This window comes from Salmo salar, chromosome 10, assembly GCF_965601325.2.
Source record: "Salmo salar chromosome 10, fSalSal1, whole genome shotgun sequence".
NCBI classification, from domain to species: domain Eukaryota; kingdom Metazoa; phylum Chordata; class Actinopteri; order Salmoniformes; family Salmonidae; genus Salmo; species Salmo salar.
The window spans coordinates 81,758,449-81,901,442 of NC_138300.1; the positions used below are offsets into that span (position 1 = coordinate 81,758,449).

General features: G+C 42.7%; 3 protein-coding genes across 4 annotated transcripts; all 3 read right to left on the reverse strand.

Moving 5' to 3' along the window:
• Positions 1-7,672: 7,672 nt before the first annotated feature.
• Positions 7,673-57,422, reverse strand: LOC106560994 (protein MON2 homolog). Of its 2 annotated transcripts, XM_014124507.3 has the most exons (34): positions 56,932-57,422; positions 41,624-41,687; positions 41,297-41,424; positions 39,670-39,801; positions 39,158-39,287; positions 38,491-38,588; positions 36,883-37,008; positions 33,643-33,837; positions 32,987-33,111; positions 32,690-32,829; positions 32,296-32,449; positions 31,251-31,441; positions 30,883-30,964; positions 28,967-29,148; positions 24,843-24,955; positions 24,606-24,710; positions 24,290-24,370; positions 23,956-24,120; positions 22,512-22,613; positions 20,806-20,916; positions 20,276-20,451; positions 19,885-20,047; positions 19,347-19,640; positions 18,890-19,088; positions 17,717-18,372; positions 17,057-17,200; positions 14,681-14,698; positions 14,151-14,279; positions 12,896-13,086; positions 12,208-12,268; positions 11,982-12,105; positions 11,507-11,714; positions 8,857-8,939; positions 7,673-8,454 (listed from the first exon to the last, which is right to left on the reverse strand). In XM_014124507.3, exons 1-34 carry the CDS (start codon positions 57,037-57,039, stop codon positions 8,291-8,293), a joined length of 5,142 nt encoding a protein of 1,713 aa, XP_013979982.1. In that variant the 5' UTR covers positions 57,040-57,422; the 3' UTR covers positions 7,673-8,290. The 2 variants fall into 2 exon arrangements, with proteins under 2 accessions (XP_013979982.1, XP_013979984.1); XM_014124509.3 differs by lacking the exon at positions 14,681-14,698.
• Positions 57,423-58,446: 1,024 nt separating this feature from the next.
• On the reverse strand, positions 58,447-79,255 carry LOC106560993 (sodium- and chloride-dependent GABA transporter 2). Its single transcript, XM_014124505.3, has 15 exons — positions 79,093-79,255; positions 73,116-73,316; positions 71,409-71,543; positions 70,063-70,203; positions 69,567-69,651; positions 69,093-69,225; positions 68,502-68,636; positions 67,043-67,146; positions 65,581-65,705; positions 65,284-65,396; positions 64,965-65,102; positions 64,067-64,169; positions 61,303-61,403; positions 60,848-61,018; positions 58,447-60,624 (listed from the first exon to the last, which is right to left on the reverse strand). The coding sequence occupies exons 1-15, from the start codon at positions 79,097-79,099 to the stop codon at positions 60,460-60,462; spliced, it is 1,857 nt and encodes a 618-aa protein (XP_013979980.1). The 5' UTR covers positions 79,100-79,255; the 3' UTR covers positions 58,447-60,459.
• Positions 79,256-91,006: 11,751 nt separating this feature from the next.
• akr1d1 (aldo-keto reductase family 1 member D1) lies at positions 91,007-94,426 on the reverse strand. Its single transcript, NM_001146486.2, has 8 exons — positions 94,198-94,426; positions 93,593-93,760; positions 93,250-93,366; positions 92,989-93,066; positions 92,466-92,588; positions 92,080-92,355; positions 91,533-91,615; positions 91,007-91,446 (listed from the first exon to the last, which is right to left on the reverse strand). The coding sequence occupies exons 1-8, from the start codon at positions 94,288-94,290 to the stop codon at positions 91,404-91,406; spliced, it is 981 nt and encodes a 326-aa protein (NP_001139958.1). The 5' UTR covers positions 94,291-94,426; the 3' UTR covers positions 91,007-91,403.
• Between the last annotated feature and the right edge of the window lie 48,568 nt (positions 94,427-142,994).

Consider the following 142,994-nt stretch of genomic DNA (forward strand, 5'->3'; position numbering starts at 1 on the left):
CTTGCGCTAGCTTGTTTTTACTTTTTTACTGCCAGCTAACGGACGGCGAAAGGCAGGCAGAATTTCAATGCCTTTCATGTGTCAATATGTCCCATTCATTTTCATTGTTCTCAAATAATGCATATTGGCGTGTAAAAAGTAATGGATGGACTTCACGTGTCATCTCTTCACACGTCATCTGCCGCCTTTTGGTGGTTATGCTCGATTTGCTGCTAGCTGAAGTAAACTGATCAGGATGGCTAACACATTGCATCTGAAACAGTTTTCAAAGTTGGATTTTCTAAGGGGTGATAGGGAATGGAAGACCAACACCTGATTTTAGGGACTTTAATCAAAGGAAGGGACAGAAAGTAATACGATCATTTCAATCTGAGTGTTATAAACGGAAAGACTGGCTCTGTGGCTAAGCAACTAGCAGCAGACTCTAATGCTCACAGCGTGTGGATAAGAGACAGTTACTGCGACTTGAACAACTTGCCTATAGCAGAGATTTGCCTGCGACAAGCCGGCTACTCAAGACCTTTTCATGGTCCAGAGTACCAGTGCCCCTCCCACACGACCGCTGTTTGGTAAAACATCGCGATGCATTTTGGAGAACTGGTGTGACCTACATACAGTTGAAGTCGGAAGTTTACATACACCTTAGCCAAATACATTTAAACTCCGTTTTCACAATTCCTGACATTTAATCCTAGTAAAAATTCCCTGTTTTAGGTCCGTTAGGATCACCACTTTATTTTAAGAATGTGAAATGTCAGAATAATAGTAGAGAGAATGATTTATTTCATATTTTATTTCTTGAATCACATTCCCAGTGGGTCAGAAGCTCCTGACAGCTGGTGTAACTGAGTCAGGTTTGTGGGCCTCCTTGCTCTCACATGCTTTTTCAGTTCTGCCCACCAATTTTCTATAGGATTTGAGGTCAAGGCTTTGTGTTGGCCACTCCAATACCTTGACTTTGTTGTCCTTAAGCTATTTTGCCAGAACTTTGGAAGTATGCTTGGGGTCATTGTCCATTTGGAAGACCTATTTGCGACCAAGCATTAACTTCATGACTGATGTCTTGAGACGTTGCTTCAATATATCCACATACTTTTCCTGCCTCATGATGCCATCAATTTTGTGAAGTGCACCAGTCCCTCCTGCAGCAAAGCACCCCCACAACATGATGCTGCCACCCCTGTGCTTTACGGTTGGGATGGTGTTCTTCAGCTTGCAAGCCTCCCCCTTTTTCCTCCAAACATAACGATGGTCATTATGGCCAAACAGTTCTATTTTTGTTTCATCAGACCAGAGGACATTTCTCCAAAAAGTACAATCTTTGTCCCTATGTGCAGTTGCAAACCGTAGTCTGGCTTTTTCTATGGCGGTTTTGGAGCAGTGGCTTCTTCCTTGCTGAGCGGCCTTTCGGGTTATGTCGATATAGGACTCATTTTACTGTGGATATAGATACTTTTGTACCTGTTTCCTTCAGCATCTTCACAAGGTCTTTTGCTGTTGTTCTGGGATTGAATTTCACTTTTCACACCTAAGGAGGAGCGAAATGGAGACAGAACGCGTCTCCTTCCAGAGCGGTATGATGGCTGTGTGGTCCCATGGTGTTTATACTTGTGTACTAGTGTTTGTACAGATGAACAGTGGTACTTTCAGGTGTTTGGAAATTGCTCCCAAGGATGAATCAGACTTGTGGAGGTCTGCAATTTTTTTGTCTGAGGTCTTGGCTGATTTCTTTAGATTTTCCCATGATGTCAAGCAAAGACACACTGAGTTTGAAGGTAGACCTTGGAATACATCCACAGGTACACCTCCAATTGACTCAAATTATGTCAATTAGCCTATCAGAAGCTTCTAAAGCCATGAAATACTTTTCTGGAATTTTCCAAGCTGTTTAAAGGCACAGTGTATGTAAACTTCTGACCCACTGGAATTGTGATGCAGTGAATTATAAGTGAAATAATCTGTCTGTAATTTTTGGAAAAATGACTTGTGTCATGTACAAGTAGATGTCCTAACCAAGTTGCCAAAACTATAGTTTGTTAACAAGAAATCTGTGGAGTGGTTGAAAAGCGAGTTTTAATGATTCCAACTTAAGTGTATATAAATTTCTGACTTCAACTGTAGATCATCCCTAGGAAACAGAGGGAAGATCTCCAAAGGTCCAATGAATTGCTATCTCGCCTGTCATGCAGGTCTTGTTACACAGTAGGGTAACACTCTGTTGTGTCGTTTTTGAGGGTGTGCGTTGCTTACGCAAAACCAGTCTCCAAGCCTTTAGCCCGTCACATGGGACAGTCTATTGTGCTTGAGGCTTTCCCATGGCAGCCTTTTGAGCCGCTGGAAAGTGTTGAATTGTAATCTTTATATTCTAACCAGCTTTGCCATCTATCTTATGCCTGCAAAGCAAGTGAGTGGGCTGCACGCACTGTCAGCCCACCGTTCGTGCCTTCAGTTTGCCCCGGGGTCTTCCTGGATACCTTGGTACCCAAACACCTCCTTTATGCCTAGGGTCAGCGGCAACCGTCTTGTAGCAGGCTGGAGCTTGTGGTTACACCCACCGCTCTTACCGTTTACAGAAGTAGATTGTCTCCACCATTTGTGTCCAGCAGGCGCCCAGCGCATTTTCTTGGATAAAAGCAAGAGTATTGCGCTACAGCGGCAACGACCTCTGCATTTTTCTGTAACGGGAGGCCCCCTACCTTATTAATGACTATCTTTGGATAGTGGAGGATATTGTATTGGACAATTTAATAGCAATAGTTACAGCTCAGAAGGCTACCTCTTGGGCACTGTTTTTAAGGCATCTCCTTATGGGAGATTTGCATTTTTTTTTATGTGTGGCCACCCCTCATACTTTTGAGGTCTTTACCGACTTGATGTCACTGCACCTTCTTTGGAGCAATGCTGTTGGTACTACCCTCGGAGAGCATGTCTGTGTTACAGGAGTTGGCCATATCCCATAGTTAGATATCAAAACGAGAATTTGAAATAGAACACAAGGTTACTATGAGAATATGAGTGAGATGTCTTACCACTTTTCCCTGCTTGCAAGAGCACAAGGAAGAGAGGCATGCTTGACAATGACCAGTTGGCGGGCGAGTGGCTACGTTTATGGAGGAGAGGGGCTTACCTCATTCGCCACTCGAGTTGTCTGTCACAACAGACGCTGTGTGATTGGATACTTCAAACCTCTGGACACGCCCAGGCAAATCCCATAGTGTGACATCTCACTCATATTCTCGTAGAACTGGGGTTACGTAAGTAACCTTGAGTTATGGAGCAGCAGTGGCCATTATACTGTATTGTTATTATCAGACCACATTATCCTATCCTTGAGTAGTGATTAAAATATGCACACACACCCATCCACCCATGTACATACGCACACAGACAATCTATATTGGATATCAAAGTGCTGTAGTGGGAGTCTGACACTCCCAAGTCCTCTGCAGGAGTCTGAGAGCCATCTGGTCCATAACCCTTACCCCACCCATTCCCATACAGTCAGACCAGCATTGATCTGGCAATCCACTCCTACTCTCCCCATGCGTGTGTGGTCCAGATTGTTTAACAGCGATGACATAGTCAGTCACTCTCGTCTGGGTGAATTGTTTTTCCAAGGTCGTCACATAGCTCCACAGCAGAGAACAGAACCAAGGGAGTAGCTAGCTGACTAAGCAAGGCAAGGGTCGATTCTCATCATCCCTGCCTGCCGCTGTGAATGCAATGAGGGTACAGGTACACCCAGGCAGGCAGTAGGCACCTCACAATCAATAACTGAATCAATGACTGTATAGGGAAACTGGATAGATATTTTGAGTCCCCCAGCTAGAGGAAATGGGAGCAGAGTGAGGGAGGGGGGCACAGTCACATGTGAGGCATGTGCGCTATGGGCCCGATTCAGACTAAGTAAATGTATGTCTTTCCTATTCACGCCTTTCCTACGCACTTCTCAGTAGTTGGTATTCAGACTCACCTTATGCAGGTGGGTAAAGGGATTTTGAAGGCGAGGTTCCCTTGTGTGCGCTGAATACGATAAGGGTTGAGCAGTAGTTCTATAAATCTGAACACCAACTACTGAGAAGTGCGTAGGAAAGGTGAGTGCAGGAAAGGTGTACATTTCCTACATTTGAATCGGGCCTTTACAGCAAGTGTTACAGTCCCACTGTTGAAGTTGCGCTATATTATAGTTAATGCTTGAAACCAATGTTGAAACCTATAAGGGTTTCGATATTTTGGGGTACAGGGCCAGAGAAAGCGAAAAGCTCTAAAAAGTGAAACATTTGTGGACGTCATGTCTTTGTTGGAGTTTTGAAGTGCCGCCTGTCCTGTCTTTCCTTTTGTCTGTGCTTTCAGGACAACTTTCCTTTTGACTATAATGTTACAGTGTTGTTAGCAATGCAAAGGCATGTGGGGAATGTAGAGAATGTTTAGTTTACACACCAAGAGGCAGATCCTCCAGTCCGGTCCATCAGAAGGTGTAGCAGGGGAGGCAGCGGTAGATGGTTCTGTTCCAGGGTGCAGATGTGATCATAATCATAGGAGGGAGCAGGCTGATTTTCCACAGGGAATGGGCTCTAATTTATTGCCTTGGGGTCTGAACGGAACGAAGCTGACTTATCTGCAGCCCGACTCAAATGTGAACGTCCACACAAGATGGATGACTGGGGCTGGATAGGCTGAGCTGGAGAGGCTGTCCATAACTCCTACAGTACCCTATAGCTACCCGCACTGCCTCATTCTGACTGATCTTTACTTCACACACTTTAGTTTGCCATCACTGGGAAAGCTGAGGCAGAAAGTATTTGATTGCTTTCACAATGTCTTTTGGTTGGTTATTTCTAACTTCTGCCACGTTATATTAGTGCTGATTTTATTGCTGATTATGTTTCCTGGCATGGCGCAGCCAACTGAATCAGTAAAGGAAAGATCAGCACACCAGTGTTCAATATTGTTGATACCCATGTGTAAGCTCTCTCTGAAGAGGACTGGATGACATAACCATCTTGGCAATAAAAGGAGGCAGGCAGTCCTGGCCCTGCAGAATTCTCCACACACTATCGATCCTTCCAAAGCTCTATTACTAAAAGGTTCTGGCGAAAATGGTGCCCTAAAAATGAACATATATCTGCCAGCACCGTAATGTATGATAAATGGTGAGCCCATAAATATTGCAGCGTGTCAATGTAGGAAGGTCAAGTGTAGTAGGACCCAATCTTCAGTCAGAACAGCAGCTTCACAAAGGAGAGCAAAACACAGTATCTCTGTGTGGGCTGACGCTGGCATCCTATTTCCTATAAAGTGCACTACTTTTGTCCATGGCCGATAGGGCTCTGGTCAAAAAGTAGTGCACTATATAGGGTGCCATTTTAGACACAGGCTCTGTCTTGGCTGAGGCTGGCAGCTCTGAATCTGAACTCCTGCTAGAGGACTTCAGCCTGCACAGTTTCAGACTGGGGCTTGCAGCCTGCTACTGCAGCCTATCAAAAACGCATTACCCATTCCAGTCCCCACCCCCCTCCATCACAAGACTTGGCTGCCATACTGATTCAGGGCTCAGCACAGCACAGGCAGATGCTACTGGGTGCAGTTGGACAGCAGCTAGCTAGGGTTTAAGAGGGTAACTCACAATGCATGACCCATATCAGCAACCAACCAGTCACAACTCTGTTTTTAGAGAGACAATGGTAAAGCCCTGTGCTGAGCTGCATTGGCCACGTGGTTCATGTGTGTAGGCTCTCTGTAGTACATACTGTAGCCAAAATACTGCAACTGTGTCTGTGGCACGTCAGGCAGTCTGATGATGACTTAAGTGAGTCAGATTGCGAGGTCAGTCAGTGGTGCCAAAGGAACAACACTGCACATTTTCTATCAACGTGCCTTGGATAAATTGGCCACCTGCCTCTAGACCAGCGTTTCCCAAACTTGGCCCCGGGACCCCAAGGGGTGCACGTTTTAGTTTTTTGACCTAACACTACACAGCTGATTCAAATGATCAAAGCTTAATGATTAGTGCACTCCTTGGGGTCCTGAGGACCGAGTTTAAGAACCTCTACTCTAGATGGTTTGCTTACAATAAGATGTCACGTGTTGCAATATTGCTCTCTCTCCCTCCAGTGACCGATGGTATGCTAAACATCAACAAAGGACGTTATGGTTAGCCATAAATGTAGCCTGCCTGCAGGCTGTATCAGGCCAGTTCCAGTTTTACCAGTGGGCAGTAGGGGCGCCACGTCACAGCTCTCGCCGATCATATAGCAAAAGCGTGACCTACATGCTTTCCAGATTGGAGAGACAGCAGCCACTTTGCCTCAGGGTGAAACTCAATATCTATACAAAATATGACTTTTTGGTCCACATTTTTATCCCTGGTGTACAATCAACTTTTTTTGAAAATTAGTATCTCAAACCAATCGAGAAAAAAAAGGCACTTGCATGCATTTCCCTGTAAAACCATACATGATAGCCTAGATAATATGAAATTAAAAAGGCAACCAGATCAAAGAAATTAAGGATATAAAAAATTATTTCCAAAAAGCTGTAGTTCATCAATGATATGTGACATGCAAAAAAATTAGACACAAGCAGCTTTTTACACCTTGAAAGAAAATGATTTTATTTGAGTTAAAAATTCCAATCGCTACCACTTACTGCCACCTCTGGAGCTGTAAGGCAAAACGGAAAGATTGTTGCAACAATACAGTACTTCCACAGTTACAATGTAACAACGTAGCTGTTACAACTAACATAGATTTAGCTTTACCTTTTTCAAAACGAATAAACAGGAAACTCCTCGGCTTGAAGTGGAATACCAGCACTAGCAAGGCAGTAGTTTGCGCAGTCATCTCCATAGCAGGCAATGTCATAACCCAACCAACAGCACAAACTACTACCTCAGCCAGTACATGGTCAAATGCCGATAGAAACACACTGAAATAGCAGCACTCACAAGACAAAATGTGCAAATTAGAACAAACACATTTGGCATCCATAAATTCCGATCTGATACATACGGTTCCAGACGACTGGGACTGGGTTATGTTCATCCGACCTCCTGAGCAGACAGTCGTCTCATGAGCAGAGTTGAAATTTGAGGGAAACCCCGCCCAAGACAACCCCTAGTCTACTCCTCCTCCTCCTTTCCTCTGTGCACAGATAACACTCCGTCCTCTCCCTCATTTGACTCAACACAAACTCCAGTTTGTCGCAACAATGAAACACTTAACACTCGTTTTTGCGAACTGTCACCTTGAAGAAGATACATAATCGCAACCAAATAAAACATTCTTGCGCTTGCCCAATATAGATTGGATAGAATGCCGCGTTGACGTGCTAGTCGGGAACTAGGACATTTGACTTGCTAACTGGTTGTATACTGAACCAAAATATCAACGCAACATGCAATGAAGATTTTACTGAGTTACAGTTCATAAGGAAAATCAGTCAGTCAGAACTCGTTCAGGATTGTGGGAAATGTATTTTCTATATTTTAGTCACACAAGACTAGCAAGACTCCCAGAATGTAAACCACGTTCCAGCGTAAACTAGGTTTGGGATTTCTGAGACTAAGCAAACTCTGAAATACAATCTCACATGATTAAGAAAATGACACGGAGAATACATTCAAATCATATACAGGGTCAAGGACAGGACATCACAGAGGCACACAGAGAAATCAAATAATTGATTGTAGAACTGTCCCATTTATTTTACACAGACAAATACATCCCTTCTCACGCCGGCTAATAGATTACATGGAATGTTACAGTAAGATTTTTAATAAAATCCTGGCTGTTGAAAATGTCACAAAAGGTAATCCATACACCCCCCCCCCCCCCCCCCCCCTCTCTCCTTAAAGATCCATATAGCCCAAGTACTTTTTTTCTTAATTACATCATCAACACTGTCACCACACACTGTACATCGATTCTCCTTTCAGGAAATCCAAATAAAACAAACGAAACCCAAAGAAAACTTTTTTTTTTTTTTTTTACTGTAGCAGTTAATACACAAGTCCAGCCAGTCAGAATAAGAATGGGAGGTGGCATCAACAAAAGTGTTTTAGAAGCATACATTGTTGATGTCATGTGTTGCAGGTCAGAGTCGTCATTGTGGACTGAGCTGTCGTGGGGGGAGCTCAGTTACCACGGGTTACTGTCGGTTAGATGGGCTCACATGGAGTAAAAGAGCCCGTCCGTCTCCCTCTGTCCACTTGTATGAAGAAGTGGATGTTTCGGTCTCAGGAGGACACATTCATTAGGAATTCCTTCATTATAAAAAGGGATTGGTCTGGTCAGGATTCTCCGTTCTGAACTCTGGCGACGGGGGGCTGCATAAAGTCTTTGAAGGGCCCCAAGGCCTCCTTCAGCGCTGAGCTGACCTCAGAAGAGGAGCAGGTGATGCACTCCACCAGGGTAGGGTACAGAGCAATCACCTGGGCCCATGTGGTCCCATCCACTGTAGGGGGGCACACACCATGGGATGGGGAATATATGTGCAATGAATAGGAGATGTGGGGATAGGAAAGGAGAGGCAGAGGGAAGAGGAGAGGGAGGAGGACAGATGTGAGGGAGGAGGGCAGAGGAGAGAGGAGAAGAGATGAGAGGAAGGCAGGGGAGTGGAGGACAGATGAGATGAAAGCAGAGAAGAAGAGACAGAAGAGTGGAAAGGAGAGGAAGAGAGAGAGATGTGAAAGAGAAAGCAATTAAATAAATCATTGTTTTCATTAGAAATGAAGAAGTAAATGCTTTTTTTTGTCTGGATAAATTACAATATAAACAACCTCAAGGGCACTTTTGCATGCCTCTAGTAAAATAATGATATCTGTGTCTGTTTTCTAAGTTCTTTATTTCTACTCACCGTTTTCTGGCTGGGTCTTTTTAAGCGAGTCCATCAAAGTGCTGATAGCTTTTAAGACAAAGATGATTTCGGTCACCTGTTGCCTAGAAATAAAAATAAACAGAATGGAATAATTATACTTACATATTAATGTTGTGCATTTAAAAATAACTTGCATTCAGAACCAAACAGGGGGACATACAATGAGCACCCATCAATTAAAGCCCTATTTGCAGCAGGCCTGAATATATGTCATTTGTTACAGTCAGTGTGGCATTTGCTTAAGTAATAGAGAAAGACCACAGAGAAAAGGGACAGGGGGCAGTTTGAAAACAGAAATGTGTATCTGAAGGATGCCTATTTGATTAAGCTATTAGCCTGAGAAGTTGACAATCAAGCGGCATCCTCTGTCCACTACAGAAGACTGTGAAAAGACGGTTACGCTACGCTGCAATGGTAAACCAACACAGTATACATTTTTGGATGACAGTGCATCAACCGGGGAACGGGCAATTCCACAGTAACAGAGTGACACAGACTCAGATTTTTCACTTTAAAAATGTATATCAAACAAAAACCAATGATTCCAAAGTTGCACAAAGCAACAGTAAAACATGTCGTCCCTCACGAATGATGCAGCCTTTGGGCCAATTGAGATATCACGTGTGACTAACATATTTCCAGTTATTGTGTGTGACCACAGATGATCCATTATATTGACCAGATACTCAAGTGGCCGCTCTAATAATGAAAATAAATGTCTAAAAAAATGGAAGGCAGTTACCCTGTACCCCATGTCGTGTGCCAAATACTTTTTGGCAATGACACGGAGCAGCAAGGAGTGGAATGTTAGCTAAAGAGACTGGTACTCAGACTAGAAGGAAGTCAGGAGGAGGCAAGATCAGGTGGGAACATTCTAGCCAATGAGAGAGAGGGCAGATACACATGTGAAAACAGCAGTGGTAGAAAAAGTACTAAATTCTTATACTTGAGTAAAAGTAAAAGATACCTTAATAGAAAATGACTCAAGTAAAAGTGAAAGTCACTCAGTAAAATACTACTAAGTCTAAAAGCATTTGGTTTTAAATATACTTAAGTATCAAAAGTAAAATGTAGTTGCTAAAATATACCTAAGTATCAAAAGTAAAAGTACAAATAATTTAAAATTCCTTATATTAAGCAAACCAGACGGTACAATTCTCTTGTTTTTTTATTTTATTTACGGATAGCCAGGGTCACACTCCAACACTCAGACATCATTTAAAAACAAAGCATTTGTTTAGTGAGTCTGCCAGATCAGAGGCAGTAGGGATGATCATGGATGTTCTCTTGATAAGTGTGCAAACTGGACTATTTTCTGTCCTGCTAAGCATTCAATATGTAACGAGTACTTTTGGTGTCAGGGAAAATGTATGGAGTAAAAAGTACATTATTGTCTTTAGGAACATAGTGAAGTAGAAGTAAAAAATGTCAAATATAAATAGTGAAGTACAGATACCCCAAAAAAACAACTTAAGTAGTACTTTAAAGTATTTGTATTTAAGTACTTTACACCACTGAACAACCGGCACAACTCCAATATAAAGTTGCCGGGTTGTGACGTGTCCTATTTATCAGTACACTCGTAACAACCTAAGCACTATGAAACTTCTATTCCATCAAATAAGCCACACGTAGGAAATAAGGCATTACAATTTTTGTTAACCAAATTCGACACTCATTGACCTCCATACAAAAAACTCCTCGCTTAGTGAGCAAAAAAAATAAAAATAATAATCTATAAAAAAAACACCACCTGCTGGAGAAGACAGATTTTGCTCCCAGTTACTGTACCCCTCTCACTTCCTCTCGGGTTTGACACACAAATTTCAGTTAATTACTATAGTTCCCGCCTTAGGCCAATCAGTGTAACTTTGCAAAGCCGAATCTGTATGGCAAGATGCATCATTCACCCAAGTTTCTTCGAAATTGGGCCAGTGCTGTCTGAGATATCGTGCGTGACTAACGAACGGACGGACGAGCGGAGACGTCATCGTGGGGGACAACAAACCACACAACTTTATGCATAAGAACTACTTTGAACAATTTCCACAGAAAATTTTACAAAAACACATGTACTTGAACAGTGCAGAAGCAAAGTTTGGTAACGGAATGACGCCTTGTGCTGTTTGTGCTGTCATTCCGTTACCAAACTCCGCTTCTGCACTGTTCTTCAAGTAAATGTGTTTTTGTACAATATTCAGTGGAAATTGTTAAAAGTAGTCATTGTGCATAGTTGTATAGTTTGTTTAACTTTGCAATCATTGGTTTTTGTTTGACATACATTTTAAAGTGACAAATCTGTGTCTCAGAGTCACTGTTACCTTGGAATTGCCTGAATCTACCCCGTATGAATACCAAGAGAATGAAAGAGAAAGAATGAGAGAGAACCCAGAGGAACATGGACGGAGAAACTGCTGCCAGTTCTCAGCTAAAGTTCCAGTGTAAGCCCTGAAGTTGAATGCTAATTCTGTGTAATAGGTGCATAAACACACTTCACAAAATCAAAATGGGCTGGGTTTTGGTGCGTTTACCCTCTATTACATCCCTGTCCTGGGGGGGGGGGGGGGGGTCGTAGAGAGGTGACTATGGTCTTCTAGGGCTATTGTTTTAGTGGTGTTCGTGGACTCACCTGGGCAGCGGGCAGCGTCCACTCAGCCTCTCATCATCCACGTAGCGCCTCAACACGTCCTGGGACCTCTTGAGGAGCACGGAGAGGGCCATGCGGGAGATGTAGCCCTCCTGGGGCGTGGACACCTTGTTACTGAAGGAGAACTGGAGCAGCGTCTCAAAACACACCTTGGAGAACTCCTCCCGCATCCGCACATCTATCTCTGCCTCTGTGGATGGTAGGAAAGACATGCTGAGAGGGGATGTAGTAGAACAGATCAGTGCTACACAGTAAAGCGCATCTTGTTATTTTCTTTAGGTGATGCTAGATATTTGCTATTGTTATTAATTATAGTATCAGTAAATAAAACAGAATAAAAAGGTATTTGGAGAGAGAGAAAAAAAAGAACGTATGGCCCACATTTGGTAATCTTCGGTGGAAAAAGCATGAGGTATTGGGAATAAGAGTGGGTAATTCTGACCCAGTGTTTTCTTACCTGTAAATGAGGAGGACTGTGAGTGAATGGATCCTTTATTTAGCATGGTCATAATCTGACCAACAAAGTCTTTGGGGATGAAGTTGGCAAACGGTAAAATCTCTGTGCTGATCAGCTGCACCACCTACAGAACACACGGAGAGGACACAAACAGACCTCCGTGACGGGCAGGTAATAAATGCGGTAATCTAATTGAAAGGTTGCTTGACGTGAAGTCAGGTTTCACCTCAACATCAATGGCTTCATTCTTCTGGAACTCCTGGATGGACACATTGTCTGGAGGTGTGCTGTAAAACAACAGAAATGCAGTGAATCAGCTACTGCTTTACTGCTAATCAAGCCCCATTCCTCCATGCATGGTCTATACTGAATCAATGACCGTTTCCCAGACTGAGGAAGATGCAGGTGCATCAAAATGTCAGTCTGTCAGACTTGCTTTAAAGGCACAATATGGAGAAATCACGCCACCATTCCCTGGTTGCTAAAATTATGTAACGTTTGCCTAATTTCAGTTTATGTGACAAAACAAGCAAGTGTAGATTATCATTGTACAATCTAAACCGCTGTGAAATATATTTTCAATATCCCAAAATATCGTATCTTCAGCTGTTTGAAGCTGGTGTACAACACCAATACTAAAAAGACTCAGAAGCGAAAACTTAAGAATGGGAAGCATAGAAATAGCACACACAGAACGAACCAGACTTGCTTTCAATGAGAATAACAGATCTACAACTTTCATTTCTATGTGAATTTGATCAGGTTGCCCAGAAAGCTACATACTGGACCTTTAAAAAAAAAAAAAAAAAATCTTTGAATAAGGAAATACCAATACACAACACAAGCTTTTTAAAAGGTAAAAGGGAGTGCCTCAGATATTTTAGATGAACTGCCTGAGAAAAGGGGGTACCTACCTTTTGGTGAAGAGGAAATCTTCGAAGGCGTTGGCCAGCTCTGGCCACATGGTTTCAAACATCCCAGAGGAGGCATGCTGGCGGGCCACGGGCAGCCCAATGGACAACACCTTGAGCAGGGATGACACGGCCAGCTTCCACGTGCTCTCTGACGGACACGCATACTTCAGGCCCAGGGGCATCCGCAGGGTCTATGGAGGATGGAGAGAAACGACGGGGTTAGAACACAATGGGAGTCTTCAATGTAGGGACAAGACTGGTTGCCAGGTCTGTTGGTGCATTAGCCAACACCTAGCCTCGATTTCCAGGCTATTTCCTCAGGATCCAAGGAGAGAGCAGGTGGGGGGGGGGAATTAAGATCACTAAGGTTAATATTTAGATGCAGTGTGATTGAATATGCTACACATTATCTCAGAGTCTCTGTGACAAGAGGGGGAGGGGCGATGGTAACACAATGGGAGTCTCCAACATATGGACATGACTGGTGCCAGATCTGCTAGTGCAGTTGAACAATTACACTGACAGACTCAGAGGAACACTGGGGGGGGGGGGAACTCAGTAATGACACAGAGACCTAGAGATGTAACATCAATCACGGACGCAACTAAACAACTGGAGCTGTTGAGGCATTGATGTTTTCCTTCTTTTTTTCATGGAAAAATAAGTAACGGAACAGAAACAGACCGTCTTTGTGACAAACGGCTCCCTTTTTCCATACACAGTGGGCTCCCCCAAGGTTTTATGGCTATGACCTTTCTCAGGAGAGAGAGAGAGAGAGAGAGAGAGAGAGAGAGAGAGAGAGAAAGAGAGAGGGGAGGATGGGGGTTGGTTTGAACATATCCATAGGGAAACTCTTAATGAGTTCTTGGCAGAGTACTCTTCTAGTTTTGGGAATTGCTTTAATAAGATGATACTGGAAGAGAGTGGTCAGATGGTCCCACACACATACATCAGGCCTCAATGAGAAAGAACTTGGGATGCCATTGAACCACAGGAAACAGAGGAACACCTGACAGCTTTGTGAAGGGATGTTGTTTCCCCACGACAAAGAGCAGCTCGTTTATGACAGAAACACTAGCGACTGGAGTATGATGATGGACTCCAATAGGAGATATAGAATATATTCAGAATGGTGTAGACATTTCACATTAGGGAGTAGCTCCACAACTAGGAGTTCCAGTTTCCGAGCTACTCCGTTTACACAAACACTTATAAACAAAGTTATATGTCTTGATGGTAATGTTGGAGACAGTACCTTGATGATGTTCTGAAGGACTTTCTCGTTGATGACAGCTTTGTGACAGGCTGTTTTGTGGTACTGGTCCACCACCACCTCCAAGGACCTTTCGGCAAAGGGCACGTAGTTTAAGGCAACCCATTCCGCCTGTAGAGAAAGACAGAAGGAACGAGAGAGTGGGATTAACTAAAGTTGAAAACCTCCCTCTACATAAATACTAAGAGGACCAAAGCACCATAAAACTTGCAATAGAAAAACATCTACAAATATGGACAACACCCAAACACAGTCAGGAAGATAAGTGATATAAGGATGAGATGGACAGGTAGGTAGTAGGGACAGATAGAGGCATAACCACTTGTTAGTGGCAGACAGAACAAAGAGGGGTAGGTAATATGGAGTGTGTGATGTAGATGAGGCTTTTCACCCACTGCATGGTAAGACCTCATCTACTGTAGTAGCGATGGGACCATTGAGCAGTAGTACACAGCTGAATACAGTTGAGTAAGAGTACTAAAGGGGGCTGAAGAAGGGAGGTGGTAACTCACCGGTGCAAACAGTTGGATCTAAAGGTTGATCCAGATGGATAGTACGACACAAAAACAGAACAATCAGAAGATGAGAATTAACTTGTTTGCTGGCGCCTGGCGTTCTTATACCAACTTGTCGCCACTGACCGTGACAATCATGTTTGTTAATGGTTTGATTGAACAACAGACTGACGAAGTGACAGTATAAATGACTGACAGGTCAACTGACAGACTCTGAGCTTTTACTTCCGAGTGAGTGCGTAGCGTTAATTAGCATAGCTGATTCTGCCACCACCATGAAAACAAACCAGCTCATCAATATAAAAAAGGAACTGGTACACCAGTTGACAGTATTTCTTTGTAGTCAGTACTTCTTTGTAAGTGTGAGTTAGAAAAACACTGAGTAAGATCCTAGCTTTTTATTAAAGCATGGGTCAGCAACAGGCGGCCTGCGAGTATTTTTTTGTCCCCCCCAAAGTTTTTATTTAAAAAAAAATCAATAATAATAATAAATATTATTATTTATTACTTTTTCAAGACACACAGTGCCTTGAAAAAGTATTTGCCCCCTTTCTAAGCGAATGTTATCAGATCTTCAACCAAAACCTAATATTAGATAAAGGAAACCCGAGTAGACAAATAACACATCAATTACATACTTTATTTCATAAACAAAGTTATGCAAACCCAAGGCCCCTGTGTGAAAAAGTAATTGCCCCCTTACATGCAATAACTGGCTGTGCCACCTTTAAATGCAATGACTCCAACCAAACACTTCCTATAGTTGTTGATCAGTCTCTCACGTTGCTGTGGAGGAATTTTGTCCCACTCTTCCATGCAGACCTGCTGTAACTAAGCAACATCTTTGGGTTTTCAAGCATGAACTGCTCGTTTCAAGTCCTACCACAACATCTCAAATTGGGATTAGGTCTGGACTTTAACTAGGCCATTCCAAAATGTATAATGTGTTGCTTTTTAGCCATTTTCATGTAGACATGATTGTGTGTTTTGGATCATTGTCTTGCCGAATGACACAGCTATGCTCAGAGGGCTGGCCTGACATTCTCCTGTAGAATTATCTGATACAGAGCAGAATTCATGGTTCCTTCTATTAAGGCAATTTGTCCAGGTCCTGAGGCAGCAAATCTTTTCCAAACCATCACACTGCCACCACTATGCTTGACAGTTGGTATGAGGTTGTTACTGTGGAATGCAGTGTTTGGTTTTTGCAATGCATAAATGGGACCCATGTCATCCAAAAAGTTATACTTAGGAAACATTCTTCCAAGAGTCTTGATGATCATCCAGGCAAATTTGAGTAAACTTTTTTGACGAAAATGCCTGGCAAAAACCAAACACTGCATTCCACAGTAACAACCTCATACCAACTGTCAAGCATAGTGGTGGTAGTGTGATGGTTTGGAAAAGCTTTTCTGCCTCAGGACCTTGACAAATTGCCTTAATAGAAGGAACCATGAATTCTGCTCAGCATCAGAGAATTTCTACAGGAGAATGTCAGGCCATGTTTTGCTATTTGTAATGTCAGGTTCCCTTAATCTAATATTTGGTTTTGGTTGAAGATCTGATAACATTCACTATCAAAAACATGCCCAATTTTTTGGGGGGAATATCAGAAATGGGGCAAATACATTTTCCCTGCACTGTGTATTCAGGATTTTAGTTTTTGGTCCCAAAAAAATACTGTAAAATCACCAGGAATTCAGCTTAAAATGTGTTAAATCAAAAACAGGAAAATCTGTTCCCAAGTATGAATCTAGTTGCCTAACCCGGTTTTAAAGATTCCCTTCTGTTTTGAACGTAGTGTGAACAAAGAAAGCATTCTCAACTAACCTACAAAAAAACAGGGGTTGTACGACATAAGTGAATCAATAAAACGTAGACTTCATTGGGTCTCATTTGTCCTTCATTTTGAGAAAAGGGAAGAATCGTGAATTTGGTCTGTGACCTGCCGAAAACTGGAAAAAAGTAACCTAACGGCTAGCGTGCTACCAGCCTGAAGAGCTAGCGTGCTGAATGAGAGAGAAAGAAGAGGGATGGTTTAGGGCTGCAGATGCGGTTTGAAAGACCCAGCTATGTGTCATGTGATTAGGACAATAGGGAAGGGCAGGGCACAATGAGGACCAGACAAAAGCAACGGGAGGAGCTTCGTGAACGTCAGAGAGGGGGAATGACCATGCTCAGAAAATCTGGAGAGAAACAGACGACTGGCATCGAAAAAAATTCAACAACATTCCATTAAATGAAAATATCCGAGACATCTCGACAACGAGAGAGAAAGAGAGAACGCTTGAAAGAGAGCGGAAGACAAACTTGCACACAAAGCGATAGAGAAAGACAACGGTAGAGAGAGAGAGAGAGATTGTGATTCGTTACCTGGTTGTATTTAGCGTTGGCCACATGTTTGGTTTCCAGCTTGCCGTACTGGGGGGGCTTGCAGGAGAACTCGACAAAGAGGAGCAGCTGTTCGAATATGGCCGGGTACATGACCTGCAGGCTCTCTGGGCCCACACAGATGGCCTGCAGAGGAAGAGACAGGAACCTTACCTACTACTAACCTCACTAGAACCAGGCCACCTCAGTCACCACTGACTCCCATCAGGGGATCATGTTAAACATGATCCCCACAATTGGATATCAGCCTCAATAGCACATATTAAGTGTAGGAGAAAAATTAAAATGACAAAATTGCCATGCTTGTTTCTATAACACAGAGGACAAAGAAGAAACGTCTACTCAAAAAGGGAGCCTTTGAGCTTTGAAAAGTATGTGGATCAAACTACTAGCTAAATCAGCACCTGGAAAATGCCTTTGGCTGTTCATATTTTTTATTTGTATTTACAATGACGGCCTACCGGGGAACAGTGGGTTAACTGCCTTGTTCAACAACAGATTTTTACCTTGTCAGCTCGGGGATTCGATCCAGCAACCTTTCAGTTACTGGCCCAACACTAACCACTAGGCTACCTGCCGCCCATATAACAACCCTTCATAAAAAACTAAGTTGTAACGTATCTGGTGTGGCAGCCCACCCACCTTCTGCAGCACGTCGAGTGCTGTGAGCACGGCCTCCTGCAGGCTGGTGAGGACAGCCTCGGTGTAGGAGGGCAGGATGAAGGGCGAGGCGTCGCTGCTGATGGGTATGGACACGGCCCCGTGGAGGATCACACCCAGCTTCCTCAGGTCCTCCATGCTGAAGCCAGTCTCGATGTGCTGGTAGAGGGCAGGGACGATCTGGACTAACGCTGTCAGGAAGGGCTGGCTGGGGACGAAGGAGGGTCTGTCTGTCCCCGACCCTCCACTAGGGGGCCTCGTGCTTTCCGTGCCCGTCCGGTACCAGGTGTTCCACGCCGACCACCACAGAGCTGCGTCCTCCAGCGCTGACTCTTCCCCCTGGGGAGGGGCCTGGAGTTCCGCTCCATTGTAGCGCGTCAGCCTCTCGAGCATGGAGTCAGAGCGCAGCAGGTGTCTGCCGGGTCCCGAGACGCTGAGGGGGTCGATGAGGACAGGGGGGACGCCCATCACGGCCAGGGCGAGGGCCTCGGTGGGCATGGCGGAGTCCTTGACGGGCGTGCCGATCTGGAGGATCTCTTGGAAGGACTTGAGTGCGGCCAGGGAGACCTCGTTGTTCTTACTGAGGGCAGCAGACTGGATGTGGTCCAGCAGCACCTCCCACGCCTTGAAGAAGTCACCTGTGGAGTGGAGTGGACACACAATCAGATAAGAGGTCATTGTTGGGCTAAATGTATTAAAAAAAGGTACCGTATTGACTGTATAGTATAAAAAGGCATTGTATTGAAGATGCGTGGAGATAAATGTATTGACAGGAGGAGGAGTACCGTCCGTAGAGCACAAGATCTTTACTATTTACCATTGTCAACTGACTAGACTGACTGATGACTTTATGAGATCATATCTATCTACAGTGGAAGGCAACTGATGCAGGCACACACACAGTCTTGTACAGTTAACCTTGTGGGGACACACAACTCAGTCCCATTCAAAATCCTATTTTCCCTAACCCCTAATCCTAACTCAAAAACCTAACCCTAAACCTAGCACCTAACCCTATCGCCTAACCGTAACCCATAACGTAATTCTAACCCTAACACTAATTCTAACCTTAACCCTAAACCCCCATAGAAATACCAGTTGACCTTGTGGGGACTAACGAAACGTCCCCAGAAGAACAGTTAAACACGGTCACACCTAGCTGCTGCAGCAGGTATCTCCTGGTGTTGAAGATACGAGCCACCCCTGCCAGCGTCAGCACCCAGGTCTCCGCCCACTGTTTCTCAGCCGTGTCCCGTGAGTGGTGGATGAGGATGTTCCCGCCCCCTGACTCAATCTTCTCCTTGTCAGCCGTGGTGGAAGACTTCCTCACACAGTCCAGCAGGTGGAACAGCACCTGGTTATACACAGACATAAAAAAAATGGAGTCGACGTGGACGGCCAGATGGTCATTAAGGTGGGTATAAAGTCCTAGCTGCAGCACTTGATCACGTATGATCATTAAACTGATAGATCCCAAAAGTACAATTCCATGACAGACGAGGGCCAGTGACTGAGCATTTGACTACCTTTCAGTACGCCACAGGAGTCTACAGCCATGCACCCTTCAAGACGGACTTTGTCTATGATCATTGTGACTGGCTGAACTGAGTACCTTCCAGACGACGATGTGCCAGGTGGACTGCTGCAGCAGGGTGCCGTGGGCAGCGATGGTGGAGAACATGGTCTGACCGGCGCTCTTCCTGACGGCGGGCCGGGGGTCCACACACAGCTGGCCCAGCTTGGCGTATAGACACAGCCAAAGGCAGTCGAAGGGAGGGGCCGGGTGGAAGGGCCTGTTCAGGGGCTCGCCCTTCTCCTGAGCCTGCTTCTGCAGCGCGGCCTCCTCCCTCTCTAGATCCTGGGTGATGGCCTCACCCCTCTGGAAGAAGTAGTCGGAGATGTTCCACTGTTGGGGAAAACGGGGAGAGAGAGAGAGAGAGAGAGAGAGAGAGAGAGAGAGAGAGGTTGATTAAATCACTAGTCACTTTCAAAAGATCATGTTGAAATACTAGAAAAAGGTAACGATTTGAGGGGACGCAGCAGCAAGTATAAGCTTTGTATAACCGCAGCAGCAATATGAACTAGAATGAAGTAAAAACTCAATACAATACAGAATATAAAACAATATATGCAATATGCTGCGGTTGTACCAGGAGTCCTATGGAGGTGAGGCTGATGTTGAGTTCCTGGTTCTGTAGACCGAAGCTGCCGGCTACGTCCACTACGATCTGGAGGCACATGCAAGGCATGGTGGGGAGGAAGTCCGTCACCACCAACTGCAGGCACTGGAAGGCTGTTCGGATCAACGACTCTCTAGGCGACAGGGGACAGACAGACACTTGTCAGACTCCGACATAAAACAGAGTGAATAGCCTACTACTGGACAAGAGAGAAAATACAGCAGGTTAAGATGAAATAGGTGTTAAACAGGGCTACATCTCAGCTTTTAAATATGTATCACGGAGCTTTTCACTCTGCATCGTCCATCCCCAGTCTCTCGCCCTCTCCTTTTTCAATGCTAACCCCCCCTCTCCCTCTCACCCCTGGTCGTTGCGGATGGCCCCTATGACCCCCAGCACTAAGGGCCAGCCTGGACCCAGACTGTCTCCCTGGCTCTGGAGGATCTGCAGCACGCTTTCCAGCTGCTTCTGACGGATGTCTGCATGGAGCACGTTGGACAGCTCCTTCAGAGGGTTCAACAGCAGGAGCTGCAGCCTCTGACACACACACAGAGACAGAGAGAGACAGAGACAGAGAGAGAGAGAGAGAGAGAGAGAGAGAGAGAGGAGAGAGAGAGAGAGAGAGAGAGAGAAAGAAAAGGGACAGAGGGTGAGAGTAGGAAGTGGTTATAATACATAAACAACGACAAGCACACAAATCACTGCCTTAAGACATACAATGTCAACTATGTGTGGGTGGGTTGGTATGGTAATCCGACTAAAAGCAAGTCATCTAATCACCTTCCATTGTAACAGCCACCCAAATTCTAGATAGCATAGTGTACAGTAGTTTCCTGTATTTGCGTTCTATGTGACTGGGTGAAGATGAGAGAGATGGAGTAGTAGCAGTACCTGGTTCTGTGCGAGAGGGGGGTTGTGCTTGTAGGCCAGGCCAGCTTTGATGAGGGCGGTAACAGCCTCAGCCCCCCACTCTCTCATCCTGGCGTTGGGGTGCTGGCAGACCTGCAGCAGGTAACATCATTGGGTAGGGCACACACACAGGAAAAGAGAGAGAGAGAGAGAGAGAAAGAGAGAGAGAGAGAGAGAGAGAGAGAGAGAGATCAGACACATCACACAGTACACACACAAGCATTGCAGAAGGAGGGGGAAAGAGAGTGGGGAGAAAGCTGGGGAGAGAGAGAGAAAAGAGAGAGAAAGAAAGAGAGCGATATCGATAGAGAGAGCAAGGGATCTGAGTCAGGGGCAGTTCAAACAGTATGCCCACCCGTTTCTCACAGCAGGTGGTTAAAACAGACTGTATGCCTGTGATTTTCTACTCGCACAACAGTGAAAATCAGGTCATTCCATTTGACAGACACGTAATCATGAAAGCTCTGGTAAAAATCAGCCAGATTTCGTTGCTTTGCATTGCTGCACATTTCACTATTCCCCTGGGCTGTTAGATCCAGTGAATGAGATGCCACATCAGCACTCCCCCTTCACAGCCCACAAGTGTCTGTGTTGTCTACCTGTTGGCCAACGTCAAACAAGTGTGTGACTGGCCTAGAAAGGCTGGCATATCATTAGCGATGATAAGGTAAGATGCATTAAATGTGCAGGTATCTGCATAGTATGCACACAAACAAAAACAGAGTTCCAGAAATGCAACTCATGTGTGCGAGGCAATTTTGATCAAACATTAACAGCGAAGCAAACAGAAATCTGTCGCAAGCTGCACTTCGCAAACTCTCAGCTCCAACACCTTGATTGCAGGCAGAGAGACAGACGGAATGAAAGAGAGAAAGAGAGAGAAAGCAAATGATTGGGAGGAGAAGTTTCCGAGCTTACCTTCTGCAAAAACAGACATGGGTTGCAAAAGAGAGGGAGATAGAGAAAAGACAACTTAAAGAGGAACCGTTCGTTTCAGACAAACACACACCCATACACACAGAACTGCCACAGATACAGATGCAGTCAAATATATTGGCACCCTGGCACTTCACAATGGAGTGCAATGAAGCAGAGTGCTCCGTTTTCTCTTTTCAAAACTGGTTGAATGGATATTTTCACCCTGTATACATCCTGCAATTACACATAAACAAGCATCACTCATCTCCAACCAAATTAATTCAAATTTTGAATCATTTAGTCCAGGCCTTTAACATTTTATATATATATAAAATATATATAGTTCTTCTTGGTCTTGTGCAGTTGTATATCAAACAAATACACTATTTTTATTTCTTTTAGAAGAAACAGTGAATCGTGTAAGGGTGGCAATATATTGGACCGCATCTGTAAAGCTATAACACTATCACTAAATAGGGGACAGATGCCACTCACAGCATTAGAAATGGAAGAGTCCCTACCATGATACGAGAGGGCTTGAAATGTACGTACCGAAGGACATACACCTACAGGCTACAGCATAGCCCTCCCCCCAAAAAAACACTTCACTAACCTGGCCCTAGATCCATCTGTGCTCTTTGTCAAGGCATAACAATTGCAGAAGGAGTTGGCAAGAGAACAGAAACGGACTTGCACACAGTCTACCACTTCACTACCCTCCTCTTTAAAAAGGTCTAATGTGGTCTATAGATGGTTAGTGGAAGACGTACCTCCAGCAGATGTCCAGTGAGGGGCCTCCACAGGATCTCTATACGGTCCATGTTGACCAGGCCCGTCTCCAGCAGCTTGGCTACCGCAAATAGAGACGGCTCCTTGACACAGGACGACGACAGAACACAGGGGTGATTGGTTTGGTGGATATAGGTATTAAAACAATAAAGGAGGTATGGTATATGGCCATATATACCACCCGCCTGGATACATTTGGCATTTTAGTCATCATCTTAAGATGGCTAGGTGGGACAACAGCACTTCACAGGCATTGTAAGTCGCTCTGGATAAGAGCGTCTGCTAAATGACGTAAATGTAAATAGTAGGCATGGGGGGGGTCAAGTGTGAGTGTTAGTTCACAAAAGGCTTTTTTGAAAAGGGGAGGAGAGGTGGTGGTGGGGGTCAGGGTGAGGATGGGGTGCGAGGGGGGGTTTCTGGAATGATTTAAAATACTCTTTGAAGAGGTAGAGTTTAAGATGTTTTCGGAAGATGGCTAGGGACTCTGCTGTCCTAGCTTCAGGTGGAAGATGGTTCCACCATTGGGGTGCCAGGACAGAGAAGAGCTTGGACTGGGCTGAGCGGGAGCTGCCCTATTGTAGGGGTGGGACGGCCAAGAGACCAGAGGTGTCAGAACGGAGTGCTCAGGTTGGGGTGTAGGGTTTGGACATAGCCTCCGTAGGCAAGTACATTGGTCTTGTAGTGGATGCGAGCTTCGACTGGAAGCCAGTGGAGTGTGTGGAGGAGCAGGGTGACATGGGAGAACTTAGGAAGCTTGAACACCAGGTGTTGCGTTCTGGATAAATTGCAGGGGTTTGAAGGCACAAGCAGGGAGCCCAGCCAACAGCGAGTTGCAATAGTCCAGACGTGACATGCCAAGTGCCTGGATAAGGACCTGCGCCGCTTCCTGTGTGAGGTAGGGTCGTACTCTACGGATGTTGTAGAGGATGGATACAGCATGGAGCATGGATACAGCCCTTAGCCGTGGTATATTGGTAATATACCACAAACCCCTGAGGTGCCTTATTGCTATTATAAACTGGTTACCAAGGTAATTAGAGCAGTAAAAATAAATGTTTTGTCATACCCGTGGTATAGTGTCTGTTATACCACGGCTGTCAGCCAAATCAGCCCTCAGGGTTCGAACCACCCAGTTTATAATGTGGTATACGGCCAATACACCACGACTAAGCGCTGTAACCAGGCACTCCCTGTTGCGTCGTGCTTAAGAACAGCCCTTAGCCGTGCTATATTGGCCATATACCACACCCCCTCGGGCCTTCTTGCTTAAATATACCACAGCTTCCAGCCAATCAAAATCCAGGACCCAAACTACCCGGTTTCTAATACACATTAAGTAACTCAAGGCTCATGCAGAAGACAGAGAGGTCATACGTTGTCGCTCTGGCTACATCTACAATAATGAAGTACCTGTGAAGTAATTACCTTGTTAGTCCCATAGGCCATCTCCATAGCCTCCAGAGAGAGGGAGCACAGTGCGTTGATCAGGTGATGCAGTGACACGTCATCTAGGTACTGGGAGCTCTCAAAGAGTCTCGACAGGATGTTGGAGATGAAAGGCAGATCTGTCATCACAGCCGTGGTCAGCACCTGTAACACACAGACAACACGGGGGAGTCAGAGAGCTGAACGGTGAAGCTGGTGGGCTGAAGAGCAGTAGCGAATAGCCAATGAAACCCTATGGGAGTTGTTGCTAATTGATGCAGAGAATTTGACTCGTTACAGCGTGACTGCGTAAGGCAGGGCGATAGAGTCTTACCGTGCTGGGCCCCTCTACTGCACGACCAGGCTTCAGAGCACCTCCAACCCCAGGCTTCAGGCCTAGGATCCACACCAGGTGCTGGGAGAGGAGAGGAAAGGGAGAGATAGATGGAGAACAGGAAGGGCATAAAAGGTGGTGAGAAAAGTCAAAGAGAGTGATTCACTCAGACCACTTCCGATATACCATAAAATAAATTGAAATATTTAGGCTTGTCAATAGCCGAAAAAGGACAGGAAATCCAGGCATGGCTTTAATACACTGTAGAGCTGTGCCAGTGTGTTTGTGTGGTGGGTACAGTATGGTGGTAGTGTACCTGCAGTGTGGCCAGCACCAGCTGCCAGGAGGTACCCAGCACTGCCCCGTGGCAGTGGGCCAGGTTCAACAGGGTCCGCATACACTGGATATTCTTAGCAGTCAGCTGAGTGAGAAAGAGAGAGGGAGAAAGAGACACACTGTTATATCACACTACTGTCTGTACTGTATTATGTGAACGTCTAACATGTGCCCACTAGTTGTGTTGTTGTAGTAATGTTGTGTAGAGGTCCCTTACCACCACAGTGCCTTGGGGCTGTACAGTGAGAGGCTGTCCCACAGCCACCACCTGCTGATGAGACTCACTAGAGGGACTGATGATCTGCACACTCTGGCCCTGAATAGAGTAGGCTGTGGAGCACACACACACATTTATTTAGAGTCTTCAACGAAAGCAACGACCACAAGGACTAAATCATTTGGAGGTCAATCAATATATTTACTCCTTAGTTGAAATGAGTCTTGGTTTTTTTCTCCTCACAATGTAACTCAGACAGACACTCTGATGACAATAACATGAGTCATTTCCATTCATACACCAGACTGAGTGACAGACAAGCCAGCTACATGCTAGACTTGATTAATTAACTCCTAAGGCAAACACCCATCCTGCTGAAGCCAATTTGCGAGTTCTCCCTCACAGCAAATATGCGAAGTGTGTGTGTGTGTGTGTGTGTGTGTGTGAGTGAGAGAAAGTATGTGTGTGTAAGTGTGAGAGAGAAAGGGCATGTTTGTGACTGCGTGTGAGAGAGTGTTTGTAACTGTCTGTGTATCCCCCCCCCCCCCAACACATTCATCTTGGTGCAACTAAACAGATGGAACAGGGAAACAGTTCAGGCACAGCCAGGATTAATGATATACAGTGCCTTCGGAAAGTATTCAGACCCATTGACTTTTTCCACATTTTGTTACATTGCAGTCCTATTCTAAAATTGATTCAATCGTTTTTTTCCCCTCATCAATACCCCATCATGACAAAGCAAAAACAGTATTCAGACCCTTTACTCAGTACTTTGTTGAAGCACCTTTGGCAGCGATTACAGCCTCGAGTTTTCTTTGGGTATGACGCTACAAGCTTGGCACACCTGTATTTGGGGAGTTTCTCCATTATTCTCTGCAGATCCTCTCAAGCGTTGTCAGGTTGGATGGGGAGTGTTGCTGCACAGCTATTTTCAGGTCTCTCCAGAGATGTTCAAATGAGTTCAAGTCCGGGCTCTGGCTGGGCCACTCAAGGACATTCAGAGAGTTGTCCAGAAGCCACTCCTGCGTTGTCCAGGCTGTGTGCTTAGGGTCATTGTCCTGTTGGAAGGTGAACCTTCACCCCAGTCTGAGGTCCTGAGTGCTCTTGAGCAGGTATTCATCAAGGATCTCTCTGTACTTTGCTCCTTTCATCTTTGCCTCGATCCTAACTAGTCTTCTAGTCCCTGCCGCTGAAAAACATCCCCACAGCATGAGGCTGCCAGGTTTCCTCCAGACGTGACGCTTGGCATTCAGGCCAAAGAGTTCAATCTTGTTTTCTTCAGACCAGAGAATCTTGTTGCCTTTTGGCAAACGCCAAGCGGGCTGTCATGTGCCTTTTAATGAGGAGTGGCTTTCCGCCAGGTCACTCTACCATAAATGCCTGATTGGTGGAGTGCTGCAGAGATGGTTGTCCTGGAAGGTTCTCCCATCTCCACAGAGGAACTCTGGAGCTCTGTCAGAGTGACCATCGGGTTCTTGGTCACCTCCCTGACCAAGGCCCTTCTCCCCTGATTGCAGTTTGGCCGGGCGGTCTCCTCCAGGAAGAGTCTTGGTGGTTCCAAACTTCTTCCATTTGATGGAGGCCACTGTGTTCTTGGGGACCTTCAATGCTGCAGAAATGTTTTGGTACCCTTCCCCAGATCTGTGCCTCGACACAATCCTGTCTCGGAGCTCCACAGACAATTCCTTCAACCTCATGGGTTGGTTTTTGCTCTGACATGCACGGTCAACTGTGGGACCTTAAATAGACAGGTATGTGCCTTTCCAAATCATGTCCAATCAATGGATTTTACCATAGATAGACTCCAAGTTGTAGAAACATCTCAAGGATGATCAATGGAAACAAGATGCACTGGAGCCCCAATTCGAAACTCATAGCAAAGGGTCTGAATACTTATGTAAATAAAGCATCTATTTTTTTCATTTGTAATACATTTGCAAACATTTCTAAAAACCTGTTTTCACTTTGTCATTATAGGTTATTGTGTGTAGATTGCTGAAGATTTGTTTTTATTTCATCAATTTTAGAATAAGGCTGTAACGTAACAAAATGTGGAAAAAGTCAAGGGGTCTGAATACTTTCCGAAGGCACTGTATGTGGAGTATCACAGTGGTTAGTATGGAGATCACACACAGTCAGGACTCTAGAGCAGGGTTCCCCAACTGGCGGCCGCCGGGCCGTGGCTGAAACTAGTTGATGATCCCTGCTTTAGAGCTTAACACTCTCACACATACAGTGCCTTGCATAAGTATTCACCCCCTTGGTGTTTTTCCTATTTTGTTGCATTACAACCTGTAATTTAAATGGATTTTTATTTGGATTTCATGTAATGGACATACACAAAATAGTCCAAATTGGTGAAGTGAAAAAAATTGTTTCAAAAAATTAAAAACAGAAAAGTGGTGCGTGCAAATGTATTCACCCCCTTTGCTATGAAGCCCCTAAATAAGATCTGGTGCAAGCAATTACCTTCAGAAGTCACATAATTAGTTAAATAAAGTCCACCTGTATGCAATTTAAGTGTCACATGATCTGAGTATATATTTCACACACACACACACACACACACACACACACACACACACACACACACACACACACACACACACACACACACACACACACACACACACACACACACACACACACACACACACACACACACACACACACACACACCTGTTCTGAAAGGCCCCAGAGTCTGCAACCACTAAGCAAGGGGCACCACCAAGCAAGCAGCACTATGAAGACCAAGGAGCTCTCCAAACATGTCAAGGACAAAGTTGTGGAGAAGTACAGATCAGGGTTGGGTTAAAAAAAAACATATCAGAAACTTTGAACATCCCACAGGCACCATTAAATCCATTATTAAAAAATGGAAAGAAATGGCACCACAACAAACCTGCCAAGAGGGCTGCCCACCAAAACTCATAAACCAGGCAAGGAGGGAATTAATCAGAGGCAACAAAGAGACCAAAGATAACCCTGTGGAGCTGCAAAGCTCCACAGTGGAAATTGGGATATCTGTCCATAGGACCACTTTAAGCCGTACACTCCAGAGCTAGGCTTTATGGAAGAGTGGCCAGAAAAAAATAAGCAAACATGTTTGGTGTTCGCCAAAAGGCATGTGGGAGACTCCCCAAACATATGGAAGGTGGTACTCTGGTCAGATGAGACTAAAATTGAGCTTTTTGTCCATCAAGGAAAACACTATGTCTGGCGCAAACCCAACACCTCTCATCACCCCGAGAACACCATCCCCACAGTGAAGCACGGTGGTGGCAGCATCATGCTGTGGGGATGCTTTTCATCGGCAGGGACAGGGAAACTGGTCAGCATAAAAGGAATGATGGATGGCGCCTAATACAGGGAAATTCTTGAGGGAATTTTTTTTCAGTCTTCCTGAGATTTGAGACTGGGACGGAGGTTCACCTTCCAGCAGGCCAAGACCCTAAGCATACTGCTAAAACAACACTTGAGTGGTTTAAGGGGAAACATTTAAATGTCTTGGAATGGCCTAGTCAAAGCCCAGACCTCAATCCAATGGAGAATCTGTGGTATGACAAAGATTGCTGTACACCAGCGGAACCCATCCAACTTGAAGGAGCTGGAGCAGTTTTGCCAAGAAGAATGGGCAAAAATCCCAGTGGCTATGATGTGCCAAGCTTATAGAGACATACCCCAAGAGACTTGCAGCTGTAATTGCTGCAAAAGGTGGCTCTACAAAGTATTGACTTGGGGGGGGTGAATAGTTATGCACACTTAAGTTCAGTGTTTTTGTCTTATTTCTCTGTTTCACAACAAAAAATATTTTGCATCTTCAAAGTGGTAGGCATGTTGTGTAAATCAAATGATGCAAACCCCCCAAAAACCTATTTTAATTCAGGTTGTAAGGCAACAAAATAGGAAAAATGCCAAGGGGAGTGAACACTTTCGCAAGCCACTGTACACACAGAGAGACTTGCTAATTAAGTGTACACATAAACAACTACCTACTGTTTTATCAAGTTCCTCAGAGGCACATGTGTTTAATTATCACAGAGCTGATACCCTACTATCTGTAGCAATGCCATGAGATAAGACAGCTATGAACGCACACCAAACACCCTCGGGGTACTGACCCTTGTTGTTGAGGTTGGTTGCGTTACTGCTAAGAACAGTCAGGGCATAGTGTGGGGGCAATGAGGCCTTGCAGATGGCTGTGATGAAGGCGTCGCGGGGTGTGACCAGGCCCAGACGACCACACAGAGACGCCATGGTCAGCTCCGCCTTCAGGATGCTCTCTGTCGCCGTCTCATCAGTACTGGAGGGGGACGAGACACACAGAGGGTTATGGGTTTGGAACAAACACGGAGGAATGCTTAACTGCCGCAACGTTTGGACTTTTTGCCTTGGAGGAAAAAAATATATATCTCAGAATACCGTTTCATCACCGGACACATTACACAACAACTTATGGTCTTGTAGCTTCAAGAAAAACTTTGGTTGCTCCTGAACTTAACACTGACCTTAAGTTATTTTGAGGGGATACTTTACTGAACATAAATATGAACCCAACACGTAAAGGGTTCATGTTTCATGAGCTGAAATAAAAGATCCCAGAAACGTTCCATAAGCACAAAAAAAGTATTTCTCTAAAATGTTGTGCACAAATTTGTTTACATCCCTGTTAGTGAGTATTTCTCTTTTCCCAAGATAATCCATTCATCTGACAGGTGTGACATATCAAGAAGCTGATTAAACAGCATGATCATTACACAGGTGCACCTTGTGCTGGGGTCAATAAAAGGCCACTAAAATGTGCAGTTTTGTCACACAAGACAATGCCACAGATGTCTGTGGGAGCGTGCAATTGGCATGCTGACTGCAGGAATGTCCACCAAAGCTGTTGCCAGATAATGTAATGTTAATTTCTCTACCATAAGCTGCCTCAAACATCGTTTTAGAGAATTTGGCAGTACGGTCAACCGGTCTCACAATTGCAGACCACGTGTAACCACGGAAGCCCAGGACCTCCACATCTGGCTTCTTCACCTGCAGGAGCTGTTGAAACTGTGGATTTGCAAAACCGAAGAAGGTCTGCACAAACTGTCAAAAACCACATCAGGGAAGCTCATCTGCGTGCTTGTCGTACTCATCAGGGTCTTGACCCGACTGCAGTTCGGCATCTTAACCGACTTCAGTGGGCAAATTCTCACTTTCGATGGCCACTGACACGCTGGAGAAGTGTGCCCTTCACGGATGAATCCTGGTTTCAACTGTACCAGGCAGATGGCAGACAGCAGTTATGGCATTCTGTGGGTGTGCGGTTTGCTGATGTCAATGTTGTGAACACAGTGCCCTATGGTGGCGATGGGGTTATGGTATGGGCAGGCATAAGCTACGGACACTGAACACAATTGCATTTTATTGACGGCAAATTGAAGGCAAAGACATACCGTGACGAGATCCTGAGGCCCATTGTCGTGCCATTCATCCGCAGCCATCACCTCATGTTTCAGCATGATAATGCACGGCTCCATGTCACAAGGATCTGTACACAATTCTAGGAAGCTGAAAATGTCCCAGTTCTTCCACGTCCTGCATAATCACCAGACATGTCAACCATTGAGCATGTTTGGGATGCTCTGGATCGACGTGTACGACAGCGTGTTCCAGTTCCCGCCAAAATCCAGCAACTTAACAGACATTGAAGAGGAGTGGAACAACACTCCAGAGCCCACAATCAACAGCCTGATCAACTCTTTGCAAAGGAGATGTGTTGCGCTGCATGAGGCAAATGGTGGTCACACCAGATACTGACTGGTGTTCTGATCCACACCCCTACTTTTTTTCTTAAAGTATCTGTGACCAACAGATGCATATCTGTATTCCAAGTCATGTGAAATCCATAGATTAGGGCCTTATGAATTTATTATTTCAATTGACTCATTTCCTTATATGAACTCTAATCTTTGAAATTGTTGAATGTTAAGTTTATATTTTTATTCAGTGTAAATAAATTGACTTTGAGGTGATCTATAAGAAGGGCTGTTACCTGGCGTCCAATAGGAGTGAGAGGGCAGCCAGTAGACCACACCAACACGCACTGACCATCTCCTCCCAGACCAGATGGGCTCCTAACAGAGAAACAGCAGTTAGCAACAGAGTGGACAAGAAATATACATTTATACAGATATCTATATTTAAACGCCACATCAGAATGCTGGTTTTGAATAGGGATGATAACACATTCATCACTGTAGTAAGCCTACATATATTAACGCCCTTAGGAACTGTAGGTATTGGATTGCCCACTAGAGGTCAATAAAATTGCAAGCTAGGGTTCGGCTCCTTGTGTGGGCCCAGAGAAGCGCCCCGGTCCTGGCCCCCGACCCTCCCTCATCCTCCTCCCCCCCTCTTCACCAGGCTCAGCTTGGGCGTTCTGGTCTGGGTTGGCCTCCCTGCGTACAGCCACCTCCTCCTCCTCCTTGGCCAGTTCTCTCTCTATCATGGAGGTGATGCCTCGGACCAGGTCCAGCAGGGCGCTGAAGGCCACAGACATGGCATAACCCTCTGGGATGGACGGGGGCTCCACCTTGTCCAACATCTCCAGACTGGGGCAGGGAAGAGGAAAGGGAAACGTATGATATGACGCATTGTGTGTGTGTGTGTGTGTGTGTGTGTGTGTGTGTGTGTGTGTTTACACTACTCAGTTGTAAGAAATGTTGTGTATGTCCCAAGGAGCTACATGTAAACAGAAACAGTCATTCAGCTCCCACTAACAAACACACTCACTGGACTGCTGCAGGATCAGCTTTCCCTGGCCATGTGTTCATTACAGACACACGACGAGCTGTGTTAAGACAATGTTGACTGACAACTCTCTGTCCTGCATTAACAAACAAACCAGCCAGTTTAATTCTCTAGTCTATCAAAGCACCAGCATTGCTCAATCTCCTCATAATTACAGACAACAGATCTCATTCCCTTCCACCCGACCCATGCATAAAAAGGGAAAGGGGGATACCTAGTCGTTGTACAACTGAACGCATTCAACTGAAATGCGTCTTCCGCATTTAAACCAAACCCTCCGAATCAGAGAGAGCAGAGTTACGTCAACTAATCCACAGCTAAATCAACTCCTTCCTTCCCTCTAATAGGCATAGTGTGTGTCGTGGGGTATTTGCTGTGTTTGTGTTCTCTCTGTTCCTGCCTTCGTCTCCGTTCCCTCACTCAAAGACAGCAGCTAGTTACATTTACAGGCCAACTCTCCTCCAGGGTGTCTAGGTTCATGGTAACGGCCGTAATTCCGTCCCCTGTGGTTTAAAATCAAACCGTTTCTCTCTGGTTCAACCATCTGTCTCCAATAGACTGTGTCCCTGTGTGTGATAATTGGATGGATGATTCAAACCTAGACAGACATAGCTAGATGTCTAGTGTGTGTGTATATATATATAGTACTACTCACTAGGTAGCCTTGGCGCTGCCCTGCACACTGACGGTCATGAGGGGGATCCAGGTACCGCGGTACTCGAAGGCAGCCTGTGTGGTCAGACTCCCACCCTGACCTCCTGCTCCTGGACCACCCTGGGCAGCCGCCTGGGCCCCCGACCCAGACCCACCTAGGGAGGGAGAGAGAGATTGAGGAATGGAAGGGGGGAGGGAAGGAAGGAAGCTGTTAGTATTGAGCTGGCACCAAAGCCTTCGCACCCTGCAGACCAGAACCTTCCATACCCTCGTGAGTTGCCTAATCCTATCCTAGGGATTCCTCTTCTTTACTTTCTTCCCAACTACAGTCTCAAGCTGTAACACCAGTAAAGACAACATTAGCTCCTTCTCAGTGTGCTCAGTGTGGTCCTCACCAGCAGGGGCATTGGTGGCAGCAGGGTTGCCTGTGTTGGGGACGATGAAGAGGGACTGGATGAAGGAGCCCAGGGCGTTAACAATGTCCCGGAACACCTTGGTAGAGTGCTGCTTCATGTCATAGGACTGGCAGAAAGACCTGGAGGGGAGAGAGAGGGTGTAACGAACGTTGCTTAAAAAAAAGATATAGAATATGGAGATTGTTGAGGTTGTGTGTGTTTGTGTGTGCAGTAAGGTTAATGTCAGAGGCGTATGGTGAGGTCAGTGATGTGTGTGTGCGCGCTCCTCCTCTTCACCGTAGCAGGTGTGGCTGTACACACAGCCTGTGGACGGACTCCACGGCCACGGCTCTGAGCCACTGAGGCTTCTCTCCATCCAGGAACTTCACCAGCAGGGACAGAAAGATCTCACACTCCGTCACCTACAACACAGACAAACACACCTCAATCCCCAAGATAAATATCCACATATGGAGGGTCTCTACAATAAGACGACAACAGGATTTGTGGAAAATTTGAATTTCAGTTAACCTCCTGAATTGACTGAAATCAAATGGAATTGACCCAAACTATAGTTCCTGCCTTGGCTCACACCACTAGACTGTAGTTGTGTTTGAGGATTTAGGTACAGAGAACACAGTATTAGGTAGTAACTAATGTAACTGACTTTCACCAGTAGGCTGGAGAAGTGTTTGATAACCCCAGGGACTCACCAGTAGGCTGGAGAAGTGTTTGATAACCCCAGGGACTCACCAGTAGGCTGGAGAAGTGTTTGATAACCCCAGGGACTCACCAGTAGGCTGGCGAAGTGTTTGATAACCCCAGGGACTCACCAGTAGGCTGGATAAGTGTTTGATAACCCCAGGGACTCACCAGTAGGCTGGAGAAGTGTTTGATAACCCCAGGGACTCACCAGTAGGTTGGATAAGTGTTTGATAATCCCCGGGACTCACCAGTAGGCTGTAGAAGTGTTTGATGAGCACAGACACCACTCTGAGCAGCCTCATGCAGATGGGGAAGTAGGGTTTTTCTACAGGGGCAGGGGAGGCAGCGCCGCTGCTGCCCTGGCGGAACTTGATGTTGGGGGAGAACAGCTTGATGACCAGCGGACAAACACGCTCCTTCAGCAGGAAGCTGAACTCCTGGTGCTATATAGGGGTCAGAGGGCAGAGGTTAAAGGCCAGAGGGCAACGGGTGGGGTCACAGTACAAACACAAGACACACACCTACAGTGAGATGACATAGTATTCTATTTCAATGTATATAATACTCAGTTGTATTGCATTATATCGCACTATACTTTACTGTATCATATTGTATTACGTTCTCACTGTCGTACCTCTGGGGGCCCCATGTGCATGTCATCAATGTCTTTAAAATGTATTTAATAAATCATTGACAGTAACCCTCCAAAAAGTCATTCATAAACCTTTTTAATTCCCATATGTACTAGGAAGCAAAGTGTTTTTCTTTAGGAATGTGACTGAAAAAGTGCCTCAGGCCTTGAACAAAAAAAAAAATGTAACAGATTGAAAGTATAAGGGGATATCGGTGAACAAATGCCGTGGTCAAGGCTACAACGGCGCCAGTGCAATGACTGGAGCTTCTTCAAGTGTTCAAAAACGCATATCAGACCGAAAAGCTTCTTAAGTAGTTCTTAGTAGCATTTAAGATCAGAAAACAATTTTTCCGTAGAAGCGACAGTTACAGAGATGGTAAAAACAGCTTGATTGCCGTAGCAACATCAGGGACACTGGGCAGAAGGGAGGGGTGCTTCAAATACAGCAGTTCTGCAACATCTTTAATTGAGCCTCTCATTCTCCTTAATTGCCGGCCTCAAAATGTTACAGAAGGAGATTAACTGTATAGGAAGCTCTGAGGACAGATGGTCTGGATACAGGACAGCCAATAAATTGCCAGATGCAAACAGATAATCAGTTCTTGAGGCCTTGAACAAAAAAAGCTGTTTGCGATTTCTTTCATACTGGTGAACCGGCATTTGAGTTGTGGTGTTGCAAATATCAACAGTCCCTTATCTCTTTTATATCCTGGCACGCATCACTCAAGACTACGTTTAAATCGTGTGCAGCGCAATGGACATATAATGCACAATATGTCTCAGGAAAGACTGTATGGGTTGGCAACACTCAGTATAGAACAGTCGGGCCCCGCAGCCTGGACCTACAGGCCGTGGTGAAAACATTTGCACAAAAGAAAGAGGAATCCAGGAGAACAGGGTAGTCGCTCAAGTTGGATTTAATTTACCTTGAATATTGCAGACCATTAGTGTAGGCTTTTAGCCAGCAAAACCTGCTGAGTTCAACAATAAAGTGTCTGAATTTATCCTCAAACCGACTACTTTTTTCCCCTCACTGTTAGGCTATTTGATAATGTATTTTTTTTTTAAAGGTTTATAAATAGCAGATAACTACGCTATATTGCTATAGATAGTACACCGCATAATTAAACCATTTCTAGTAAGCTAGTGTTTTGAGCGTGAGCTGACCATTGATTTGGCATTAATAGTTTTACTCACAACTTTCTATCCAAGCAGGGATGGCTCATGTTATGCAGGTTCAGATAGCTGATTAGTACAGCTGTCCTGTATAGGCTATCACATTGGTAGCTGATTAGTATGCTGTTGCATCGGAAATGTATTTTACAAATATGCAATGTTTGAACTTCCAACTTGAATTACTAAATAAGTAATTACAGTGGATTCAGTATTCAGACCTTCACTTTTTCCACATTTTGTTACATTACAGCCTTATTCTAAAATGCATGAAATAGTCTCCCCCCCCCCCCCCCTTCATAAATCTACACACAATAACCCATAATGACGAAGGAAACACAGGTTAATGTTTTTTACAATTATTATTTTTTTTTTTTTAAATGAAATTTGACATTTACATAAGTATTCAGACCCTTTACTCAGTACTTTGTTGAAGCACCTTTGGCAGTGATAACAGCCTCAAGTCTTCTTGGGTATGACGCTACAAGCTTAGCACACCTGTATTTGAGGATTTTCTCCAATTCGTCTCTGCAGATCCTCTAAAGTTATGTCAGGTGGGATGGGGAGCGTCGCTGCACAGCTATTTTCAGGTCTCTCCAGAGATGTTAGATCGGGTTCAATTCCGGGCACTGGCTGTGTGCTGAGGGTCGTTGTCCTGTTGGAAGGTGAACCTTCGCCCCAGTCTGAGGTCCTGAGCGCTCTGGAGCAGGTTTTTATTGAGAATCTCTGTACTTGGCTCCGTTCATCTTTCCCTCGATCCTGACTAGTCTTCCAGTTGCTGCCGCTGAAAAACATCCACACAGGATGATGCTGCCACCACCATGCTTCACCGTAGGGATGGTGCCAGGTTTCCTCCGGACGTGACGCTTGGAATTCAGACCAAAGATTTCAATCTTGGTTTCAGCAGACCAGAGAATCTTATTTCTCATGGTTTGAGAGTCCTTTAGGTGCCTTTTGGCAAACTACAAGCGGGCTGTCATGTGCCTTTTACTGAGGAGATGGCATCCGTCTGGCTGGCATCCGTCTGTATCAAATTAAATGTTACGCTCCGAGTCTCAGATAGGGTTTTGCATAAGCAAAATGTAAGATATTCTTCTGTCATTATTATTATTTAAAAAATTCAAATTATATGTTATTGTCACATACACCGGATATTTTCAGTGAAATGTGTTGTTTTACAGGGTCAGCCATAGTAGTACAGCCCAAATGGAGAAAATTAGGGATAAGTGCCTTGCTCAAGGGCACATTGAAAGATGTTTCAACTTGTCGGCACGGGTATTCAAACCAGCGACCTCTCAGTTACTGTCCCAACACTATAAACGCTAGGCTACCTTTTGCCCTTAATATGGTGATTGATTTTTGAAGTACATGTTATATTGAATAGAAGATACTCTACTTGTTGTTTTACCAGTTATCAACATATTGTTCAAAGAAAAGCAAGCCCAGTGGTTATTTAGACTTTAGCTAATACATGTTCTTTTTTTTGCTGCGGTATTGTTTCGGGATAGAGTATCGTGATGCTAAACCTTGAATTGAAGTCAAAATTCTGGTATCGCGACCATGCGGAAACCTATTTTTCTAATGATCGGTCAGAATTGCAAGCCCTCGCTTGGGGAATTGTAGATTTAGCAAAAACAAAATTGCGATCGCAAAAATCCTGTGTATTATGTTGTGTGTTTACCTGCAGGAAGACCCCAGGGAAGTCATTGAGGACTGACTCCAGGAGCTCCAGACCAAACGTCCGTGTCATTTCTGTCATCCCCACCAGCCAGTAGGGGGCGTCAGCATTCACTAGCTGACATAGGTCCTGGATAGAGACACACACGAATATAGGAATATAGACATAGGACAGTTGGAGACAGCTACTAGCATTGCCTCTGTGATACAGACTGTAAATCTAGGCTGTACAAACACTACATGACCAAAAGTATGTGGACACCTGCTCGTCAAACATCTCATTCCAAAATCATGGGCATTAATATGGAGTTGGTCCACGCTTTGCTGCAATAGCAGACTCCACTCTTCTGGGAACGCTTTCCATTAGATATTGGAACATTGCTGACTTGCTTTCATTCAGCCACAAGAGCATTAGTGAGGTCGGGCACTGATGTTGGGCGATTAGGCCTGGCTCGCGGTGGGTATTCCAATTCATCCCAAAGGTGTTTGATGGGGTTGAGGTTAGACCTCTGCAGGCTAATCAAGTTCTTCCACACCAATCTCAACAAACCATTTCTGAATGGACCTCGCTTTGTGCATGGGGGCATTGTTATGCTGAAACAGGAAAGGGCCTTCCCCAAACTGTTGCCACAAAGTTGCAGCACAGAATCGTCTAGAATGTCATTGTATGCTGTAGCGTTAAGATTTGTCCTAGCCAAAACCATGAAAAACAGCCCCAGGTCATTATTCCTCCTCCACAAACTTCACAGTTGGCACTATGCATTCGGGCAGGTAGCGCTCTCCTGGCATCCGCCAAACCCAGATTCGTCCTTCAGACTACAAGATGGTGAAGCGTGATTCATCACTCCAGAGAATGCGTTTCCACTGCTCCAGAGTCCAAATGGCGGCGACCTTAACACCAGTCTAGCCGAAACGCTTGACATTGCGCATGGTGTACAGATGCTCAGCCATGGAAACCCATTTCATGACGTTCCCTACAAAGTTATTGTGCTGATGTTGCTTCCAGAGGCAGTTTGGAACTCAATAGTGAGTGTTGCAACCGAGGACAGATGATTTTTACGTGCAACACGCTTCAGCAGTCGCAGGTCCCAATGTGTGAGCTTGTGTGGCCTACTACTTTGCGGCTGAGCCTTGTTGTTCCTAGACGTTTCCACTTCACAATAACAGCATTTACAGTTGACCGGGGAAACTCTAGCAGGGCAGAAATTTGACGAACTGACTTGTTGGAAAGGTGGCATCCTATGATGGTGCCACGTTGAAAGTCACTGAGCTTTTCAGTAAGGCCATTCTACTTCCAATATTTGTCTACGGAGATTGCATGGCTGTGTGCTTGATTTTAGAAACCTCTCAGCAACGGACGTGGTTGAAATAGCCAAAGCCAGTAATTTGATGGGGTCCCCACATACTTTTGCATATAAAGACAATCTGGCTGTATTTCATTCCACAAAGTTGTTCCCTCCCTTCTCCTCCCTCATTCCCTCCCTTCTCCTTCCTCATTCCCTCCCTTCTCCTGCCCTCATTCATACGGTAAACCCCATCTATACCCCCTCTTCTGATGGGCGAGAGGGTGCAGGTGGGGTACAGTGAGAGGACTGTCTCCCGGAGGACATACCTGGAACAGCATGTAGGCGTCTTTAGCGCTGGGCCGCAGGGTGCTGACAGACCTCCGGTTCGTGTTACCCTGGACTGGAGTAGGCTGCTCCACGATGCCTGGAGGAGGGAGGGAGGTGAGGAGGGGGGGTAAGGAGGAGAGGGAGAGGGGAGAAGAGAGTGAGAGGAGGAGAGAGGGGGAAAAAGAACACATGGGAGAGACAGTCATTGGACACAGCTGTGGATACAAGCATGGAGGGATCAATCGCTCACAAGCAAACAAACAGACACACAATCCACATACCATCAAATAACACACTCTCAGAAAAGAGCGATCCAACACCTACTACAAGAGGGAAAAGTCACTTAATTAAATAGTGATTCTCAATCCTAGCTCACACACTAAACCAAGATGCAGAGAGGGAAGACAGCAGTGTGAAATCTGACGGGGCCAAACAAAAACCTCAACAAAAACTCATTATGTATACATTGAACTCAGGCTTAAATCACCGGATAAGCTGCTTTAGGCAATCTAGGGAGAAACTAACTCCCTTCCCTTACTCTGTGACAGGTTCAAAGTTAGAGGAGGAGGAGGGTAAGAGAGAGAAAGTGTGATGCAGAATACTGAAGGACAGAAACGGTTCAGTCCTAGAATAACTCCATTTCCAGTGAGCCCTCCCGACCCGAACCTTTGAAGCGCTCGTCCTCGGCGACCATCCTCTCAAAGACCACGGTGACGACCTGTCTCACGGTGGCGGCGGCCGTGTTGTTGGTGATGTTGTCCTTGGTGAAGTGCAGGCGGAAACACAGCACGATGGCCTGGGAGGGACGAGGGGAGAGGAGACACAGGCTCTGTTTCAATATCCAGCCTAACAGAGGCTATCAAGCCACGTACTGGGGAATACATTCTAAGTGGTATGCTAGTATGGACAATTGAACGTAGACAGATTGACTAAGGCACACATCTGGATTCACATGCACGTTGAAACCAACTTGGAATAGTACATGACTCCAAGGGCAAATATGAGACGTGTGTGGGGGACTAAGCATGGGCTATCTGACTGGACTGTGAATATATGAAATGTCTGCAATGTGGGGGCAAATATTAACCTTCTGTAACACGAGGCAAGATACCCGTGTTTGTATGGTGTGCACGCATGACAACATTTGGTGTTTGTATACAGTGTGCAGTTCGGGGTACCTTGGAGAGTATTTCGTCATGCACTACAGTGTTGGTGGTGAGCAGCACTAGGACAGTCTGCAGCAGCTTCAGTTCCTCCAGCCCGTTCTCCATCAACTGCCACAGCATGTTAATGACGTTCCCTGCTGCAGCCTGATGAACACACATGGTCACACACACACACAGACTTGTAGCCTACTTGTACATCAAGGAGGCAGTCACGGTCACAATCAACTGGAATGTGACAGAACAGAGCAAGTGACAGCAGCACTAGAGCTCACAGACATGTACACACAGATCAACAAAGAATTAGACACAGGCACACAGGGGAGCAGCCGACCGGACCAGCTCTGAATACATCAGGGTCAGTGAGGCACGTGCATTCATTACACCGAACCCAGCAACTGTAGCACTACAGAGCAGTGACTCACACATTTTCCTTGTGTGTCACATCCTGGGGTCAGAACAAACCAATAGAACTCGTACAAAACCAGTGGAACTGAGGGAAGTAGTCAGTTGAAGAAAATAAATAACCTGTCCTTCAAAAGTGCCAGCAAACGGGAACCGTGACAGGTCATTTTCTTCCGAAGGCAAAACTGACACCCGTTCCCGCATTAAAACCAAGACATTTAATCAATACTGCAGGAGCTTCGTTCCTCTTCCTCATGTCCAATGTTTCCCCCTAGATTATTTTCTGCAGTGGTGGCAGGGGTTTGGATGCATTGCTACTAACAGGCGGAGAGGGGTGCAGTGCTACTAGCGTTAGCACAATGACATGCTAGCTGTCCCCATAGAGACTTGGGATCCAACAACTATCCATTTTAAAAGTGCGTCCTAGTAGTTAAGCCCTGGGCTTCCAGACACACAGACAGTGATATATAGAGGGGAGGTGCTGGAGCGTAGCAGAAAGCCTCTTTTGAAAGGCTCCAGGCAGGGAGTCTGCTGATAGCACGTAAACACAGCCAGACAGGCATGGTGAACACAGTCAGTCACAGTCAGTCAGGCAGGCACGGTGTTCTTATTCACACAGTACGCCTGGCTGGCTAGCCGGTCGGTCAAGGTGTCCCTGATAACACCAGGCAAGTCAAGGAAACTGGCCTCAACCGAGGAGGGCCAGTCACAATAGCCTGGGTTCCATGTTGAGGTGTAGGTAGTGTTTTTACAGAGACGAGGCAGTGTGAAGCAAAAAGTAGAAAACCCACCCTCTCAGTTAGAGTCGGTGGTATAAATGTAGGCCTTCATCCAGACCAAAGCACTGTTCAACAGGCTTAGAATGACAGCGTAGAATGTCTTTTGTGTAGCAGCGACCATGCAGGAACAAGAGAGTACACCACCACTTTCAACTGTCCCGGCGTTTAGCACAGTGTGCATAGCGCTGGCCTTAAAAAAAATATATGAGTCACAGCAGGTTTGACATCAGCTAGGACCATTTCCCTCCTAAATAATTCACTTCATCCTTCTCAATCACCACGGTACAGGCATTATACGCATTGATAATGCAATTCTAATGGATTATTAATCAAAGTGATTATGAAAGAGTTATGGGCGAGCCTAAAACATCCCCTTAGTCTCCCACTGACATCAATACATGACTAAAGTGAAACATCGGAAGTTAGGATTAATCCCATAGTGGTCCTGTGTTCCTCACCTCAGACACCACCTCGTGGGTCATGAGTCTCTGGACAGCAGCCAGACACAGCTGGGTGATCTTGGGCTCCTTGGTGCCACAGCCCATCAGGAACGGCTGGACCACCTCCGAGCTGTTCTCCTTCAGGGCTATGGGGGAGACGATACACGGGCACAGTTCACACATCAAATCAACCACACCTAGGGCAACTCTTTTAGAACGCATCCTTCGCTTGTTTCAATTAGGTGTAGTCGCCGATCTGTACGTGGATAACTGGTTCAGCAAAAACATCTCTCTCGCACAAACGTACACAAGGTATTTATGGGTGTCCCTCCCTCCTTCACTTACACGCCAAGATGTCGGTGTTCCTCGCGGCGATGGTCTTGATCTTGACGATCCCGGACTCGGCAGCCTATAGGAAAGCACAGACAAGAGATTAAGATTACATCTACTTATACGGTCCTTATGATGAGACCGCTGACGATGCGTTACCACCTCCACTGTTATACCTGAGGTAGACATCTCCTTGTCCTTATTAATGATCCTCAGAGGAGAGGGCAGAGAACACAAGCGGGTCTATGGGACTCCCAATCTCGGCCGGTTGTGATACAGCCTGAAATCGAACCAGATCTGTAGCGACGCCTCTAGCACTGAGATGCTGCGTCACTCAGAAGCCCCGAAAGTGAGATGCTAAGGTGTGAGATAGGGGAGAGATGGAGGGAGGAGGAAAGTAACGGGGAGGAGAAGAGCGACTGTGGGGAAAGGGAGAGAGAAAGAGAAAGCAAGGGAGTGAAGGAAGGAGAGAGTGAGGAAAGGAGTGAACGAGAGAGAGGGAAGGAGAGAGAGGGGAGAATGTATGCCGCGCTTTCAGCAGTCAACAGAGGCCTCTTTCTCTCTCTACAGCAACTGCAGCTGTCAAGATATTCTCCCTCTCTCCAACGTCGCCCCCTCGTTCTACATCGCTCGTTTTCCGTGCTTCTCTTGCCTTTTTCCTTTTCTTCCCACCCCTAAACCAACCACAACAGCAAGCAGATCATTAACAATTGCCTATGCACTGTGATACGGACAGGGCTTATAGCCTACATAAACATACTGTCAGTGTACAATATTTCATAGGCTGACCCCGACCACGAAAATGTCACACCGATAAACAAAGGACTATTCACAGACTCCCTACATTTAATAATAAGAATTGAAATGACGTCAAGCGCCACATTTACCAGAAAGAAGTGTTTCGACATTGTTTCTTGGCAACTGCTCACAATTCTAGTCCCAAGTTAAAATGAAAAAAAAAAAAAGATTGGATTGGTGTTCCAAGTGAAGACAAAACATCCCGTTATAGTCATTGCCGCTCTTCCATACTCAAACATGCATAGCTTAAGCAGGGGTTTCTTCCAGGTAACGTGACCACAAAAGGCCTAGCTTGCGAACAGTGTGCAACACCTCAGCATGTCATTCATTTGACATAAACAACGACACTAACCCGTCAACCCATATTCATATGATGTTAAACCACTTAGGGAGACAGAGCGTGAGAAACTATCTGACCGTGGCTGCTGTACTGTGCTACGCTGCGGTGTTTGACCTCTCCTACCTTTTATACAGTAATATCACTTCATATTTCATTTGAACTGCCACAAGGACGCACAGAAGAAGTCGGGAGTCAACAGGACAGGACGCAACCTTTTGAAACTGTTGGTTACCAGGCAACAGGGCCTTAACACTTCAGAGGGTGGACTGAGCCAAACTGTGTAGAACTACAGGCCCGATCACCACGCCACAAATTAAAGTTAATCTGGAGAAATTGAAGTCTCCCTCATCTCCTTTGTTCTCAGTGTGGAGCGAGGCTGAGGGCTTTTACAGGGCAATAAAAATAACACACAGAACTTTCTCCAACATTCATTCCGATCCTTCTGGTGTAGCCACTTTTAAAGCTTGCCAAAACTGATATAGAGATATCGACGCTACGATGTGAATGAGAATAAAATTCAATTGGCTGTGGCTCATATTCAAAACGGGAAGCAGGCAGGCAGGTGACCGTTTTTGTTGTTGTTGAGAACATTAACTGTGCCACAAAAATGGTTAGGCCTCCACAAAAGGACAATAAAGTCTGTGTTGTTGATGGGGGGGCGGCGGAGGGCCAACGGGTTCTTATTCTAGCTGTTGTTGATGGGGGGGGTGGATAAACAGCAGTTGCGGAGCTGACACTTCCTCGTCATGACGTTAGTCTTGTTATCTTGGCTAATGAAGTTACAGCAGTTGGCAGGGGACAATGCTCAATTATAAAAAGTTAGAACAATGAGGTTGTAGCCTAACATGCCTGGTTTAAAAATAAACTTGCTATGGGTTCTAAAATCCAGGCAAACAATGAACTGCCTCCCGCTGAAACCTTGTGGTTCAATGCTCTTGATCTTCCTACAAAGAGACTTCAACCAGTCACATAACTAAGCAAGTCAGAGAGCCTTGAATCAGAAGCAGATTGCTGGGATTTCAAAGGAGAGAGTAGGGTTGCAAAGCTACCCATAATTGACCAAAATTACGGTAATTTTGGTCATTAACAGAAATTCTATGGCAATCTTTCGAAAAAGCAATTACCGTTTGGTAACTTAGCATCTGCACAGATATTCAATTGTAAGATTTTCTGTGGAAATTCTTCAGTTCTTGTGCATAGAGTTGGTATGGTTGGTTTAGATTTTTGTTTGACATAAAATCTTAGTCTCAGCCCTATTCTGTTTACGTGGAATTGCCCCCAACTGAGCCCAAAAATCTACAAGCTGACAGTTCCAAACTAATTTCTGAAAATCACAGTGAAGAAGGGCGTATGAAGCCACTGCGAAGGTCCATCCACAGTTTAAGCAGCTTGAGGGCAAATGGTGGGAGGACCAGGTCACACTGGTAGGCCTAACTTCACTAAACGTTTTATCCAAGGGGAGTTATTCATTAAGTTTGGCACCTGCCTGAATACAAACTCATTACATTCCTCTAGGAATGGGCACGGTTATTTGAATATCCGAACAGACGTTAGTATTTGAATACTTACGAGAGTATTCATTATGCCATTTGATCATTTTTTTGATGTTGCCTATTTTAACAATGAAAAGGCTTTGTTGAAATTAAATTGTCTATGTGACATTGCTACAACACGACATTTGAAATTCTTAATTCAATAAAACAACAAACTTGTGAATGTATTTTTTATGACGTGCGCCCCATAAAAAAAGCCACCGTAGCCTACACAGGTTACATGTGATTGTTGATATTGTCGGCCAATCAAAATGGCACCAAGGGTAGCAAGCAACGTGGGAGATCTCTAATCAGCAGTGATGTGGTAAAAAAAAAAAAATTGGTAAACTATAAACTCCAGCGGGCGATCAAGATAAGACGAACAACCATCGATATAAACCAAAAAAAATGTATGACATTTTTAATACTGTATTGTTTGCATTTTAATGTAGGTCTATAGGTAAGATAGGCCATGTGGAGATGCTCATATTGAAACGTATCTTAGTTTGTTTGGTAAGTTTAGTACAGATTCTCTCAGGGGACCCCACATGGAAACCATTGTACTAACCTCTCTCTGCTTGCTTCCCCTCTCTCTCTCTGTGTATTGCAGCATGCTTGCTTCCTCCTTCATGTACACTATAGTACACTATAGGACCAAAAATATGTGAACACCTGCTCGTCGAACATCTCATTCCAAAATCATGGGGATTAACACGGACTTGGTCCCTCCTTTGCTGCTATAACAGCCTCCACTCTCCTGGGAAGGCTTTCCACTAGAAATTGGAACACTGCTGCGGGGACTTCTCCTGGCATCTGACAAACCCATATTCATCTGTCAGACTGCCAGATGGTGAAGCGTGATTCATCACTCCAGAGAACGCGTTTCCACTGCTCCAGATTCCAATGGCGGAGAGCTTTACACCACTCCAGCCGACGCTTGACGTTGCGCATGGTGATCTTAGGCTTGTGTGCGGCTGCTCGGCCATGGAAACCAATTTCATGAAGCTCCCGACAAACAGTTATTGTGCAGATGTTGCTTCCAGAGACAGTTTGGAACTCAGTAGTGAGTGTTGCAACCGAGGACAGACAATTTTTACACGCTTCAGCACACGGCCGTCCTGTTCTGTGAGCTTGTGTGGCCTACCACTTCGCGGCTGAGCCATTGTTGCTTCTAGACGTTTCCACTTCACAATAACAGCACTTACAGTTGACCGGGGCATCTCTAGCAGGGCAGAAATCTGATGAACTGACTTGTTGGAAAGGTGGCATCGTATGATGGTGCCACGTTGAAAGTCACTGAGCTCTTCAGTAAGGCCATTCTACTGCCAATGTTTGTCTACGGGGATTGAGTGGCTGTGTGCTTGATTTTATACACCTGTCAGCAACAGGTGTGGCTGAAATAGCCGAATCCACTCATTTGAAGGGCTGTCCACATACTTTTCTATGCAGTGTATTTCAGTCTGCCTCAGCATCACCAGTCTGCCACACCACTGTCTGTCTCTCTGTAAGCACATTTATGATGAGAACTTAGTAGCCTCTCTTTTGCTCAGTTTAACGTTACCTTCTTACTTCATCCTTCTAGCCAGGAAGCTAGCTAGTTAGCCGTTTGAGAGAGCGGTGAATGTCCTGCAAATACGGAGGGCGCAGGGGAACATAATGAACAAACAACTGTTCATGATTCCACTCGTTCACAAAGAGGCAGGTGCGATTAGAACTCAGATCAAGAATATAAGCGTTCTGAGCTTTGGTCAACGCTGGGAACACAATAAGTGGGTAAACGCTAATTAACTAAATAAAAAGGTGAGTAAACAGCATTTACCCTCTACTACGTCCCTGCTAATCAATGAGGTTAGATAAATGAGAAGGAGTAGGCTGCAAAAAAAAAAAACATAAAGTAGGCTGCTGGATTGAGCCACCTCAAAAAGCATAAGATTGTTCTGAAATTGTTTCTGTTGTTAGAAACAGATAAGATTAGCATTCCTGCAACATTATTTGGTTGAAATATAATTTTCTCTCTGAGAAATGAAGCTAATTGATTGCACGCAAATTGGCCATTTTCATTTATAGCATTCAAATAATATGGAGTAAATATAGTAGCCAACATCCGATTTGGACCAAACTTTTTTCTAACATTGAGTAATACATGAGGATTCCGAAGAAATGGTCAAAAGCCATCCACAGATTGGCGTGGCGTGTGGGGGGGTCCCTGGGTGGCATTTGACCATTTTTTGGGATTACTAATGTATTACTCAAATTGGATGTTAAGTGCTATAATTATTGAATATAATATGAATAAATTAAAATAGCCAATTAGGGTGCAATCAATTAGCTTAATTTCTCAGAGACTAAATTATTTTCAACAAAATAATGCTTAACTTATGTTGTTAACTGTCATGGCTTGCTGAAATGACATGGAACAACCCTATTGTTATTCTGAATGGAGTTGTAGACAAGGACGAGAAGCGCAGCAAAACAGCCTCAATTAGCCTAGGTAAGATAGCTAGCTGGCTATCTTAGCTTCTTTACATCGATTTGATGCAGTCAAGACTGGCACAACTAGATGGGATGATAGATAACATATGGCATCTACAAGTTTGTCAAACTAGCGCAAGTCTGTATGGCTACCCTCTCTCTCTACCATGTCAAACACACCGGCCCATGCCCATCCCCGCAATGCTGCAAGCAAGCAGAGATGCACCTCTCTCCCAAGTCACGCAGGCTGCGCCGCTAGCCAGTTCTTAAGTTTAAACTTAGGAACTATCTGCAAAAATGTCCTGATATTATTTGAATAGTGAAATTATTTCAAATGCCCATCCCTACTTCCCTCCAAGACCAGCATCATTAGCTCAGCCACTCATAGACTGTCTCAGAACATGCTGAGAGAGAAACACACTGCAGATTTTAGCATTGGTTCTACTGCAGTATAGCCTACATTGAAGGGGCTAATTCAATTAATCCAAACCTTAGTCTCACATTTTGTCAGTTCGGTTTAATATCCATAAAAATAACTTCTTAAAGTCCCAGTGCAGTCAAAAACTAGATTGTGTGTTTTATATACATTTCTACACCACAAGGTTAGAATAATACTGTGAAATTATAATGCCCTTTTAGTGTAAGAGCTGTTTGAAGAGACCGGTGTGATGGAGTTTTGGCCTGCCTGGTGACATCCACAGACAGTAAATTACAAACTTCTCTGCCAACAACATCAAGTTCAGTTTTCCCCTCAGACCACTCCCAGACAGTCCTAGCAAAATTGTTGCTTGAGAAATTGCTCTTTGCTAAGAAGCTATTTGTTTCTTTTTGACTATTTTAATTGATTACGATCACAGTAAGGTACTTAAAATGTTACCCAGAAATCATTTGATACTGAGATGAAAACGGCTGCAATGGATCTTTAAGTTTCTACTCCTCTGCTTGTTACTTTGTCAGACTGTATGAAATCGTTGTGGCAAATTCAGTCATACAGGCGGGGTGTAAAGGAGGAGGCTGCACGATCCTTTTCATTAATACTGCGGTATTCTTGGAGATGCCACGTTTCACAGACAGTCGACAGACACTGCAGTGTAAGGGCAATTCCGTGGGAAAGTCATCCTGAGCATCCACCAATAAAGGTCTGCCATTTACGAATGGAACCCTGTTATAATTATCCTTAAGGTCTATATCAGGGATGGGCAACTCCAGTCTTCGGGGGCCTGATTGTTGTCACACTTTTGCCTCAGCCCCAACTAACACACCTGACTCCAATAATCATCATCATCTTCAATTTAGAATGCAATTCGTTTAAAATCAGCTGTGTTTGCTAAGGATGGGGAAATAGTGACACCACTCCATCCCCCAATGACTGGAGTTCCTTATCTCTTGTCTAGGCTATATGTTGGGAGTTACAGAGCAGGATGCCAAAACTCAAAAAATGCTTTTCGGACAATTTTATGGCTTTTAGAAAGGGCCCACAGAGATTGGTTTTCCACTCACAGCTGTTCCCCAGTGTTAGTTATGAACACTAAGGACTCTACTCAAAACTGTGCCAGAGGAAGACCCGCAGTAACATCAAGGACGCCACACACCCCAGCCACAATCTGTTCACTCCCTTACCAATCGATAGACACAGATCTACCTACAAGCCATTAAACTGCTGAACACTTAAACTGGACTGACCACCTGCACTGACTCCAAACCTTAGCACACAGATAAACCTATCCACACACACAGCTACCAGACTCCTATTATGATTGCTAAATACTGCACAATTTAAACACTTGCCCCTAATCCCCCCTTCCACAAAACACGTAAATATTGGACTATAAATTGTGCCTTATTATATTATACGTATTATACTTATGCTAAAATTATTATTATATTCCAATCGAGCCATTTACTTTATGTTCGTATTCTTATATTTTCATATTGTTGTTGCATTATCGAGAAGGAACCTGCAAGCAAGCATTTCACTGGACAGTGTATACCATGTGTATCCCGAACATAAGACTAATAACATTTGATACATGAAACTTTTAAAAAATGAGTCAAGTGTCTTGACTTTTGTTTGCGTGTTCCACAGTCTTGTAAAGGTAGATGGTGACCGGGACAGGCAATGTAGCATCCCAAATGACAACAAATTCCAAATGACAACAAATGTGTTATGATAGATTTTGATCAAGACATCTTTAAGATTTGAATGTCTAACATCCATAACGGCCGTTTTTGCGCTTTAAAGTAATAATGGAAATGACTATCTTTTCAAAATGATTGTTTTTGTGTTCAGCCAACCCTTTCCTTTTAAAAAAAATAATAAATATTTCACCTTTATTTAACCAGGTAGGCCAGTTGAGAACAAGTTCTCATTGACAACTGCAACCTGGCCAAGATGAAGCACAGGACTGCGACAAAAACAGTTACACATAAACAAAACGTACAATCAATAACACAAAATAAATGAAAAATAGAAAGATCCATGTACAGTGTGTGCAAATGTAGAAGAGTAGGGAGGTAGGCAAAAAAATAGGCCATAAAGGCGAAAATAATTACCATTTTTATCATTAATACTGGAGTGATGTATGTGCAGATGATGATGTGCAAGTAGAGATACTGGGGTGCAAAAGAGAAAGAGGGTACGTAATAATATGAGGATGAGGTAGTCGGGTGTGCTATTTACAGATTGGCTGTGTACAGGTACAGTAAGCTGCTCTGACAGCTGATGCTTAAAGTTAGAGCGGGAGATATAAGACTCCAGCTTCAGAGATTTTTGCAATTCGTTCCAGTCATTGGCAGCAGAGAACTGGAAGGAAAGATGGCCAAATTAAGTGTTGGCATTGGGGAGGACCAGTGCAATATACCTGCTGGAGCGCGTGCTATGGGTGGGTGTTGCTATGGTGACCAGTGAGCTGAGATAAGGTGGGGCTTTACCTAGCAAAGACTTACAGATGACCTGGAGCCAGTGGGTTTGGCGACAGATATGTAGTAAGGGCCAGCCAACGAGAGCATAGAGGTCGCAGTGGTGGGTAGTATATGGGGCTTTGGTGATAAAACGGATGGCACTGTGATAGACTACATCCAGTTTGCTGAGTAGAGTGTTGGGGCTATTTTGTAAATGACATCGCCGAAGTCAAGGATCGGTAGGATAGTCAGTTTTACGAGGGTATGTTTGGCAGCATGAGTGAAGGAGGCTTTGTTGCGAAATAGGAAGCCGATTCTAGATTTAATTTTGGATTGGAGATGCTTAATGTGAGTCTGGAAGGAGAGTTTATAGTCTAACCAGACACCTAGGTATTTGTAGTTGTTCACATATTCTAGGTCAGAACCGTCGAGAGTAGTGATGCTAGTCGGGCGGGAGGGTGCGGGTAGCAATAGGTTGAAGAGCATGCGCTTAGTTTTATTAGCATTTAAAAGCAGTTGGAGGTCACGGAAGGAGTGTTGTATGGCGTTGAAGCTCGTTTGGAGGTTTGTTAGCACAGTGTCCAAAGAAGGACCAGATGTATACAGAATGGTGTCATCTGCGTAGAGGTGGATCAGAGAATCACCAGCAGCAAGAGCGACATCATGGATATATATATATATATATATATATTTGTTTCTCTCTCTGTGTGTGTGTGTGTGAGATTATATATATATATATATATATATACACATACTGCTCAAAAAAATAAAGGGCACACTTAAACAACACATCCTAGATCTGAATGAAAGAAATAATCTTATTAAATACTTTTTTCTTTACATAGTTGAATGTGCTGAAAACAAAATCACAAAAATAAATCAATGGAAATCCAATTTATAAACCCATGGAGGTCTGGATTTGGAGTCACACTCAAAATTAAAGTGGAAAACCACACTACAGGCTGATCCAACTTTGATGTAATGTCCTCGAAACAAGTCAAAATGAGGCTCAGTAGTGTGTGTGGCCTCCACGTGCCTGTATGACCTCCCTACAACGCCTGGGCATGCTCCTGATGAGGTGGCGGATGGTCTCCTGAGGGATCTCCTCCCAGACCTGGACTAAAGCATCCGCCAACTCCTGGACAGTCTGTGGCGCAACGTGGCGTTGGTGGATGGAGCGAGACATGATGTCCCAGATGTGCTCAATTGGATTCAGGTCTGGGGAACGGGCGGGCCAGTCCATAGCATCAATGCCTTCCTCTTGCAGGAACTGCTGACACACTCCAGCCACATGAGGTCTAGCATTGTCTTGCATTAGGAGGAACCCAGGGCCAACCGCACCAGCATATGGTCTCACAAGGGGTCTGAGGATCTCATCTCGGTACCTAATGGCAGTCAGGCTACCTCTGGCGAGTACATGGAGGGCTGTGCGGCCCCCCCAAAGAAATGCCACCTCACACCATGACTGACCCACCGCCAAACCGGTCATGCTGGAGGATGTTGTAGGCAGCAGAACGTTCTCCACGGCGTCTCCAGACTCTGTCACGTCTGTCACGTGCTCAGTGTGAACCTGCTTTCATCTGTGAAGAGCTCAGGGCGCCAGTGGTGAATTTGCCAATCTTGGTGTTCTCTGGCAAATGCCAAACGTCCTGCACGGTGTTGGGCTGTAAGCACAACCCCCACCTGTGGACGTCGGGCCCTCATACCTCCCTCATGGAGTCTGTTTCTGACCGTTTGAGCAGACACATGCACATTTGTGGCCTGCTGGAGGTCATTTTGCAGGGCTCTGGCAGTGCTTCTCCTTGCACAAAGGCGGAGGTAGCGGTCCTGCTGCTGGGTTGTTGCCCTCGTATGACCTCCTCCACGTCTCCTGATGTACTGGCCTGTCTCCTGGTAGCGCCTCCATGCTCTGGACACTACGCTGACAGACACAGCAAACCTTCTTGCCACAGCTCGCATTGATGTGCCATCCTGAATGAGCTGCACTACCTGAGCCACTTGTGTGGGTTGTAGACTCCGTCTCATGCTACCACTAGAGTGAAAGCACCGCCAGCATTCAAAAGTGACCAAAACATCAGCCAGGAAGCATAGGAACTGAGAAGTGGTCTGTGGTCCCCACCTGCAGAACCACTCCTTTATTGAGGGTGTCTTGCTAACTGCCTATAATTTCCACCTGTTGTCTATTCCATTTGCACAACAGTATGTGAAATTTATTGTCAATCAGTGTTGCTTCCTAAGTGGACAGTTTGATTTCACAGAAGTGTGATTGACTTGGAGTTACATTGTGTTGTTTAAGTGTTCCCTTTATTTTTTTGAGCAGTGTATATTGTGCCTTCCTGTATTATATATGGCCTGAGATTTGAACCCTGTGGCACCCCCATAGACACTGCCAGAGGTCCGGACAACAGGCCCTCCGATTTGACATACTGAACTCTGAGAAGTAGTGGTGAACCAGGCAAGGCAGTCATTTGAGAAGCCAAGGCTATTGAGTCTGCCGATAAAAATGTGGTGATTGACAGCGTCGAAAGCCTTGGCCAGGTCGATGAAGATGGCTGTACAGTACTGTCTTTTATCAATGGCGGTTATGATATCGTTTAGGACCTTGAGCGTGGCTGAGGTGCACCCATGACCAGCTTGGAAACCAGATTGCATAGTGGAGAAGGTACGGTGGGATTCGAAATGTTGGGTGATCTGTTTATTAACTTAGCTTTCGAAGATTTTAGAAAGGCAGGGCAGGGTGGATATAGGTCTATAACAGTTTGGGTCTAAGGTGTCTCCCCCTTTGAAGAGGGGGATGACCGCAGCAGCTTTCCAATCTTTTAAGTTCTCAGACGACACGAAAGAGGTTAAATAGGCTAGTAATAGGGGTTGCAACAATTTCAGCAGATAATTTTAGAAAGAGAGGGTCCAGATTGTCTAGCCCAGCTGATTTGTAGGGATCCAGATTTTGCAGCTCTTTCAGAACATCAGCTGTTTGGATTTGGGTGAAGGAGAAGCGGAGGGGGGGGTTGGGCAAGTTGCTGCAGGGGGTGCTGAGATGTTGGCCAGGGTGGGGTAGCCAGGTGGAAAGCATGGCCAGCAGTGGAAAAATGCTTATTGAAATGATCGATTATCGTATATTTATCAGTGGTTTTCTATCCTCAGTGCAGTGGGCAGCTGGGAGGAGGTGCTCTTATTCTCCATGGACTTTATAGTTACCCAAACCTTTTGGAATTAGTGCTACAGGAAGCAATATAGCTAGCCTTAGCTTTCCTAACTGACTGAGTACATTGGTTCCTGAATTCCCTGAAGAGTTACATATCGCTGGGGCTATTCGATGCTAATGCAAAATGCCACAGGATGTTTTTGTGCTGGTCAAGGGCAGTCAAGTCTGGGGTGAACCAAGGGCTATATCTGTTCTTAGTTCTACATTTTTTGAGTGGGGCATGTTTATTTAAGATGGAGAGGGAAGCACTTTTGAAGAGCAACCAGGCATCCTCTACTGATGAGATGAGGTCAATATCCTTCCAGGATACCCAGGCCAGGTCGGTTAGAAAGGCCTGCTCACTGAAGTGTTTTAGGGAGCGTTTGACAGTGATGAGGGGTGGTTGTTTGACAGCTGGATGATATCTAAGAGGGTGCCCATGGTTACGGATTTAGGGTTGTACCTGGTAGGTTCCTTGATAATTTGTGTGAGATTGAGGGCCTCTATTTTAGATTGTAGGATGGCCGGGGTGTTAAGCATGTCCCAGTTTAGGTCACCTAACAGTACGAACTCTGAAGATAGATGGGGGGCGATCAATTCACATATGGTGTCCAGGGCACAGCTGGGGGATTAAGGGGGTCCATAACAAGCGGCAACGGTGAGAGACTTGTTTCTGGAAAGGTAGATTTTTAAAAGTAGAAGCTTGAATTGTTTGGGCACGGACCTGGATAGTATGACAGAACTCTGCAGGCTAACTCCGCTCCCTTTGGCAGTTCTATCTTGTCAGAAAATATTATAGTTAGGGATTGAAATTTCTGGATTTTTGGCGGCCTTCCTAAACCAGGATTCAGACACGGCTAGGACATCCAGGTTGGCGAAGTATGCTAAAGCAGTGAATAAAACAAACTTAGGGAGGAGGCTTCTAATGTTAACATGCATGAAAATGGCTCTCCATGTATTGACCTAAGACTTACAAACTCAGACTTTCACTAATATGTTCAGTCTCCCCAAAAAGCATTTCCATTCCATGTAACATCCATAATGCATATTTTGTTTATCCATTCTGTGAGACATTAAAGTTAATATTTTGCGTGCAAATGTAACAACCAAAACCCTGGAATCGCTCATAATGCATCAGAGAGCTGCTATGTGTGTCGTCAGACTAAAGTGATCAGAGCAGAACAAACAGAGAATCTCCCATGGAGATTAGAAGGAGAGGAATTGAGCGTGAAGCTGTGATATAGAAAAATCAATGTGATTCTTCTCAGCCCTTTTTAACACAGAAAAACTGTAGAGAAAAACGGCTGCTTGCAGTTTTCCAGAGGTAAATGAATGGGATAGGGGGTGTGTGAGACTAGTCAAGGAGGTGTCTCGTTCCTGGCTATCTGAGTGAAAAGATTAGAGTCAAGGCCACAACTGACATTCTCAGTTCCCATAGAAAGGTAAGATACAATTTGATCGACATATCTGAATTAAAAAGAAACCCTACTTAGAAAGCCCAGCAAAAGTTAGACTTAGTATAACCAGATTCTAGCCAGGAAACAAAAAGACAGAAATAGTAGGCTACTGTTACTGTATAGAGGTATTTCCCAAGAGCAGTAGTCTTTCACTCCCTTACACATGGTAAGGTCTATAGAAAAACAAACAAATCCAGGGAGAGTTACACCTGGCAGCCTGATGCCTAGCACTGACTGACTCACCTCAGTCTAGAGTGGAGGCCCACAGGCTCAACATAAAGGAGCAGTCATTTCAAAAATGTGGAGACAGCATTACTTCTCTGACAGCTAGGCCTAGACTGGCATGACATCATAAATGTGGTGTGGACTCCTAGTGGGATGACTAATACAAACATGGCAATTAAGGCCTTGTTTTTATCTAGATGAAAACATGTTGTCCTAAAGAGATTATATTACAGACCCTCCGTCAGAATCTCCAAAGCAAGTGAAGACTGGCCATTAACAAGTGAATTATATTATCTTAGGCTCACTCCTTTTACCTAAACATTTGAGTTCAAAGGAGAATGCGGTCAATTCCTGTCATATAGGCCAGGGGTTTTCAAACTGGGGTCTGCAGCAGGTTTTTGTTGGGATTTTTTTTTATGTGAAAAATATTGTTTTTATGAAAACCGCTAGCTGAAACAGAATACGATTGTGGATACCATTTTTATGTCTCTGCCTCCAGTATGTGTCCAGTATGAAGGAAGTTAGAGGTAGTTTCATAAGCCAATGCTAACTAGCGTCAGCTCAATGACTAGAAGTCTACAGGAACAGTTAGCATGCTAGCTGTTCCTGTTCATCCAACTCTGGGAAGTAGATAATTGGCTTCATTGTCAAAATCTCAAACTAAAATTATAGTCATTGGAGCTAATTGCAGGGTATTTCTGTATAGAAAATTATTAGACTGACCTTCTAAGGGGTAATTTTCAGAATGGAAAAACAGTTTCAGTGTCCACTTAAATAAACAAAACCAGGTAGAAAACATGCAAAAATTGCCATTTATTTTTATAATACCATCTGAGAACTAACAATCAAATAAGAGCTAGATAGTCAGGGATAATGATATATATATATATATATTTTAACCGGGAATTCAGGGCACATGCACATTGATTTTGGAATAATATTTGAGCAGTGGAACACAACATTAGCCATGGCAAAATGCGTAGAAGTGCAGGAAATTAGTTTTCAATTTGTAAAATTGTCTCTCAGCTCCATAACAAACTGTGTAGAATTGCTGGAAATTAACTTAACTGCAAAATTCTCTCTCAGCTCAATGGATATTACCTATACCATAACCCCACCGCCACCATGGGCACTCTTTTCACAACGTTGACATCAGCAAACCACTCTCCCACACGGCACCATCTGCCTGGTACAGTTGAAACCGGGTTTCATCTGTGTAGAGCACTCTTCTCCAGCATGCCAGTGGCCATCGAAGGCGAGCATTTGTCCACTGAAGTCAGTTACGACGGCGAACTGCAGTCAGGTTCAAGACCCTGTTGAAGATGACGAGCACGTAGATGAGCTTCCCTGAGACGATTTCTGACAGTTTGTGCAGAAATTCTTCAGTTGGGCAAGCCCACAGTTTCATCAGCTGTCCGGGTAGCTGGTCTCAGATGATCCCGCAGGTGAAGAAGCCTGATGTGGAGGTCCTGAGCTGGCGTGGTTACACATGGTTTTTGGTTGTGAGGCCGGTTAGGTGCACTGCCAAATTCTCTAAAACGAGGCGACGGCTTATGGTAGAGAAATGAACCTTCAATTCTCTGGTAACAACTCTGGTGGACATTCCTGCAGTCAGCATGCCTACTGCACGCTCCCTCAAAACTTGAGATCTGTGGCATTATGTTGTGACACAACTGCACATTTTTGAGTGGCCTTTTATTATCTCCAGCACAAGGTGCACCTGTGTAATGATAATGCTGTTTAATCAACTTCTTGATAGGCAACACCTGTCAGGTGGACGGATTATCTTGGCAAAGGAGAAGTGTTTACTAACAGGGATGTAAACAAATTTGCACAGAAAATAAGAAAAATAAGTTTTTGTGTGTGTGTATGTGACTTGGATATTTTATTTCAGCTCATGAAACATGGGATCAACACTTTACATGTTGCGTTTATATTTTTGTTCAGTATATTTTGACACACGAAGTAGAGGACCATAATAGCGTTCATGTCAGTAGTTAAACCCGGAAGAGAAGTACTCTTCAATCAATCACAACGTTTTGGATGTAGTGGCAACAAAACACTCATTTTGGGAATCATTAAATATATGTTAAAAAATGTGATCTTGACAGACACAAAACAACGCACGTCCCATTATTGAATGTAAAGTCATTATTTGACAACATAGCCATGCTACCGATCAAGCCTAACGTCACACCGTGGCACAACATTAATGCAGCCGTCACATCTGAATATTATGCATCTGATACATGTCGCGTCGCATCACTCGATGACAACATCAGCAATTGCATCAGAATGTATCATCAGTGGTGAGGTGGCAAATTATAACAACACCACATAACTCACAGAGTGAAACTGCGTGAAAGCTATAGAGATTGCTAGCTAAAGTTAGCTAGACAGGCATGTATATCTACCTCTTTAACTGGGGGGAATTTCTTCTTGCATTCCATGGACAGGGACCGCAGATCCGTCTGCATGTTCTCGAGTAATTTCTTCACCGCTTCGGGGGTACTGGTCGACATTTTGGATGATGTATTCGATCTAAATATCAAATAATAAATAATAAGGAATGCAAATGCAGTCCTATGATACTGGTCCCCGGCCTACTTATTCACCTCCTTCCAAAAAAGAAAAACGCTGTGGATCTCCGCACAAGCGTCCATTGACACAATATTCCAGTGTTCTGCTTTGTCCTATCCGTCTGTATGCATAATCGAAGCGATGACACGGCATAAGTTTCTCTTCAACAAAAAGCCTAGACGTTAGTGTGATAGATTATCATCATTAGCACAATTCTAACTACTAGTGCCATTTGCATGGTTAAAATATGTCTCCGTTTCAGCCGTAGGTTTCACGGCTCCAGCCGTCACCATTGCAAGCACCGTTTCGATCCCACAATGCTTTGGTAGACATTGACACGTCACTTGTACTTCCGTAAACATGACCGGCTTCCAGCAGAATGATTACAGTGTCCCCTAGTGGAGCATTGTAAACAAATTGATGGGACGTCCAACTCCGAAGTCACCACATTGAAGTTAAATGTAAATGGTAAGATTAGGTTTAACGTTAAGGTACATTTTATGGTTATGGTTAAGGTTAGGGTTTAGGTATATGGACGTCCCAAGGATCCCGGAGAGCACTAACATTTCTGTAGAGCAATGTACAGGTAACGGCCAAAATAATGGAAACTCTTGAGTAAATGAGGGATACAAATTATGTTGAAAGCAGGTGCTTCCACACAGGCGTGGTTCATTAGTTAATTAAGCAATTCACGTCCATCACGCTTAGGGTAAAAACGCTGGTCTGGCCATTATTTTGGCTACCATGGCTATGCCACAATACGATGACAACGCCTCATGGCCTGAGTGGTCACTGAAAGGTTTGATGAACATGAAAATTAGGTAAACCACATGCCATGGCCGTGTGGCTCAGTTGGTAGAGCATGGTGTTTGCAATGCCAGGGTTGTGGTTTCAATTCCCACGGGGGACCAGTACGAAAGAAAAAAGGTATGAAATGTATGCATTCACTACTGTAAGTCGCTCTGGATAAGTGCTAAATGACTAAAATGTTTAAAAGAAATGTCTGTCTCAGTCATTGGATCTCAACCCAACTGAACACTTATGGGATATTCTGGAGGGGTGCCTGAGATGGTATTTTCCATCAACAAAACACCAAATAATGGGATTTCTTGTGGAAAAATGGTTTTGCATCCCTCCAGTAGACTTCCAGACACTTGTAGAATGTATGCCAAGGTGAATTGAAGCTGTTCTAGCTCGTGGTGGCTCAATGCCCTATACCGTTACCATTTTCTGGCCATTAGAATGCATGAATGCATTCTCTCTCTCCCTCTCTCTTGCTGGGTTTTAGATGGAACAGTTGTCAAATATCTCTTGTTGGGGGGAAAAAATGAAGTGATATGACACATATATATTTTTTTTAAACTTTTAATACAAATATTTGTATTTTACAATGTCAGTTGTAATGATGCATGTGAATAGTGTTCAGCTTTGCACTTGACTAGACATGGCCTTAGCAACACTGACAAACACATACTGGAAGTGTAAGAGCTTATACTGTTCAAAGTTATTGTTCGCTAAGGAAAATAATGAATAGACAATACAAGCAAATAACAAAGACTATCTAGCATTGTGTGTGTAAACATAAAAGGTCTGTCACCTCTAAACTGCTCACTATGATGGTATACTGTTGTACAGTACAATGATTTCCAATGCAAAATGTTGTACAACATATTTTTTTTGGAACACAATCCATACTTCACTAGTTTTTAAACCATGTTTATCGTGTGCTTTATCACATTTTGGACATGGTATACAGCTTAAAAATATACATGCGATTGTATACAATTTGTTTTTTAAATCAAGCCAAGGATGAGAGCAATGCAAATATCATTGTATTACATTTCAGAATAAAAACTGACATAAGACTATGACTAAAATGCTAATACACAATGATTATATGTCCAAGTAAGATTTTGAATCAAATGCAATACATTTTACACTAAGTCTGACTCCATCCGAATCACAAACAACAACCTCAGGCTAGCATAGCCTACTATTCAGTCTCCTACAGGTCACTACAATAGAAACAGAGACACCTACACTTCAGGTGGGCTTCAGATTTCTTTTTGACAAGTTTTGTGACATAAATCTGGATATTAAACTGTACAGGTTGTGCACATTTTAGCACATGCACATAACGTATTTGAATCTGAAGTCACAGTGTTCGTATGAGGAATTGTTAAAGGTCCAATGCAGTCATTTTTATAACAATATCAAGTCATTTCGAGGTAACAATGAAGTACCATACAATGATTGTTTTCAAATAAGATGGTCAAAAAGAAACAAAAATAGCTTCTTAGCAAAGAGCAATTTTTCAAGCAATACTTTTTCTTGGACTGTCTGGGAGTGGTCTGAGCGGGGAGAGGAAAACTAGCTGTTATTGGCAGAGCGGTTTGGAACTCTCTTTCTTATTGGTCTATTAACTAGACTGGCGATGTCAACAGAACAGGCTGAAATTCCAGGTGGTTTTTTCAAACAGCGCTTACACTAAAAAGGCATTAAAAGCATTTTCACAGTATTATTACAACCTCATAGTGTGGAAATGTATATAAAACACAGGACAATCTAGTTTTTGACTGCACTGGGCCTTTAAATTATGTATTACTTATTGTAACCACAATGACATGATGCTTTTAGTTGGCATATGCCTATATGATTCCTCCATTTGTCCTGGAAAAATGTTGTCAGTTAAGGTTTAGCACATTCAGGTAAATGAACAAACATATTGATTAGAATGATGTATTACATTCAACTCATATGACTGCAGCGAGTTCGACATAATGCATTAAAAGAACACCTAATCATAGCAAATTGTGTACACATATGCCGAGAGATGTCCATGAAAAAAGGAAAATAAAAGGTGCTTCCTTAGAAAGCAGGTGTAATCATCAGACAAACATTCTCAAGTCTCAACCACAATGGACATATAACAAATCACTGAATCACACCATTTCAATGTCTGCTCAACTTTAGCCATTGGTGAAAGAAATCAGCAAAACACAGCTAAAGTTCCTGGTTGATAAGGCAACAGTGGGAGAGAGAAGTGGAGAGACCAACTCTCCCGTGGATGGAAGTGTAGATGGCGCAGAGCCAGTAGCATTGAGTGTGTAAACATAAGAGTGTACACGATTTAACAGTAGGACAGCACCTGAAGCAGTAGTCTGTACTGTCTCGGAGAGACCTTGCAGGAGAGAAAGAGCTAAGGCACAGCAGCACCAGTGTCACTGCATCCGTGCTCATTTGGCCGCAGTTGTGCAGTTATGAGGTATCGTTGAAGAGAGGTCTGGGACGGGGCCGAGGCAGAGGCCATGTCAAGGGAATGGACATGGGACCTCAGAAGGTCTGGGTCCACGTTCCTAGCTCTAGCAGTTGGACTCCTTCTCGTTGACGGGGAAGTAGCCTTCCTTGGTGGGAGTGCGTCTCTGACGGAGGCTGTCCCCATCGCCAGGAAAGATGGCCAGCAGCTTCTCCTGCTCCTTCTTGGTTTTAGGTAAGTCAGTGGATGCCGTAGTCAGGATTGTAAAGCGCTACATAACAACAGAGGAAATAGACAACAAGTATTATAGATGCTTTATTGTCACATACACCGGATAGGTGCAGGACATGATTGGTTTGTTATATTGGTTTTTAATGATTTCTAAGTTACAGTAGCTTAAGCCATGACAGACTTGTAGACATGAGACAATAGCAAACAGAGGGAAAAGTCAGTGGGGTTAAGGGGTGAAACAGTGGGTGGTGTGTGTGACTTACCTCTTTCAGGGTGCCTTCCACTGAACACATTTTGATGAGCACCCAGAGGGGAACACAGAGCATGGAGGACAGGGCCAGGAGCCAGCCTAGGCAGTAGCCCCACCAAGGGTACACATACTCATTGTTGTACTTCAGAGGGGTGTACTTGATCAGGGAGAAGGCGAAGGTACCCTGCAGAGGCAAATAAATGCAATCAGTTGTGTCTCCTTGACAGTCAGTGGTTGCTACTTCCTAGTTTGAGTCTTTTTTTTTTGCGTTGATTTAAAAACAACAATACTGACATGCTTTCATTGGGGTCTTATCCTCTTTTTGAACCTTTCCCACTTTCTACAAAATCTCTGTGAATTTGATTAGGCTAGCTGTGCAATGTCAGATGCTTTTTCAATAGTAACCACCAGTGGGCACCCCTCAGTCAAGAGACATAACAGGGTTTTGTTCAGAAGAAAAAGACTCACTAAGCAGGTAGCAGGAGTGAAGAACATCCAGCAGTATTTGATAATAGGTCCGGGACGGTAGCCAATCATGTCCTCAATGTTGTCATAGAAACGGTCAGCACCTACAGGAACAGCGAGGAAAGAGAAGAAGAATGAGGCAGGAGTCAGCAACGGACAGATACTCATTAAAGTTTCAAGTTTATTAGTCGTATGTACGGGATACACATGGTATACACTGAGTATACCAAACATTACACCTTCCTAATATTGAGTTGCAACCCCGCACTTTTGCCCTCAGAACAGACTCAATTCATCAGGGCATGGACTCTACAAGGTGTTGAAAGCGTTCCACAGGGATGCTGGTCCATGTTAACTCAGTTGTGTCATGTTGGCTGGATTTTCTTTGGGTGGTGGACCATTCTTGATGCACACAGGAAACTGCTGAGCATGAAAAACACAGCAGCGTTCCAGTTCTTAACACAAACCGATACGCCTGGCACATACTACCATACCCCGTTCAAAGGCACTTATTAAATAGTTTGTCTGCGCCCATTCACCCTCTGAGTGGCCCACAAACACAATCCGTATCTCAATTGTCTCAAGGCTTAAAAATCCTTCTTTAATCTACACTGATTGAAGTGGATTTATCAAGTGACATAAATAAGGGATCATAGCTTTCACCTGGATTCACCTGGTCAGTCTGTCATGGAAAGAGCACGTGTTCCTAATGTTTAGTATACTCAGTGTATATCATCCAACGAAATGCTTACCTGCATGTTCCTTCAACAATGCAATACGAAATAAGATAAGAATACGAACAAAGTAAATGGTTCAGTAGAATAGAATTTTAAAAAATGGTATAATACAGGAAGGCACAATTTCTAGTCCAATATTTACACGTGTTTTACGGAGGGGGAATTGGGGTGCAAGTGTTTAAATTGTGCAGTAATCATAATAAGATTCTGGTAGCAACAGATGTGATGTGTGTAGAATGAATTTATATATGTGTGTGTGTGTGTTTGTGGATGGGTGTATGTCTGTGTGGGTGTGTGCGTGAGTGAGTGAGTGAGTGAGTGAGTGAGTGAGTGAGTGAGTGAGTGAGTGAGTGAGTGAGTGAGTGAGTGAGTGAGTGAGTGCATGCACTGTAAACCCCAAGGCATTTTTTACTCAAATATTTGTAGTAAGTTGAACCACAAGTAAATGAAAAGTCGTTATTACTTAAAATGTTTATGTGGTACTGACTCAAAACTAAATGAGAAGTCACATCAACTCAATTTAAAGTTATGATAACAAATGTACTTTTTTCCCAGCATGCTCTACTGCAGGTAATTAAAACGTATATATTTTTTATATCTGTGTTTTTGCATGTGCATTGAATGATTGACTGATTAATCTTATGCTACACAAAGATAAAAAAAAAAATCTAAACTAATCCAATCATTTAGCTAGAATTTCTTGGACCATTTACTGAAATAGTTGTTCCAGTTTAGGCCTAGGTAGTCTCCGTCCACTGTTTCTAACACTGGCAGTCATTATGAATGCAGATTGGGGTGACAAAAAATAAAAACTGTTGGATATCCTAACTCTGTCTGGATTCCAATAGGAATTATACATCATTTTGCAAGTCAGCATAATGTGGGTTGCAAAATTCTGGTACATTATTCAGAAATTACGGTTGGAAGATTCCTGGAAATCCTTCAACCAGGATTTTTTTGAAAATCTGGGAATTTTGGGAAAGTTACTGAAATTTTGCAACCCCTCTTGCAGGTCTGATGTGGCCTGTAAACCATGAGTTTCAGGCCACTGTATTAGGGTAAAGCTAGACCTCAATATAAGGCCTTATGAGACACTGTATGTAATGTACACTGAGTATACCAAACATTAGGAACACCTAATGTATTGAGTTGCAAAGAGCAGGTGTTCTTAATGTTTAGTATGTTTGGGTGTATTGTGATAAAGAGTTTAATTATAATGATAATATTTACCTAGGAACTCACTTGGTGGAGGCCACGGGTCTGAAAATAAACGAATTCAGCAACCATATCTCTGTCACTAACAAATACAGTTATGGGTGATAACTGTACAATTCACTCAAAGGCAAGGCACCGTGGGAAATGATTTTGGAGGCATGGCTTAGGTGGGGCGATGCTCAACATTTTCAAAATGGCACAACTCAAATCTGGACCCCCTACAAGGTCACAGTGACTCTATTGGTTTGAGTAACGGCTACAAAATCACTTTAAGTAACTGTACTGAGATATATTTAACGCAACAGGTTTCCTCCAAAGTTTTGAGTAACGAGAGCACATTAAGGTTTACAGTGTGTGAGCTAAGGTGCAGAGAATCAGAGCAGGTGGTCAGTCCAGTTCAAGGGTTCAGCAGTCTGATGGACAGTAGATAGAAACTGTCTCTGAGCCTGTTGGTATCAGACCTTATGCTCCAATATCGTCTGCCTGACGATAAAGGAATGAACAGCTTGTGGTTGGGGTGTGTGGGGTCCTTGATGATGCTGCGGGCCTTCCTCAGACACCGTTCCGGTACACAAAACTAATTTGTAACAGCTAACTGTTCGCTAAAAGTAGTATCAATCTCATTAAAAATATTTATAATTCAAAACGATCTAACAACATCACATTCAGCCAGTTGTTCCTCTCCCAGAGGCCCTTTCACTTCTATTAATAGAAGACTACAGCTGGAGGGCAGAGGATGGCTCAATGAAAATACCCCCTTTGTTATGTTAATGTTCTTCTCAATGCATTCCCACATAACTTGGCTAAACACTCACCATAAATCCAAGCAATGCAAACAGTCTCAAAGACAGCCACAAAGAGCAGGCATGTCCCACTGGCAGCATAGTAGTCAAAGAGTTGGAAGACGTACATGCCTCCCTGGAGAGAGAAATGTGTAGCGTTACGGCATGGCAGCTAGCGACACTTTTTCTATTTCATCGTCCCATGCAACCTCCAAGACCACATGTAGAACAACACGTAGAGTATGTGCTACGCCTCGATCACGTCGACAGTGGCATTGCATTTTGGTACACCAGAAGTACATTCATTTCCAATGGAACGCTGCGTTTGCCTTGCAGCCTCGCATTGCAGAGGCAGTTGCGGTGTGATTTATCAAACGTACGCGTCATACTGTGTGCGTAGACGGCTTGACAGAAATGGTAGCAGATGGTGAATGTTGAACTTTTGCTGCACACATATCCAGATGATTGCTGCGTACCATTTTGCGCAACAACACTGTTGGTGTGATTGAGGCGTTAGAGAGGCTAAACATCATGCACAGAATAAAGGTTAATGATTTCAGTAACCTACAGTATGTGGCTCTTTTTCTTAGAACCTTTCAATTCACGTAACAATGTGACATTCTCCATCTGTAGCTCAGTTGGTAGTGCATGGCACTTGGAATGCCAAGGTAGTGGGTTCAATTTCCATGGTCCACCCAGCCGTAAAATCTATGCACAAATGACTGTCGCTTTGGATAAAATATTCTGCTAAATGGCGTATGTTACAAGAAACAAAGCCCTAAATGAAAACCTTTGGGATTTCATTCTTGCTGCATATTCCAACTCCTCCTGAGACACCCGTGGAGAGTTGGGGTCAGAGACAGGGTCAGCCATTTTACCAGCGTCCATGAACCAGTCGGGGTCCTGGGTGGCATTGTGGGCTGTGGCCTACCTCTGTCAGCATGATGAGACCCATGAGGAATGAGACAATGGCCACCGCCAAGATGAAGAGCTCTCTGCGGTTCTTACGACGAAAGGTTTTAGGGTACATGTCCACCATGGCCGTCACCAGACTCTCCACACACACAAACTGCAGCAGTGGAGAAAACAGAGGGGATGCTGTGTCACTGATTTTAAAAAACACCACCGTGGACATTGTTAGAGCAGTATTTACAAGCATATTGTGTGTGTGTGTCAGAAAGAGAGTTAGTGAGTAAGAGAGAGAAAGAGAAAATGAGAGTGCGCAAGAGAGAGCGCTATTCTAGCCTCACCTGGCTGTCCAGACCCAAAAAGACGATCATGATGAAGAAGAAACAGGCCCAGAGAGGAGAGAAGGGCATCATAGACACTGCACGGGGGTAGGCTATGAAGGCCAGACCAGGACCTGGTACACAAAGGGTTAATTGGTGTGCAGCGTTTCTACTAATTCACATACGAAAATATATTGCTGAAATGTACATAAGTACGTAAAGTAAAATACATGTTGAATTATGAAAAATGATGACCGTTTCCCCAATGATGAACTGTCAAGAAAGGTTTGTGTGTGTCTGTTAAAAATTACTACCAACCAGATTCTGCCACCTCTGAGATGGGCACGTTCTGCTCGTAAGACATGAAGCCCAGGATGGAGAAGATGGCAAAGCCTGCCACAAAGCTGGTCCCACTGTTCAGGAAGCATAGCGCCAAGCAATCTCTGTAACCCCAGAGAGGCAGTCATCAGCCAGGCATAGATACCAGCCATAACAGATATATATACTGTATGTATGTCACAGTAAATATGAACAACTTCAAAGATAAATCAATACCATATTGTGAAACAGATACTTTACAAAATACAGATAAAGAACAAATGCTTCTGACAACCTGTTATTAGCTTACTAGGTTATTATTAGGGTGTAAAACAGAACAAATCACTTATCAGTCTTAGATGGTTATACCATAGACCATTTAGCTATTTGATTTAGAATTTTAGGATCCCTGTAGGTATGCCCCAAAAATAATTGTAAATTATTTGATAAAATGTTTTATTTAATTGAAATGCATTGAATAGCACATTTATAAATGGCAAAATGTACAGTAAAAAAATAAATCACAAGGAATAAGGTTTCGAAGTGGGGGCGGGACGCTTTCAAGGGTTTTTCTTTATTTTTACTATTTTAGGAACTCCTTCAAGACTGTTGGAAAAGCATTCCAGGTGAGGCTGGTTGAGAGAATGCCAAGAGTGGTCAAAGCTGTCATCAAGGCAAAGCGTGGCTATTTGAAGAATCTCAAATATAAAATATATTTTGATTTGTTTAACACTTTTTTGGTTACTACATGATTCCATATGTGTTATTTCATAGTTTTGATGTCTTACTATTATTCTACAATGTAGTAAATAGTACAAATAAAGAAAAACCCTTGAATGAGTAGGTGTTCTAAAACTTTTGACCGGTAGTGTACTTCCAGAATTTTTTAAAACCGGTACCAGGTTACCTTCAGGCGAGTCACATGACACTTGTGGGGTTAGTAGAACAACAAGAACAACAAAACAAGTTTGTTTTCCTGAGAGTCTAGTGGGGTCATATTAGTTTGTAGCCCAAACGGTTTGGATGCTACAGACAGAAGTTGGCACATAGGTGGTACTGTACCAACTTCAGATGAGTCCCGTGGGGCTTGTGGGGGTCATAGAGCAAAACGGAGAACACCATTGTGTCCGTTTGGACGCTACAGACGTTTTTTTGTGAGAAGACCAATTTTTGGGATGTCTCCTAGTCTGACAAACAGCATTGTAGCTCTGTCAATTTCCACAAAAGATTCGGAAGGCCGACATAGGTGGATTGAGATGCAGCTGATATCGCTAGCTTAACTAAACAGGTTTTTAATGGTTTCATTTTTTAAAATATTAATTAGATTGACGCATGGGTGCGTCAATCAACTCTAGGGGGTTTAAGACAGAGATACATCTGCTTATTGCTGGGTGTCAGTCATTTCTGACTAGGGTAAGTAGGAGGTGTAGGTGTAAGCATATGTTCTGAGGTGAGCCCTGACCTGTAGCAGTTGTTATTGTACTTGTTGTAGCTTCCCAGAGCAGTCAGACACCCCAGACAGATGGCATAGGAGAAGAAGATCTGAGTCCCTGCATCCATCCATACCTAGAAAGAAGAGGGAGAAACCATAACAATGCATTTTCATTTGCTGGCAGAAACCATGGCATTGCTCCTGGCTAATACCTTTATTTCTCTGAAGCACGTCACTTTTGTCAAAGACAGCTATAAACCCCTTCCGGTGAAACATTTGGTGTGTACCTATGACCTACACCTTTCTCATTCTATGGTAAAACCTGTCAACCCATTTCTCGTCACTTATGTGACCACCCACCAGTATGCTGGCTCTCCATCGCTATGGCTCCCCAGCGCCAAGTGTGGTACTTTTCCACCACAGACTCTGTGAACAACCAGCACAACACAGTTCCAATTTGAATTAGGGTGCCCTTTGTTCTCCCTATTCACCAAAGTCGTGCTGAAGCACCGAGGGCACGTTTCAGTCAGCTGCCTAGCAGCCAGGATAACTTCTGTCTGTGTCCCAAATGGCACTCTATTGCCCATGTAATGCACAACTTTTGACCAGGGCCTTTATAGAGTGTGGGTTGCCATTGGGACACAGCCTTTGACTAAGCTAGTCCCGTGCAAAGACACAAGCGTAGGCCCCGGTCCCTAAGGCAGATGTTCCCATCATACAGACAGCTTGTCTCTTCCTTCAACACAGGGTTATATTCATCCGTAGAAGACCCCTGTGGATTGAAGAGGTCACTCATTTGGTTAATGGGGGCCAAAATGAAGAAGTGGTTGTGAAATGTCTCTCTTTCATAACCAGACGAGAACTAGACCTAGGAGCTGTGCTTGCTGACCACATGCCTCATGTCGGTATTCATGAGGCATTTATCACCCGTCCACTCGTCAAATATTCCTAGGGACTGCCAACTTTACAGGTTCAGTCATTCTCTGCACAGCATTAGTTTGAGAGACAACGTCCCCCTGGTTTTTCCAATGTCATGTTCTTCTCATGATCAGATGTGTTTTCATTTGTTAATGATCGATCTTGATAATCTCGACAACAATCTTGGTGATATTGAGTTAGATCCCTGAAAATGCTAAGCACAGCATAACAATCACTTCAACAGCTCAACTAATGAAATGAATAATTAAGTGTCCAAGTTCTACTGTATGTGGCCACAGATATTGTCATCATAAACTAGGGACAAGAGGTGTGACTGTGAGAGGGGTTTTTAGTGCTGACAGGCAGAGGTCAGAGGAACACTGGGTAAGTCAGTCTATAGGGTTATTGTGTCAAGCTGTTGGGTTTTCCACTTCCCACAGTGATGGTATGGGTGTGTTTGTATGTATAATGTGTGTGTGTGTGTGGTTGGGGGGGGGGGGTTGGTTCTTCTATCCTTGTGGGGACCTAAAATCCACGTGTGTGTGTGTGTGTGTGTGTACAGTACATGTACCTGTGGATCTGACAGGCGGCCCAGGTCTGGGTAGAGGTAGAACTTGATTCCTATGAAGGCTCCAGGCAGGGTGACCCCTCTGATGAGCAGGATAGACAGCATGATGTAGGGGAAGGTAGCTGTGAAATATACCACCTGAGGGGGATTGAATGGGAAAGGGAAAGGGGGATACCTAGTCAGTTGTACAACTGAATGTATTCAACTGAAATGTGTCTTCCGCATTTAACCCAACCCCTCTGAATCAAACTACCATAACAACTTAAATCTATGCCGACCAGAACTTATTTTTTAAAAGTATGTCAAAAGCTGGCTGATGACCGAACCATAGACCCATTTTCATGTCTGTATCTACAGTATGTAATGTATCTACGTCTGCATCTATATAATGTATTGCACCATGCACTTTAAGGGACCACAATGGAAATAAGTCATTGACTTGATTGTGTAATCCCTGTCAAGTTTTCCAAATGTATGTACTGTGTGTATATGCATTTTTGTAAAATCAATCAATGAAGTGCCCAGAGGTTCTTCCTGGTCAAAAACTGCATTAGGGAGGCTCACAGAGAGAGAATGTAGAATAGAGCCCTTTACCTTTCCAGTGGACTTGACTCCCTTCCAGATACAGAAGTAGACTAGTACCCAGGCTATGGCTAGACACAGCACCAGGTCCCAGTTGAGAGATCCTATATGATCTATGCCAGAGGAGATACGCAGAACCCTCCGTCTACACACACATGCACGCACGCCGGTGCACACACACACCAACACACACACACACAAATATGAGATGACTGTCAGTGTGATCATTATTTAGACATGAATATCTAACATGAACACTAAGCTCTGATATTACAGCAATAGTAATGTTGATGCTTGTTAACTATTTACATTAGGGGGGCATATCATGTATAGTATTTCTCAGGACGTCACACAGCCCTCCAATTCAGCCTCAAGCCAGCCTGTTTTCGTATTCAGCAGTGCTACACTAGTTGGCAAGACAACGGCAAGACAAGCTCCTTAAGGAGATGGAGAAACAATAGACTCTAAGCAGCACTTAGTACTTACTCCCAGAACTCAATGACAGGAGACGTGGCGTTCAGACGTGGCTGATTGAAAGAGCCATTCCTCCTCTGGAACTCCATGCAGGAATCTTGAGAACAGAGATGCATAACAAGTTCACAAACACGTTTATTGAGAACACCGGCTATGGTTTTTCTAGGTGACCCAACTCTATTGTAACGTTACGTAAGGCTACATGAGACATCAAGTAGTCAGGGATATTTCTGTGTATGGTGGCATTTTGGAGTTTTCCTTATTCAATCTTGTTCCGAGGGCAACTCTGTCTCGAGGGCAGAAACAATGTGAATGTTTAGGCAAATGCGATCACTTAAGTTGAAGTAATCCGAATTGATTAGGGTTGGTTTAGGGATTGAGTAACATTCGAACCAGCAACTTTGCCTGTGAGCTTTCATCATACCAATCACATTAGTTCTGCCTTTAGGCAGAGCTTCAATGAGATTGAATAAGGAAAAGTCCACTGAGTGTATGGTGGATCTCTGACCTGTGTTCCATGTGTTGTTGCAGGAGGCCCAGGGCAGGTCCCAGGTGAAGGAGTAGGACAGGTAGAAGATGGCCCAGGCCAGGACGATGATGTAATAGAAGTTCAACAGAGCCACAATGACTTGTGTGGCATAGCCCACTCCTACAGCAAGGACAAAGAGGAGCATTGTGTCATGGCTCCACCTCAAATCAAATCAAATTTATTTATATAGCCCTTCGTACATCAGCTGATATCTCAAAGTGCTGTACAGAAACCCAGCCTAAAACCCCAAACAGCAAGCAATGCAGGTGAAAGAAGCACGGTGGCTAGGAAAAACTCCCTAGGAAAAAATCCCTAGAAAAAACCTGTCACCAGAGACCGTCCTAGAGACATTAACGACACTCAGGTGTGTTCAATTTACTCATTATGATTTCCCTGTTAAAAGAGGTGTTTTCTGTTGTCCTTTGCAGAACTGTGAATTGTTTCCTGAGTGTGGTTGTTTCCTGAGTGTGGTTGTTTCCTGAGTGTGGTTGTTTCCTGAGTGTGGTTGTTTCCTGAGTGTGGTTGTTTCCTGAGTGTGGTTGTGTTGGTTTCCCCCAAGTGTACTGTGATCCTGCGGCTACCGTTTCTCAGTAAAGTATTATGTTTATCTGTAATCACTGATTCCTCGTCTGGTCTCTTCTCTGCACCTGGGTCCAATTTTTTTAAATAGGCAAGTCAGTTAAGAACATGTTTTTATTTACAATAACAGCATACCCCGGCCAAACCCAGACGATGCTGGGCCAATTGTGCGCCGCCCTATGGGACTCCCAGTCACGGCTGGATGTAATACAGCCTGGATTTGAACCAGGGACTGTGGTGATGCCTCTTGCACTGAGATGCATTGCCTTAGACTGCTGCGCCACTCGGGAACCTTACCACATCACACATTGTGGTTAGCTATGATAATGCCTTTCAACGTTGAATACAATGACACATGAAAACCATGACTCTATTCGCATTGCTTTTGCATCTCCGACTCCACCATTTCTCACCCGGTAGCCTATCTGGTTCATGTGTGAATGTCTACAGTCATATTGTCCTTATTGGGGGCCAATTGAATGACTGAAGCGTTGGATACTTGGAAGTCTGCCAGTGTTGGTGGCATACCAACCATAACATCAACCTCCTGCTATTATCCTACAGTACATACTGGCAGACCCGCATGCACAAAAACACGCACTTACTGTAGATCATTCTCAGAATTCCTTCTCTTATTCTATTCAGTAAGCAGACATGCCCGGGTGCAGTTACCTTGAAAGGCATGCCTCTACAGTGCACACTAAACAAAATGGAGTTCTAAACAGTAGATGTGAGAGGAGGATCACCTTCAAACAGTGGAGTGATCTTCCTCCAGCAGGTAATGCCTCCCTCGCTGGTGAACTGTCCCAGGGCTGTCTCCAGGAAGAACACCGGTATCCCACAGGTGAACAGGAAGATGAGGTAGGGGATGAAGAAAGCACCTGTTTGATAGAGGGGGGAAGGAGAGAAGTTAACAAGGTGTTGTCGCACGCATTAGAACTCCACTGTGATATGAGGTCAGATGACATAACCAATCAACAAGGATGCAGTATTTCAAGGATGGACACTAAAATTGTAGTGTTCCAAAGGTACCTATAAATGCTACCTTGATTTGTGCAAAAAAAATTTAAGGCAGCATCCGACATATCCATCGCTGGGGGGAATATCCAAATAACGTTTATTCACCAAATAATGTTAAAATGTTTATCACATTTTTCAGAAAATGTCAAGTTTGCAGTTATAAGCCCGCTAACCAAGCTAGCTAGCTAATGATGAAATTGTACAAATATATTAGAAATGGGAGCTAGACATATAGGTCTACTCACTGGCAAAAACGGGTTGAATCAACATTGTTTCCACGTCAATTCAACCCAAAAATTCTATGTGATGACGTTGAATCAACGCGGAAAACTGATTGGATTTTTAAAAAGTCATCAATGTAAGGGAATGTCGTTTTTTTTTACCCAACTTTTTACCTAAATCCAATGACAAGGTGCCATTTTGTATGATTTCGAGGTGAATTATCGTTAGTTGACATCTCAACCAAATGTAAATCAAAACTAAACGTTGAACTGACATCTGTGCGGAGTGAGTATGCATCAATCATTTTTTCTGATGAAATGATAAAGTATCTTCACCTTAAAGGCCAAGAGACATACAAACTATCAAGTACTATACAAACTATCAAGTACTATACAAACTATTAAGAAACTCAGAACTACTTTGTGCACTTGAGAACAGTTGCTCCAGAGAAGGAACAAAGACAACCTTCGTCAACAGCAGTGAACTTTGACCTGGGCAAGCCCCCGACCAGCTTGACATCAGAGTATCACATACCATAGCCCACCCAACAATACAGTAGGACAGCCAGTATGTATTTATCCCTAATTCCACAACATATTGGCATATAACATTTTTCTTAACGTAAAAGAGCAATTCCAAAGTATTCAGCCTGTTGAAAAACGTGTCTCCATAATGTTGTTGGATATAACAAATTCAATGAAATTAGTGTTGATATTTTGACTTCTCTCATCTTGCCAATCCAAACAGGAGTGTGTTGTTTGCTGCTATTGAACTTCATGTTTAATATGTTTTATGAGTGTAGTCTTGGCAGGCAACACATAAACATAAATACATATCAATCTAAAAATAGCAATTGTTATCCACAATCTATTAGGAGGATTTATTACTGAACAACAATTGACATACCTCCAAATGAGCACTTTTGAGGTTTTACGTCACTACTCATCCTTAAACAGATTCCATGCCCTTCATAATTATTTTATAGCGTTAAAGCACAATGTACTCAAAGGCTCCAGTGCCATTTAGGTTTATAACAACAGGCTTTGGGTCAGTTAACACCAATATAGTAGCTAAAATTATAATACATCTACAATATTTTCTGTCACTGTTGTCCTGATCAATAGTACTGAAGTAGTACTCAATTATGTACCAATAATATGAACAAAATGACGTGACATGTTGTCACTGAGCACTGTGACGTTAACACCCACCTCCTCCGTTCTTGTAGCACAGGTAAGGGAAGCGCCACACATTGCCCAGTCCTATGATCTCCCCGGCAACAGAAAGGACAAACTCCACCTTGTTTCCCCACTGGCCCCTCTCCTTCATCTTCTCATCGCTCTGCGGCACAATGTCCAGCGGCCGACTGTGGTCATTGGAGGGGTCCATCTTAGGCAGGCTCTCCATGTCGCCTGAGGAAGCAACACGTTAAAGTGAGTGGAGGAGAGGATAGACACCGGGAGAGTAACAGTATTGTACATCATTATATAGGCTAACCCCACAGCCTAAAGTCTTGTATTTACTGTGTAGTTATTGTGAGCAGGGGAGGGGTTTCTGTGTATCTTTATCACACCCCTCGAAGATCAACAGGCTTATCATAAAGTAAACACAACTTCACAGTCCCTAAGCCTCCCTTGGGACCATCTCCTGGAAATGAGGAATAGGGTGATAAAAAGGTCTTTGAACATGGCTCAAGAACATGGGGGTTATAGGGGGCATTATATGGACTCAAACTATAAGTTATGCAGACTCCTAAGACAACAGCATGGAATACTAAAAACAAAGGCTGTGCATGCATCCCCGTTGAATGTTTGGAACAAAGGTCAAGCAGCGAGAGGTGTGAGACAGGGACGAATTTCAAGACTTTCTGTAGTTCTCATGGAGGATTTACGGCAGGCACGAAAGTGTTAAACATGAAGTGGTGGGAAAAGTACCCATTTGTCATACTTGAGTAAAAGTAAAGATACCTTAATAGAAAATGACTCAAGTGAAACTCACCCAATAAAATACTAACTGAGTAAAAGTATTTGGTTTTAAATATACTTAAGTATCAAAAGTTAAAGTAAAAGTACAAATCATTTCGAATTCCTTATATTAAGCATAGCCAGGGACACACTCCAACACTCAGACAGTCCACCAGATCAGAGGCAGTAGAGATGACCAGGAATGTTCTCTTGATAAGTGTGTGAATTCAACCATTTTCCTGTCCTGTTAAGCGTTCAAAATTCTTTTGAGTGTCAGCGAAAATGTATGGAGTAAAAAGTACATTATCTTCTTGTAGTGGAGTAAAAGTTATATAAATAGCAAAGTAAAGTATAGATACCCAAAAAACTACGTAAGTAGTACTTTCAAGTATTTTTACTTAAGTACTTTACACCAGTGCAAAGCATGCATAGTCACATTGACATGTCATATATGCCACTCTGTCTCTCCCTGGCTAGAATGGGTCCACGGCTGTACGAGCTGGACAACTCGTAGCCGGCCAATGTTCAGGGCCAGTGATGCTGAAAGAGTTTCTCTCTGTACAGGAAACAGACAGCTCACTGACCGTGCTCACTGCTGTCATGTCTCATTAGCAAGGCCTCTTGCTGCCCTCTCTCTTGCTTTCGCTCTCTCGGTTTCTCTTTCACTCTCTCTCTCTCCCTCTCTGTCTCTTCTTCCCTCTCTCTCACTCTTTCTCTCTCCCCCCTCGCTCTTTTCCTCTTTCTTTCTATCTCGCTATGCCACTCTTTCTCTCTCTCTCTGCACCCTTCTCTCTGCCTCTCTCCACTTTGGCTAGTCCAGTCACAGATCAAACCAAACAAATTCATGTTGAGTTTAGGTCCGCAACAACAGGAGAGATGGCTACCCCGCTGTGCCAGAAGCCTTGGAAATGTGCTCTGAGCTCAGCCTCTCGCTGGCAGAGCAGGGTGGGGTGGATGGGATGGAGGGGAGAGAGCAAACATTTTCGGAGCCTGGGCCAAATTGTGGCCAGCGGTAAAAATAGAGTCCCTTGTTTTCAGAAGGTGTTTGGTGGGAATGAAGGCATGGCATCATAAAGGACTGGAGACCCTTATTGGCCAGGGCTTCTTTGTGCTGCTGTTAAGGAGAGGAGAGCTCCAGTCTGCCAGGAAGCCTGATCACACTTTACCTTGGTTTTCACAGGCTCAGTGTGGGCCAAGGGGGCAGTGTGAGCCACAAGCGAAATTCCTTCACACTGAGATCTCTCCAGACTCCAGTCCAGGGGAGCAGTCCACACTTATTTTTAACTAAGTGAGAATAAACATTTGCCACATTATTTGTAACAGGACGGGACAGAAATAGCCAATTTTCAGATAGATGTTTACAGAGAAGCTAGGAGGAAGTGTGGTCTGTGACAAATGAAGACCAAGACTGAGGAGGACTGAGCATGCCAAGCCTCCAGCCAAGCCACTGGGCCAGCGTTCACGTCTCTCATAAAGGCCTGCACTATAACAGACTCACTGACTGACTACAGCGGGTAGTCTACTGGATAACACTCTTTCTGTCACCGTACTGATGGAAAGGCACAGAGCTGCTTTCCACTCATTAGTTATCACTTTGATGATCAAAACACAACACAATATAGCTAACCACGATGTTAGGGTTTCGTCATGGTTTATGTTTAGGCTACAGTTAGTCATTTCAATCATAGATAGACCATAGATGGAGGAAGGACTTCATATTTCAGAAAAAAAACTACAACTTTAAAGTGTTATGTCACTAACAATCAAAACCCTTAAGTAGAGTCTGATCGATATATTGTTTCACCAATATATCGATACGGGACAATAATTCCACGATATCTGACAAATATATTTTTTCTGCTTTATTATTATGGTTAGGAGACTAAAACACTAGGTTACCACAGGACAACGGCATGTCGCTTTCTCAGCAAAACCTCTCACAGACCTAGCCTGGTTCCAAATCTGCATGTGCTTCCGAAAAGAGAATACGGCTGTGAAGTAGCACAGAGCCATGAAGGAATGACTGCTCAGCTGCAGTGTTTTTCCCGTAAAACCCAGGGGTTATTATGTGACTGTGTGTGCATGTTTGTGTTCATGTTGTGTTTCTAATGTTGTGTCATTCTGTGTGTGGGTTTGGATGCGTGTGAGTGTTCATGCGTGTTCAATCATGTGGTGTTCCTAGGTGTGGATTGCTGCTGGCCCAAGATCTGCTTCTCTTATGCCATTGGCACCTATGCCGCTGTGGAATTCATCAAATGTGAAATAATCAATGGATGTTGTGAGTATAGGTGATTACGATTCTTGCCATCATAACATTGATAGTCAGAGGAGTTGGACTGGAAGTTCCAACAGAATACCTATATTAACAGCCCTATTCTCCTGACAGTTTTTCCTTAGGTGTTATAGGCACACAAAACAGATAAGTATTAGAATTTTGGATCTAGAAGTACACTCGTTTAAGGACGTTACAGCATGTCGTCACATCCACCAGTGCTGAGAGTCCGCTGCAGCTGTTATTTCCGTTATAAACTCAGCAAAAAAAGAAACGTCCCTTTTTCAGAACCCTGTCCTTCAAAGATAATTCGTAAAAATCCAAACAACTTCACAGATCTTCATTGTAAAGGGTTTAAACACTGTTTCCCATGCTTGTTCAATGAACCATAAACAATTAATGAACATGCACCTGTGGAACGGCTGTTAAGACACTAACAGTTTACAGACGATAAGCAATTAAGGTCACAGTTATGAAAACGTAGGACACTAAAGAGGCCTTTCTACTGACTTTGAAAAACACCAAAAGAAAGATGCCCAGGGTCCCTGCTCATCTGCGTGAACATGCCTTAAGCATGCTGCAAGGAGGCATAAGGACTGCAGATGTGGCCAGGGCAATATATTGCAATGTCTGTACTGTGAGACGTCTAAGACACTGCTACAGGGAGACAGGACGGACAGCTGATCGTCCTCGCAGTGGCGGACCACGTGTAGCAACACCTGCACAGGATCGGTACATCCGAACATCACACCTGCGGGACAGGTACAGGATGGCAACAACAACTGCCTGAGTGACACCAGGAACTCACAATCCCTCCATCAGGGCTCAGACTGTCCGCAATTCCTGCCTCAGTCTCATCCATTCCTCTGTCACCTGACCCGTGACCACTTGTTCACCCTAACTGTCAGTCATCCTACCTGTCCAGCTACCCACACAGATTCCACTAATCTTTAACTAATTGATGTCACTTGTTAAATCCACATCAATCAGTGTAGAAGACAGGTTAAAGAAGGATTTTTAAGCATTGAGACAACTGAGACATGGATTGTGTATGTGTGCCACTCAGAGGTTTAATTGGAAAGACAAAATATTTAAGTGCCTTTGAATTTTTTATTTTCTACATTGTAGAATAATAGTGAAGACATCAAAACTATGAAATAACACATTTGGAATCATGTAGTAACCAAAAAAGTGTTAAACAAATCAAAATATATTTTAGATTCTTCAAAGTAGCCACCCTTTGCCTTGATGTGCTGCATCAGATTACCTGGCTTCCACAATCACCCGACCTCAACCAAATTGAGATGGTTTGGGATGAGTTGGACCGCAGAGTGAAGGAAAAGCAACTCTTTCAAGACTGTTGGAAAGCTTTCCCGGTGAAGCTGGTTGAGAGAATGCCAAGAGTCTGCAAAGCTGTCATCAAGGCAAAGGGTGGCTACTTTGAAGAATCTCAAATATAAAGTATATATTGATTTGTGTTAACACTTTTTGGGTTACTACATAATTCCAAATGTGTTATTTCATAGTTTTGATGTCTTCACTGTTATTCTACAATGTAGAAAATAGTACAAATAAAGAAAAACCCTGGAATGAGTAGGTGTGTCCAAACTTTTGACTGGTACTGTAGATCTATGTGAAAACCCACCATATTGAATGTGATCAAAATGTACTGTCAAGGCACAAGTTCCTGGATCAGTCGAGGACACAACTAAGTGAAAACCACCAGTGAAAATGTAAACAATTAAATTGATTTCCACCACAGGATTAGGTCTGCTAGAAGGGCCCCGTTTCATAAAGCAGAATGTTTTAAGAACCAGAAAATCAAGAACCAAATTCAAAACTATTACTAAAACTATTACTGTACTGAATCTTTTTGTATGCCCATCACTCTGTCCGTCTGACAGAACAAAACAATAATATTGTAGATCGGCCGCATTTTCCAGAAAAGTGCAGCAGCTTACAGAGAATAACTTCCCCTGTGGCTCTGATTGCATCTATTGTGGTAACACATTACATATGGATGATCTGTATTCCTGTTGAGTAATTATGCAGTTACTCTAGCCACAATATATCAACAATATGGTTGCTAAGCTACATTTACTAAGCTACAAAACAGTAGCTTAATAATTATCTTGTAATTACATGATGGAGTTGGGGGATGGTCCCACTTTAAAATAACTACACCTTATAAATGCTTTATATAGCACAAATAGTCTTTATAAGCATGGCATAAACCCAAACTATCTGTAAGCGTATGCCATACTGTGATAAGGGTGTTTAAAGGGTGACATTACTTCTCCTTGGGTAGGGTGCATTGCCAAATAAGACACAACCCAATTTAAATGTAACTCTAAAGACGAAAGAGCAAGGTAAATCATGCATGCTTCCAACGTTATTAATTAGCCAAGGTTAACCAGGTCAGTAGGTTTTTTTAAATAACCATCCCTATACAGTAACACATTGCATTTGAAATAGTTTAGATGTTTAATGCATTTGAATGTGGTCACCAAGAGAAGAGCTGTCAACCTTCACTTCTTAGATTATGTCCATGACTTGAATATCTTAAAGACTGGACACGTTCCATGGACAATAGATCCACTCGATAGAGCAACATCTAGACTATTCCCAACGTCAGCTGCAGTTTTCAACATTATACAATCAGAAAAATGCCAAATAATTTGTCACCAAATGCCCTGATAAGGAAGCATCACCAAACCAGTGAGATATCTTCATAAAGACAAACCAAGCATGAAGCAGAGCCAACATCTAGGATTCCACAATACTCACAGAATATTCATTAAACTTAACCATTCAAAAAACATATTTTTAGAAGAGCCAAACTCATGCCAACCTAAAATAAAGCAGGAAGTATGTCACTGTAATTGTGCCTAATGCTTTCATCAGCACAGATGCATGGGAAAGAAAGCATTTTCTTCACCCAGTGGTACTCACCTTTCATAGTAAAGACAGTCTGATGGTTCGAATGGTTAGCCAGATATTGGCCTGTTGGTGTCTAGGTTTTACTATATAACGTGCATAGAGGGGCGGGGGATCTCGGTAACTCCAAACTTTAGTTCAGCCTTCAATGAGCTTCTCGTTTACTTTGCTCTGCACCCTCTTCTACCCCCCTCTAGTCCCATTCAGAAACCCCCTCACTCTTTCACACACACACACACACACACACACACACGCTCCATGCAGCACACTAGAGGTCTGTGCCGTCTCAGTGTGGTGGGCCGATTGCATAACCTTCGACACACATTCTCACAGGGTCTCTCTTTCGGGCCTATACACTCTTAGAATTGAGGGTACAGTATCGTTCCCTGGGGTACAAAAATATCAAAATACACATAATGTACCTTAAGAGATACACATAATGATCTCACATGGTACTGTTCGATACCTTTTAGAGTACATACAGAGTATAATGGTAAATGTTTGTACCCCATATTTTGAATATAAAGGTACAATCACACTCACTTACAAAAAATGGGTACAATGGGAAGGTACATTTCTGTTTCCAAGGGTACAAACAAATTTAGTGTATCCTCAATATACTTAAGAATACCCAACATAAAGTACAATTATGATTTTTCTTGCCACCTCAAGGGAACTAATGGCTTTGTCACTGTCACGCCCTGACCTTAGAGAGACTTTTTATTCTCTATTTTGGTTAGGTCAGGGTGTGACTAGGGTAGGTACTCTAGTTTTTGTATTTCTATGTTGGCCTGGTATGGTTCCCAATCAGAGACATTTGTCTATCGTTGTCTCTGATTGGGGACCATATTTAGACAGCCTTTTCCCACCTGTTTGTTGTGGGATCTTGTCTATGTCTAGTTGCCTGCGAGCACTACATTAGCGTCACGTTTTGTTTTGCCCTTTATTGTTTTCTGTGAGTTTCATCTAATAAACATGTGGAACTCTATGCACGCTGCGCCTTGGTCTACTCATTTCGGCGATCGTGACAGTCACTGTGGTGGTACCCGAAAAAAGGCAACATTTTACTATAATTATTATTATCATCATAATATCATATATGCTCTAGAGGTCGACCGATTAATCGGAATGGCTGATTAATTAGGGCCTATTTCACGTTTTCATAACAATCGGTAATCGGTATTTTTGGACACCGATTTTCCGATTTAAAAAAATAAATAAAAATGTTTTATTATTATTATTATTTTTTTTTAATGATTTTATACACCTTTATTTAACTAGGCAAGTCAGTTAAGAACACATTCTTATTTTCAATGATGGCCTAGGAACGGTGGGTTAACTGGGGCAGAACGACAGATTTTTACCTTGTCAGCTCGGGGATTCGTTTTTGCAACCTTCCGGTTACTAGTCCAACGCTCCAACCACCTGCCTTACATTGCACTCCACGAGGAGTCTGCGTGGCAGGCTGACTACCTGTTACGTGAGGGCAGCAAGAAGCCAAGGTAAGTTGCTAGCAAGCATTAAATTTATCTTATAAAAAACAATCAATCTTAACATAATCACTAGTTAACTACACACGGTTGATGATATTATGCAACGCGTGTCCTGCGTTGCATATAATCGATGGGGTGCCTGTTAATTTCTCATTGAATCACAGCCTACTTCGACAAACGGGTGATGATTTAACAAGTGCATTTGCAAAAAAAACACTGTCATTGCACCAATGTAGCTAACCATATACATCAATGCCTTTCTTTAAAATTAATACACAAGTATATATTTTTAAACATGCATATTTAGTTAATATTGCCTGCTAACATGAATTTCTTATAACTAGGGAAATTGTGTCACTTCTCTTGCGTTCCGTGCAAGCAGTCAGGGTATATGTAGTAGTTTGGGCCGCCTGGCTCATTGCGAACTGTGTGATCCATTTATTCCTAACAAAAACCGTAATTAATTATGACATAACATTGAAGGTTGTACAATGTAACAGCAATATTTAGACTTAGGGATGCCATCCGTTAGATAAAATAGGGAACGGTTCCGTATTTCACTGAAAGAATAAATGTTTTGTTTTCGAAATGATAGTTTCCGGATTCGACTATTTCAATGACCAAAGGCTCGTATTTCTGTGTGTTATTATGTTATAATTAAGTCTATGATTTGATAGAGCACTCTGACTGAGCGATTGTAGGCACCAGCGGGCTCGTAAGCATTCATTCAAACAGCACTTTTGTGCGATTGCCAGCAGCTCTTCACAATGCTTCAAGCATTGTGCTGTTTATGACTTCAAGCCTATCAACTCCTGAGATTAGGCTGGTGTAACCGATGTGAAATGGCTAGCTAGTTAGCGGGGTGTGCGCTAACAGCATTTCAAACGTCACTCGTTCTGAGACTTGGAGTAGTTGTTCCCCTTGCTCTGCATGGGTAACGCTGCTTCGAGGGTGGCTGTTGTCGATGTGTTCCTGGTTCGAGCCCAGGAAGGAGCAAGGAGAGGGACGGAAGCTATACTGTTACACTGGTAATACTAAAGTGCCTATAAGAACATCCAATAGTCAAAGGTATATAAAATACAAATCGTATAGAGAGAAATAGTCCTATAATTCCTATAATAACTACAACCTAAAAGTTCTTACCTGGGAATATTGAAGACTCATGTTAAAAGGAACCACCAGCTTTCATATGTTCTCATGTTCTGAGCAAGGAACTTAAATGTTAGCTTTTTTACATGGCACATATTGCACTTTTACTTTCTTCTCCAACACTTTGTTTTTGCATTATTTAAACCAAATTGAACATGTTTCATTATTTATTTGAGGCTAAATTGATTTTATTGATGTATTATATTAAGTTAAAATAAGTGTTCATTCAGTATTGTTGTAATTGTCATTATTACAAATAAATAAATAAAAATCGGCCGATTATTCGGTATCGGATTTTTTGGCCCTCTCATAATCGGTATCGGTACCGGCGGTCAAAATCATAATCGGTCGACCTCTAATATGCTCTACTGCAGGTTGATTAATGAATGTGTTTTTGCATATACATTGATTGAGTTATTGATTGATTAATCTTATGCTACACAAAGATAAATATACATTTCTCAACTAATCCAATCAGTTAGTTAGATTTTTTACACCCTTTACTGAAATGGTTGTTCCAGTTGAAACCTTTACAGTCTTTGTGAAGGCAGGTTGTGGCTGAATAAACATTCCAACTGTTAGAAATATCCTAACTCTGGCTGGAATACAACAGGAATAATTACAAATCACTTTGCAAACCAGCATAATGTGACTTGCAGGTAGGGTTGCACATTTCTTGTAACATACACAAACATCCCAGGTTTTCCAGAAATCCCGATTTGGAAAAGTCTTGGAAACAGGAGGGAATAAGCAGGAATGCCTTTAAGCAGGATTTTTTGAAAATCTGTGAATTTAGCAAGCCTACTTGCAGTCCTGATGTACCCTGTAACCCATGAATTTCAGGCTGTTGTATTAGCGTAAATCTAGACCTCAAATTTAGGCCTTAAGAAATATTTTATGTATTGGCATAAAGAGTTTCATTTTAATGATAAAATGCTACATGCCCAGAACTGAACATGAACAAATTAAAGAAAATGTCTCCGTCACTGACAAATACAGTCATGGGTGGTAACTCTACGATGCACTCGAAAGGCAAGGCACACTGGGAAATGATATTGGAGGCGTGGCTTAGTGGGAGAGTGGCTTTCAGATTGTTATTTTGGCCACTGTTTATTGGAAGTGTTGTACCAGTTTAACTTGTCTATGGTAGAGGTACATTTTTGTCACTGTGGTTGTACTGTATAAAGGCAAAAAGGCACGCTGCCTATGGGAGTGTTTCATCAGGTTTTCATCAAGGATCTCACTGTACTTTGCTCCCTTCATCTTTCCCTCAATCCTGACTAGTCTCCCAGTCCCTGCTGCTGAAAAACATCCCCACAGCATGATGCTGCCACCCCCATGCTTCACCTTAGGAATGGTGTCAGGTTTCCTCCAGACGTGACGCTTGGCATTCAGGCCAAAGAGTTCAATCTTGGTTTCATCAGACCAGAGAACCTTCTTTCTCATGGTCTGAGAGTCTTTAGGTGTCTTTTGGCAAACTCCAAGAGGGCTGTCATGTGCTTTTTACTGAGGAGTGGCTTCCGTCTGGCCACTCTACCATAAATGCCTGATTGTTGGGGTGCTGCAGAAATGGTTGTCCTTCTGGAAGTTTCTCCCATCTCCACAGAGGAACTCTGGAGCTTTGTCAGAGTGACCATCGAGTTCTTGGTCACCTCCCTGACCAAGGCCCTTCTTCCCCGATTGCTCAGGTTGGCCGGGCAGCCATCTCTAGGAAGAGTCTTGGTGGTTCCAAACTTCTTCCATTTAAGAATAATGGAGGCCACTGTGTTCTTGTGGACCTTCAATGCTGCAGAAATATTTTGGTACCCTTTCCCAGATCTGTGCCTCGACACAATCCTGTCACGGAGATCTATGGACAATTCTTTCGACCTCATGGCTTGGTTTTTGCTCTGACATGCATTGTCAACTGTGGGACCTTATATAGACAGGTGTGTGCTTTTCCAAATCATGTCCAATGGTGGACTCCAATCAAGTTGTAGAAACATCTCAAGGATGATCAATGGAAACAGGATGCACCTGAGCTCAATTTCGAGTCTCATAGCAAAAGGTCTGAATACTTATGTAAATACGGTTTTTCTGTTTTTGTTTTTTAATACATTTGCAATCATTTTGAAAAACCTTTTTTGCTTTGTCATTATAGGGTATTCTGTGTAGATTGATGAGGAAAACATTTTATTTAATACATTTTAGAATAAGGCTGTAATGTAAGAAAATGTGAGTCTGAATACTTTCCGAAGGCACTGTTTGTGGTTGTCCCACCTAGCTATCTTAAGATGAATGCACTAACTGTAAATCGCTCTGGACAAGAGCATCTGCTAAATGACTAAAATGTGAATGTAAATGTACCTGTGGAGAAAGCTACTATCTGGGGTACAATTATGTACCTATTAGTAAAAGTACAAAGGAGGCCCTTACAGGGAACCACCTCAGTGACAAGCAGTTGTACCCGTTTAGTAACAAATGTAAACCTTTTTTTTCTGAGACTGTAGTGAGAGAGATGGGACTGCGTTCAATATTGTGTTCCGTCTAATAGGTCTAACTATATATACTGAATAAAAATAGAAACGCAACATGTAACAATTTAAAAGATTTATTGAGTTACAGTTCATAGAAAGAAATCAGTCAATTGAAATAAATGAATTAGGCCCTAATCTATGGATTTCACATGACTGAGCAGGGGCGCAGTCGTGGGTGGGCCTGGGAGGGAATAGGCCTAGCCACTCGGTTGTCAGGCCCACCCATTGGGGAGCCAGACCCGGCCAATCAGAATGAGTTTTTCCCCCACAAAACGGCTTTTTTTTTACAGACAGAAATACTCAGTTTCATCAGCTGTCTAGTTGGCTGGTCTCAGATGATCCCGCAGGTAAAAAAGCCAGATAAGAAAAAACATGTTTGATTATGTGTGTGTGTGTGTGCGTGAGAGAGTTAGGCTACATGGAGGGAATTATTGGCTAGTTTGGTTCATCAGGCTGACACCCAGTCCTCTTATTGAGGGATGATGTAGTTTTGGCAATGTGAAGATAAGAATTCCGGAGTATGGTGTCTGTTAGGAAATGTACTACGTGAAGTGCGGCAGTGAGGAAGGTGAAGGTTATTGCAGTGTCTCGTGTTATATACAGATGGATGGATTTCAGAATGAACCTGGAACAATCCATTGTAGGGGTTAAGGTAAACTGTCTGGGAGGCATGAGTATTTGTAGATGAAAGTGCATAATTGGAGTTCATTAATGTCATAAATAGACAAGATATTGAGTTAAACAAAGGTGCAGATGGAGCCAGTTAATTAGAAGAGGTGGCTAGTCTAGCAAATGTCTTTCCTATGATGAGTAATTGTGTGGGTATGAGGCGTATGTACTGGCCCAGACAATATTACAGTAAATGAGATATGGGTAAACTAAGCTACAGTATAGAGATAGGAATCAAGCCTGATGAACCAAACCTCTAATCTTTCTGATGATACCAACAGATTTCATCACTTTGCTACAGACAAATTGAATATGATCTTTCCAGGATAACTTTTCATCAATTACAACTCTGAGGCATCTAGTGGATGTGACTTGTTCCTTTTTTTTTTCATTCCCAACAACGAGATTCTGGCTCTTTTTATATATTTACAATATTTCTCATTATTACTAGTGAATACAATAAAGATGGATTTTCTTTTTACATTTAAAGATCATTTGTTTATCTGGAAGCATTCAGACAATTTGGCCATACCTGAGTTGGCTTCATTAATTAGTGAATCAAAATGATGTGATCAAATCAAATTGGTATCATTAGCAAAGAGAACGGGAAGTACGGTAGAAGACATCGCAGCAAGGTCATTGATATAGATTAGGAATAACAAAGGTCCCGTTATCAACCCTGTGACACACCACAGGACATCTTGGCCCTGGTAGATGCACAGCCGTTTGCATGAACAAATTGTTCTCTATCATAAACAACCAATTATACTGTATGAATAATCATGAAAATGGTAATCAAGGAAAGGGAGATATCTGGTCAGTTGTACAACTGATTGTGATGCTGAAATGTGTCCTCCGCATTTAACCCAACCCGTCTGAATCAGAGGAGGGCTGCCTTAAATCGACATAATAATGCAATTTAGAAAGTAATATCATGATCAACGGTGTCAAATGCTTTGGATGAATCTAAAAAGATGCCAAGAGTGTGTTCATTGTTGGTGTAACGATGTGCGCTGAGAGTCGGGAAGCAAGTTCAGGGAGTGAGTGGTTTAATAAATAAAAGCAACAATGAACACGAAACACAAACACACCTACATGAAACAGAGTCAATAACACCTGAGGAAAGAGCCAAAGTGAGTGACAGATATAGGGAAGATAATCAAGGAGGTGATGGAGTCCAGGTGAGTGTCATGAGGCGCAGGTGCGCGAGATGATGGCGACAGGTGTGCGGGATAATCAGCAGCCTGAGGCCGGAGAGGGAGAAAACATGACAGTTGGTAAGGGCTGTAAAGTTGCAAAAGAGCCATATCTGTGGAGTAGTTTTTACGAAAACCATATTGGTGCTCATATAGAATACAGTGTGATTTAAATGTTTCAACATTCTCTTATTCACCAATTTTGGGGGGATTTTAGAAAAACATGGTAGTACAGATATTGGGCGATAATTTGTAAAAGATCTTGGATCCCCAGATTTATAGAGGGGGACCATTTTGGAAAATGTTTGAATCTTTAGGAACAATACCAGTTTGCATAGATTTGGTGAAGATATACTGTACGTTAGAGGCTCAGTAAGCGAGGAAGACACTGATTTCACCAATGAGGCATCAATCTCATCATGACCTGCTGCTGATATCATTAAGTTACCAGTTACCTCCATCACCCCCGTTACATCTGGAAGATCAAACTGAAGCAGAGAAGGGAAATGTCCCTTAATGTAATCCAAGGGATTTCTATCAGTTTTCTAAATTTTCTTTGACAGAGTGTAACACACATTCACAAAAAATTTATTAAATTCACATTGAATAACATCAGGTTCACTATAGGTCTTATTTTCAACAATTTACATTTACATTTACGTCATTTAGCAGACGCTCTTATCCAGAGCGACTTACAACAATACATTGAGATGGGATAGTTGTAGATGCCTTTTTCTTATTCAACAGTTGATTGAGGATTTTCCCAGTTGCCATCAAATTATTTAAGGATTCTTGGAATTTGTTAGTAAAATATATTTTGGGGGATATGTGAAGTAGATCAGTAAATTTGTTCTTACACTGAACATTAATTTATCCGGCAACAGCTCTGTTGGACATTCCTACAGTCAGCGTGCCAGTTGCACGCTCCCTCAAAACTTGAGACATCTGTGGCATCTGTGTTGTGTGACAAAACTGCACATTTTAGAGTGGTCTTTTATTGTCCCCAGCACAAGGTGCACCTGTGTAATGATCATGCTGTTTAATTTGCTTCTTGATATGCCACACCTGTCAGGTGGATGGATTATCTTGGCAAAAGAGAAATGCTTACTAACAGGGATGTAAACAAATTTGCGCACAACATTTTAGAGAAATAAGCTTTTTGTGCGTATGGAACATTTCTGGGATCTTCAATTTCAGCTCATGAAACATGGGAGCAACACTTTACATGTTGCTTTTATATTTTTGTTCAGTATAGATACAGTACAGACTGACACACACCGACATGCCTGTACATATGTTGGATCTTAATTTGACCACCCTGTTGCAGGTAGTTAACATGTGTAAAAAGTATTCTGAAGTTTGTAATTTCCACTTTTAAATTTCAGACTTAATTTTCCCTTACAAAAAATGTATCAACCCCGACAAAAATGTCCATTAATTATAATCCACATAATAATTAACATTCCCTGTTGCTACAGGTTATTTTGCTGCTGTAGAAAACTGGCTCAAAATAAAATCCTACATGTGTAGCCTGCGGGTGCGCTCACACACGCAGGCACACACACACACACACACACGCACGCACGCACGCACGCACACACACAAACACCAAAGAGCCCCATCCCACCCCATCCCATATTCCTTCAGTCAAGTGAGATTTCTAAGCTGTCTGCACTGACTGATTGTAATTAAAACATCACTCCTGCTTAGTGAAGCCCCTGCTCCCAAACACATCCCTGATTCAGCTCCCAGAAAACAGTCTTTATTCCCCGACCGGATCCCTTCCTCACAGGCCCAGCACACCATTCACAACATTTTCCCACCGCAGGGGGCTAGAGTGGCCCAGTTCAGGGCATTTGTTTGAAAGTCGTGGGTCTTAACAATCTAGAAGCCTTTTCTGAGGCTGATGTGTTTTGGTCTTTTGTGCTTTGCAGGTTCTTTTGGGGTCAGCGTGTTTTTTCCTTTCTTTCTACCCCCATTTTTGTTTTCTTTTTCAAATTGTATTATTATTCTAGTCAAAGACATAGAAGTTTGCTTTCCCACAACCTGTAGTTGTTTGACTTTGTTGTACTTGTTGTATTCAGGGTCTTGCAGTGACCGTAAATTAGAGATACAGATTGGCTTTGTCAGATAGCTATCTATCTATGTGGAATCAACAAATGATCTATCTGCATAATAGATTTTACTGTACTTCTTTACTACGTCTATTCTAGTGTTCACTCACAGTGCTTTACACTGCATTCTACCACCAAACTGCTTCTAGTTCATAATATGTGCATAGAGATTCTTGACCTGTATATCATTTACAACAGAACTGACTAACAGACAGAACTGAATAGTAGACAGTCTATAGCTCTGTACAGAAGACAGCAAGGACAGCAACTTACATAACCAATACTATTGTCTATGAAATTGTGTTTACCTGATACAACAACCCATTTAACCTGCCAAAAGGGTGGGATGATGTTTCATCAGTAGTTGTAACCTTTGGCAGAGTTCTCTTAATGCTTGCTTCTTGTAGTAGCTTGACATTGGATCCTTCATCTTCTCATTTCACTGTGTGCTGGGTCACCATGACTCAGTCCTTATACAAGGACCTAGTGAGCTTCTTCACGTTTGTATTGGCGGATTGCAACCCACTGACAGATGCATACACCGCCACCTACTGTACTGGAGTGTGAAGCCAGTCACGACCTACCAGTATATTCTCCTAGCTAACCCTGAATTTCTATTCAAATCAAAAATAATTCCCTACAAGTCTCACGACTCCCATCACCCCCACCCAAAATAACAACCTGAACAACTGAACAACCTCTCCTTTACTACATCATACATTCCACAAAATAATAATACATGTTCAACCTTTTCCTGTACCATACCGCCATTACACATTCCTGTACCATTCAATCCTGTATGCCCTAACCCCATCCTATACAGCGTCACTTCCTCCCGTCGGTTCCCATTATATGACACTATTTCCTGTACAGATTTGAACTAATAATCCCAACAGGATACATCTATAAGTACAGTTGAGAGGATTGTTGGTTTGACCATGGGTATGCCAAGATTGATCAAATAGAATGACCATCCCACTGGGCACATACGTCAGTTCAACAGTTTAATAACTTATTTACTTTTAATTGAGTTGTAAACGAATGTGAATTCAACATGGAATCAACAAATATTTGAACCATGTCATTGGAATTAGGTTAAAAAAAAGATATTGAAATTCCTTTCAACGGTATCACATTAAATATTTTGCTTGAACTGACGTGGAAAAAACGTTGATTCAACCACTTTGTGCTTAATGGGATAATATCAAATACTCCATCCACTACCTCAAGTGTATATGATCAGTACAATTTTGTTTTAAAGGTCGACTTAGACATGATAAAGGGAGTCAGGACAATGTTAGATGTACAAAATGAAAGCAAAACAATTGCTTCAGGTCACCATAGTTCAGTCGTTCAGTGCTGTTTGCCTGTAAAGCTTAATTAAATTTGCCCGCACATTCCATTCTTTAAAATATGTGTCAAGACCTTGTCCAGAATAATTGTCACACTTGGTGATTTCCACCGGTCTAAAAAAGCACAAAGAGAAAAAGGTGTCAACAACATTTCCTTTCAGTTTCCTGCTGTTCTTCACTGTACTGCCACAGGTTGCTGATCAGAGTGTGAATGCATCCCAAATGACAACCTATTCCCTATGTAGTGCACTAATTTTGACAAGGGCCCATAGGACTCCAATAGGGCTCTGGTCAAAAGTAGTGAATAGGCTGCTAATTAGGACTCACTCTGTCTGTCAGGCTGAAGACTCTGCCCTGTCTTTCCGTGTTACAATCAGCCTGTCTTGTTCATAACAACCATGCTGTTCATTAGGAGGTTTAAGCATGCAGATCGAGGTCTCCTGTTGTGAAGGCAGGTCGTTTGGGCCTGAACTGTGGTCTGACTGAGACACAGTGGGAAGGTTTGTCCATAAATATTCCCATAGTGCCCTGCTTTATCTTAATTGGACCAATGCGTTGCACTAAGAGGCCATGATGACACATCTAAATGGTTGATGGATGTAAAGTCAGTGGTTGAAAAGCATGTAGTATTACCATGAGTACTCCACACATTTAAAACAATTGGAAATCCAGTGGCTCAGCTGGGCATTGAGGAATATGTCAAACTATGTCAAGTATGGGGACATGTATTACAGAGATATACACTGAGTGTACAAGACATTAGGAAGAACCTCCTAATATTGAGTTGAACCCTCTTTTGCCCCTCAGAACAGCCTCAATTTGTTGGGGGTATGGACTCTACAAGGTGTCGAAAGCGTCCCACAGGGATGCTGGCTCGTGTTGACTCCAATGCTTCCCACAGTTGTGTCAAATTGGCTGGATGTCCTTTGGGTGGTGGACGATTCTTCATACACACGGGAAACTGTTGAGCGTGAAAAACCCAGCAGCGTTGCAGTTCTTGACACACTCAAACCAGTGCACCTGGCACCTACTACCGAAGACACTAACATATTTTGTTTTGCCCATTCACCTTATGAATGGCACACATACGCAATCCATGTCTCAATTGTCTCAAGGCTTCAAAATCCTTCTTTAACCTGTCTCCTCCCCTTCATCTACACTGATTGAAGTGGATTTAACAAGTGACATCAGTAAGGGATCATAGCCTTCACCTGGTCAGTCTATGTCATATAAAGAGCAGGTGTCCCTAATGTTTTGTACACTCAGCATAACAGGACATTATTTTCTATTGAATTGTTGTTTCTACCCTATTACCCCCTATAGGTTAGTGTGTCAGATAAACATTGATTGGTTAGGGTGGTAGCTTGGCCTGAGTAGCAGTCTGTTTCTACTCGCTTGCCAACTACTTGTCACACTCGACCAGTGTTCCCACTTAGAAGTCAGCTTGAAGTGCATTTATTGGTCGAATAACAAACACTAGTGGCAGTGATGTATTAACAGTGTTATGAGACTAGTGTTACATATCAGAATACTTCAGCATATTTGGGATACTTCAGCAGTCTCCGGTTATTATACTTTTTTTAAATGAGTTAAATACAACTAAGGCGCAATAGGGATTGATTCTCAAACAGTTTTTCGTGTCAACTGGTCATTGGTTTTCATACATTGTCAAGTAGAGCCCTCTAGTGGTCTTTTGATGAGGGGTACTGCCTCACAAAATGGCAGAATTAACTCAAAGAAATGTAGGCTACTACAGTATGGTTCCACACAAAAAAAATTAAACATGTTCAGTGAATTTGTCAAGGGTACAGGAATACATGGAGTTATATTGCCAGGCTTAATATTCATCCAGAAATGGGTATTCAGGATGGTCACTCCACCTGTTGGAAAAAGAAACAACACACTGTATCAACACCTAAACATAAAAACTGACTCAATATTGCAGCTACTAAAGTGCAATACTTACATTAAAAGCTCCACAAAACGGATGTCTTTGTTCAGTCCTTCAATTGCTTTCATTTCATCCTCAGTGAGTGAAAAGTCAAATATCTATAACAGAGTACAAAAAGGGGTTATAACTGAAATAGGTCACGATGCAGTATACACTGAGTGGACAAAACATTAGGAACAGCTTCCTCATATTGAGTTGCACCCCCTTTTGCTATCAGAACAGCCTCAATTCGTCAGGGGATGGACTCTACAAGGTGTCGAAAGCGTTCCACAGGGATGCTGGTCAATGTTGACTCCAATGCTTCCCACAGTTGTGTCAAGTTGGCTGGATGTCCATTGGGTGGTGGACCATTCTTAATACACAAGGGAAACTTTTGAGCGTGGCACCTACTACCATACCCCGTTCAAAGGGACTCCAAAGTGGATTTAAAAAAGGATTAAGGACCATAGCTTTCGCATCGATTCACCTGGTCAGTCCATGTCATGGAAAGAGCAGGCGTTCCTAATGTTTTGTACACTCAGTGTATATTAGTGGTTGTTGACTATGTTAAATTCAGCTGAACCTGAAAGTTGTCCTTGATCCTGTGAGCGCTGAAGCTTTTGGGGATGACCACCACTCCTCTCTGGACATTGAATCGCAGGGCCACCTGAGCACTGTTCTTTCTGTACTTCTTTGCTATGGACACCAGGACCTCATCCTCCAACAGAGGAGGGGATTTCAAGTTCACCCAGGAGGCATCCCTTGAAGTGCCTAAGGGGCTGTAGCCGACGATCACAATGTTATTCTGACGGCAGTACTCAAGCAGCTTGGGCTGAGTGAAGTATGGATGGCACTCGACCTGTATTGAAAATATATACAGCACTTATTAGTTATGTGCACAATTCTCAAATGAGGTTTTCCAAATGTAATTGCATTAGCATCTCAGCATTGAGGGAGAGTATGCCCCACCTGGTTGGACACAGGTCTGTGTTTGAGGCCAGGCTTTCTCAGTAGGAGCTCCAGCTGTCTCCTGTTGAAGTTGGAGACTCCCAGAGATTTGACCAGCCCTGCATCTTTGCAGGCCTCTAAAGCCTGTTGGAAGAGAGGAGACTTTAAAATATGTCCATTCATACTGATTTACCAGAATGAGAGAGACATAACCCAGAGAAAAGCACAACACAAATTCTAGAGACTGTGGAGAACCTTGGAAAGTGGTTGACCGCCTATTTATGCCATTGTCCTTGACACAGAGATTAGAGCCAAGGCCATTGAATTGATATTTGTGCCCAGAATATTTACTCTGGGTTTTGTATATAGGCTAGTGCCTACGCTGTTCTAATACTCTGTAATAGATTATCTTTCTTATACTGTTCATTATAACCACCCCATAAGTATGCTGATAGTTGAGATTCCTTTAGCTATTCTAAACACAATTGATTCTGATAATGAGACGATGATGCAGTTGGCTATGGGCCTGGAAGACAGAACTCACCTCCCATGTTGCACATAGGTCTGTATCATGGTAAATATACCGCCCATCCTCATATTTAGGATAAAACTCTGCACCAGGCTGAAATTGAGATACCGTGATAAGAATGACTGACACATCTGAAACATTTTGAGTTGACTTAAAATTAGTTTTTTGAATTGGTCTTTTAAAACTTTTTTGAATTGGTCTTTTACATTGGCTTTTAAGTGGTGGGTGCAATTTCAAACTGACGACTGTAGACTACAGTAGTTATAATCGGTTAACCTTGAATGCAGTGGGCATCTCGATGATGTATAGATCCACATAGTCCAGTTCCAGGGCCTTCAGTGTCCTCTCTAAGGCAGGCCTGACGAGCTCTGGAGGGTGGAAGGTGTTCCATAGCTGAGACAGGTAGAAGTTTACCGGACAAAGATTATCACCTATTCCTGGACAAAAATGCACTTTAAAATGGGAATCTCCATTGAGCATGCTTCTAGTTCTAAATCAAGGACTAGGCATCGGTGCCAGTGTAACCAACCCTTAAAATATAGGCCTACTATGGTTCTGTGAAAGAAAGTTTTAAGGGATGTTGAATTGTGTAAATCAACCAGCAATAAAACAACTTCACCTTTCCACAGTAAAAGATGTCTTCTCTTTTGACGGTTCCATCCGCAATTTTATCTCTTATGGCTTGACCTACTTCGTGCTCATTGAAATACACCAAAGCCCCATCAAAGTGTCTGTACCCCACATCTATTGCATGCTTCACACAGTTTAACGCTGTGCCTCTGGGTGTCTGTCAAAAAACAGAGTTAAGAGAGTGAACTTACATGAAAGAAATAAGTCAAGTTGATTTATATTTTAAACTTAGAGACATTAGGTAGGCCTACTTTGTTCATTACTAGTTAATGTTTAACCAGTCAATCACAGCAGTGAACATGGACCTTGTGCTCATATGAACATGGACTCATTTGATCTTTGATTCTCAAAACGCATTCTAGTTTACAGGTGGTGGACCTCGTCCCCAGGCTAAACGTGAATCCTAATTATGTTATCCAAATCAGACTGTCAGGTATACTCTTGAAAAATGTGAAATTCAAACATTGCTATTCTTGAATACTCCACAAACAATGTAATGTGAAGTTTTTGTGCTGGAGTACATTTTGGCAAATCTTTTTTCCCGCATGCACCTGGTGTTCAAACTGCTCTTTTAAAAAAAAAGGTTTCCCTTACCGTTCGTGGGTCTCCATAAGTCCCCAGTCCAATTAGGGGAATCCGGTTCCCATCACTGAGGGGAACACTGTGTTTCTCAGCAGTAAAGTTCATCTCTGAGTCTGTCTGGACTATGGGAGAAGTGAGGCTAGGGCTTCTTTATGTAGGAAACTTAATGGCTAATGTATTACTGAGCTACCTTTGATCCAGAGTGCAAAATTACCCATCCAGCGCACAGTGCTCTGCTCTCTGTGTCACAGTACAAAATGGACCAGAAAACCCAGGGGAGAAGGACTGCCCCCTCTCATTGAAGCCATAAAGTTCAAGGCCGACTAGGGTAGTACAGGATAATGTTTTCAGAAAGCAGGATCCCCCATTATAGTGATATATTCAAAGTTTTTTCTTTATTTGTACTATTTTCTACATTGGAGAATAATAGTGAAGACATCAAAACTATGAAATAACACATTTGGAATCATGTAGTAATCAAAAAAGTGTTAAAAAAAGATTATTCAAAGTAACCAACCTTTGCCTTGATAACAGCTTTGCACGCTCTTGGCATTCTCTCAACCAGCTTCATGAGGTAGTCACCTGGAATGCTTTTCAATTAACAGGTATGCCTTGTTAAAAGTTAATTCATGGAATTTCTTTCCTTCTTAATGCGTTTGAGCCAATCAGTTGTGAAAAGGTAGGAGGGTTGTACAGAAGATGGTCTTTTACCCAGTAGGGCTAAGTCCATATTACGGCAAGAACAGTTCAAATAAGCAAAGAGTATCGACAGCCCATCATTACTTTAAGACGTGAAGGTCAGTCAATCCGTGATGAAACTGGCCCTCATGAGGACCACCACAGGAAAGGAACACCCAGAGTTACCTCTGCTGCAGAGGATAAGTTCATCAGAGTTACCAGACTCAGAAATTGCAGCACAAATAAATGCTTCACAGAGTTCAAGTAACACACATCTCAACATCAACTGCTCAGAGGAGACTGCGTGAATCAGGCCTTTATGGTCAAATTGCTGCAAATAAAAGGGCAACAATAATAAGAAGAGACTTGCCTGGGACAAGAAACACGAGCAATGGACATTAGAGCAGTGGAAATCTGTCCTTTGGTTTGATGAGTCCAAATTTGAGATTTTGGTTCCAACCGCCGTGTCTTTGTGAGATGCAGAGTAGATGAACAGATGTTCTCCACATGTGTGGTTCCCACCGTGAAGCATGGGGGAGGTGTTAAGTGTGCAGGGGTGCTTGCTGGTGACACTATCGGTGGTATTTAGAATTCAAGGCACACTTAACCAGCATGGCTACCACAGCATTCTGCAGTGATACGCCATCCCATCTGGTTTGCGTTTAGTGGGACTATCATTTGTTTTTCAACAGGACAATGACCACTCACACCTCCAGGCTGTGTAAGGGCTATTTTACCAAGAAGGAGAGTGATGGTGTGCTGCATCAGATGACCTGGCCTCCACAATCACCCGACCTCAACCCAATTGAGATGATTTGGGATGAGTTGGAACACAGAGTGAAGGAAAAGCAGCCAATAAGTGCTCAGCATATGTGGGAACTCCTTCAAGGCTGTTGGAGAAGCATTCCAGGTGAAGCTGGTTGAAAGAATGCCAAGAATGTGCAAAGCTGTCATCAAGGCAAAGGGTGGCTACTTTGAAGATTCTCAAATATAAAATATATGTTGATTTGTTTGACACTTTTTTTGTTACTACATTTTTCCATATGTGTTATTTCATTGATTTGATGTCTTCACTATTATTCTAGAAAATAGTAAAAAATAAAGAAAAACCCTTGAATAAGTAGGTGTGCCCAAACTTTTGACTGGTACTGTGTGTGCGTGTGTGCGTGTGTGTATTGCACCAGATGTATGTCCTTAAACTAGTTATAAAAAATGTGCATACTGAAGAAGTTAAGATAATTTAGTTGCTACGGCAGCCTGCAGTACCTCGAGGCCGTGTCTGAAATCTGTCTTGCCTAGTACTAAAAATACTAATGTGCACTAATAGGATTACATACTATTTAGAATGTACTGTTTATTAAAAACCTTTGCAGAAAGCAACAAATATCAAGATAGGCCTTCTACTCATCCATACCAAGAAGGCATCATCTAATGCGCATTTTTGTATTCTGATTATCAGCTGTTCTCAACCTCAAAAGACGATTCCCTTCCTCATTAGTGTGCAGCGGATTCTACTTGATAAAAAGACAAAATGAATATGACACCTTAGCATTTAAGGTATACTCAATTTTCTAAATTTCCCATAGTAAAACTTTTTTTTTTCTTACATACCCAGAATCCATGCCTCCCCTGCCTTCCGTTTTGAAGACATTTATTTTCATTGTTAAAGCTGCCACTTGAGAATCCGGTGAATCTAATGGATCATTTGTGCTAATATCCAGAGCTTCAAATTGAGTCTTTACATAGGAATGAAGGATGTGACATCATTGTCTATAGAGTCAATGTAGGGGTGATGTTACATGTTTCTACATTTAAGTAATTTAGCAGACACTCTTATCCAGAGTGATTTACAAGAGAAATTAGGGTTAAGTGCCTTGCTCAAGGGCACAATAACAGATCTTTCACCTAGTCTGCTCAGGGATTTGAACCAGCAACCTTTTGATTACTGGCCTAATGCTCTTAACCACTAGGCTACGTGTCACCGTGTTCCAAGCTTGTAGTTCACTTTTGATTATTTAGTTGAACTAAAAATAACATTTTACACTTTAGGGTTTAGATTCAGTCAATATTATTATTATGAATATAATTTTTGTTTGAATTATTGAGGTCAACAACTGAATGTGTATTTTAATAGGATTGCTGTCACAGGACCATCCCTATGACCAAAATAAAAACAAAAGACCCTCCCCATAATGAACAGCCCCTAAATGAATTACATTTAAAACAGCGCACATTTCCCTCCCATCACAGTGCTTTACTGCACCTCACCTCACTCCTCTGAGATACCGCAGCTTGCATGTCGAGGAGCAGGCTGGGAAAAATATACAAGCGGCACTAGCCTAGACACGCTAGCCTTGCCCTCATGTGGGTGCTAACAAGCTAGCAAGCAAGCTAGGTAGTGCTACAGTAGCTATCAACAGCCATTGTCAGCCAATCCAGTAGGTGACCGCAGCTGTGCTGCAGCAAGGCAAATTGGTGCTGTGATGTCGTTGCAGCAACGGCAAAACATCCTCTAGCGACTTCTAGCGACAAATAAAGAAGCTAATATAGCGGATCTCACTAAAAAATAGTTGGCAACACTGGTCCCCCTGTACACTTCACTTCCCTTCATTGAAAGTGAATGGGGCTCCGTTGTTTTATTGCCCCCAGCGTGGTATGTGGAATAGGCAGAGGTGGAAAAAGTACCCAATTGTCATACCTGAGTAAAAGTATAGATACCTTAATAGAAAGTTACTCAAGTAAAAGTGAAAGTCAGCTGGTAAAATACTACTTGAGTAAAAAAAGTAAAGTATAAAAGTATTTGGTTTTACATATACTTAAGCATCAAAAGTAAATGTAATTGCTAAAATATATTTAAGTATCAAAAGTAAAAGTATAAATCATTCAAAATTCCTTATTAAGCAAAGCAAAGGCACCATTTTCTTGTTTTTAAAATGTATGGACAGCCAGGGGCACACTCCCACACAGACATTATTTACAAAAGATGCATTTGTGTTTAGTGAGTCCACCAGGACAGAGGCGGTAGGGATGACCACGTGTTCTCTTGATAAGTGCTTGAATTTGACCATTTTCCTGTCCTGCTAAGCATTCAAAATGTAACTAAAACTTTTGGTTGTCAGGGAAAATGTATGAACTAAAAAGTACAATATTCTTTTTAGGAATGTAGTGAAGTAAAAGTAAAAGTTGTCAAAAATGTAAATAGTAAAGTAAAGTACAGATACCCCAAAAACCTACTTACGAAGTACTTTAAAGTATTTTTACTTAAGTACTTTACACCACTGGGAATAGGCATCTGGATTGAATTAATTTCATTCAAACATGCTGTTGTGCAGCTCGGGTGTATAACCTGCAAACAGTCATAGAAATAGCTCATATATTTGTTGTGTGTCTGCAAACATAGACATTTTATGAAGTTAAAATGGGCAGTGCTGAGCTGGTGCTGATGCTGATTGCATGTGACAACAAGGATCTCACCTGCACACCGATGTTGAACGAAGAAGACATTTGGAGCGTTCCGGGGGCAAAACTGAATGAAATTAAGGACGTCTAGTAATATTCTTTTGAATGGACATTTTGGGGAATACCTGAATGTTTGGATAGCTGGCTGCCAGGTGACATAAATAGACAGGGGTTCTTCTTTCTATGGGTTGTTTTAATAAAAGGGAAGTAGCGATGGATGAAGATGCAGAGATACACGAGTCTGAGGACGCTATCATTATTGTGCAGAATGAAGCAGTGAGTATGCCAGTTCAGGAGGAGAACACGAACACCGACGAGCGGCCAGGAACCATACATTTTCTGGACACCTGTCCCGTGTGTCATTTAGACGTTCAGAAGACTCCATTCCATCGCCTTCTACGAATTTGGCCATGGCAGACACAAACTCCCTGGGTGACAGCACAACGAAATCACATGAGCTGCTCTTGTTTACAAACAATAGATAGGTGAGACAGTGCATCTGGTTGTGTAAAATTGCATGTTCTGTAGAAGTGCAAAATCCACTGTGGCATCCCTGACCTTATCTGTGATGTATTATAAACAACGAATCTGCACTTTAAAACCCACTAGAGTCTATTGACGCACCGGTGCGTCAATCTATGTAACATAATTGAAAAAATCTCCATCAAAATTCTACAGTTTAAGCTAGAGATATCTTAGGCTGTGATGTTTGTCAGACCATGAGACATCCTGAAAATCAGTCTTCTCACGAAAACGGCTGTAGTGTCGGCTATTCTGGGGCGGCAGCGTAGCCTAGTGGTTAGAGTGTCGGACTAGTAACCGAAAGGTTACAAGTTCAAATCCCTGAGCTGACAAGGTACAAATCTGTTATTCTGCCCCTGAACAGGCAATTAATCCCCTGTTGCTAGGCTGTCATTGAAAATAAGAATTTGTTCTTAGTAAAATAAAAATTCTCTACAAAGCCCTACCCATATGAAATTGATACCTTTGATGGGCCAACTTCTGCTTGTAGAGTCTGAACTGTTTGGGCTACAAACTAATGTGACCCCACTGGCAAGGGAAGATTCTCACGATGAACATGATGGTGTTCTCTGTTTAGCTCTACAACCCACACCAGTGTCATGGGACTTGTATGAAGGTATACCAGTTTAAAAAATGAATGTTGGTATGGAGATAGCTTTATGCCTAACCCAAAAAAGGTGTACAAATATATATATATAAATATATATTTCCTGAGCTTTCTTATATCACCTAGGTGACACTTAGGACACTTATTCCTTATTATTTATTTTGGCAGCGATTACAGCCTCAGGTCTCTTTGGGTATGATACTACAAGCTTGGCACACCTGTATTTGGGGAGTTTCTCCCATTCTTCTCTGCAGATCCCCTCAAGCTCTGTCAGGTTGGATGGGGAGCATCGCTGCACAGCTGTTTTCAGGTCTCTCCAGAGATGTTCGATCGGGTTCAAGTCCAGGCTCTGGCTGGGTTACTTAAGGACATTCAGAGACTTGTCCCGAAGCCACTCCTGCGTTATCTTGGCTGTGTGCTTAGGGTCGTTGTCCTGTTGGAAGGTGAACCTTCACCCCAGTCTGAGGTCCTGAGTGCTCTGGAGCAAGCATTTCATCAAGGATCTCTCTGTACTTTGCTCTGTTCATGTTTCCCTCGATCCTGTCTAGTCTCCCAGTCTCTGCCGCTGAAAAACATCTCGACAGGATGATGCTGCCACCACCATGCTTCACCTTAGGGATGGTGTTAGATGGGTGATGAGCTGTGCCTGTTTTCCTCCAGACATACCTCTTTGCATTCAGGCCACTTTTGTCTCAACTCCCTGACCAAGGTCCTTCTTGCCCGATTGCTCAGTTTGGTCGGACGACCAGCTCTAGGCAGTCTGGGTAGTTCCTTCCGTATTCTGTTCACTAAGGGGAACTTGATCATGTCTATTGCCTTTCATGTTTTGCAGAAGTCCATCTGCAGTTTGATTCTAGAGCTCAACAGGAAAGGAGAGATTCTTATAAAACATCTTGAGGTACACATTCACATCTCTAATGTGATGATGATTCTGTATATTTCCATATAGGTCAATGTTAGGATATGTCAGGTTTCTTTGTATTCATTTGGGGGGAATTCAGACCTGAGATACATGCATGTAAATGGAACCTCATTTCTTTTTTACACTCTTTTCTCTCTGCACACATTTTGTCCTTGAACTTAAGCATGGGGAAGCGCCTATGCCAGCCAGGTACGTGTTTGGGGTGGAGCTAAAATAAATGGAGATATGGCAGAGGCATCTACAGATAAGCGTATTCTGACCTTGACTTAATTCTCTCATAATTCCACCACCTTTACCCCAGAGAATAAAGTTGAGATAGCAACCTGTCGGTTCCAAGTAGAAAAACATCTACTTTCAATTTTTTCCTCAATTGGAATAACACCATTCTCCATGCACTGTAATTTATAAATTGATAACAGCTATCAATAAGAGCTAGGTATATGAGAAATCCATTTGGAGAAGGGGATTGTAAATATATTTTATCTTATGATTGCTGAAAACGAATGTAAAACCAGTCATAAGACAAAATGTTTTAATTATATGCCCAACTTTCCTGTGTCTTACAATTTGTATTATGTTAAATATTATTAGCCACTATTGGTAGTGACCATCAGTATTAACCAGATTTCATAACTTTTAATACATGAGTCATGACCGGCAGTTAAACGTGACCTTCGAGAAATGGTAATCTCCTTTTATAGTAGTACCCAACTCGTTAACTATCATCAGTTCGCTAGGCCCAAGCCACCCAAGCCACCCCCAAAAACCTTTTTTTTTATGTAATTATTTTTTTTACTCCTTTTTCTCCCCAATTGGTAGTTACAGTCTTGTCTCATCGCTGCAACTCCTCAGGAGAGGCAAATATGAAGAGCCATGCGTCCTCCGAAACACAACCCAACCCGCCCCATGGGTCTCCCGGTCACGGCTGGCTGTGACAGAGCCTGGACTTGAACCCAGAATCTTTAGTGGCACAGCTAGCAATGCAATGCAGTGCCTTAGACCACTGCGCCACTTGGGAGGCCTCCAAAAAACCTGAATTAAATAATGATTGTGCCATTATACAATACATAGCCTACTGCATATTACACATGGCAGACAAACATATACAGTGCATTCGGAAAGTATTCAGGCGCCTTGACTTTTTCCAAATTTTGTTACTTTACAGCCCTTATTCTAAAATTGATTAAATTGTTTTTTTCCCTTCATCAATCTACACACAATACCCCATAATGACAAAGGAAAAACAGGTTTTTAGAAAACAGAAATACCTTATTTACATAAGTATTCAGACCCTTTGCTATGAGACTCGAAATTTAGCTCAGGTGCATCCTGTTCCCATTGATCATCCTTGAGATATTTCTACAACTTGGTGTCCACCTGTAGTAAATTCAATTGATTAGACATGATTTGGAAAGGCACAAACCTATCTATAGAAGGTCCCACAGTTGACAGTGCATGTCACAGCAAAAACCTAGCCACGAGGTCGAAGGAATTGTCACAGAGCTCCAACACAGGATTGTATTGAGGCAGAGATCTGGGGAAGGGTACCAAAAAAAGAACACAGTGGCCTCCATCATTCTTAAATGGAAGAAGTTTGGAACCAGCAAGTTTCTTCCTAGAGCTGGACGCCCGGCCAAACTGAGCAATCGGGGGAGAAGGGCCTTGGTCAGGGAAGTGCAAAGAACTCGATGGTCACTCTGACAGAGCTCCAGAGTTCCTCTGTGGAGATGGGAGAACCTTCCAGAAGGACAGCCATCTCTGTAGCACATCTCTGTAGCACTCCACCAATCAGGCCTTTATGGTAGAGTGGCCAGACGGAAGCCACTCGTCAGAAAAAAACACGTGACAGCCTGCTTGAAGTTTGCCAAAAGGCACCTAAAGTACTCTGACCATGAGAAACAAGATTCTCTGGTCTGATGAAACCAAGATTGAACTCTTTGGCATGAATGCCAAGCATCCCGCCTGGAAGAAACCTGGCACCATCCCTATGGTAAATCATGGTGGTGGCAGCATCATGCTGTGGGGATATTTTTCAGCAGCATGGACTGAAAGACTAGTCAGGATCGAGGGAAAGATGAACGGAGCAAAGTACAGAGAGATCCTTGATGAAAACCTGCTCCAGAGCACTCAGGACCTCAGACTGGAGCGAAGGTTCACCTTTCAACAGGACAACGACCCTAAGCACACAGCCAAGACAATGCAGGAGTGGCTCTTTTGGACAAGTCTCTGAATGTCCTTCAGTGGCCCAACCAGAGCCTAGACTTGAACCCGATCGAACATCTCTGGAGAGACCTAAAAATAGCTGTGCATCGATGCTCCCCATTTAACCTGAGAGCTTGAGAGGATCTGCAGAGAAGAATGGGAGAAACTACGCAAATACAGGTGTGCCAAGGTTGTAGCATCGTACCCAAGAAGACGCAAGGCTGTAATCACTACCAAAGGTGCTTCAACAAAGTACTGAGTGTGAATACCTATGTAAAATATGATTTTTCAGTTTTTTTTATACATTTAAAAAAAAAAAAAAATTGTGTGTAGATTGATGAGAAAAAATAACTATTTAATACATTTAAAATAAGGCTGTAACGTAACAAAATGTGGAAAAAGTCAAGGGGTCTGAATACTTTCTGAATGCACTGTACAAAACACCGATTTACGATGTCTTTGGCACATAATTGGTCTAGCCAAGGGGTGTCAAACTTGTTCCATGGAGGGCCTAGAGTCTGCAGGGTTTTTTGTTTTTCCTATCAATTTAGACCTAGACAACCAGGTGAGGGGAGTTCTTTACTAATTAGTGACCTTAATTCATCAATCATGTACAAGGGAGGATCGAAAACCCGCAGACTCTCGGCCCTCAGTGGAATGAGTTTGACACGTGGTCAATACTCAAAAACTAAACAAATTCTAGTCATCGCCTTTGAGTGTGGACTGTATTATTATGCATACTGGATGGACTGGTTACCTCATGCTACGCTCTAAACTTTCTATCCATGAGTCTGGGAGAGAACGTACAGGCCTAGGTGATGGTTCATTGATTGTGCAGGGCGGCTTACAATTTTAGTCAATTTGTATTTGACTGAATAGCCTAGTAATAGTAGGGCATTTTTTTATATTTTCATAATGAATAGGCTGACACATTACCCGTAGCTACGGAATATCTCACCACCATGCGTTTCCATCCTCTCTCTTTCCTTCATTCCTTTCCGGAGCATGCAGAGATAGGGGTTGCCAACAGTTTAAATATGTTTTGTTGTGAAAACAAGTTATTATCGATGTTCCCGAACAGATTTCATTTGGTTTCCCAAATGAAGCACTTGATAGCTGCAGGAACATGGTTCAAACAGTGCTTGAACCGAAGTAGCAGGATTGAAGAACGAGCTGGCGGGAAAGGACCTCCATTCACTATTCGAGTGCATAAGGATGACATTTCTTTTCCCCCCTGCTCCTGTTTCTGCCCATTTGATAATGGAAACCAATTTTACATATTAGTAAAGAAAATATTAAATTGAGAATAGTTTGATGGGTGAAAATATGATCACTTGATGAGGGAACAGCATGTGCAGCCTGAGGCAAGGAACAGAGTACAAGCTTTTTCTGTGTGACTTTCTCATCAATAGCCTAGTCGCATCATGCAGCCCATATACTGTAGGTTTTGATTTATAACATTGTAAGGTTTGTATCTTTCACAACTAAAGTCCCAAATAACTGTAAATCTAGCAGATAGAACCTGTTTCAAATGATCAGTTTTACGCTCAACGTAGTCACTTCATATGCGCACTCACTCCAGAATGGGAAAAAATATCCTTTCTATTTTATTCAGATCAAATATATTATTTTTACTATAAAAACATATAATATAAAATAATGGCACGGAACTTACATATCTTGTCTGCTAAATGAAAAAGCCTATGGCATGGACGCATCCACATATCACATTGAACTCAGGCTGTGTGCAGCACTTGCCTATCTTTATTGGCATGTGAAAACCCCTTTCACTGGTAATGGCTTGATGAGTATGCATATACATTTTTATCCGTCAGTGATGAACGGCACCTGATTCCCTTGGCTTTCAGCATTTCCCACGTGCTCTCATCTGCTATGTTACACGTGGCCCCAGAATCAATTAACATTAATAAATCGACCCCTCCCACTGAGAACGTGACCCTGTCTGAGTTACAGTTCTCATTTACCACAAATGCATTGTCTCGGTTTTGCTCTTCTGAATCAACATCTGAATCTGTTTCGAGTTACTTTTGGTCTTGCACATTTTTGCAAAATGGTCCTTACATTTCTTGCAGGTCTGCCCGCATGCTGGACAAAGAGGGTCTTTTGCAAGATTATCTGCATGTCCACAATGACACTTTCTCTGATTTGTCTTTTCCGTCTGCATTCTGTCTCCGCCCCCTTTTGTGATATTTCCCCTCCTTTTTGAAAACACAATGCACAGTCTCATTATCCTTAGCATCTGTACTCACATGCATGTTGGACATTTGCACTTCAAATCTTTCACATTACTATCTCAAGTGACCCCGCTAATGTTAGCCCCTCTAATAGTTTTCTGCGCAAATGTTCTGTATTACACGTGCTCAGTATGGCATCTCTAATCTGAGATGCGTAACAAATTGCTGAACTGTCTCACCAGTTTTCAGTGTCAGTTGCTGTGCGAACGCTGTGTTCACCTGTGGCACGAAGTATGCATTTAACGCAGCCCAATCAAATCAAATTTTATTGGTCACATACACGTGTTTAACAGATGTTATTGGTCACATACACGTGTTTAGCAGATGTTATTGGTCACTTATACATGTTTAACAGATGTTAATGGTCACATTGTCACGTCCTGACCAGCAGATGGAGCTATTGTATTCGTTTTGGCGTCAGGACGTGGCAGTTTTGTGTGTGTCAATGTTTGTGTTGGTGATTGGGACATCAAAATGAAGGCAGGTGTGTTGAGTTGCCTTTGATTGGAAGTCCTATATACGTGTGTGTGTTTTTCTTTGGGATTGTGGGTAGTTGTTTTTTGCACTGCGTTTGTATAGCCTGTAAAACTGTTGCTGTTGTCATCTTTATTGTTTTGTCAGTGAATACTTTACTCTTTTTGAAATTAAAACCATGAGTATCCACATACCCGCTGCGCCTTGGTCTTCTCTCCATGACAACTTCTGTGACACACATACACGTATTTAGCAGATGTTATTGCGGGTGTAGCGAAATGTTTGTTTCTAGCTCCGACAGTGCAGTAATATCTAACAAGTAATATCCAACAAGTAATATCTAACAATTTCACAACATGTACCCAATACACACAAATCTAAGTAAAGGAATGGAATTAAGAATATATAAATACTGTATGTAGACGAGCAGTGTCAGAGCGGCATATACTAAGATGCAGTAGAATAGAATACAGTATAAACATATTAGATGAGTAATTCAAAATATGTAAAGTGACTAGTGTTCCATTTATTAAAGTGGCCAGTGATTTCAAGTCTATATATATATATATATAATGCTAAAAAAAATAAAAGGAACACTTAAACAACACATCCTAGATCTGAATAAAATAAATAATCTAATTAAATACTTTTTTCTTTACATAGTTGAATGTGCTGCCAACAAAATCACACAAAAATAATCAATGGAAATCCAATTTATCAACCCATGGAGGTCTGGATTTGGAGTCCCACTCAAAATTAAAGTGGAAAACCACACTACAGGCTGATCCAACTTTGATGTAATGTCCTTAAAACCTCTTGGGGCTAGGTGGGACGCTAGCGTGCCACCTGTGGTGCACTCCATCAACAGCAGGTGCATTTCAAGAGCGGCAAATTTGAATCCAAATAAATGTCAAAATTCAAATTTTTCAAAAATACAACTATGTTACACCATTTGAAAGATAAACATCTCCTTAATCTAACCACGTTTTACGATTTCAAAAAGGTTTTACGGCGAAAGCATAAATTTAGAGTATGTTAGGACAGTACATTTACAAGAGTTGTGTGTAATGTTTTGTCAAGTCAAAGACAGGGTCACCAAAACCATAAAACCAGCTAAAATGATACACTAACCTTTTACAATCTCCATCAGATGACACTCCTAGGACATTATGTTAGACAATGCATGCATTTTTAGTTCTATCAAGTTCATATTTATATACAAAAACAGCGTTTTACTATGGCATTGATGTTGAGGAAATCGTTTCCCTCCAATAACCGGCAGTCAAGTCAGCGTCAGAAATTAAATAATTAAAATTAGAAAACATTGGTAAAATATTATATTGTCATTTAAAGAATTATAGATTTACATCTTTTGAACGCAATCAACTTGCCAGATTTAAAAATAACCTTACTGGGAAATCACACTTTGCAATAATCTGAGCACTGTGCCCAGAAAAATACGCGTTGCGATACAGACTAGACGTCATGTTGGGGAGATCTAAAATCGAAAATACTATGTAAATAATCCATTACCTTTGATTCTCTTCATCAGATGTCACTTCCAGGTATCACAGGTCCATAACGAATGTAGTTTTGTTCAAAAAAGCTCATCATTTATGTCCAAAAATCTCCGTCTCGTTAGCACATGATGTAAGCCAGCCGGACTTCTCGTCATGAACGAGGGGAAAAAATATATTTCCGTTCGTTCAAACATGTCAAACGTTGTATAGCATAAATCATTAGGGCCTTTTTTAACCAGAACATGAATAATATTCAAGGTGGACGAATGCATAGCCTTTTATAACGTATTGGAACGAGGGTACCCAACATGAAGTAGCGCGCCAGGTGTCTAATGGGACATCACCGTTCCATGGCTCTTGTTCGGTCAGATCTCCCTCCAGAAGACTCAAAACACTTTGTAAAGGCTGGTGACATCTAGTGGAAGCAATAGGAAGTGCCAAAATATTCCTAAACCCCTGTGTTTTTCAATGGGAGAGGTTTAAACTCAATACAACACATCAGGTATCCACTTCCTGTCAGAAAATGTCTCAGGGTTTTGCCTGCCAAATGAGTTCTGTTATACTCACAGACACCATTCAAACAGTTTTGGAAACTTTAGAGTGTTTTCTATCCATATATAATAAGTATATGCATATTCTAGTTACTGGGTAGGATTAGTAACCAGATTAAATCGGGTACATTTTTTTTATCCAGACGTGCAAATGCTGCCCCCTAGACCCAACAGGTTAAAACAAGTCAAAATGAGGCTCAGTAGTGTGTGGCCTCCATGTGCCTGTATGACCTCCCTACAATGCCTGGGCATGCTCCTGATGAGGTGGCGGATGGTCTCCTGAGGGATCTCCTCCCAGACCTGGACTAAAGCATCCGCCAACTCCTGGACAGTCTGTGGTGCAACGTGGCGTTGGTGGATGGAGCGAGACATGATGTCCCAGATGTGCTCAATTGGATTCAGGTCTGGGCCAGTCCATAGCATCAATGCCTTCCTCTTGCAGGAACTGCTGACACACTCCAGCCACATGAGGTCTAGCATTGTCTTGCATTAGGAGGAACCCAGGGCCAACCGCACCAGCATATGGTCTCATAAGGGGTCTGAGGATCTCATCTCGGTACCTAATGGCAGTCAGGCTACCTCTGGCAAGCACATGGAGGGCTGTGCGGCCCCCCAAAGAAATGCCACCCCACACCATGACTGACCCACCGCCAAACCAGTCATGCTGGAGGATGTTACAGGTAGCAGAACGTTCTCCACGGCGTCTCCAGACTCTGTCACGTCTGTCACGTGCTCAGTGTGAACCTGCTTTCATCTGTGAAGAGCTCAGGGTGCCAGTGGCGAATTTGCCAATCTTGGTGTTCTCTGGCAAATGCCAAACGTCCTGCACGGTGTTGGGCTGTAAGCACAACCCCCACCTGTGGACGTCGGGCCCTCATACCACCCTCATGGAGTCTGTTTCTGACCGTTTGAGCAGACACATGCACATTTGTGGCCTGCTGGAGGTCATTTTGCAGGGCTCTGGCAGGGCTCCTCCTGCTCCTCCTTGCACAAAGGCGGAGGTAGCGGTCCTGCTGTTGGGTTGTTGCCCTCCTACGGCCTCCTCCACGTCTCCTGATGTACTGGCCTGTCTCCTGGTAGCGCCTCCATGCTCTGGACACTACGCTGACAGACACAGCAAACCTTCTTGCCACAGCTCGCATTGATGTGCCATCCTGGATGAGCTGCACTACCTGAGCCACTTGTGTGGGTTGTAGACTCCGTCTCATGCTACCACTAGAGTGAAAGCACCGCCAGCATTCAAAAGTGACCAAAACATCAGCCAGGAAGCATAGGAACTGAGAAGTGGTCTGTGCTCCCCACCTGCAGAACCACTCCTTTATTGGGGGTGTCTTGCTAATTGCCTATAATTTCCACCTGTTGTCTATTCCATTTGCACAACAGCATGTGAAATGTATTGTCAATCAGTGTTGCTTCCTAAGTGAACAGTTTGATTTCACAGAAGTGTGATTGACTTGGAGTTACATTGTGTTGTTTAAGTGTTCCCTTTATTTTTTTGAGCAGTGTATATATATATATATATATATATATATATATATATATATATATATATATATATATATATATAGGGCAGCAGCCTCTAATATGCTAGTGATGATAATTTAACAGTCTGATGGCCTTGAGATAGAAGCTGTTTTTCAGTCTCTCGGTCCCAGCTTTGATGCACCTGTACTGACCTAGCCTTCTGGATGATAGCGGGGTGAACAGGCAGTGGCTCAGATGGTTGTTGTCCTTGAGGATCATTTTGGCCTTCTTGTGACATCAGGTGCTGTAGGTGTCCTGGAGGGCAGGTAGTTTGCCCCTGGTGATGCGTTGTGTAGACCGCACCACCCTCTGGAGAGCCCTGTGATTGTGGGTGGTGCAGTTGCCGTACGAGGCGGTGATACAGCCCGACAGAATGCTCTCAATTGTGCATCTGTAAAAGTTTGTGTGTTTTACGTGCCAAGCCAAATTTCTTCAGCCTCCTGAGGTTGAAGAGGCGCTGTTGCGTGGGTGGGCAATTTCAGTTTGTCAGTGATGTGTACGCCGATGAACTTGAAGTTTTCCACCTTCTCCACTGCTGTCCCGTCGATGTGGATAGGGGCGTGCTCCCTCTGCTGTTTCCTGAAGTCCACAATCAGCTACTTTGTTTTGTTGACTTGGAGTGAGAGGTCATTTTCCTGGCATCACACTCCCAGAGCCCTCACCTCCTCCTTGTAGGCTGTCTTGTCATTGTTGATAATCAGGTCTACTACTGTTGTGCCGTCTGCAAACTTGATGATTGTGTTGGAGCCGTGTGTGACCATGCAGTCATGGGTGAACAGGGAGTACAGGAGGGGGGCTGAGCACGCACCCTTTTGGGGCCCCAGTGTTAAGGATCAGCAAAGAGGGGGTGTTTTTTCCTACCTTCAGGAAGTCCAGTAACCAGTGGCACAGGGCGGGGTTCAGACCCAGGGCCTCAAGCTTAATGATGTGCTGAATGTTGAGCTATAGTCAATGAACAGCATTTTTACATAGGTATTCCTCTTGTCCAGATGGGATAGTGCAGTGTGATGGTGATTGCATCGTCTGGATCTTTTGGGGCGGTAAGCAAATTGAAGTGGGTCTAGGGTGACAGGTAAGGTAGAGGTGATATGATCCTTGACTAGTCCCTCATAGCACTTCATGATGACAGAAGTGAGTGCTATGGGGTGATAGTCGTTTAGTTCAGCTACCTTTGCTTTCTTGGGTACAAGAACAATGGGGGCCATCTTGAAGCATGTGGAGACAGCAGACTGGGGTAAGGAGAGATTGAATATGTCCGTAAACACACCAGCCAACTGGTCTGCGCATGCTCTGAGGACGTGTCTAGGGATGTCGTTTGGGCCGGCAGCCTTGCGAGGGTTAACACGTTTAAATGTATTACTCACGTCAGCCACGGAGAAGGAGAGCCCACAGTCCTTGGTAGTGGGCCACGTCGGTGGCACTGTATTATCCTCAAAGTGGGCGAATAAGGTGTTTAGCTTGTCCGGAAGCAAGAGGTCGGAGTCCGCGACGTGGCTGGTTTTCCTTTTGTAGTCCATGATTGTCTGTAGAAGCTGCCGCATACGTCTCGTGTCTGAGCCGTTGAATTGCGACTCCACTTTGTCTCTATACTGACGATTGCCTGTTTGATTGCCTTGTGGAGGGAGTAACTACACTGTTTGTATTCTGCCATATTCCCAGTCACCTTGCCATGGTTAAATACGGTGGTTCGCGCATTCAGTTTTGCGCGAATGCTGCAATCTATCCACAGTTTCTGGTTAGGATAGGTAAACCCTCTCTGGGCTAGGGGGCAGTATTTTCACATCTGGATGAAAAGCGTGCCCAAAGTAAGCTGCCTGCTACTCAGGTCCAGAAGCTAGGATATGCATATTATTAGTAGATTTGGATAGAAAACACTCTGAAGTTTCTAAAACTGTTTGAATAATGTCTGTGAGTATAACAGAACTGATTTGGCAGGCGAAACCCCGAGCACAATACATCCAGGGAAAACATTTTTTGAGGTCAATGTGTTTTCCATTAGTTTTCTATGGGAAGCCCTTTTTAATAGGAACCTGGTTACAGTTCCTATGGCTTCCACTAGATATCAATAGTCTTTAGAAATTGGTTGATGTTTTTCTTTTGAGAAATTAAGAAGTAGTCCTATTCTTTCCATGTGTCACTCAGATGGACTCAAGTCTTTTGGTGCACATGACCTAGAACGCGCTTCACGTTGTTTTTATCTGGTATTGAACACAGTATATCCCGTCTTAAATTTTATCGATTATTTACATTTTAGGGTACCTAAGGTTGGATTAGGAACGTTGTAGGCATGTTGGGCGAGTTGTAACCGGTGTATTTCTGAATCAAACGCGCCAAATAAATGGACATTTTTGGGACATAAAAAAGGACATTATCGAACAAAAGGACCATTTGTGATGTTTCTGGGACATTTTGGTGTGCCAACAGAAGAAGCTCTTCAAAGGTAAGGCATTAATTATATCGCTATTTCTGTCTTTTGTCGCGCACCCCCTGGTTGAAATCTGATTTTCATGTGTTTGTATGTGGGGTGCTGTCCTCAGATAATCGCATGGTCTGTTTTCGCCGTAAAGCCTTTTTGAAATCTGACACAGCGGCTGGATTAGCAAGAAGTTACGTTTTATTTTGATGTTTAACACTTGTATGTTTTATGAATTTTTATTATGAGTATTTCTGGTTTTGAATTTGGCGCACTGCAATTTCACTGGATGTTGTCAAATCAATCCCGTTAACGGGATTCGAGCGGGAGTGGGGCTTAAGGGATCCCTAAGAGTTAATAGTCAGTGGGTACAACTCCTATACACTTCCTGATAAACTCAGTCACCGTATCAGCCACAGCCCTGACGTAGTCCGTTTGTTCTCCAGTGTCTGCGAATGTGGAGAAAATGTCCCGCACATCTGTCCCAGCTTGAAGTAGAAGCAAAGCTCTCCTCCATTGTTTTGTAACTGCATCAATGTCACTGTATAGTATTAATCCTTTACCATCCGCAAACAGCTCAAACGTCATCAACCACCTGGTTCAGCGTGGACCTAGTGTAGCAGGCTCACTGTAGCAGTTAAACTTTGGCATGGTGGTTTCCGTCCCGTCGACAATCTAACTCACTTTTCAGATTTAACTGTCGTTTTCAACATTATCCTCATCGCCATTGTTCAACCCTATACTTACAACTTGTCCTATGTTAGGATATTATACTGAATTGAATCAACCAGTAAACTTCAACATGTCTTTACTCCATGACTGTCGTTGTAACGACCTCGCATTCTTTACTGATGTGGTGACATCCTATATCAATCAATACGTCGCATCAATACACGACAATATTCAGTGAGCGAAATTAGGGTATTTATATCCTACTATTTATGGCTTTACTAGTCTCCCTATTATAATTCTATTGTACACTACTTCCAACATTACCATTGACGAACTGAATGTGGCAACTTTTGGAATGAATCTAAGCACTGTTGTTTTTGTTCTTGCCTAAAGGCTCTTCAACCCTATTTTAGGTAGGATTCGTGAATACTTCCCTAAACACAAATGATGTGTAAGATCAAAGTGTTTTTAAATCTACCCATGGGTTCTGAAACGGAGACAAATATGCGTATGGTTTGATGGCTATCTGTCCTGAATCTCCGTGTTCTGAACACATTCTCTGTAGGCTACATTCTAGTCTTGTGCCGATCAAATTCAAATTTAAGGTACACAGTATTTAAACGGATGGCTTTCCATAAATGAACAGAAAAACGAATTGAACAAAAACTTTAGGATTAAATTAGTCGGCCACGCAGTGGGTGTGTATACTGGGATTTAATTACATTTGTTCAGTGTACGCAAGGGAGCAACACCCTCAGAGCTTGTCACGCACCTACATAAGGTACGTCTGAATACCAAGTACTGAGAAGTTTTAAAATTGAAATGTGTAAAAATGGCAATGATTTCCTATGTATTAACTGGCCCCTATGAGTACAGAGATCAGCCTGCAAATGTTTTGATTGGTATGTGCACTGCAGTCATGACTTTACCCTGAAAGGATTGTTGAAATCCCACAGATTATGACTTCTCCATTTATTTTCTATCCCCTGAAGAGCCTGACTAAGGATCACAAAAGCAGTCTGAAGAAGCAGAAGGAGGATATTGGCTCTGTCCAGACACCTAAGTCACGTGATCAACTTCACAAAATGGGCAACAGCAAAGAATGGCGCACAGCTCTCCTGTACTGCAAACGTTTGGTCAGGCCCCCTTCCCGGACTCTCCCTCAGCCTTTAGCCCTACAGGCTTCCCCTATCCCTAAAGCCTGACAGGAGCCCATGTTCTAAACGCCTATATGAAATGCAGAACACATGCCTTGTGTTTTCTCAGTTTCAAAAAAGTATTAATAACATCCCTTCTATCGCAGATTTTGTTTCAGATCAGAAACCTCCTGCGGGCTGAATGCAATACCTTGTTTGTACCGCAGAGCACCGTGCGTTTCCAGTGTCGTTCAGGTTTCTGGGCCTCAAATGTCGATCTGGATAAGTGATAAAGCACAATGAGAGAGGCTACACTGAAATCGTACAATTCTATTTCATTTTGAAATTACACTTGGAGTGTTTTATGTTGGGGGGGGGGATGTGCAGACAGGTAGCAATAGTAGTAGTAGTTGTTCTTGTGGTGGTAGTAAATTAGTAGTTGCAGTGTGCACTGGTGGTGGTTGTGTTGGTGGTAGTAGTAGTATACTGATAAATTAGTAGTGGATGTGTTTGGTATGACACAGTCTGTTCTTGAAATAAAAGACAGCTTCTAGGTCTGTGTATTAGCTCTTCTGTTATGGTTGTTATGGTAAAGAGTTCTCTCGCTTCCTGTTCCTTCAGGTCACCAGCTGCTCAGCTTCCAGGGCATCCCTCATCAACTCCAACATCCTGGGCAGGGCCCCTCAGGCTCCCCCAACAGCCTGCCCCCAGGCCTCTCCTAGCCCCAGACCTGCCTGGCCCCCCACAACCACAACACCATGGCTCGGCTCCAGATGCAGGTGGAGAAACTAACCCAGCAGCCCCACTGGTAGTCCCAGCCCCTACCCTGTGCCTGGTACCAGAGAATGCGGCTCCCTCGCAGAGTCCCCCCCATGCCCCAGCAGAGCCAGAGGTTCATGGCCCCCCTGCAAACCATCAAACCGTCCCACCAGCACCCTGGGTATCTGTCCCAGGTGAAAGAGAATGTGTGTGTGTGTGTGTGTGTGTGTGTGTGTGTGTGTGTGTGTGTGTGTGTGTGTGTGTGTGTGTGTGTGTGTGTGTGTGTGTGTGTGTGTGTGTGTGTGTGTGTGTGTGTGTGTGTGTGTGTGTGTGTCAGTTTGAATGACAGGGATAATTAACATGCGTTGACAGTGGATGATGTCATCACAAATGCAGCAGAGAACCTTCAAATCCAGGTCAATTTATACCTTGACCTGTCAAGATCAGTTTGAATCATAACGTACAATTATTAACAAAAAACATGGACATAAAAAAGGGACTTAATCTCCAATTGCAGCTTCTCACATGTGATACAGAACAGACCCAAAGCCTCCAGAGATGATGATAGATATGTCTGGTCTACAGTGTTTAGTCTGGGGCTGAGGCTGTTTTATTCTAGCTCTGAAATACAGGCAGATCAAGAGGACAATCCACTGGCCTGGTGATTTCAGACAGGAGTTGCTGGCCGATGTGCCACATGGCTGATGTGAACAAGCTGTTGAAGTGGAGCCTTGAAGCACTGTTCTTTATAACAGAGCCACTTTATAGATCATTAATACACTAGGCCTTGTGTTTGTCTTTATAACGTGTTATCACTGGTTTGTATTATATATATATATATATATATATATATATATATATATATATATATATATATATATATATATATATATATATATATATATATAAATATGTGTGTGTGTCAGGAGGGAATGGTTGTGGTAAACTATTTTACTTCAGAGCAATGTTTCATTATTTCATGAGTACATTTCTGACAGAACAGTGTGTCTCGTCTTCAGTTAAAACCCTTTTTGTGATATTGTCCGTGGAACTCAAAATTCCTCACACCTTCCCCAAAGTAAAGACAAGGGAACTCTAGATCAATGTCTTAGTGAAACTGTTCCCCATTGACTGTTGCACCTGCAGGCTTGGACCTAGACCAAACAAATGAGACTGTTTCAAAACAAAGTGCTTAAGCAAAGTGTTCTGGAACATTCAAAAGTGGCCTGTTTGTGTTCCGTCTTCTGTTCTACTTTGTGTTGTGAAAGCCAGCCGCTACTATCCCAGACATAACCAGTCACAGATTGACGACATACCATTTAATCTGTCTGTTACCACCACAGACTACCACAGACCACCACAGACTAAAATAACCTCTCCCTCAACATCGACAAAATGAAGGAGCTGATTGTGGACTACAGGAAAGAACAAAGAGAACACGCCCCCATCCGCATCGACGGGGTCGACGTGGTGAGGAAGGCGCAACAGCTCGAGAGTGTTCTGTCGGGTAGTATCTCCGCCTAGTACGGCAACTGCACCGCCTACACCCGCAGAGCTCTCCCAGAGGGTGGTGCGGTAAGCCCAACGCATCACTGGGGGTACACTGCCTGCCCTCCAGGACATCTACAGCTCCCAGTGTCACAGGAAGGCCAAGAAGATCATCAAGGACCTCAGCCACCCGAGCCACAGCCTGTTCTCACTGCTACTATCTAGCAGGTGGAGACAGTACAGGTGCATCAAAGCTGGGACAGAGAGAATGAAATACAGCTTCTTTCTCCAGGCCATCAGACTGTTAAATAGTCATAGTCACTGTCACGAGCCGGCTACCACCCGGTACTCTACCCTGCACCTTAGAGACTGCTGTCCTATGTACATAGTCATTGAACACTAGTCATTTTAATACTTTTCCATAATGTTAATTGTTCGTAAATCATTTCTGTAGTTTGGAACAGATAAGATTAGCATTCCTGCAACATTATTCTGTAGAAATATAATTTGATCTCTGAAATGTTTTACTAATTGATTGCTCACCTTATATGTACATACTTTATTCTCAACATAGCTCATCATGTATAACTTCTGCTGTACATTCCTTTTTCCTACTTATATATTGTCCATACTGTCTATACACATCACGTATTGATATCCCGGACTCTGACATTCCTCGTTCTGATATTGCTCATTCTGATCATTTTTAATCTCTTGTTTCTCATTTTTTCTTTGCTATTTTACTAGGGATTATTTGTGTATTAGTATTGTACTGTTAGACATTTACTACACTGCTGGAGCTAGAAACAAAAGCATTTTGCTGCACCTGCTTTAACATCTGCTAATCTGTGTACGTGACCCAAACATTTTTTTTGGAAGAGACAAGATTGTTGATGGCATTGCTCTGTCTGACTCTGTCTCCAAATGTCTCTCTTACTCACAGGCTGTCCAATCATTGAGGGGCCTCGTAAGCAGCTCCATCTATGTACTCAAACACGTGGACACATTGTCGTACCCTGATCTGTTTCATCTGTCCTCGTTATTGTCTCCACCCCCTCCAGGTGTCACTTGTTTTCCCCAGTGTATTTATCGCTGTGTTTCCTGTCTCTCTATGCCAGTTCGTCTTGTATGTCCAAGCCTACCAGCGGTTTTCCTGTTTTGCCTTTTTCTAGTCCTCCTGGTTTTGACCCTTGCCTGTTCTGTACCTGCCCTGACCTCGAGCCTGCCTGCCACTCTGTTCCTCCTGGACTCTGATCTGGTTATGACCTTTTGCCTGTCCACAACCATTCTCTTGCCTACTCCCTTTGGATTTATTGAACATCTTAAACTCCAACCTCTTGTGTCTGCATTTGGGCATTGCCTGGTGTCGTGATACGCATTCAACCCAACGCCTCACTTCTCCCACAATGCACCACTGCCAAGAAACGGAAGCCTTGGCTATCCTCACAACAGCAGCAGGTACATACATTTGCACATAAGTATACCAGCACCCTTGCACTTTACAATGGAGCAGAATGTTCTCTTTTTTTTTTCAAAACTGGTTGAATGTCTTTTTTTTTATTTTTTTTTACCAATCTGCAACTCACCACAGGTGAGAGAAATTACACAGTAAATGAAAATCACCTGTCTCCAACCTAATTAATTTAGTCCAGGACAATTTCTGACTTTGATGTAAAACATGTTTTTTTTTCTTTTTTGTGGCCCTGTGCCATTATAAATCAAACATACATCTATGAACAACAAGGTATGTTTTTTTCAATTTCAACTTATTTTAGAAGTAGTGAATCATGCAAGGGGGTCCTTATATTTGAGCACCACCATAGCTAAATTTAATGTTTCCACGTATCAGTTTATAACATTTTGTTTTAACGGATCAGCTTGTAAGCAGTTGACTTGAATCTTTAGATGAAGTCTGCAAATCGGAACAAGAACCCTGATCCAGATAATAAGACCCAACTTCCCTCAGACCCTACCAGCTTCCCTCCCATACAGAACTGGTATGTATTGGTGTTGCTTACTATTCTGCTACTACACAACACAATTAAAGAACCAATACAATCATTCTTGTTTATAATATGAGAAATACAGTTTATCTTCCTTTAACACAAGGACAACAACATGCACAGGTACTAACTGCAATATCCTGTAAGGGGAACCCAGGGTACAATGACGCTTTCTAATTCGCCATCATGATAACACATGGAATTGAACCTTTCAAAAACATGCTTTCACATGTGAAGTGTTCCAGGAAGTACGAAGAAATTCCAAAACTAATTCAATTATTTTCAATACCGGAATTGGGTTTACTTTCTAAATTGACTGGAACTTAAATGGAATTGACCTCAATATTGGCTAGCACACATGGGACACATGCACTTCTGGGATTTGAACTCACAACCTCTTAGGTGCCAACAACCTGAATTTCTTACTTCACCACCAGGTCTGTGGCCAAGACTGAGATTGGCCACAGATTTATTGGCATGAATACATTTCTGCACTTTGCTAGAAGTTGCACGGAATAAAGTCAATAATTGTGATTATTGGATAACACCAACTAAAAAGTAGCAGTGATCAGGGACACTTGACATAGAGGCCTAGATTCAATCAGATCAAGCGTAAACACAAGATAGCCGACACCCGTATAGCTGGTGTTTTCGAGGTGTTGGCTGTCAAATCGGTAAGCAGCTGCTCGTGTGGTCATTGTCACAAAGCCACACCCATCCTGCTCACTTGAGAAGTTCAGAACGAGAAAGTGTAGGATATACACACTGAACAGAAATATAAACGCAACATGTAAAGTGCTGGTCCCATGTTTAATGAGCTGAAATAAAAGATCCCAGAAATTTTCCACATGCTACAAAAGCTTATTTCTCTTAAGTTTGTGCACAAATTGGTGAGTATTTTATCCTTTGACAAGATAATACATCTACTTGACAGGTGTGCCATATCAAGAAGCTGATTAAACAGCATGATCATTACACAGGTGCACCTTGTGCTGGGGACAATAAAAGGCCACTCTAAAATGTGTCACAAAACACAATGTCACAGATGTCTCAAGTTGAGGGAGCGTGCAATTGGCATGCTGACTGCAGGAATGAACACCAGAGGGGTTTCCAGACAATTGAATGTTAATTCCTCTACCGTAAGCCGCCTCCGTCTTTTTAGAGAATTTGGCAGTACGTCTCTGTAATGTGTCTGTATCTAGAGTATGTACAGTATCAGTCAAAAGTTTAGACACACCTACTCATTCAAGGGTTTGAATTCATTTTTTACTAGTTCTTACATCGTACAATTTATAGTGAAGACATCAGAACTATGAAATAACACACATGGAATCATATAGTAACCAAAAAACTGTTAAACAAATCAAAATATATTTGAGATTCTTTAAAGTAGCCGCCCTTTGCCTTGATGAAAGCTTTGCACACTCTTGGCATTCTCTCAACCAGTTTCATGAGGTAGTCACCTAGAATACATTTCAATTAACAGATGTGCCTTGTTAAAAGTTGATTTGTGGAATTTCTTTCCTTTCAATGCGTTTAAGCCAATCAGTTGTGTTGTGACAAGATAGGGGTGGTACACAGAAGATGGTCTTTTACCAAATAAGGCTAAGTCCATATTATGGCAAGAACAGTTCAAATAAATAAATAATGGACTGTAGTTAAGACATTTATTTATTTAACTAGGCAAGTCAGTTAAGAACAAATTCTTATTTCACAATGATGGCCTACCCTGGCCAAACCCTTCCTTAACCTGGACGATGCTGGGCCAATTGTGCGCTGCCCTATGGGACTCCTGATCACAGTCGGTTGTGATTCAGCCTGGGATTGAACCAGGGTCTGTAGTGATGCCTCTAGCACTGAGATGCAGTGCCTTAAACTGCTGTGCCACTCGGGAGCCCTTTAACGAAGGTCAGTCAACCTGGAAAATTTCAAGAACTTTGAAAGATTCTTTAAGTGCAGTCACAAAAAACATCAAGCTCTATGATGAAACTGGCTCTCATGAGGACCGCAACAGGAAAGGAAGACCCAGAGTTACCTCTACTGCAGAGGATAAGTTCATTAGAGTTAACTGCACCTCTCAGGTGCCTTTTTAAATACTTATTAAGCCTAGTCCTGGACTAAAAAGCATGCTCAATGGAGAATCTCCATATAAAATGATTTTAGTCCAGGACTAGGCTTAATCTGTGTCTGGGAAATCTCCCCTCAAGGTTTAATAGTAAGTAGTTGATATTTGCATTAGACCAAGATCTGATTCCATTGCAATGTGCAGTGCTCCGCTGTCTTACCTGTAGATCATGGCACCTCAGAATGTCAACCAAAGCATCAGTAGTTCTTCCAGTCTTCGATGCCCTCTGTCTATACAAGGTCATCAACCGAGGGGTGTGACGGTAAATCTCAGCATAGAAGGTGTTTGTCAGGTTCTTGTTTGTAATTTGCAGGAAATCTGCATACACCTACATTTGGAATAGACAGACAACAAAGGACAGTATTTAGAAGTTATCACAAGTTTAGAAAACAGTATCATTTAATTCAGTATAACTAATATATTAAAGCAGGTCAAATTTGTGTAAAAACAGCATTGGAGTTTTACCTGTGACTCCATGCGCAGACCAGACCAGAGATCAAGGAACTCCTTTACAGGTGGAGTGTTGGTGACTATCTTGAATTTGAAGCTGTTCTTCCATCCATTCCACCCAGTGTCAGATCCTGCATCTTTCAGACAGCGGGGTTTCGTAACACGAGCTTCAGCTGCCTTTCCTATCTCTGTCATTTGGGTAAGCCTTGAAACTGTACACAGTAGTAGCAACTTTCTCTAGGATGACATGTTTTTGGTCTCTAGACAACCAAAGATATTTTCCATTCAAAGGCAGCGTCTCCTTCTCTAAGCTTCAACTCTACCTCTAATGCAGAAGTAGGCACGTGACAAACGTCTGGCGGCCACCTACTGAGAAGCCCTGGGGAAGACACATCTGAAATCATTTCTGTGTCAGCTGTAGAACTTGTATCTCCTCCTTTCACCAAAAGGTGCACTGTTGCCTTTTGTGGCAACTTCTCAATGTCCATCAAGCAGGTAAGTTGTCCATCAAAGTCAGGGTCTTCATACTGCAAGCGGAAGTCGTAGTCAAACTCAAACTTTGCCTTCAAAATGTTTATCAAGTCATCAACAGATGCTGGATGGGGGCTGAGGTTTCTCTTCCTTGTATGGTTAGCATCAACAACACGAAGTATCATGGCTTGAGGAGCTTCAGCTGCCATTGCTGAGGAAGAATACAACATTGAGAGGTTGCACTTGGAATATCAAAACAATACAAATGTTAACACTAGGTACATAATGGCTTCATTAAACAAATAATGACTCAGTATAACATGTTCAACTCTGTCTCACTCGAACGAACCTCTTGGGGTCAACAGCAGCTGGCCATCAATGATTTAAGCTAAAAAGGTGACAGTGTCATTGAGCTCAGATTGCAATTGGACAGACAGACTAACTTGTGTAGATGATAGCTCGTAGGAACGAAGATGTTCTACATACCATGACTCAGTGACTGCAGAGAAAATATATCTGAGCCATTTTGCAGAACTAAGGCAGCTCCCCACTGACTCCAACCGAAGCAAACATGCCAGAGGCATAATCTTTGCCATTAACAGTGACATTCGATGTAGTTTAGACTGTTGCTAGTCATCTGTCCCGCAATGTGTACTTGAGCTACTTCTGGTAGTGTTGAAACTAAGAGTTAACATTAGATGTTTGGGTCTGTGTTGTGAAAAATAACTTTAAGGAAATTGATAAGCCATCATGTACTGGTGTCTGGTTGCCAATGTCTTTCAAAATGTTCTTAAAGTTCTGTGTATCGTGTACATCCCTTTTGAAGAAACAATGTTTGCCCTCAAACCGCATGGTCCAGAGGTGCACCAAGGGCCCAAAACACTTAAGGTTGGGATAGTGCTCGACATAGTGATATTTAGGGAGAAGTCTATACTCAGGGAAGATAGCTTTAAGAATTTTTATAAAAATATATAAAAAATGTTCTCATTTACAACTGCGACCTGGCCAAGATAAAGCAAAGCAGTGCGACACAACAACACAGCTACACATGGAATAAACAAACTTACAGTCAATAATACAATAGAAAAAAGTCTATATACAGTGTGTGCAAATGAAATAGGATAAGGGTAAGGCAATAAATAGGCCATAGTGGCGAAATAATTACAATATAGCAAGTAAAACACTGGAGTGATGAATGTGCAAGTAGAGATACTGGGATGCAAAATAAATAAAATAAATAACAGTATGGAGATGAGGTAGTTGGATGGGTTATTTACAGATGGGCTATGTACAGGTGCAGTGATCTGTGATCTGCACTGACAGCTGGTGCTTAAAGCTAGTGAGGGAGATATGAGTCTCCAGATTCAGTGATTTTTGCAGTTCGTTCCAGTCATTGGCAGCAGAGAACTGGAAGGAAAGGCGGCCGAAGCAGGAATTGGCTTTGGGGGTGACCAGTGAAATATACCTGCTGGAGCGCGTGCTACAGGTGGGTGCTGCTATGGTGACCAGTGAGCTGAGACAAGGCGGGGCTTTACCTAGCAAAGACTTATAGATGACCTGGAGCCAGTGGGTCTGGCGACGAATATGAAGCAAGGGCCAGCCAACGAGAGCATACAGGTCGCAGTGGTGGGTAGTATAAGAGGCTTTGGTGACAAAACAGACGGCACTGTGATAGACAGCATCCAATTTGCTGAGTAGAGTGTTGTAGGCTATTTTGTAAATGACATCGCTGAAGTCAAGGATCGGTAGGATGGTCAGTTTTACAAGGGTATGTTTGGCAGCATGAGTGAAGGATGCTTTGTTGCGAAATAGGAAGCCGATTCTAGATTTTATTTTGGATTGGAGATGCTTAACATGAGTCTGGAAGGAGAAATTACAGTCTAACCAGACACCTAGGTATTTGTAGTTGTCCACATATTCTAAGTCAGAGCCGTCCATAGTAGTGATGCTGGACGGGTGGGCAGGTGTGTGCAGCGATCGGTTGAAGAGCATGCATTTAGTTTGACTTGCATTTAAGAGCAGTTGGAGGCCACGGAAGGAGAGTTGTATGGCATTGAAGCTCGTCTGGAGGTTAGTTAACACAGTGTCCAAAGAAGGGCCAGAAGTATACAGAATGGTGTCATCTGCGTAGAGGTGGATCAGAGAATCACCAGCAGCAAGAGCGACATCATTGATGTATACAGAGAAAAGTGTCGGCTCAAGGATTGAACCCTTTGTCACCCCCATAGAGACTGCCAGAGGTCCGGACAACAGGCCCTCCGATTTGACACACTGAACTAGTTGGTGAACCAGGCGAGGCAGTCATTTGAAAAACCAAGGCTGTTGAATCTGCCGATAAGAATGTGATGATAGACAGACTCGAAAGCATTGGCCAGGTCGATGAATACACCTGCACAGTATTGTCTCTTATCAATGGCGGTTATGATATCGTTTAGGACCTTGAGCGTGGCTGAGGTGCACCCATGACCAGCTCAGAAGCCAGATTACGTAGCTGAGAAGGTACGGTGGGATTCGAAATGGTCGGTGATCTGTTTAACTTGGCTTTCGATGACCTTAGAAGGCTTACCTCCATTGTCTGTGGTCACTAATTTTACACTGCAAATACTCAATGGTCTCATCTATAAACACTGGACACAATGCCAAGTCTACCACTTCTTTCAAGTCCATCAAAACTGCCCATGAACCATCAACCTCTGGGACTTCACTGCCCATTAACAATGGAAGTATTCTGAGGAGAGTGGCATTCTCATGTCCATTACTCCCTATTGTCCCTTTAGATGTGAATGTCTTGGGAATGGGCTGTGGTCTATCAACTTTGTTTGTGTGCTGATATGAGAACAATGCTATTTTCCTGTTTAAATAATCGAAAGTGAAGTACTTAAGGCAAATCATCTCTTTAAGGCAAAGAGACAGCTCAATAAGCACAATAACTTCCATAACATCTGGTGGAAAAGTGATAAATTGGAAATACTGCAGTGACTCATGCAGGACACAATCTGCTTTCACAACGAAATGACTGCTCAGAGTAACACTTTGCACAACATTTTGTACATTAATGTCATGGTTGGCTTTAGTTCTCAGGCTAAACTCTCCTTCTCTGACTTCATTGGACTGAAACTGTTTGTTGGTGGCCATACAGAATCTACAAACAAAGTATATAAGACTCTAGAAACCCTCCCAGTCCATGGGCAGCAAGATTGTCAGCTGAAATACAAAAGATGGTTCCCTTGACATTCTGACCAATGGATTCAATAAAAACGCCATCTTGTTCAAGAGAACAAATGTCATGTAATAATGGTACAAGTACAGCCGCGCAACTATACTTTTGGAGGTCTGTCACTTTACACAGTATGGCAAGCCGTATAGTGTGTAAGGCTGTTCAATATTTACTGGGTAGATTGGCTAGGACTCAGTATACTGCCGATAGTTTGAATTTTTCTGGATGTCTCAAGTGGGTTAGCGGTTTCTAAATCATAAATATAAAGCTACATTTTTCAAAATAAAAAAGCTACATTTTGTTTCAGCTGATTCCTCAATTCACCAGTGTCGTCATTGTCTAAAGCATCATCTGTTTCTGTGCTCTGGCTGGGATATCCTTCATATAAGTCATCTGAGCTAGTGGCAGGGGCGTTATCAGTTTGTTGACAATGTCATTACTAAAATCTGACCTAAAACTCACTTGGTGTGTCCTACTCTTGTGTGAATTAGATGACAAGTACACATTTGTGTGGTAATCACAACTATTAAATGAGCATGCCACCATCTCATGCTTCTTTAAATGTCCCCTAAGGTGACTGAAGAGTACAGATTCAAAGAAAGGTTGCTTGAATGCACTGTGGCAGACCAGGGGGGTTTGATCAAGACGTTTACACAGATCAGACACGGACAGTGTGATACCTCAGTTTCAAGAGTGTTTATAACAATAAAGAAAAAAACATTCTCTTCCAGGTTACCATCTTCTGGGCTTCGGGGAATAGTGTCTCCTCTGGGGTAGAACACCGATCCCCTCAGTTCTAGCAAGTCGTGAGGGCCACCTGTCCGTTAGCAACCTCTCACTACCACCAACCCTCCCATGTGCTGCCCTCCTGGCAGCTTTATGGGCCCCGTACGGCTGGTGAGCAATCAACCTCTTGCTTACTCACAAGCCTCAATCAGCCCCAATTAGTCCTGGCGGAGGACCTGTTGAGACCTTGCACGTCCAGCAGAGGGAGCCACCACCGTGTGATGTATGCTCTGTCACCAGGCCTTGACGAGTCTCCCCCTGGTGGCTTGTCCGCAGTACACCCCCCCTCCTTAGCTGTCGGGGAGGGGGCAGTCGTCAGTGCGATGTACGTCTCCCTTCTCGATAGAGCATCCGCCTTCCCATGCTTTGCCCCTGAACTGTGCACAACAGAAAAAGATAAGTGTTGAAGTGACAAGAACCACCTGATGACTCGATCATTGGTCTGTGACAGGGAGAAGTGGATACCCAACAGGTAATATTTAAGAGTGTCTAGCGCCCACTTCACTGCTAGACACTTTTTCTCGACAATCGAGTAATTATTTCCTTGGGGTATCAACTTCCGGCTTATGTGCATGATGGGGTGTTCCTCCCCATCGTGTACATGGAACGTGTATGTGTCTCAGGCATCCGTCTGCACCAGCATCGGTATATGGAAATTGGGAGTCACGAGAGTCGGATAGGAGAACAGGGCTTCCTTCAGGCACCTGAACGCCACTTCGGCCTCATCTGACCACTTCACTGTTATTGGGAGACGGGCCCTGGTCAGATCGGTAAGGGGGGAGGCTATAGCTGCAAAGTTGGGGATAAACCAGCTATACTATCCCACCAGCCCCAGGAAGGACTTGACTTGTGTCTCGGTGCAGGGAATGGGCCAGTCACAAACCGCCTGGACCTTCCTCTCCTGGGGCTTGATGTTCTCCTGTCCAATCAAATACCCCAGGTACTCCACCTCCTCAAACCCCAGCTTGCGTTTCTTGGGTTTCGCTGTCAACCCGGCTTGCCTGAGCACATCCAGTACCGCCTGGAGGCATTTCAGGGGCTCTTCCCAACCTTGGCTGTGGATGATGATGTCATCTAAATAGGCTGCTGCATACTGTTGGTGGGGTCGGAGGACTCGGTCCACCAGAAGCTGGATCGTGGGCGTCGTTCCATGGAGACAGAACGGGAGGACCCGGTATTGGTATAAGCCATCCGGTGTCGAGAATGCCGTCTTTCCCGGGAGGAGGCTGCCAAGGCTACCTGCCTATATCCCTTGGTCAGGTCCAGGGTGCTGATGTACCGGACCTTTCCCAACCGGTCGATGAGCATGTCTACCCTCGGCATGGGGTAGGTACGAACAAACTGATGTCATTCACCCCCAGGAAGTCATTAGAGAAACGCAGACTACCGTCCGGTTTGGGCACCAACACGATGGGGCTGTACCATGTGCTGTGGGACTCCTTGATGACTCCCATCCTCAGCAGAGCCTCCAGCTCCTGCTTCACGGCCTTCCTTCGGACCTCGGGGATCCGGTATGGCCTCTTTTGTACTGTTTCTCCGGGCCAGGTGTGGATGTGGTGTTCAATGAGAGTCGTTTGGCCCAGCTTCTTGGAAAACACGCCATGTTCGATGGATGAGCTCCAGGAGTGCTTGCTTCTGGGCCGGTCCGAGGTCCTCATTGCTCGGTACCATCACTGGTCCAGTCGATGTCCCGGGTTTTGACGACAACACAGCTAATGCTGTCCTCACGTGCCACCTCTTCAATAGGTTCACGTGGTAAATATGTTGGGGTTTCCGTCTCCCAGGCTGCTGCACGCGGTAATTTACGGGTCCCAGCTTCTCTGTCACCTCGTAGGCCCATGTCATGTTGCCAGGAACTTACTTTCTGTGGTGAGGATTAAAACTAGCACCTTGTCACCCTCATGGAACTCTAAAATCAAAGTTTATTTGTCACATGCGCCGAATACAACAAGTGTAGACCTTACCGTGAAATGCTTACTTACAAGCCCATAACCAACAGTGCAGTTTAAGAAGAGTTTGACCAAATAAACTCAAGTAAAAAAAAAAAATGAACACAATATTATTGTATTGTGTTCATTTCTTTTTTTTTTACTTGAGTTTATTTGGTCAAACTCTTCTTAAACTGCAGTACCGAGTCAGTTTGTGGGGGTACAGGTTCGTTGAGGTAATTTGTACATGTAGGTAGAGGTGAAATGACTGCACATAGATAATAAACAGTGAGTAGCAGCAGTGTACAAAACAAATGGGGGGGGGGTCAATGTAAAGAGTCCGGTGGCCATTTTGATTAATTGTTCAGCAGTCTTCCCCACCACTGGCATTTTCAAATCATACTATCTAGCTATCTAGGTCTAGCCAGCTAACCTACCTGACAGCTAGTTAACTAGCTAACGTTAGCCCTGCTGGCATTTGCCAGTTAACCAGATTGCTAGCTTGACCGATGTGTTCGACAAATCATAAACGCACGATACAGTTAATAATCATTATTATATTTTTACCATTAAGAAAGTATCCACTGTTGCGGGGACAGTCCGCAATGATGGAATGATTTTGAAATGCCACGTGTGCCTTTGAACATGGACGTACATGATGTCAGACGTAATCAAGGTCAAACTTGACAGATATGTATGCCTGTCAATATATCATCAGAAGTCTTGTTTACACAAACTCTCCGATACATTTAATCAAAAGTGAGGTGCATGTTATTGGAACCTAAAACAGTTATGTACTACAATGTCTTGACATATATTATGTTTACAGAACTTAATCAAATTATTGAATAGTACTGTTCGGGTTTACAGTGCATGTCGGCTACTTTACTGCATAAATGGAAATCTGGTTAATGTCAAGCCATTTGAGGATGCTGGAATTATATTTTGGATTCATGTGTGCATGCCACATATAAAAGGTAAAACTTTTTAAAAAGTTAAAGGATAAATATTTAGGCTATAATGAAGCGTTAGGTTCTAGGTGCGCAAGGAACAGCCACTTAGATTGGAGCAAGACTTTAACTTGGCAGTGTTATGCTGTGGGGATGATTTTCAGTGGCAGGGACTTGGAGACTAGTCAGGATTGATGTAAAGATGAACGGAGCAAAGGACAGAGAGATCCTTGATGAAAATCCTTGATGAAAACCTGCTCCAGTGTGCTCAGAACCTCAGACTGGGGCGAAGTTCACCTTACACCTTACAACAGGACAACGACCCTAAGCACACAGCCAAGACAATGCAAGAGTGGATTCGGGACAAGTCTCTGAATGTCCTTGAGCGGCCGAGCCAGAGGCTGGACTTGAACTCGATCGAACATCTCTGGAGAGACCTGAAATAGCTGTGCTGCAGCGCTCCTCATCCAACCTGACAGAGCTTGAGAGGATCTACAGAGAATAATGGGAGAAACTCCCCCCAAAAGACTGTAATCGCTGCCAAAGGTGCTTCAACAAAGTACTACAGTGGCTTGCGAAGGTATTCACCCCCCTTGGCATTTTTCCTATTTTGTTGCCTTACAACCTGGAATTAAAATATATTTTTGGAGGGTTTGTATCATTTGATTTACACAACATGCATACCACTTTGAAGATGCAAAATATTTTTTATTGTGAAACAAACAAGAAATAACACAAAAAAAACAGAACTTGAGCATGCATAACTATTCACCCCCCCAAGGTCAATGCTTTGTAGAGCCCCCTTTTGCAGAAATTATAGCTGCAAGTCTCTTGGGGTATCTCTCTATAAGCTTGGCACATCTAGCCACTGGGATTATTGCCCATTCTTCAAGGCGAAACTGCTTCAGCTCCTTCAAATTGGATGGGTTCCGCTGGTATACAGCAATCTTTAAGTCATACCACAGATTCTTAATTGGATTGAGGTCTGGGCTTGGACTAGGCCATTCCAGGACATTTAAATGTTATTCCTTAAACCACTCGAGTGTTGCTTTAGCAGTATTCTTAGGGTCATCGTCCTGCTGGAAGGTGAACCTCTGTCCCAGTCTCAAATCTCTGGAAGACTGAAACAGGTTTCCCTCAAGAATTTCACTGCATTTAGTGCCATCCATCATTCCTTCAATTCTGATCAGTTTCCCAGTCCCTGCCGATGAAAAACATCCCCATAGCATGGTGCTGCCACCACCATGCTTCACTGTGGGGATAGGGTTCTTGGGTGATGAGAGGTTTTGGGTTTGTGCCAGACATAGCATTTTCCTTGATGGCTAAAAAGCTCAATTTTAGTGTCATCTGACCAGAGTACCTTCTTCCATATGTTTGGGGAGTCTCCCACATGCCTTTTGGCAAACACCAAATGTGTTTGCTTATTTTTTTCTTTAAGCAATGGCTTTTTTTTGGCCACTCTTAGGTAAAGCCCAGGTCTGTGGAGTGTACGTCGAAAAGTGGTCCTATGGACAGATACTCCCATCTCCACTGTGGAGCTTCGCAGCTCCTTCAGGGTTACCTTTGGTCTCTTTGTTGCCTCTCTGATTAATGCCCTCCTTGCCTGGTCCGTGAGTTTTGGTGGGCGGCCCTCTTTTGTCAGGTTTGTTGTGGTGCCATATTCTTTACATTTTTTAATAATGGATTTAATGGTGCTCTGTGGGATGTTCAAAGTTTCTGAGATTTTTTTATAACACAACCCTGATCTGTTCTTCTCCCCACTTTGTCCCTGACCGGTTTGGAGAGCTACTTGGTCTTCATGGTGCCGTTTGCTTAGTGGTGTTGCAGACTCTGGGGCCTTTCAGAACAGGTGTGTATATATACTGGGATCATGTGACAGATCATGTGACACTTAGATTGCACACAAGAGGACTTTATTTAACAAATGATGTGGCTTCTGAAGGTAATTGGTTGCACCAGATCTTATTTAGGGGCTTCAGAGCAAAGGGGGTGAATACATATGCACGCACTACTTTTCCATTTTTCATTTTTTAGAATTGTTTTAAACAAGTAATTGTTTTCATTTCCGTTCACCATTTTGGACTATTTTGTGTATGTCCATTACATAAAAACCAAATAAAAATCAATTTAAATTACAGGTTGTAATGCAACAAAATACGAAAAACGCCAAGGGGGATGAATAATTTTGCAAGGCACTGTATTTAAAGGGTCTGAAAACTCCTGTCAATGTATTATTTCAGTTTTAATTTTAATATATTTGCTAAAATTTCTAAAACCTGTTTTTGCTATGTCATTTTGAGGTATTGTGTGTAGATTGATGAGGGAAGAAATATAATTTAGTTAATTTTACAATAAAGCTGTAACGTAACAACATTTTTAATACTTTGGTCATCATACTTTGATCTGGTTTCCTTCAAATATCATCCCATTTCATGATAATCATGATTTTGCCTGTTTGTTACCTTTAACTCCTTCACCATAGTAGTGTAAGATGTTGGTGATAAAATGTGAATTCTTGGATATCCTCCCTCTGGCTAGATTCTGATAGGAATTACTACTAATCAATGTTGCAGGACCCCAGGAAGAGTAGCTGCTGTGTATCCATAATAAATGCAAATCACTTCACAAACCAGCATATTGTGACTTGCAGGTTTGATATGGCCCATGAGCCAGGATTGTCCGACCACGCTGTTGAGGCTAACTAAATGCCTTATGAAATGTATAATATGTGGTCATAAAGGGTTTACTTTTAATTGAAACACATTCACTTAGGCAGTCACTTGGTGAAGGCTTCAGGAATGTAAGTTATTGATTGCAACAACCATGTCTTTGTGGTTAACAAACACAGTCGTGTGGGAATCTCTCACATTCACTCGAAAGGCATGTTGTGAAATATGCAAATACAGCTGTACACCCTACAGTGTTAAAACAGCACCCTCAGTGTTTAGTGTTTAAAACCTTAACACCTTGTGCTGAATAAACGTGTTCATGTGTTTAAAAAGTGTTACAGTGAATAAACATGTTCTGGTGTTTACAATCTAACCACTGTGACGTGTTTTCATTTAAATTCTAAATGCCTTGACGTGTTTAAAACGTGTTGCAGAGAAGTGTTTAGTTATGTGATCAGATCCTAAACACTTGGTTTTGCAGTGTATGATGAGAAACATTTGAGAGAAACACTTTTTTTTGTTTTTCAAATCGTGATAACCTCCGTATTTTGCTTTAGATAATGCCAGAGAATCAGGATACCATAAAGACGCCTATAAATCTGTCCATTGTGAAGAGCAAGCTGGAGTCCAGGCAGAGCCCATGCTACAAGAGCCACGCTAAGTTTGTCTCAGACATCCGACTCATCTTCAGGAACTGTGCAGCATTCACTCAGATAGACATACAGCACTAATTTGCCCCAGAAGAGTCCTCTTGCCTGAGGTTACACGAACATGTAAATTGCTCTGTTATTGTGTGTGGACAAACTGTTTTACAGTGTTTCTGTCTTTTACATTTTAGTTTTAGCAGTTTTAGTTTTAGCGGTTTTAGATGCTCTTATCCAGAGTGACTTACAGTCAATGCATTCAACTAGGTTAAAAAAAACATCCATCTGTCCTCGCGTCTCTCCCGTGTCAGGCTGACACTGAGTTTGCCACTGCAGGGAGAAACCTGGAAAGGTTATTTTGAGGAGCAGCTAAAGAGCCTATACCCTAAATAAATGTTTCCAGAGGTCAAGTCTGAGGTCATCAGTCCTGTGACCCTTCCCATCTCTCCTCCCCCTCACACAGCCCATGATGAGGAATGCTCCCATCATGCAAAGTGTTAGAGCAGATGCTCTGAGACCCAGGACGTGTATACTCCTACTCCTGCTCCGCTAAACTCACCAAAGGGTCCGTCAATAACACTCCCCGTACTAGCCTATACTAGTAATTATTCTCATCCTACGAGAAAGTCAGATTTTGTTAGATGTGCTAAAATACTCTGTCCATTTTCTGTGATTGAATAGTTTTCCACAATAGAACTGTGAAGCAGGGTACCAAAACTATTTCCTCCGACTATACCCGGACGCTACTGGATTAGACTGGTTTACATGAATTATGTAGTAATACACTGTAGCTTTGACTAAAGACCCTGCGTATCAAATGAAAACAGAGAAACAGAAAGTGTTAGATAATACAGCAGCCTGTGTGGATCTGGTTCTTGTAACAGGGTTTGTGTATCTTCTGGGGAATAAGAACAGTGACAATGTTAATCCAGTTTAAGCCAGTAAAGTGAAAACAGGTCAAAGGAATCAAACCAGCCTGAGAAAATCTAAGATATTTATGTTTTTATTGCAAGACTGCATGACGTGTTAGTTTTATAAACTTGTCAGCTGTGCAAGGTCTATTTGTTCAGACCTACGGTACACTCTAAGTAGAACCATCTAGGGTTCTTCAGTTTGTCCCCATAGGTAGAACCCTTTATGTAGGGTTCTTCATGGAACCCTCTATTAAGGGCTCTACCAAGAACCCGTTTAACTTTGAAAGGTTCTTCCTAGAACCCTCTATGAACGCTTCCACCAGCCTTATTAACATTTCAAATGTATCTCTTTATGACAACACATTAACATACACTGAGTGTACAAAACATTAAGGACACCTGCTTATTGCATGACATACTGTAGACTGACCAGGTGATGTCACTTCAATCAGTGTAGATAAAGGGGAGGAGAGAGGTTAATTAAGGATTTTTAAGCCTTGAGACAATTGAGACATGGATTGTCTATGTGTGCCATTCAGAGGGTGAACAATTTGAACTTTTAATCACCCGCAACCTGCATTCAAAATGACTGCCATGGTAGGGAAGATTGATTAGTGAGACTATCTAAATCATCCAAACTGGAACAGCCATCTCAGTAACGAGTGCAATAGGTCCATCTATGTTTGTTATTTATCTTTGTGTAGCATAACATTTGTCAACCAATCAATGTACATGCAAAAACACATTGAAACTTTAAACAATTCTGAAAATCAACTTGCAATAGAGCATGCTGGGAAATATGATAATGATGGGCATGGTTTTGAGAGTTTTACTCTAGGCTGAGTAAAAATGACACAATCACACACAACACTACTGAGGTTAGTTTACACCACTGAGTGTTAAGTTAATGTAACTCCTGAATCAACACTATAAATATTACACTGAAAAATCAACACTAGGTAAAACTGTCCAATTTGCTGTGTACCATACAGTACACAGCTGGTTAACTTATTCCCTTTTACTCTCCTACTCTCAGCTTAATAAAATCACAAGAATACTAATTTGAAAGAGAGAGATCATGGCAAAGATATCAACTATGCCAGCACTATGTGAAATGATTAAGAGAATACCAGATAAATGCACACATATTCCCATATAGATACAGGCAAAACATTCTCACACTTTTTACATTTATCAGAGAACTCAAACTCCTGAAGTGAAAGTTGTTGTTTTGTAATTTGTCAATGAGCCATTCAGTATCATTTATTTATTTAGAATTTACATTGTCGTCGTGCTTTTTATGCAGTTTATATAAATACTTACGAGGATCATTGATATTGTTCATTAATTTGACCTAATTTAAGCCAGGCATATCAAGATTTAACAAAATGTGTTTTATTTCTCATGTATTCCCAAATGACCTCTCATTTGCTGTTTTCTTATGACTTCATACCATAGCTACTTCTGAAAACCAAAAGGTTTTATTCATAAGAAATACTTGCAGCTGTTTACAGGGTAAATTAAAGTATGTCTAATATCTTCATCTTACTTCATGATTCTTATTGGTTAAACGTGGGATACAGGCAGCATTTACTGTAAGACACGTTTTTTGTTTAATGGGGTGAAAGAAATGTAATAATTGGTGATGAATGGGTCTATTTAAGTGTAATAGTTTAATAAAGGGATAACATCTCATCCTCTGTAAGTGTTATACTGTAGTAATGAATTATGGCACGGTCAGGCCCAGATAGCCTACAGTACATGTTAGTGGCCTACCGCTGGCTGATATAGAGAGGACAAGACAAGTCGGGTTGTGCTTCAAAAGGACTGCAGGGTGTGTGTGTGTGAAAGTGGTGTGGACAGTTTGGAGAAAGGGTAGCCCTCAGATCTTCCTGGGGCTTAGGTTTGAGTCTAGTCCTCATCACAGGGCACCCTTATAAGGTCGTAGCTGTACACTGGTCCCGTGTCCCCCCCCCTCCACATTAAACCAGAGAGGAGATAAGACAAGGATATATACCAGCAGTAAAAGTGTTGCCTTCTGGTTGTTCTCTAAAGATGAAGTGAGTTTGTGCTCTCCTTTCCTTTGATGCCACAGCCAAGTGATGTGAATGATGAGGTGGTCTGCGGAAACGTGATCGACTTTTATTGTGTAACAGTAAACATGTCTCTATATTTTGCCACTAATGTTCCTAAGACAATTATTTAGATGTAATTGTTTTACAAGGTGAATACAGAACTGGTGTCTTTTTCACAATAAAGTTTCTAGGACACTTAGTTGAAACTTGTAATGCAGCTCTCCTCCTTTCAGCAAGGGTACAGAGATACTTTGTAACTAACCGTAGCAGTACAGTAGAGTCCCATACAGTAGAGCGGTTTGCTAGTATTAGCCATGCATGGCTACTTGGAGGTGTTTCTAGAGGGGCTGTGTGATGTGGTGGTGGTGGCCGGGTGAGGGGAGGACACACATGGCTCTGATTAGATTATCGTTTACTCTTGGCTCTGTCACCATGCATGCCCAAAGCCAGAGGACTGATTGAGTTTGAAGAGGGCCTTTGTTTGGTGTGTGTGTGTGTGTGTGTGTGTGTGTGTGTGTACTGTGTGGTCATGTTTAACTATTCTTTCCGGGACGAGAAGTCCCTACAAGAATAGTAAACAAACAAACATTTTACCAACTGGGGACATTTTGTTAGTCCCCACAAGGTCAAATTCTATTTCTAGGGAGTTTAGGGTTAAGGTTAGATTTAGGGTTAGAATTATGTTAGGGTTAGGCATTAGGTTTAGTTTTAGGGTTAGGGTTAAGGTTAGGTTTTTGGGTTAGGGCAAGAGTATGGGTTAGGGTTAGGTTTAGGGTTAGGGATTAGGCAAAATAGGATTTTGAATGGGACTGAATTGTGTGTCCCCACAAGGTTAGCTGTAGAAGACTGTGTGTGTGTGTGTGTGTGTGTGTGTGTGTGTGTGTGTGTGTGTGTGTGTGTGTGTGTGTGTGTGTGTGTGTGTGTGTGTGTGTGTGTGTGTGTGTGTGTGTGTGTGTGTGTGTGTGTGTGTGTGTGTGTGTGTGTGTGTGTGTGCACGGTGTGTGTGTGCACGGTGTGTGTATGTAGCTTTCAAAGGGATGTCTTATTGTGCCCTGAACAGTTTGAGAAACCTGATGAGTGGTTAATAAAGTGCCCACTCTGATTCCCGGCAGTACTGTGGGTATGGAAAGGAACACAGAGAACGAAGTGCCGACGAAGCCCTGAACAGGCTGCAGGAAACCTTTCCAGTTGAAAGAGAGCCCAGTGCCCTGAGGAGAGGCAGAAGCAGATAAAACAGACAAGCACACTGTGCTACAGACAGTGATGCCCAAGACCAGCTTATCATAAATTGAGATAATATTATATCCCCCTCCCCACAATACAATCTGGACTCTATTGTCCCCAAGTAACTGTTCTTCAATGAGATGCATGGACACTGAAAAGACAATATAAAAGAGGAAATATAGCATGTAAGTCAATTGTCAATAATTGTTCTATGGATGTGTGTGTGTGTGTGCGAGAGGGGGTAAGTGGGTGTATGTGCGTAAACCCGTGGTAAAATGAATAAGAGTTCTGGACAGATTAGGAAAGGATGTTGAATCATTATTATTCCTTGTTTGTCATTACAACTAAGAGTTAATGGTGGTTATTGGTGAGAATGGAGAGGGGCTGAATCCGGGGGATTGGGATGGGGTGACTGGTAGAGCATCAGACACTTTTCTGAGGTGTGCTTGGGGCCTCCACTCATCCCATTTTAGTCTCTTGTAGGACCCACTCACCCCAAGTAGACCCCACCAGCCACAATACTTTAATTGATAAGGTAATACAAACTAACCACAATATTTAAGAGGCAGCCTTTCTTCAAATGTATGTTCAATTTATGTATAAAGTATCCACAGTTTTTTTTGGTACATTAGGAGAGGAGTCTGAGCTAAAAAGCCATAGAGCCTCAGGTATAAAGACATACTTTGCTTAATGTTTTTTTAAATGTTTTTTGTGTGTTTTTTGTTAAACGTCTGCTCAGCCCATATGCTCTACAGTGTATATATATATATATGGTACATTACCAGTCGAAAGTTTGGACACACCTACTCATTCAAGGGTTTTTATTTATTTTGACTGTTTTCCACATTGTAGAAAAATTGTGAAGACATCAAAACTATGAAATAACACATAACGAATAATGTAGTAACCCAAAAAGTGTTAAACAAATCAAAATATATTTTATATTCTTCAAAGTAGCCACCCTTTGCCTTGATGACAGCTTTGCACATTCTTGGCATTCTTTCAACCAGCTTCACTAGGAATGCTTCTCCAACAGTCTTGAAGCACTTGTTGGCTGCTTTTCCTTCACTCTGCGGTCCAACTAAACCCAAACCATCTCAATTGGGTTGAGGTCGGGTGCTTGTGGAGGCCAGGTCATCGGATGCAGCACTCCATCACTATCCTTGGTCAAATAGCCCTTACACAGCCTGGAGGTGTGTTTTGGGTCATTGTCCTGTTGAAAAACAAATGATAACCCACTAAGCGCAAACCAGATGGGATGGCGTATCGCTGCAGGATGCTGTGGTAGCCATGCTGGTTAAGTGTGCCGTGAATTCTAAATAAATCACCAACAGTGTCACCAGCAAGCACCCACACAACATCCCACCTCCTCCTCCATGCTTCACGGTGGGAACCACACATGCAGAGATCATCCATTCACCTACTCTGCGTCTCACAAAGACACGGCAGTTGGAACCAAAAATCTCAAATTCGGGCTCATCAGACCAAAGGACAGATTTCCACCGGTCTAATGTCCATTGTTTCTTGGCCCAAGCAAGTCTTTTCTTCTAATGCAGACAATTACATTGATGGAGGCAACAATCTATCCGCAATATTAAAGCTGATCCACCCACCCCCCCCAAAAATAAAAAAAGACTCTTCTTTTTATTGGTGTCCTTTAGTAGTGGTTTCTTTGCAGAATTTTGACCATGAAGGCCTGATTCACGCAGTCTCCTCTGAACAGTTGATGTTGAGATGTGTCTGTTACTTGAACTCTGTGAAGCATTTATTTGGGCTGCAATTTCTGAGGCTGATAACTCTAATGAACTTATCCTCTGCAGCAGAGGTAACTCTGGGTCTTCCTTTCCTGTGGTGGTCCTCATGAAAGCCAGTTTCATCATAGCGCTTGATGGTTTTTGCGACGGCACTTTTATGAACTTTCAAAGTTCTTTAAATTTTTTATATTGACTGACCTTCATTAAAGTAATGATGGACTGTTTTTGCTCTGTGCTTATTTGAGCTGTTCTTGCCATAATATGGACTTGGTTTTTTACCAAATAGGGCTATCTTCTGTATACCACCCCTACCTTGTCACAACACAACTGATTGGCTCAAACGTATTAAAAAGGAAAGTAATTCCTCAAATGAACTTTTAACAAGGCACACCTGTTAATTGAAATGCATTCCAGGTGACTACCTCATGAAGCTGGTTGAGAGAATGCCAAGTGCGTGCAAAGCTGTTATCAAGGCAAAGGGTGGCTACTTTGAAGAATCTCAAATAGAAAATAGACTTTGATTTGTTTAACACTTTTTTTGGTTACTGCTGTACATGATTCCATGGGTGTTATTTCATAGTTTTGATGTTTTCACTATTATGCTACAATGTAGAAAATAGTAAAAAAAATTATAAAAACCCTGGAATGAGTAGGTGTGTCCAAACTTTTGACTGGTACTGTATACAACAACTATGTACAGTGTTTATACTATGATCCTCCCATTCTATGGAATGCCCACCGCCTTCATACTGTATGTCATTTCTGCTAAAATGTTTTACTTGGTTCTTCAGTTACCTCAGTTGAATAAGGCTGTAACATAACAAAATGTGGAAAAAGTCAATGGGTCTGAATACTTTCAGAATGCACTGTATGTATATAAAAGGAGTGGATGGATGGCTTTCCCATATAATTCTATTGAACATTTGGAACAAAGTAGCCCTTTTATTTACACAAATGACAACACACATGCCACTCAATTCAGTAATTCCTAGTTCCATATATCAAACAGTTATTTCAGTTATATTAAAACCAGGAAAATCTGGAGAGTCCCCTGCTGTTTATAGACATGTAAGTATCATAAAATATGACAAGAAAATAATAACAAAGCTTATAAGCAATAGAATGGCAAAAGTCTTACCAGACTTCATACATATCAATCAAACATGGTTTATTAAAAATAGACACAAACAAATACAAAAACATGTTTAAGTTTAATACAGTATGCATAAAAACAAGATCTAATTTTATCAATAATGGTTGTTGATGCCGAAAAGGCTTTCAACTGTCTTGAATGGCCTTTTTCTATTCAAAACTTTGTAAGCTTTCAACTTTCCAGCTGAAGTAATACATTTAATAAAAATATTGTATAAATGTCATTAAGTTAAAATATACACAAATAATACCATTATCTGATGAAATTGCTTTAGAAATAGGCACAAGACAGGAATGTCCCCTCTCCCCCTTCCTGTTTGCACTGTCAATTGGACCGCTTTCAGAAAGAAGTAGACAGGACCCAAAAGTAACAGGTATCAGTATGGGTAAACATTAATATAAACTAAACTTATTTGCAGATGATATCCTGTTAAACTTGACCAATATTGAAAACTCAATGCTCCCTTTGCTAAAAAATATTTTCAGAATACTCTTAAATCTGAAGTTATACAATGAACATGGAAAAAATGATGGAAATCAGAAAAATAATAGCTCATGATCTACATCAAACTTTTAAGTGGACCACACAACATATTATATACTTAGGATGCTTAATAAGTGACAACAAACATCAAATATATCATGATTTTATTCCATTTCTCAACAATATCAAAGCAGATGTAATTAAATGTAATAATCTTCCCATAAATCTTACAGGTAGAATAAACCTCTTTAAAATGGTATGGCTGCCAAAGTTTTAGTATTTATTTTTGGTAATACCAATTACCCCACCAAAGACATTATTTAAAAAAATATACTCGGTTATGACAGCTTTTCCTTGCGACATATAGTTCAACGCACTAAATAAATGTTATGGTTCCACCTGTTATCAGGGGGCGGCACAGACCATCCTAGAGATATTAACGACACTCAGGTGTGTCCGATTTACTCATTATGATTTCCCTGTCAAAAAAGGTGTGTTTTCTGTTGTCCTTTGCAGAAGTGTGAATTGTTTACTGTGTGCGGGCTCGAAAACTGAGTGAGTTTTCGAGACTTAGTGTTTGTTGGTTTTTCAAGTGTACTGTGATCCAGCGGCTACCGTTTCTCAGTAAAGTATTATATTTATCCTTAACCACTGATTCCTTGTCTGGTCTAGTCTCTGCACCTGGATCCAACCCACGTCACAAGAAGAACAATGTGTACATACTGAAGATGGGAATGCTCATCCCCAGAATCTTTTCATGGGTTTATTTTCAAAGGATAAAGCTAAGAACATTAACAACTTCATTGTTAAGAACACTATAACAATATTGAAAAAATTACATGTATTCTACAAGAACAAATATCACTCCCTAAAAACACAACCTTATTGAACAATCCTTGGATAGCTTTTCAGAAATTGTTCCACATGGAAAACTAAAGTCATAGAAACCATAAATTACTTGGTAACGGTAAATATATGTATTTCCATGACAGAATTAAAAAGTAATGTTGTACTTACCAATGTAGATAGTTTCAAATACATGCAACATAAAAGTTACATATTGTCATGTCCTGACCCTTGTAAGATGTAATTTTCTATAGTAGAGTAGGTCAGGGCGTGACAGGTGGTGTTTTTGGGTGTTTTTCTATGTTATCTATTTCTATGTGGTCATTCTAGGTTTCTATTTCTATGTTGGGTTTTTTGGGATGATCTCCAATTAGAGGCAGCCGGTCCTCATTGTCTCTAATTGGAGATCATATTTAAGTAGGGGTTTTTCCACTTGCGTTTGTGGGTTGTTATCTTTTGAGTAGTGTTTATTTCTCTCTGCGTCACGGTTTGTTGTTTTTGTTATTCAAGTTATTTGTGTATTTGCAACGTTTCACGGAATAAATAAATATGTGGAACTACAACCATGCTGCACTTTGGTCCGATCCTTTAGACAGCCGTGACACATATCACACAATTTCGATTTTGACATCAGAGCAACCTTGAGGGAATCTTATTTGAGTCAGAAAATGATGTTTATATGATAGGGAAGACATACAAAACCTTGAAGAGAGCATATTCAACTAACAATTTCAACCAAACATTTTTTAAACTAGTGGGACCAAGACTTAGTATAAAGAACTGATGTTGGCACAAGATGGACGGAAAGTTGGAGCATAACTAACAAAATTACAGTTAACGAAAATGGATGCTTAATCCAGTTTAAACTAATGTATAGAATCTATTATACAAGAAACAAAACTCACTAATTCCGTAGCACAATGGCAGAGTCATGGCTCAATTGCAAAACTAATAATGACTCCATAATCCATGGTTTCTAGGAACATTATAAAGTCTGGAAGTTGTGGGCAGAGCTAGAAAGTTGCTTGTCAGAAGGATTACAATGTAGAATTACTTTAAATCCATCTGTCTGCATATTTCAAAACATGGCATATGGGGGTGTAGTGAGATACCCAATGGGCTGGACGATTCTCTTCTCACCGTTCCTCTTGAAAAAAAGTATACTAAAAACTTGGAAGTCAATCCGCCATCATTGACACAATGGAAAAATCAAATGATTTATTATATACATCTCAACAAATAAATTATGTATGGACCTCGCTTTGAGCAAGGGGGTATTGTCATGCTGAAACAGGAAAGGGCCTTCCCCAAACTGCCACAAAGTTGGAATCACAGAATCGTCTAGAATGTCATTGTATGCTGTAGGTTAAGATTTCCCTTCACTGGAACTAAGGGGCCTAGCCAGAACCATTATTCCTCCTCTACTAAACTTGTATAGTTGTCACTATGCATTTTTAAATACAGTGCCCATGGAAAGCTGTCCACAGGCATTTTGGGATAAATTAAATAATTAGACATCCATAAATGTGTGATGAACACAGACTCATAAAAAGCCTCTATCGCAATTAAATTCTATGATCTTTAGCTTTTAAACAAATCAACCAACCCTTTAAAATGCATGATTTACCTTAAGCCAATTGGCAGCCTATGCTATTGAGGTAACCACTTTTGCGCAACACCTGGCTGTTATCGATCAGCACCTTGATTAGACCGCCAACATCATTGTGTTTTGATACACCAGAAGTACCTTAATTTCCAATTGATCACTGGGTTTGCCTTGCAGCATTGCATTGCAGAGGTAGTTGCAGTGCATTCATTCCGTGTGTTGCAGATGCAGTTGCTGTGCGTTCTGTGTGATGTATGCATCGAATATATTCAACATATGCATTAAATGGTATGATATATCAGACCGAAAGCGTCATTTTATCAGTGCCCGTGTAATATATTTTGCAGTCAAACTTTTTGCATTACATAATCCACATGTTTTAGTGGATAGGGTGAGTATTGGTTAAGTGGGACACCTATGTTTTGTAATGGATATCTTTAAATGTGTAAAATAACATAACCAACAATCAATGTCTGTGTGTTAGCGAGGTAGTACACTACCGGTCAAAAGGTTATAGAACACCTACTCAATCAAGGGTTTTTCTTTTCTTTTTACTATTTTCTTAATTGTAGAATAATAGTGAAGACATCAAAACTATGAAATAACACATATGGAATCAGGTAGTAACCAAAAAAGTGTTAAACAAATCCAAATATATTTTCTAATTGAGATTCTTCAAATAGCCACCCTTTTCCTTGATGACAGCTTTGCACACTCTTGGCACTATCAACCAGTTTCATAATGTAGTCACCTGGAATGCATTTCAATGAACAGGTTAACAGAAGATAGCCCTATTTGGTAAAAGACCAAGTCCATATTATGGCAAGAACAGCTCAAATAAGCAAAGAGAAATGACAGTCCATCATTACTTTAAGACATGAAGTCAGTTAATATGGAAAATTTGTGCAGTCACAATAACCATCAAGCGCTATGATGAATCTGGCTCTCATGAGGACCGCCACAGGAATGGAAGATCCAGCCAGAGTTACTTTATTAGAGTTACCAGCCTCAGATTATGCAACCCAAATAAATGCTTCACAGAGTTCAAGTAACAGACACATCTCAACATCAACTGTTCAGAGGAGACTGTGTGAATCAGGCCTTCGTGGTCAAATTGCTGCAAAAAAAACACTACTAAAGGACACCAATAATAAGAAGAGACTTGCTTGGGACAAGAAACACGAGCAATGGACATTTTACCGGTGGAAATTTGTCCTTTGGTCTGGAGTCCAAATTGGAGATTTTTGATTCCAACCACCGTGTCTTTGTGTGACGCGGTGTGGGTGAACGGATGATCTCCGCACCGTAAAGCATGGAGGAGGAGGTGTTATGGTGTGGGGGTTCTTTGCTGTTGACACTGTCTGTGATTTATTTAGAATTCAAGGCACACTTAACCAGCATCTCTACCACAGCATTCTGCAGCGATATGCCATCCCATCTGGTTTGGGCTTCATTTGTTTTTTAAATGGACAATGACCCAAAACACACCTCCAGGCTGTGTAAGGGCTATTTGACCAACACACCTGGCCTCCACAATCCCCCAACCTCAACCCAATTGAGATTATTTGGGATGAGTCAGACCGCAATGTGAAGGAAAAGCAGTCAACAAGTACTCCGCATATGTGGGAACTCCTTCAAGATTGTTGGAAAAGTATTCCAGGTGTAGCTGGTTGAGAGAAAGCCAAGAGTGTGCAAAACTGTTATCAAGGCAAATGGTGGCTATTTGAAGAATCTTAAATATAATATATATTTTGATTTGTTTCACACTTTTTTTGTTACTACATGATTCCATATGTGTTATTTCATAGTTTTGATGTCTTCACTATGATTCTACAATGTAAAAATAAAGAAAAACCCTTGAATGAGTTTGTTTTCTAAAACTTATGACTGGTAGTGTATGTGACAATAAAAAATGGGTTCAATTAGTATGACGTCATCATTCTGGGCTTGGCATCCCCTGTAATGACTCTGAGGTAAATGATGTTAAGATTATACAAAACTAAAAAAGGATATTTTGTGTTTCATTACAACATATTTTGTAATGGGATGTACTGTAAATCAAAATGACTGTGAATGGTTTTCTTACTACTCTCACCTTTTTTGAATATTTACATTTTGACAGTATCCTGGCATGCCAATCGCCTTCTGTCAAACTGGGACACCCTGTTACTGTCAAACTGGGACACTCCTCTAGGCCATTGTAATGCAGAAAAAATATTTTATTTTATTTTATTCATAGTACATACAGGCTACATCATATAATTATAATCAAGTATGATGATAATAATAATCATAATGGTAATAATAAATGATCATTCTTAATGTTCCA

Coding starts and splice junctions, on each gene's coding strand:
- LOC106560993 (XM_014124505.3), bottom strand. Junction 71,544..73,115: donor GTGCTACAAGAACGGAGGAG/GTGGGTGTTAAC, acceptor TCTATCAAACAG/GTGCTTTCTTCATCCCCTAC. Junction 61,019..61,302: donor TCACTCCTGCTACCTGCTTA/GTGAGTCTTTTT, acceptor TTGCCTCTGCAG/GGTACCTTCGCCTTCTCCCT.
- akr1d1 (NM_001146486.2), bottom strand. CDS start 94,290: ATGAACTTTACTGCTGAGAAACACAGTGTTCCCCTCAGTGATGGGAAC. Junction 91,616..92,079: donor GGATCAAGGACAACTTTCAG/GTTCAGCTGAAT, acceptor ACTCTGTTATAG/ATATTTGACTTTTCACTCAC. Junction 91,447..91,532: donor CGTTTTGTGGAGCTTTTAAT/GTAAGTATTGCA, acceptor TTTTTCCAACAG/GTGGAGTGACCATCCTGAAT.
- LOC106560994 (XM_014124507.3), bottom strand. CDS start 57,039: ATGTCGACCAGTACCCCCGAAGCGGTGAAGAAATTACTCGAGAACATG. Junction 29,149..30,882: donor TCACTCCTATTGGACGCCAG/GTAACAGCCCTT, acceptor GTCCCCCTCCAG/TACTGATGAGACGGCGACAG. Junction 20,452..20,805: donor CCCCTCTCGCACAGAACCAG/GTACTGCTACTA, acceptor TGTGTGTGTCAG/AGGCTGCAGCTCCTGCTGTT.